This window comes from Chelonia mydas, chromosome 5 (genome assembly GCF_015237465.2).
Source record: "Chelonia mydas isolate rCheMyd1 chromosome 5, rCheMyd1.pri.v2, whole genome shotgun sequence".
Classification (NCBI taxonomy): domain Eukaryota; kingdom Metazoa; phylum Chordata; order Testudines; family Cheloniidae; genus Chelonia; species Chelonia mydas.
The window spans coordinates 12532515-12641645 of NC_051245.2; the positions used below are offsets into that span (position 1 = coordinate 12532515).

Genomic DNA, 109131 nt, shown 5'->3' on the forward strand with positions numbered 1-109131 from the left:
GGCTCCTCAGAAGTTAATAGGTGGCTCCTTGCATATGTGCTGACTCCAGGGCTGGAGCTACAGATGCTAACTTTCCACTGCTCAACCCCAGGCCCTGCCCCCACTCCACTCATTCCCTCAAGGCCCTCACACCTTCCCCTGAGCCTGCTGCGCCCTTGCTCCTCCTGCTCCATCCTAGAGCCTCCTGTACACTGCGAAACAGCTGATCACGGTGGGCAGGAGGCACGGGGAGGGAGGGAGAGGTGCTGAGCGGCAGGGGTGCCAGGGGACAGGAGGTGCTGGGACTGGTGGGGTGGGTGTGGGGTCTGCTCATGTATTACTGTGGCTCTTTGGCAATATACATTGGTAAATTCTGGCTCCTTCTCAGGCTGGCCACCCCTGGCCTAAAGCCCAGTCTGTGTTGTTCTGTTTCAGATATTTTCCCATCAAATTTGCCCCTTGCTTCAAATGAGATTGCAGCTGAACTTTTTGCTTCCTATATTGAGCACCTGAAAGCTTCTTTGGGGGCATCTTTTATTTTCTATGGGGAAAACCAGATGGTATTAGGGAGAACAAAAGTCTATATTCCGCAGTCTTAGAAAGTCATCAAACATTATGTGTTAAGCATGGCAAAAGGAGTAACAGTATTTCTTTTATATTGTTGCTTAGATAGGGGTTCAATAGATATTTCTGGTGTCTCATTAAATAGTCCTTTATTAGTCAGTATTTACTCTCTTCAAGTCTTAAACCCCAATGTACTTTCACAATTACACAATATTGCAGCAGGGCTCTCACTTCACTCCGTATCTCACTGACTGACGGGCAGGGCACTGCCCCTTACGCACCCACGAGGGTCTGGCTGACAAGATTCGAGGCGGTTCAAAGAAAATGTCGTTCTCAAAAAATCTGGAAGGTTGCACGAGATTCTGCAAAGGTCCAGAACGTTCCGCAGCCGGAACACCTGAAACATTTTACTTCAAACATTCTATTTTCCCTTGTGTCGCTAACAACACAGACGGCACCTCGAGCCTGGCGCTTCCCGAGCCTGGCGGCCCTGGACACCGCAGTGAGGATGGGGCTGCAGTGTTAACTGGTTTGTGTCTAAGCCGCCTCTCTTTCAGCCCCATCCATCATGGGCTTGCCAGGGCTGCCCTGCCTTGCCAGAGGGTGATACCTCAAGCCCTTCCCATGGGGCCCCAGAGGGAGCTGGCAGGTGAGGCTCCGGGTCTCTCCCAGGGGGCTCGAGGGGGGGAGAGAAGCGGGACTGGGAAGAGGCTCTGGGTCCCATCCCTCTGGACGGGACCCTAGGTAGCAGGCTCTGGATTATCCCCCCCCCGACTCCCCAGAGGAGCGGGGTCTCCCTGGTTCCTTTCTCCATGGGGCCCTGGAAGGAAGGGTTCCGGCTGCTCCCCCATCCCCATGGGGCCCTGGCGGGGGGGCTCGGCCGGCTCCCGCTCTCCGCGGGCCTGGCTGGGGGCGGTTCCCGTTCCTGCGCGCAGGGGGGAGGCGCGGCGGGGGCGGGCCGCCAGGTGGCGCTGCAGGGGCCAGCGGCGGGGTCGCTCTGTGCGCGGCACGGCGCTCGGCGGCAGCCCGGTCCCGGCCGCCGGAAGTGACGCCGCGAGCGGAGCCGAGCGGCCTCCGGTGACATTTTCTCTCAGCGGCGCTCAGGGCGGGGAGCGGGGCGGGCAGGCGGCGGCGACGACGACCCGGTCTCGGCCCCCCATGTCCGAGCTGCTCCCCCGCGAGGGGGAGGCGAGGAGGAGCCGCAGTGGCGGCGGCGGCGGCACTGGTGAGCGACGCGCGTTCAGCCGCTGGGGGCTCGGGCCCCGCTCCAGAGCCAGTCTCGGGGGACCCGCCCGCGCGGCCTGCGCTCTCGGAGGAGCGGGGTCGCTGCCCCGCCCCCCCCCGCTCCTCGCGTCAGGCCGGGCTGGGCGGAAGAGGCCCGTACACCCGCCCCCAGCGCGCCGGGACTGGCAGGAGGGGCGGCCTCGGGTAGAATCCGCGTCTCCCCCTTCTCCGGGCCGGGGAGGGAGCCCGTGAGCTGAGGCCGGGCCCGGGTCCCGGCGCGCTGCACCGGGCTGGGCCCCGAAGGGATGCCGGGAGGGGCCTGCGCCCCGAGAGTGCGCAGCGCGGGCTCAGTGCGCGGGCGGGAGGGGCCCGGCTGAGGGGCCCTGCTCTGGTGCCAAGGCGCCGGGTGAATTCTGCGTGGGGTGGGATTCAGGGGTGGTTCTAGCACCCCAGTGCCCGTGTGAATGCCGGGCCCCCTGGCGGGAGGTCACACCCGCACCCTTGAGCTCCGGGTAATGCAGTTCAGCGCACCAGGGGGTGACTCTTAAAGAACTTTATAGCTTCGGGGGGCGGCTTTTCAGGAGCCCTTAAATGTATCTCTCTTCCCCCCCCCCCCCCCCGCCCATTTTACCACATGGCGGGAAGTGTCGGAGTGCAGCACCTCACTTCTGATTTCAAGAGAAGCCCAGTAGAGACCTTTAGTGTGTCTGGTTTTGTTCCAGTCAAGGCTGTGGAGTGCCGTTTGAAGTGGGGGCCAATAGAATTTGCTTCTCTGCCTGACCTTTCTCTTTCTCTTAGGCACCCCACCCACCCAGCAGCCTGGTCCTCTGGCCCATGAGTCCCTACACCCATCCCCTCCAAATTTGAACCAATGATGCTGCAGTCTGGCATGTGAGGTTGCAGCATCACTCAGGTTTGACCCAGTTGCCCTTCCATCATGATGGAGGGGCAACTGGGCCAAATTGGAGTGGGTGGCATTGTGACCCCGGTGCAAACTTGAGTGCTGCCGCAACCCCGTGTGCCAGGTGGGAATGCCATTGACTCAGATTTGGTTCAGCTGCCCCTCCGTCATGAAGGAGGAGTGTCCTGAGGGGCGTTGCAACCTGGAGTGTGGGGTCAAAGCGCCCTCAGGTTTGGCTCAGTCAAAAAGTGGTCACGTGCCTCCCCCCCCCCCCCCCCCCCCACAGCTCTGCTGCCTGTCATTCTAGTTATAAACTCTTATGCTCATCCCATCTGCCTTTAGGGATCTTACTTACCATGTTTTTTTTTTTTTTTTTTTAATTAATATTATTGGGGACAGAAAGAGTACATGGGGTAACTGAAATAATAGTTCCTGGTGTTCAGGTTTACTAGGTTAGTGCCAGTGAAGCATTGATGTGATGTTTTGTGTTCATTCATGTCCTGACTTAAAAGCTCAACTCTCAAGTTTTCCAGTTGCCTTTATAGCTCCATAATCTGTTGTAATTTGATTACTCTAGCTCACTGAATCTGTCTTGACAATGCTGGGAAGCAAATTTTTGGTTTCTTAACTTAAATAGTTCCAGAAAGAAATTTACATAATCTGATACCATAATATGTTTTGTTTGAAAAGTCCCTGGAAACAAATGCATGCCTAATTTATGTAATAAGTAATAGACCTGTCTAAATTTATGCAAAAGTTCCAATTCAAGAGTTTATGATGAGTTCAAATTGTGCTTTCCTTACTTAGGCAAATCTCCCATTGACTTTAATAGGAGTTTCTACTGAGTGACAGTAGGACTTGTCTCCGAAGCTTTAAGTATAAAGACCTTTTAAAAATACTGTAAATAAAACTTCACTGTCTTGCTTGGTTTGAGAGAGACGCTATGGCCATAAGTGCACACTACTACGTATGCCAGCAATTTATGTCAGTCAGGGGTGTGAAAAATAGCACCCCGAGCGACATAAATTATGCTGGCATAAGTGGTGGTGTGCGCTTCTCCTGCTGACATAGCTACTGCCGCTTGTTGGGGGTGGTTTAATTATGTTGACAGGAGAGCTCTCTCCCCTTGGCATAGAGTGGCTGTATGAGAGATCTTACAGTGGTGCAGCAGCATTGGAACAGCTGTGCCGCTGTAGCCCTCTAGTGTAGACCTAGCATAAGCTGTTGAATATATTTCAGATGACGTTTTCTAACGTTTGAGCTTTTCTTTTTGGTCCTACTCATTGTTATAAATTCTGGCATTTTTGGACAGACTTTTCCAAAGTTGTCTTCACTCTTATTCAGAATATTGAAGAATCTATTCTTAAATCTATCTGATCCTATGTAACTTAAATACACTTCTGAAATCTTTTTAATCTTTAAAGAAATCAGCCAAATTGTTTATGCTCTGAGAAGTTTACACATTTGCCTTTGTAGTCTTTTTGGGAAGTCATAACTCAAACAGCGTAGTTATAAAGTTTCAAACTTCTGATGATGGCTAGTGTTAATATATAAGTAACACACAGTTTCTGACTTTGTTTCAAAGACTGTTAGAACTCCTGTGTAGAAATGCTAGTGTCAAATGTTTTACTGGAATCAGTGAATCTTGGCTATTAAAGTCAACCAAACATAAATCTTTGCTGAAATACGTAACAGTGTTCCTTTAAATATATCAAATTTCTGTTATCTTCTGAAAACAGTTTATTTAGCTTTAACCATTCTTCTGCAGTACTTGCAACCCAAATAATACTGTTATGCTATTTAGACTGATTATACACAAGTAAAGTGCTAGTCTATTTTTCTTGCCCAGGCTAGTGAATTCAAAATATAAACCGTATAAAAGGTGAAGAGTGAACAAGACTTTTTCAGTTTAGTTTTTCTTGGTCTTTAGTAAGAGCTCTAAAACCTGACAGTTTCTTATTTAAATCTTTTTGTCTTTGCAAAACGTAATATTTGGCCTCAACTATCTGACAGCATCCCTTTAACCATTTTAGATAAAAATGGTGCGGTGGGAAATGAATATAGTATCATCCTTCAGAGCAGTGGTTCTCAACCTATTTACTATTGTTATGCGGCCCATGAGGTGTTATGTGGGCCGCAGCCAATACTACCTGTATGGTCCTGAGGATGGCACCTGGGCAGCAGCTGTGTGCTGATTGGGCTGCAAGTGGGCCGTGGGTTGAGAATCACTGCTTCAGAGGCAGGTTTCAGAGTAGCAGCCGTGTTAGTCTGTATCTGCAAAAAGAAAAGGAGGACTTGTGGCACCTTCTAGACTAACAAATTTATTTGAGCATAAGCTTTTGTGAGCTACAGCTCACTTCATCGGATGCATTCAGTGGAAAATACAGTGAGGAGATTTATGTACACAGAGAACATGAAACAATGGGTGTTATCATACCATATTCAGAGGCAGTTCTATTGTGGTGTTTGCCACACCTAGCCCAAATGTTAGGTGTAATTGTTTTTCCTGTGATTAAGTGCTGAGAGCTGTGTCTGGGGAGAATGCAACTTTCTCTCCTTTTCCAGGGCAACTGTTCTCTTAGGCCTCCTTGCAAATCTAGAATTCATTTTACAAGCTTGAAATAAAGTTTTGGGTGGCACAGGATTTTCTGTGATTTGGGTATAGCAAGCGCACAACCTTTTTTTTTCTACATGAAGTTTAGATCCATGTATAAGTAAATCGGTATCACCCAGTCAGTGAGATGAAATGTGGTGCAATCAACACAGCAACCATTCCTAAGACTCTAATGACATGCTTGATCAACATGTGAGTGCTATACTCTTGAGCAGTTTATCTGCTTGGTTAATGATCTGGAAGAGTCAGGTGTTTACAAAAGAAACTGATCCAGAGAAGGGTTTTATTACTTGGAGACTTGAATGGCTGGTAAAATATCAGATAATAATGCCAGTGTACCTATAATACCAGTGTTTTGTTAAGTGAATAATGAGGGGGTGAGGGGCAGAAAAGATGCTGGAAAATGGTTGCTGAATATAGTAGCTGCATATGAACAGAAGGATTAAGATAACAGTTCAGATTCATTTTTATCTATCTCTATTTCTATACACACTTGTATTTTTTAATTATAAGTGCCAGCTATCCCTCTCTGCTTTTCAAACTAATCATTAGTTGGCTGACTTCTTATAGGCATCTCAGCAGAAATGTCTCGAGTAGAGATTCGAAAGAGGAAAAGATAGTGACCTTGTGTTTACTTGTATTGTGGTAGTACCTGGTCTCATACTAAAATAGGCATTGTAAAAACTGCAACAAAAAGACTACATGCTCTGAAGAGCTTACAGTCTATAAGATAACAAACAAATGGTACAACAAACAGATGATGAAGGAAATGCAAAGCAACAGCCAGGCAACTAAGAATAGCATGATAGTCAGTGGTCACAGCACATGCCATGTAAATCCTCCTGAATTGTAAAAGAAGACATGGAAGCACCTGTGGGAAGCTGACAGACTGGTAGATAAGGCTACCATCAACAATGCAGAGGACATGGGGGTTAATGAAGTAAGGCTGGACGAACAAAGAATAGAAACAGAATTGTGAATGGCCTTGAAGATTAAGTAGGAAGGAAGGATACAGTGGAGAGATCCAAAAAAGGGTATGGTTTAGTCAAAGCAGCAAGTAACATATCTGCTGTCAACTTTGCCTGTTGCTCTGATCACATCTCTCCTCTTTGAATCCCTTCACTGTCTTCCCAATTATACTGCATCAAGTTCAAGCTTTCTCTGTTTGTTTTTAAAGATCTTCATGGCTCTGTGTTCTTACTTGCCCATTTCCTTTTGTCTTATTGTGACCACTCCCATATCCTTTGCTCCACCAACAATGCAAGTTTCATCACAAAGCATCTGTGTCCCTTGAACCCTGTAGTTTCCGCAGATCTTACAGTATAAAGGAGTGGCTGCAGGTTGTATTTGCTTAAAGAAGGTGGTTAGAACTCCGTTGGCTGTGTTTATTCTCCCCCCCCCCCCCAGTTCCCCCCCGTCTACACTGCTAACTGAAGGTTTTTGAAAAATTCTTGTAGATTTTAAAGGAACACAATGAACTTTTATCTCTCTGAACACTTTATTACCTACAGTTACTAGTAACCTCTAATGTTCCTAAAACTGAAAGGTCACAGGAAAAGTGTCTGTATTTTAATATACTCTTCATTTGACCGCACTGAGTCTGTAACGTAATAATATTAAAATGTGACCTAAAACTGCAGACACTGGTAGGGGACTGCTGAGCAAGTGTAGTAAGTCTTTTATCTCCGTTAAAACTGACTAGACTTGAAGCTAACGGTGTTCATATTGCAAAACGTGTGTCCACACTCAACCCAGAGGGCCTTCAGTTTTGCATTTAACTTTTAGCTGTATTGAAAGCCCTAGGAGTTGCTGAGCTACCACAGCACTAGTGCCTGCTCCAATGAAATAGTATTATCTCCCTTAGTCTATTTATAGTGATGATGATTTCCATGGTGGACTGACAAACCAAGCTGTTCAGTCCTCACTAATATATGTGTGTCATTAATCACACGATCTTAAAAGCAAGTCAGTAAAATTAGTATTTTCTTCCCTTAGTTAATTGTACTGTTATAATTGAGAGGAGTATAGGGGTTCGTATAAAAATCCATAACAAAAAATACTTGGTGTGTAGCATTAGATAATCTTCAGTATTGGTAACACCTTCATCATAGAGAATTATTATCCCTATGTTAGATAAGAAACTGAGCTAGAGAGGTTGCAACTGAACTGGTGGCATAGATGAAGTCCAGGCCACTGTTATAGCCAGGATTAAAACTAAATAGTTCCTTGCTCCCAGCCCGGTGTTCTCTTAGAATATGTTCCCCTGTTCACACGCATCTGTAATACATCTTTCATTGATAGCTGAAGAGGCCAACACAATTGTATTATAGTTACCTTATTTCGCTACATCTTAAATTTTTGACACTTGTATAGTAATTTTACTCATTCAAGATTAAAAACTAGGTTAGTGAGTTAGTGAGATGTTGCTCTTACTCAATTACAGATGGGTTGCCTGAGGCACAGGAAGGTCAAGTAATACGCCCGTGGGCATGCAGTGGGTTGAGTTCAGATCCAGGGTGATCCAGCATCCTCTGTTTTCTCTGAATTTAACTGTGTAGCTGCCTTTCAAACAGAATATGCATAACTCACTTAGCATAATATATTTACTTTCACAGATATACTATGCCTCTCTTGATGCTCAATCTTTGTGGAGAAATCTTAAATTGTTTGATGTTTACATCAGGCTACTTTTAATCACAAATAACAGGTATTTATTTAAGGCTAGATGTAGGTATCAGTGTGTGTATTTAAGACACTTTCAAATTTACATTTGCACGACTTTAATTTCAAGAAGTTACTGAAATTATGGCTTTGGGTATTTATGGTGAAATTCTCCTTTTCTAATAGTATCCTATAGACATTGTTTCTCTGTACCTTCTTAAACTTTCCAGAAAGGTGGACATGCATAACCTGATCACATATGGCAAATTTAACTCCTATCCCAGCCTGCTCCATCAGTGTTTATCAGATGGTCTTGTGTTTTAGTCATTGATAAAACTGTACAAGGCTTCCTTTCACAGAAGCTGGCATTACTGTTTCCATTTTGGGTAAACTGAGGTGAAGCAGTTAAGTGACTTGCCCAAGTTTACAAAGCGAGTGGCAGAGCTGGAAATATGCCCAAGGAGACCTGACTCAATCTACTCTAAATGATAGATTACAATTGCTATTGCACTCTTTTTCTAAGTTAGATAATTGTCTGTTTTGCTTAAGCAGTTATTCCAATATTTAAATGTACCCTATATTAGTTTGTCATAATGCTGATATCCATCTCTGGTAATGCTGGGGAATCAGGCTGACATTCGTTAGCAGGAAAACAGTTTAAGACTACTAGACTTCTCAGTTTTATCTTGGCTTTCTAATCAGTTGTCAGCTTCCAGTCCACCCACTTCACTCTGCCAGTTCTGTCTTTTCTGAGAATGCTTTCCCAAGGAATTCAGGATGACTGTATAGCAAGAACTGGCACAGCCTCTTAGGGAAAGAGGTGGTGAGTACAGGAGGGGGATTGGAGACTGACTCCTGATTGCGGATGCTTGTCACTGTGGCTGAAGTTAAAATATTTTAAGTGAGCTCACTTAATGTAATATTTTCTATAAACTGTGTGGAATCTCCCACAGAAAAAATACAGGGCCTCAAAGCAGTTTGATTCAAACTTTCTACTTTATGCAGAATTTCTCTTCTTCCTCTTTAGATGATCACTGATAAGGACTGTTAACATTGGGCATTGGTACAGGGCAATAATTTAAAAAACCCTAATACTACAAGTTCAGTACAAACAATATGCAAGTTGACTTTCAGTATAAGGCATTTTGGATAAACTTGTAACCTAAAGAGATGGTATGAGTCATCTGTTGAATATATAATGCCATTGCTGTTAGATGGACTAGATCTAATAGGTTGCCTCCGTTACCACTTGTAGCCAGTCAGGCACCTTTGACAAGACTAGAGGCATTCAGCAAAATAGGTGCGAAGAGAAGACTTTTCTTTGTCTTTAGTGAAGCAGAAACTGACCTTTGGGGGGAAAAACATGCTATGACTGACTTTAACATTTGATAAATGAGAAGTATTTAATATCTAAATTTAAAATATTTGAGAGGAGAGTGAGGTCAAGCACACTGCCGGCTAGTCTGAGGACGCTGACAGTGCCTGTAGCAAACCCTGTCTCCAGGCTGTCAAGGTAGCACCTTTCAGTAGCACTAGTTCACTTTAATTAAGAGAAAAAGTAGAGGAAGTATTGTAGTTGTTTATTCTCTTCTATAATATTAAAACCTTGGGGGTTAATGATAAAAGCACAGTGTAGCGATGTGTGTTAATTTCACTGAATGAGGCTGCAGTAATATTTTCATGCTAAACTCTGTAGCAGAGCTTGCAGGTACAGCTAGCAAGAAAGTTGGCACGATTATAGTTGGCTGTTGCTCCCTGTGACAGACTGACAATATTCTGTATTATCCTGAATAAACTTTATGGAATTAAGGTAAAATTTATTGAATTAGGGTTAATATCTCTGAGCTGCATTGTATGAAAAATGCAATCATATATGTGTTGTGGCATTGTATATACCTTCCGTAGTCGGGGATGTTAATATACTTTCTCCTATCAACCTTTTGAAGCCACCCCTCTGGAGAGGTCTGCATATACTAGTTCAAACTGGATTCTCCAGGGCCCAGCGGGCAAAGAAAGGGTTTGTGGATAAATAAGCCTGGTTTTAAACTGGCTCAAGGCCTTCTTCCTCATCCAGCAAATGGACAGGACCCTGATCCATGGAGGGTCCCAATCCTTAGTAGAGGGTTGGAAGGGCTGGGTGCTTGTTCTGAGCTGAAGCTCTGATGAACTAGTAACTGCAAGAACTCCCCTTTGGTTGTGGGCAGGTGGAGAGGGGAAGGGTTTGAAGGACAGTTCCTATTAGAGCTCATTTTAGGGTTATTTTCATTTGAGTAGGTTCTTTCATTGTTCTCTGTGTGTTTTCTCTGTAATGCTTTTTACCTTAAGAGGCTTGCATGGGAAGTGCTGTGTGGTGACTTATATCTGTAGCACCTGATAACCTTCTCTAAAGAGAAAGCAAGCAGGTGTCCTCAAACAACCTGTCTGTACTGGGAAATATACAGTGAAGTCAGGGAACTGTGCAGCCTGGAAATAAGCTGGTCAGAAGGGAGAGGGATGCGGGTCTCCACCCAAGAGAGGTGGAAGCTGGAAGCCTGAGAAGAGTAGGTGCCCTGGCTGGATCACTGAGGAGCAACACAGGTGCAATTGAACTGTGAAACTCCCTGGCCACAGAATACCTGTAGTTTTCCAGGGTTTACAATACAGTTTGATTAGCAGTGTGTAAGCAGAACACCTGATGACAATATTTTTCAAGACATAAGGAAATTGATGCTGTATAATGTGGCTGATACCCTATCTATATCCATGATTTCATCCAATAAAATGTACTATATTTTGAAAACTGACTTATAGCCTTAATTAAAAGGGGTGTGCAGTAGCCCTTTGAAGGCTGTGGGCTGAGCTTGGCTGGGTATCAATTCAGCATGGTGTGAGGGAATTCAGGAATGGTAAGTTGCTGCAAAACATGCTGGGATGGAGTGCCATGGAATTCTGGTTAGAGAGGAAGTTTTCACAACCCAATTAAAAAAAAAAAATTCTAGGGTTCTGCTACTATAGAGCCTATATAACTCAATTTTCAAAAATAATTTGAATTTAGAGTAGAGACTTAATTTTGTCACACATGATCAGAAAAGTTTTTTCTTCTGTTTTTCCCAATATGTGTAATAAATCTAATCTTTTTTGTCTATATATTTCTTTGCTGAAGTGCGATACTTGGATAAGGGCATGTAATTAAGAGTGAGGGGATTTAAAAATACAAACTAGTGAATGTTGAATTCTTTTAATATTAGGGGTCTGCTATAGGAGTGGGTGGTGAGGTTCGGTGGCCTGCTATGTACAGGAGGTCAGACAAATCAGTGGTTTTGCAAACTTTTTTTCTGGTGACCTGGTTGAAGAAAATTGTTGATGCCTGTAACCCAACAAAGCTGGGGATGAGGGGTTTGGGGTGTGGCGGGGGCTTTGGGCTGGGGCAGGGCCTTGGGGTGCAGGAGGGGGTCAGGGCTCTGGCCTGCGGGTGCAGGCTCTGGGGTGGGACCGGGAATGAGGGATTTGGGCTGTAGGAGGGGGGCTCCAGGTTTTGGGGGGGCTAAGGGCTGGGGCAGGGAGTTGGGATGTGGGAGGGGGTCAGGGTTTTGGGCTCGGGGTGCAGGCTCTGGGGTGAGGCCAGGGATGATGAGTTTGGGGTGCGGATTTGGGGCGTGGGCTTATCTCTGGAGGTTCCCGGTCAGTGGCACAATGGGGGTCCTAAGGCAGGCTTCCCGCCTGTCCTGGCATCGCAGATTCCGCTGCGCCCCAGAAGTAGCTAGCAGCAGGTCTGGCTCCTAGGCGGAGGCATGCAAGCGGCTCTTTGCAGCTCTCGCCCGCAGGCACTGACCCCCACTGGTTCCTGGCCAATGGGAGTGCAGAGCTGGTGCTCAGGGCAGGGGCAGTGTGTGGAGCCCCATGGCCCCCCCTGCCTAGGAGCTGGACCTGCTGCTGGCTGCTTCCGGGGCACAGCATGGTGTCGGAGCAGGTAGGGACTAGCCTGCCTTAGCTGGGCAGCACCGCCAACGGGACTTTTAACGACCTGGTCAATGATTCTGACCAGAGCCGCCATGACTGAGTGCCTTACATTTCGCAACCCGGTACTGGGTCGCAACCCACAGTTTGAAAACCACTGGAGTAGATGATCATGATGGTCCCTTCTGTCCTTAAAGTCTGAATGAGAATATTTAAAGGGAATAGTGTTGTTCTCTAAACATGCTAGGTTTACCAGCTTCTCTACTCTTTTCCTACAGTGTGAGGGTGATATTACTATATTTCCCCTACTGCCAATTCAGTTTTGCCTTATTCTTCTTCAAAAACAAAAAATAATCAATGCAGGTACCAGAGTACTCAGGAGAACAATCCTATGCTAGTGATTAATAAATTTAAAGTGCCTCTTATTTAGAGTTACCAATAGTACCATTCAGTCCATGATGCTGCTATTACCAGCTGGAGGGGAGAGAGTGGGTTTGATCATGCATCCTAGGGCCTCCTTGAGCCAGAATAGTTGAAGAGCATATTGTCCATTTATGGAACCAAAGTGCGTGTAGTTGAAACGTAACAATCATCTGATATCATTCAGCTTTAGTTCTAAAATTCCTCCTCTCCTGCCTTGTCCTCATAACTTATCATAATTTACTACTTATCTACATCAGCTGATGGGCAGAATATTATAATACAACTGGTGCTAAATATTCTTGGACTCCCATTAGCATCACAAGAAATTTTATGCAGTCATAAACAGAGCAACTGTGCTGGTGGTCAAAAGAATCTTCACTCCCACACCACCTGCAATATCTCAACCCAGACTGCAGTTGACAGCTTCAGACCGGAGTCCCTCTCATTGTTAAGAGCTCTCATGCCTCCTTTGTTGAAAGGATCAAAAAAATTATTTTGTTACAGTAGTTCTCGGGTTCTCAAGTCTGGTCAGTGTCCCATTGTTAAGAAGTGTACAAACATGGAATAAAAGACAGTCCCTACCCTGAAAGGTTTATAGTCTAAACTGAGAATCTGAAGTAGTCTTTTATGTGACCCAGCTGTACAAATGGGAATTCTTAATCAGAAAGCTGTGATCTATATCAAATGGACCTGTTACCCCCGTGGTTGTTGGAGAGTAGCTGGGTCCTCTATTGACCAATATTATCAAAGTTTCTCATTGTGGGCAATCGCACTGATCACGCTAAATTGCACAGTAACCTAGATAGTTCTCGAGCCAACTAGCAACCCCACTTTTGTCCCCAAAATTATCAAGAAAGTGGTGCTGAGAATAGTCCAGCAGAAGCTGATCTCAATCAATGTTCTTAGACACTTTAGTCAGGTTTCAGATGAGGATATGGCACTGGTACCACCTGTACTCTCTTTACAAATGGGTATATATATTCATCCTGCTGGGTTTATAAGAACATAAGAACGGCCATACTGGGTCAGACCAAAGGTCCATCTAGCCCAGTATCTGGTCTTCCGACGGTGGTGAGGTGCCCCGGAGGGAACGAACAGAACAGATAATCATCAAGTGATCCATTCCTTGTCGCCCATTCCCAGCTTCTGGCAAACAGAGGCTAGGGAACACCATCCCTGCCCGTCCTGGCTAATAGCCATTGATGGACCTATCCTCCATGAATTTATCTAGTTCTTTTTTGAACCCTGTTATAGTCTTGACCTTCACAACATCCCCTGGCAAGGAGTTCCACAGGTTGACTGTGCGTTGTGTGAAAAAACTACTTTTTGTTTGTTTTAAACCTGCTGCCTATGGATTTAGATAGAGGCAATATGATATTTTCTGTCTTATTATCTATCCCTTTCTTAATGATTCCCAACGTTGTTTGCTTGTTTCACTGCCGCTGCACAATTGTGTACATGTTTTCAAAGACTTATCCCCACTGACTCCAAGATCTTTCTTGAGTGGTAACAGCCAATTTTAGACCCCATAATTTTATATGTATAGTTGGGATTATGTTTTCCAATTTGCATTACTTTGCATTTATCAACATTGAATTTCATCTGCCATTTTGTTGCATAGTCACCCAGTTTTGAGAGATCCTTTTGTAGCTCTTTGCAGTTTGCCTGGGACTTCACTATCTTGAGTAGTTTTGTATCATCTTCAAATTTTGCCACCTCACTATTTACCCCTTTTTCCAGATCATTTATGAATATTCTGATTAGTACTGGTCCCAGTACAGACCTCTGGAGGACACCCCTATTTACCTCTCTCCATTCTGAAAACTGACCATTTAGTCCTACCTTTTATTTCCTATCTTTTAACCAGTTACTGATCAATGAGAGGATCTTCCCTCTTATCCCATGACTGCTTACTTTGCTTAAGAGCCTTTGGTGAGGGACCTTGTCAAAAGCTTTCTGAAAATCTAAATTCACTATATCCACTGGATCCCCCTTGTCCATGTGTTAGCAGCAGCTTTCAGTTCTGTTTGATCATACTGTGCTGTAGATTTCTATACAAGAGCTAGCAATGATAGATAGACCCAAGTTTGAATCCATGCTCTGCCTGATTTGGAGCAGTGACCTGAACCCAGGTGTGTTCAAATAGCTGCTCCAAATTATGCAGATCAGTGGTTTGAGGGGTTTTGTGCAGCTCTGGTGAGTGCCCTAACCACTGGGCTATTAGCTATTATGGGGCAGATGTCTGTTGAGAGTGTGTGTATGTGTGAGAGAAAGAAAAAGGGCTGACCTGACTTAGGTGCCTAACTCAAAGAGGGAGTTTGGGGCTGTGAATCTTGAGAGAGGTGGGTGTTTCCCTCTGGCCTGGAGTTAGGCACCTAACTACCTTTGAGGGATGGTGCTTAGATGCTGCACCTCTCCTTGGAATTATTACTGGCTAGTTTAGGCAGCTCCCCACTCAGCGTGTTGGCTTCTGTGAATCCCTTTTTTAGGAACCTAACTCTCCCCATAAAATGCAGGGGGAGGCTGGGCACTTAACTTGGAGCTGTAAATACTACTGGCTGGCAAGGCACCTGAGTCCCTTTGTGGATCTAGTGTCTTCTGTCTCCATTTTTAGGAACAAGCAGTTTATAAAAATCCATTTCTCTTGAATTCAGAGGGAAGAAGTCTTGTAGATTTGAAAACGCCAGCTACTCACAACAATGGAATATAGACAGCCAGGCACAGTGGAAGGGAAACACTTAACAAAGCGAACACACCTTAACTTCTGTCCTCTTCTCCTGTATATTAAACTCATGAATTTATTTTAGCAAGGAAAATGAGTTCGCTTGGTTCCCTTTCAGCTGGTGAGTGCGTATAGAGTGCCGAGTGCAGGCTCATGTCCTACAGGTATGTTTTGGATTATCTTGGCTGGTCAGTCTTGACTAGTTTTCTGTAATATTCTCCCTTTTTCAAGTTCACCTATATTCATATTTTTAAATGGAGGTTTTTTACTCTAAATTCTTGCTTGCTTATGCTGGAAAAGGACTGTTTTTTTTTTTTTCCAAGAATGCAGAGGTGTTTCACATACCCTCTCTACTGAGTCTTGGATGGTTTGTATACACAGTCTGAGGGCTTAATAGAAATAGTTTATTTTTTAACCTCATTTGTTTATGCAAAACCAGTTGAAGCAGAGCTTTAGTTTCATCCTTTCATCTCATGTTTCTGTAACCATATTGGTTGGAAAGGATGGAGTGTCCAACCTTTTAGTATTGCTGCTGGGCCTGAGTTATGAATTAACTGGCTAAACAGCCAAGTCCACTCCCCAAAAATGTTCCTTAGGTAGAATGGTGTGCTATTGAATCAGCTTTAGGAGAGCATTTTTCTAAGGACCATTTATATAAAGAAGTACAGTATCCAGAAGGTGGTGGTATAGTGGTGTGAAAAAGGCTAGACACTCTAGAGCAGCCCAGGTTTCAAATTCAAGCAAAGATGACTCCACCATCTTGAGTTAAACCGAGTGCCATGCGGTCTTCTCTTGTTTTATGTATATGGATATGCCTGGCACCTTCTACGAGCAGATAAAAAGATGTGGTGTTGGAGCTTGCAGAGTAAATCAGATCAAGAGCTCAGTAAAAATGACAGACTGTGGTGGGTGGGAAGGAAAACGTCCGTACTTGCACACCTGTCTTGAGGGAGGCTAGTATTTCCAGCAGAGAAAGGACCAATTGAATTGATTTAGTTTTGCTTGTTTTCCTTTGGTTACTTAGATATTTTTGTTGTTGAACATTTATATAAAACTTGAATTCAGTGTTAGATTATCATTGATGGGCTTTACTGAAGGAGTAAAGAAGGGTTTTGAATGGAGAGGGTGGCCTATTGGTACTAAAGGGGAGGGAGGGAGTTCCAAGCATAAAAGATGGCATGAAAATCATGAAGACCTATATATGGGTCTTTTGGATTAGATCTTAAAATTGGAGGGCATTAAAGGTCTCACAGTTCTCTTTGTAAGAGTAGGAATTTGCTTCAGTGTCCTTGGCCAAAGCTTCCTCTCTTTGCTTTACTGTGCAGTAGTGCATCCCTGCACTTCAGAGGTGGCTGTAATTACATGTGGTGGAAGTATTTAGACTGTGTGCGATCTTGTATACCTAAACATACTTGGGGATCTTTCAGTCTGCTACATAAACGTAAAATATATAGGCAGCAATAATTTTAGGCTGAGATAATGAGAATATAAACTTTCATCATATTCTTTAGAACGCTCTCGGCAGTGAGGAATAACTAGCGCAAGGCCTGGGCCTGTCCCAGAAACACCCCGGGGCCCTACCTCTCCACGAAAGGCGGACCAGGTGTGGGCAGGCTCCACCCAGCAGGATCCAAGTGTGGAGGGGCTTAGTGTGTGGGAGGATCCAGATGTGGGGTGAGAGGATTCTGTGTGGGGCAATCTGGGTGTGGGCAGCTCAGTGGGGGTCTGGGTGGTGGGGCAATGGGATTCTATAGGGGGGATCTGGGTGATGGTGGTTGGGCCTCAGCAGGGAAGTCGGGGGATGGGGCTTGGCGGGGGGTCTAAGTGTGGGGGGCTCCGCAGCAGGGGTCTCAGCAGCGGGGTCTGGGTGCTAGGGGATTTGGGCTTGGTGGAGTGGGGGGATGGGTGCAGTTGGTTGGGGTTCGGGCTTTTTGGGGTGGGAGTTGGGGTTCAGGGGGTTCAGCAGGGGTGATCTGGGTGCTTGGGGCTTGGTGGGGTGGGGGTCTGGGTGCAGTGGGTTGGGGGTTGAGGTGCGGGGGTCCTGTTGGAGGGTCGAGGTGTGGGGGTTCCGGCTGATTGTTGTGGGGGTTGGGATTCAGGGGGCTCATCAGGGGTGGTCTGGATGCAGGGGGTGGGGCTCAGGAGCGGGGATTTGAGTGGAGAGGGTCTCTGGATGCAGGGGGTGAGGCTCAGCGGGATGGGGGTTTGGGTGTGGGAGGTTCGGTGCGTGGGGTTCTAGGTGCGTGAGGATCTGTGTACAGGGGCATCCAGATGCACAGGGGTTGGGCATATGGGGGAGCAGCTCCCTGTCCAGTAGCCCCTCCCCCCATGGCTGAGGAGTGATAGGGCAGGAAGTGGGGGTGGGGGACCTGCAGAGATTCCTGCAGGGGAGGTTTCCGGGGGTGGATTTGACTTGGCCTTGGCTGCTCCTTGCAGGGGAAGAGAAAATCCCTTCTCTCCCCCCCTCCCAGCAGGGACTAGCAGCTGAACCCGATGCAGGGTAGGAGCCACTGGCCGAGGCATCCATAGTCCCTACAGTGATTTACCTCTCTATTGGCTACTCCAGGTGCCCGAAATGGTGCGCATGCGCTGCTGGGGAGGGGCGCACAACTGCTCTTGCGGCTTCCCTTTGCTTCCCCCATCAGAAAGTCATTTTTCTGTGGGGAAGCAAAGAAATCTGCGGGGGACATGAATTCTGCATGTGCGCAGTCGTGCACATTTTCCCCAGGAGTAATAGAGCAGTAGACTGAGAATCATGGCCTCTTGGTTTTATTCTTTATTCTGTCACTTTCTTGGTGTGGTGTTTGGACAACTTTTTGTGCTTCAGTTTACCCATATGTAAAATGGAAACAGTAATACATGTATTATGGAGATCTTGTGTGGTGTAATTGGATTTCGGAAGTTCTTTAAGAGAACCTGATTAAAGGTTAGAAAGAAATGCTTAGTATTACTATGCCTGCAGTTAATGCATTGAGGCAGAACCCTTGAGTTTCGCAGTCCTTCTGGACCAATGCCTAAATTGTTCACAAGATGCACTTTAATTCAAATAAAGGTGCACTATTTGACAGTGTGTAAATTAATATTGCATAAGTTTTTATTGCTTAAGTAGAAGTCAAAATGAGCCTATGAGTTGATTGCTGTGAAAATACTTTCTTCATAAAGATCATGTTAGATATTTAGGGGTATCTGGCAGTGCTGTTTTAAAGAACTGTTTTCTTAATCTTCAGGCAAACATTTGTTCACTAAGAAAAAGGACAAAATTGTTTTGGCTGAATGGAATTCTTGGATATTGTGTAATTAAATATCCGTTTGAGCCTGTGATGATTTACAAACTAGTTTTCAGTGCAGTGGTTTTCTGATTTAAGTTGCCTGCTTGGCTTTCTCTTAAGGTTACCTTGAGAACTTATGTAGCATGTTTCCAGGAAAGGGTGGGAGTATTTCAGCATCATCTTTTTGCTTTTCTTTCCTCTTTATATTTCTCAAGTAGAACTAAAATAATATTTCTTAAGATTTGTTTTTCCTTAGCTTCTCCCATTGACATAGCTACCGCCTCTCAGGGATGTAGATTAACTACGCTGACGGGAGAATGTCTCCTGTTGTTGTAGGAGCATCTTCACTTAAGCGCTGCAGTGGCACAGCTGCAGTACTATATGTGAAGACATGCTCTAAGGCACCAGTCCTCATGCTTCTAGCTGGAGCATCTTTTTTTTCTGTGAAGCAGCAGTGTGCAGATGTTGATTTCAGAATGGAATCTTTAAAATCACCAATCTGCAAGGGGCATGTAGTGGTGTGATTTCTGGGGTCTAGCGGTGATATGATGGTAGCAAAATCTTCATGTTCTTCAGTTCAGGGGCAGAGGTGGAAGAATATACACATACCCCTGCAAAGATCAGGCAGCAGAATTTTCACACCTCTGCCTGAGATCATCCCCAGGGACATAACATTTCTTTGATCCCAGTGAGAGGAAAACGGGGAAAGTTATGGTGCTCAAGAAAGAGTATCATGAAATCCAAAATTTCCATAAACACGATTACAAGATCACCAGCATGCTTTGGGATTTACAGTGTATTACCATGTGTGCAGGTAAATAGTGGAGAAGCAGCAGGCATCTGTATCAACGGAGCTGAAGCATGACTGCTGAACATCATCAACCATTTGCCCTGTTGACTTCTGTATCCTATGTAAATCTCAAGTTCCCAGAGCTTCCCCTGGCCCAGGCATATACTGCTTCCCTTCTGACTCCCTAGCTCAGAAGGAAAGGAAATCATGGACTTGACCTCCACAAAGTTTTCTTGGGCCCTTAATTCCCATATGGTATAACTTCTCTAGTTATAGCACTGGAGAAAACTAATATAGACAAAGCTTGGATGGTCTCAAGGTTAAAAATGCTTGAGCCCACATGAGTCTTGTCTACTCTACTGCTTTAACCAGTGTTACCAACAGAGAACTGCACCCATAGCGAATTACAGACAAAAAAAATCTAATGTAGACAAAGCCTTGGGATCCATTCCCTGGTATAATGCTATTTTTGACCTAGGACAAGTCACTTAAACTCTCTGTGCCTCTGTTTTTCCATCTGTATAACCGGAATATTACTTAATAATAATGAGATTTGCCAGTGAAGTACATGAAAGTATTCTAGTTTTAGGATGCTTTTACATCTCAGTATATTCGCTTTCCTAGTTATAAGTTTTTTTTTTTCTTTTCTGATGTACAGTAACACCCCGCTTAACGTCCTCTCGCTTAACGTTGTTTCGATCTTACGTCCCTTCTCAGTTACAGAATATGCTCCATTTAAAGTTGTGCAGTGCTTCGCCATAATGTTGTTTGGCTGCCTGCTTTGTCCACTGCTGGCAGCCCTCCACCAGCTCCCCTACACCATCCCCCACAGTGCCTCCCGGCCGCTGGCAGACCCCACGGATCAGCGTCTTCTCCTTCCTCCCCCCGCCTCCTGCGCGTGGCAATCAGCTGGCTTGCGGCGTTCGGGGAGAGGAGCGAGGACTCGGTGCGCCTTCCCCCTTCCTCCCCTGCCTCCTGCCCATGGCAATCAGCTGGCTTGCGGTGTTCAGGAGGCAGGGGAGGGAGGGAGAGCCTGCACGCCGTGTCCTCGCTCCTCCTTCCTGAACACACCACAAGCCAGCTGATTGCTGTGGGCAGGAGGCAGGGGAGGGAGGGGGGAGGAGCAAGGATGCAGTGTGCGGAGTAAAGGGGGGGGGGGAGAAGAGGCGGGTTAAAGGTGGGGGCTTGGGAGAAGGGGTTGAGCCCCCGGCCCCTGGTGCTTGCAAAGTAGGGGAAGCTGCCGCTGCTGCTGTGCAGTGTGCTTCTCCTAGCCTACAGTACCTTCAGCCTCCTTGCTTGTCTCATTGTCTCCAGTGCAAGTGGGCTGTGCCTGTGTGGGGTAAGGCGGGGGCACCTCCCAACTATAGTACTGTACTGTATGACAAAAAATTTCCCTGGAAATTAACCCCCCCTATTTACATTCAATCTTATGGAAAAATTGGATTCGCTTAACATTGTTTCACTTAAAGTCGCATTTTTCAGAAACATAACTACAAAGTTAAGTGAGGAGTTACTGTAGTCTGTTGTAACATTTGAAAAGAGGCAGAGAAAGTGGGTCTTATGCAGTTATATATTATCTATAAGAATTCTCTTTAGAAATTAACAGCTTCAGAAGGACCTTTTCCTATTTTGTTTCAAACTAGTTTTGCTCATTTCAAGTACTGTCAGATGCTCTTTCTCTATATACGTCACCATGCTTGCTTCTTTAGCATTTGTAATTGTGATTCCCTCTTAGCAGTTTCCACTTTCTCATTTAGCAAACCTTGATTTGTCATACTTGTGTTTTTCATGGTGCCCAACACTAATACGGCAAGTTTATTTCCTTGTTGAAGTAGCCAATACAATTAATAAATGTCAGCACAACGCTGTGAAAGTTTTGTTAATTTAAACTTTCCTTCCTTCACTGGTCTGTCTGAAGTACATTTATGACCCACCATAACTGTAGTGCCTGACACTCATGACGCTTAGGGAGGAGTGAAATATATTTAAAAAAAAAACCTCAAGATTCAGGATTATTCAAGGGATTGGTAACAGAATCTAGACCTTTTCCCAGCACCCTCTGGGTTAAGGAAGTACTATTATTCCCATTTTACAGAGAGAAACTGAGTAACAGAAGTACCCAACGTCTCATAGGAAGTCTGTAATGGAGCAGGGAATTGAACCTGGATCTCCTGAGTCTAGATTAGCACCTTCCCCGTTAGACCATCCTTCCTATGGGGATGGAGAAGGATGGTGTCCCCAGCCTCTGTTTGCCAGAAGCTGGGAATGGGTGACAGATGGATTGCTTGATGATTACTTGTTCTGTTCATTCCCTCTGGGGCACGTGGCATTGGCCTCTGCAGGAAGACAGGATACTGGGCTAGCTGGACCTTTGGTCTGACCCAGTATGGCTATTCTTATGTTATACAAGTATTCATTGTCTTTTTCTAGATCCTACAGAAATAGAGCCTTTAAAAAGCCCTCCCACAAATTAGAACATAGCACTGCATATTTTTCAATATAATGAATGTTGACAGTAGTAACTATTAAATTACTTTGTTTAGCACATACCAATTTTTAGGCCTAAACAAATTGTCCCCTTTAATTTACATATAAGTGGGAATGATAATTGAAAGATTTTTGCGTGGTTTTACGGTATGTTGAAGTCAAAATTAAAATGTGGATGGAAGGAGATCTATGATAAAGGTGAAAGAATTAATGCTATTTTTATTTATAATGCTTCGGAGGTGCTCAGACACTACAAAGGTTGGGGACCTATAAGTTAGCAGCTTTCTAGACAGCTTGATTTTAACATTTAAGATGGAACAGTGCTGATCAAACTATAACTTGAAGTAAAAGATGCGATTGAAACTGTGTGTGGATAGAAAGTGTTTCTTGTCAGAAGCTGTACCATCTTATGCTGTTCCCTTGACAGATCTTATCAGCAAAACCAGGTCAGGATGGGTCAATACTCATATCCGAGACCTTCAAGGAGCACCTAAATGTTGTATGAAGTATTGTTAGTACTTCACTGAAAATGAACCATCAATGCCACTTCTCTCTGGGCTGGTACTAAACCAGTGCCTCAGCAGATTTAGTGCTACTGGAAGTGGACTGCTAACACGCATTGGGTTCCCACTGGCATGTAAACTGAACTATGTTGTCACCCCCTAAAGGTGGCCTCCCCAGGTAGAGGACTTCAGGATTTTTGGGTTTTAGTATGTCACTTTTTACCAATACTGAAGTTTCCTTTAAAGTGTATTAAAAATTACTTCTAGATAAAAGTTCAAAATCTGCTTATATTGTATTAATTTAAACCTTCCAAAGTAAGAGTTTAGAAACTGCAGTCGTTTTTATTTCTGATCTGTTGCGATAACTAGCGCAGATTGAAGTGTATTTTGTACAATGATAGTGCCATCTTTCATTAAGAGGGAAAGCATTAAGCATGTCAGTGTAACAGACTGAGTTAACCAGGAAAAGGCAGAAGCTAAAGAAAAGTACCACAGCCAAAGTTGTAATGTACCTTAATAGCTTTAACTAAATAAAGAAGTGGCCTCACTGCGTGAAATTGTGGACATGACCAAAAAAGTAGAAGTGATTCTGCTATTTGAGTAAATTGTCATTACTGTTCTGTTCTTATGCAGGTTGCTTTGCTGTTGAAAACCTAATCTAGTTCCCCCAGTCCTCTAGACTCCATGCTTTGAGACAAGGAGGAGCTTGGAATTCTGAAATGAAGATGGAGGCAGTGGGAAAAGTAGAAGAACGCATTGACTCAGAAGTCTCACCAAAACTCTCTGAAAAACAAGAGGCAGCTCCTGGTGAAGATGGACCTATAGAACTAGACACGTGTGCTCAGAAAGATGGTGTGCCCATTGTAGCAGATTCTATGGTGCTCTCCTCAATGCCGTGCTTACTAATGGAACTGAGACGGGACTCCTCGGAGTCTCAGTTAGCATCAACAGAGAGTGATAAGCCAACAGCAGGCCAAATTTATGAGAGTGACTCTTCTAATCACTGCATGCTTTCCCCTTCTTCCAGTGGGCATTTGGCTGATTCAGATACGCTGTCTTCCGCAGAAGAGAATGAGCCCTGTCAGGCTGAAGCTCCTGTAGAGGGAGACCCTTCTGGAGTTTCTGGGGCTGCAGCTGGGAGAAAATCCAGACGGTCCAGGTCTGAAAGTGAAACATCAACTATGGCTGCCAAGAAAAATCGACAGTCTAGTGATAAGCAGAATGGACGAGTCACCAAGGTAAAAGGTCATCGGAGCCAAAAGCACAAAGAAAGAATCCGGTTATTAAGACAAAAACGGGAGGCAGCTGCTCGGAAGAAATACAATCTGCTGCAGGACAGCAGTACCAGTGATAGTGACCTGACCTGTGACTCAAGCACGAGTTCATCAGAAGATGATGAAGAGGTTTCAGGGAGCAGCAAGACAATCACGGCAGAGATACCAGGTAGAGGATGTTTTTTAAACTGAACTGTAAAGCGCCTGACATCGTTTCTCAGCTGTCATGCTAAATTAGATGAGTGACACTTGAGAAAAACCAGGAGAACTGCAGCTCTGTGTAAATTTGAAGACTGCAGTGTATTAACAAGACATGGCAAATTTTAAACTCTGTTCTGAGGTTTTCAGTTTGCTTTTGCACAACAGCAAATTGTACAGGTAAATTGTAGAAGGGACTATCTTGGAATTTTCAGATTTTTCTTTGTAAACCTATATGAACTCTTATCAGTGCTGGTTAGATGGTAATAATCATAACAGCCTATTTAGCCAATACATTATTATAAGTGGGCATCCGCACTTTAATATATTACAATAGCACCTCTGCATCTGTGTTTGGAAAAAATATGGCATATCTATTGCCCATTTTACCATAAGGCCCCATTCTCCAGTGTTGCACTTATGCTGTGCTTTCCAGCTCTACATTTCAAATAAGTAGTTTACTTAACCTGTTTGTTCGTTATATTCATGCAAATTGCAGCTGGCCACTTACTTTAGGGCATAAATAAAATTATTTGTACGTGCCCCAAATTGTCCCCACTCCTGGTGTCTCAAAATTTTAGGAGTAAGCCAATTCCATCCTTCTCTGTTACATGAATCTATAATTTTTATATTTCTGAATTCTCTGTTATATCCATGTTGACAAGCTGGGTGCAGCAAATTATTGGGGCATTCTCATGATTTTTATAGCAGAAGAAAGATAACTTCTTAAAGTTTCTCATCTGGTGAGTCTTCATTATTTAATTGGTGCGAACACCATGGTCAGGATTATGTGTGAACTATTTTTCCAATATACTATACCTCAAAACCTTCATCGTATAGCAACTTTAAAAAATAAAATAAAATTTAAAATAAAGTTTTTGGTTTGCCAGTCTTTCCTGGGTGGATCTGCCTTTTCCCCCTTTCTGCTAACTAAAGAGGATGTTCGGGGGGATAAACTGCATGCTAAATAACAGCATATTTCTGTAGTTTAAAGGAAGATTTAAAGGAAAATGGCAGTCTTAATAACTTTGACAGCTAAAATGAATGAATATATAAAAAAGATGAATTTACCTACGATTTTACAAATAGCTGTAACTGTTTCAGCTTATTTTAATAATGGGTGAATGGTGCTGATCTGTCTGTTTGAAAACTGGTATTTTGCTTATACTCTGTAAGGCTGCATCTCTTTGCTAGGATGTAGACTGAACACAGGAAATGCAGTTTATCATTGGAAGGTATGGGAAAGGTACAGACTTCCATAATTATGTGGTTAGTTCTGTTCTTTTTGTTTTTTTAAAAAAAGAGGTTTGTTTAATAGTGGTTCATTAGCTATATTTACCAGTTAAAATAGTACAATGTAACTGATAACTTTGACAGTCACTTGTCTCATTATTTATTATTTTTAGAGTGCCCTCAGCACTTGGGGCCTGATTCAAAGCCCATTGAAGGCTCCCATTGACTTCAGTGGGCTTTGGATCAGGTCCTTCAGAACAAATAAATAGACCAGGCCAGTTTTTCAAAGGTATTTAGCTCCCTAAAGTTGCAGATAAGCCGTAGTGGGGTTTTCAGAAGCACCTACACACCTAGCTTTCATTGATTGCAATGGAAGTCAGGTGCCTAGGAATTTTTGAAAACCTCACTAGACACCTGGCGGCATCTTTAGGTGTCTACATACCTTTATAAATCTGGCCCTCAGTCCTGGCCCTGAAGAGCTTGCATTCGAAGGGCCTGATCCCGTGCCCGCTGAAATCGATGGAAAGACTCTCTCATTGACTTCAGTGGACATTGCATCAAGGCCTAATTTTACATGTGACACAGGGAGTGAGCACACAAAACACTTGGGGACAGCACTGACGTGCATATCTTCTTTCATACCCCAGGTGTTCTGATGGACTCTAAACAGTGGGTTTCTCTTTGACTGTTCTTTTTTTTTTTTTTTTTTAAGTGATGTTTAAGACATACTTCGTCTTTTTAATGAATCCTTGCTAATTCTTTCACATTTCAGTTACCCTTTAAATGAGAAGGGTTGTGAGAGAAATGATCCAGAACGCATCCTATTGCTCTGTGTAGGCTAGTGAAAATTAATAGATTTAATAGGTGTACTTGAGCCTTGAATCTGACCTGAGTTTCTAGCTCTCCCATTGTAGATGGATCGCTAATGATCTGGCCTGGCTACTTTTACTTAAAATAAATATTTAATTCTGCTTGATCCTTCTTTGAATTGGGTGAACTGGTTGTGTTAAAGTCATAATTATTTGACTTAATAGAGAGCATTGAGAAAGCATAACGAGTTGACATTAAAAAGAAAAGGCGGACTTGTGGCACCTTAGAGACTAACAAATTTAAATTTGAGACTAAAATAAATTTGTTAGTCTCTGAGGTGCCACATGTCCTCCTTTTCTTTTTGCGGATACAGACTAACACGGCTGCTACTCTGAAACCAAGTTGACATTGTGTTGTGAATAGGACCCTCGAAAGACTTAAATGAAAGACCACTCAGACACTAGTACAGGGTGGCCCAAAGTGCAGCCTGAAGGCCAAGTTCAGCCATATTTACCCCTATTGGTGATAAAAGGGTGATAAACTGCAGGCTTAATTGCTCCTGAACTTCAGTAACGAGAAACTGCTCTGCATCTATCAAGGGATATATAAGAACAAGCAAATGTGTTCACTTATTTTGAAAAATTCTGTACCTCTTTATGCAAATGACTTATGACGCTAACAAGAAGCCAATGTAACCCTCAGTGTCATAAAGCTTGGATGCTCTTGCACTAATGAGTTAGTTTCAAGATTGGTTCAGCAGCTTACCATAGATGCTGTTTTGCAGACATGTCTAGCATAAGCATGAAAAATAGCTACGCCAGCAAAGATGCTCCAAGATTATAACTTTGCTATAGGTGTTTTTTAGCACAGATACATAGAGACGCTGTAAAAAAGAATAAAATATTCCTGCTGTCATCTTCTGTCAAAACGTGTAAAATTATTTTAGTTATATGGGAAAAAAAGTTTGTTTTAAACCTGTGGGTAGTTTGAAAATTAAAGTGATGTACTTGGTAGGATACAATTGGGCCTTTAATGCTAAAGGATTTCACTGGACATCTTCCATTTTAAGAGTGCAGATAAGTAATTTTTGAACCCCACAATATGATTGCTTTTGCAATGAGTTTGGGATGATTATTAAGAAGAAAAATGTCCCAATAAATGCATAATGATGGCGTAAACATAAACAATCTTACTAACTTTTCTGCTTTCACTCAAACACACGATTTCTGAACCAGACTATTTTGCAATAGAATTTCAATTCTCAGTGCTAATCTGCAAACCTGATAATTTTCATTAAAATATTAGCAGTCTTATTTCACATCTCAGCAAAGGTTGAATAGCAAAATGTTATGATGAGGTTTCATTACTAATACTTCATTACAATTATAACTAGATTAGTGGCATACATGACAAAAGCACATTCTGTGAGGCAGTATTCTTGAATATTTTATGTTGTTCCTTTACGTGCTATAGGCACTATCCCACACCCATTGAAGTTAGTGAGAACCTTTTCATTTATCTCAATGGGCACTGAATTGGGCTCCATCCAGTCCAGTAAACCACAATGGCTTGCTAATTGATGCAGATTAAGATGCCTCTATTGTATTTTAAAGATTGAACAGCAATATTGGCATACAAGATTCCTAAGCAATCCTTGGATATATGGTGGTATTCACTTCGGGTACTGATAAAATATGATACAGCAGCTTCTACGAGCACTTCTGTTATTGTTTAGGGTTTTGTTCTTTGTTGATTTCTAATTTCACTCTAAAAACTGGCTTTGGATGAAGAAAACTTGGCATGCAAAATGATCCTAAGAATCAATATTTGGCTTAAAACAATTTGACACTTCTTAAAGTATAAAAATATAATATAAAAACATAATATTGTTATTCCACACACCATTGTGCTATGCTATAAGTCAAAAACAGTTTTGAATGTTAAAAAGGGCATTAATCCGTGTTTTAGGCTAATATATGGGGGAATATTGTTAAAAGCTGAAATATTAAAGTTGGAAAAGTTACATATGTGAAATGGCAAATTACCGGTATTTTAATAAGGATTTTTAATATGCAGGCCTTTCTAACACATGGTGTAGAGGGCCAACACAAAGCATTTGAACCATGAACCATTTCAATTTCACCAAAGCTTCGTGCCTAGGTCTTTTTTTGGCCCTCTGCCAAGGAATGAATTTTAAGTGACGAAGAATAACTGAGGATGATTATTCAAGAGCAGATATATTTAAAAATCTGTTTGGAAGGATTTAGCTGTAAAGTATGCAGTTTTTCTTAAAAGTACTGGGCTAGTGTATCAACAAGTGAGAGAACCACTATTAATAGCTGGGGACAAGATGCAGCATACCATCTTAAACTGATCTTGCCAGATCTCATAAATTAAACAACATTGATCCTAGTTTTTGCTAGGGTGGGAGACCTAAAGAATGCACACAGTAGATTCCGCTTAATAGCAATCCTGATATTAGCAACTTCTGGTTAATAGCAACATATTGCCAGGAAGCAGTCCTATCTCATTAACATCAGTTTGGATATGTGCAGAGTACCCCCTGCAGGCAGGTTTGTGAGGCTGGAAAGGAAGTACTGGGACTTGCCTTTTCTGGTTGCAGCCCTGCAAAAATACAGCACATCCTAGCCCTTCCTTCTGGAGCTTCAGCCTCTCAAACTTGCCTTCATACGGGAGGTATGGAGCTGTGGGCTGAGCAGTAGCAGGAAGAGGGGCTGCAGCCTGTATGCTGGAGCTGTGGTACTTCCCCATGTGCTCTCCAGGCTGTGCCATACCAGGGGATCCCACACAGGGAAGGAAGCTCAGGGAGAGATACTGTGCAGCTCCATGGGTCCCAGCACTCCTGCTCTTTATGGAAAGCCCTGGCATCCAGGCTGCCTCCCCCACAGAACTTCCTTAGCTGCTACCTTCTGCTTATCAGCAACTGATGGGTAACAGCAACTCTTTGCTGGCAACCGAAGGATTGCTAATAAGAGGAATCTGTTGTACATAGACAGTGTTGGTGATTTCAGTAGCTGGTGCTCTAATCTCTTAAATCAGTGTTGAAACCACTGCCCCAGTGCTGAGGGATGTTATTCTGCTGGGGCTGCTACGTTTCAGATGAGGAATAGTGTTTATATACTGATCCCTTTATGGTCACTAAAGATTCCAAGGCTGTTTGGTATCCTAGCCAAATTCAAAAGCTATAAAGTTTTCAGTTTACAGACTGCTGAGAGATCTATTAGATAAATGTTATTGTTTTAATATCATGCAAAAAGCACCTTGAAACCAGACTTTATGGCACGCAAAGCGGCCGATAAAATTGAAAGATTGACTGAGGCATGTTGCAAACAAGCCTCCTGTAAAATTTCATGTACAAAATCATACAACATCTTTTACTTAGATCAATCAAACTGATTGATATATTTGCTGCTACTGTTAAGTTAAAGTGTAATTATACGCTGAATAGTGCCTCTTTAAAAATGATGTAGGGTTACATATTTGTGACTCAACAGCTATCATATCAAATTCCTTCAGCAGACCTGTTAAAGAAGCATTTTTTTTTCTAACTTCTAGCCCTGCAAACTCATCCAGGGTTTTGAACGTCAATCTGGATTATTTCTTACCCATCATCACCAGTAATAAAAAAGGATTGTGCGATTAGAACTTAGTTAACAAGTTGTTGGGATCTGATCCAAAACCCTTTGAAGTCTCCCATTGGTTTAACTGAACTTTGGATCAAGCCCTTGATGAGCAAGCGTAGAGTTCAGCTTACTCTTATTGTATTGGCCTGCAGTAATACTTAGGAGTAAAAAGAAGAAAATGTAAGTTTTGTCAGTAAGTAGATTTGCTTCCTGTGTGTATATTCAGGGTCACATCTGTTTGAGCAAGAAGATGCCATTTGTAATTATACTTTCTGATCACAACCTTGTTTTAAATAAAATGCAGCCAACTCAATTGAGACCAAATATCAAACAGTTTGCTATTGAATAGAGAACTTGAATGCTGAGTTTTAGCCTGTTTAGTATGAAAACAGATAAGTGATAAGCCCTTAAAACCGGGGCTCATAGTGGAAATGCCATGTGACCCTTAACTATAGAGAAAATAAGAACAGAATAATCTTAAATATTGGTAACTATCCAAAATTTAAGGTTTCTTCTACGTGTCTAATTTAAATGGCTCCTCAAAAAGAATGTATTGTTTAAATGACACTGTAATTTCCTATAAGAGATAAATCCCCAATAATGTGTTACTACCATATCTCATTATCAGTAAATTCTTGGTCTAGGTCATCCAGTGATTTCTCTGCATTTTAAGGTATTTTCTGTTGTTCTTAAGATATGATAGCCTATGGATATTGTAAACAATAATGACTTTGTTTACTAAGACACCCATATCCTATAGCAAGTCATTACGTTTGTAAAGAAAATTGTAAACATCCAAACAGACTCTTCCAGAAATTTAGCTGCATAAAAAAGCCACTTAATTAAATTTATTTATTTATATATAATTTATTAGTAAATACTAATTTAAATGTAAACTCCATCAGTTAATTACCTGTTTTTAATAGTTTAATGTGATCCTTGTCTAGTTGTGAAAACATCTAAATAAAGTAACCCTTTATGTATTAGAACAACATAACTGTTCTAGGTACACGCTGTTGACTTTCAATCATACAGGTTCAGATCCTCATGTTACTATCTTTTTTTGAGTTGGCATTTTGAGGAGTTTGAACACCAAACCGTAGATTACCACTGTCTTTTTTTTGTTGTTGTTTAGAAGCTAAAATAATCTAGGATGAGCGCCTCTGTTTAGATCAGGGGTGGGCAAACTATGGCCTGCAGGCCACATCCGGCCCACCAGCCAATTTTATCCGGCCCTCAAGCTCCTGCTGGGGAGCAGGATTGGGGCTTGCTGCACTCCAGCCAGGGAGTGGGGTCGGGAGGCACTCTGCGCAGCTCCCAGAAGCAGTGGCATGTCCCCCCCTCTGGCTCCTATGTGCAGGAGCAGACAGGGGGCTCCGCATGCTGCCACCACCCCAAGCGAGGCACCCGCAGCTCCCATTGGCTGGGAACTGCGGCCAATGGGAGCTGCAGGTGCGGCACCTGCAGATGGGGCAGTACACAGAGCTGCTTGGCCGCTCCTCTGTGTTGGAGCTGGAGGAAGGACATGCCGCTGCTTCTGGGAGCTGCTTGAGGTAAGTGCCGCCTGCAGCCTGCACCCTGATCCCCTCCCGGGCCCCAACCTTCTGCCCCAGTCCAGAGCCCCCTCCTGCATCCTGAACTTCTCATTTCTGGAGCCCACAGCCCCAGACAGAGCCATCACCCCCTCCTGCACCCCAACCCCAATTTCATGAGCATTCATGGCTCACCATACAATTTCCAAACCCAGATGTGTCCCTCAGGCCAAAAAGTTTCCCCACCCCTGGCTTAGTTTGTTTCTGACCCTTCCAATGACAGTCATTTTAGCACCTCACTGAGAAAGGAGAGCAAGCAGTTTCCTTCTCACTGGACCCAGGAAAGAGGATCTCCTAGAAACAAAATGCCATTTTTCTGATACTGTGGAGAATAAGGATCAGGTCTTGCTCACATATGAGTCAATGGGAGTTTTGCCATTGATATCAATTTGAGCAGGCTTGGGCTTTGCATGGATTACCCCTGTAGTGTGGTTAGTCTTTCCTGCCATCAGAAACAGAAGCTGTTTCACTCCTCCTTCCCCCATATAGCAGCATGGTGTTACTTACTACTACGTGCAAGATCAGGGTTTTGTTTGTGACATTTTATTCTTCCTTTAGTGTCCAGTGTTTTAGAAGTAAAGACTGACAGGGCTAAAATTTGGGATTTGCTACTTGAAACAGTACAGTTTTAGTATCAATCTCTATTTCTGTTACGTGTACAGTTGTGTGTGTGTTTACCCATCCCTTGGTGGGGAGGGAGGGCACTAACCATTTAAGTAATATGTGTATAATTATTGAGGTTTATCCATTAAAATCTATGATATTTTTGTATTGCAGTTTAATGGAGGTATGCATTATATCATTAAATATTGTACGATGTTTTGATTTTGAATCAACAGTGAAAGCATCTAAAGTTTCTATGGGGATTGGACTAAATTTGGGTTCCAAAACCTACAAGCACATTGTGACGGAATAGTTACCAGAAAAATCTAGAATGAAATATTTTTAAAGCCAAGAACTTGAAGTAATAACTCTGTGGTGCCTGGTGGGTTTTTACTTTGAAGTAAATGCTTCTGGTTAATTTGGAGGCTGCAGATTGGTCTCCCAATATTGTATCCATCTGGCCATAGTTAGAAAAGTTTATACTGTTTTCCTGAGTTAGCATGCCTTAATAAACACTATAATGTTCTTACTTAACGTTGTCTTATCAAATGGCCTCAATGTCTTTAAAGCTGGCTACAGTCGTGCTGGGGGATCTGGAGGAGCGACCAGGGAAATTCCAGGATTGCTTGACAGGGGCACCGTGTGGGATAGGAACTGCATAGGCAATGTCCTGGAAGAGGCCATGAACTGCTTTGCCGAGATGCAGAGGCAGACAGAGGAGAAATTTCGCATGTGGATAGAAAAGCTAACTCGTCTTGACACAGATGAAGAAAGCAAGCAACAACTGGAGCCCAGGGAACCTAAAATGCAACTAGTTGGCCAAAGAATTCCCCCTACCACGCAGTCAGGGGCATACACGCAGATGCCTGATAGCCAAGTACTTCCTCAGCAGTCCTTTAATTCTTATGTGAGCTATCAAAATGTTGACACTACGTTAGAGTTTCCAGCGACTTTTAATAACAATTTTCCAGCTGTGTTTCCAGAGAATGGGAATATTGCAGAGCATGATTTAAATCAATCAAAAACTTAGTCTTTAAAATCTTGACATTACCTTGGATTGTGTTAAGAACAAAATTTGCTTTTCTCCATGCAAGTATTTTTTTTCCGTGATGGGTTTTTAACATTATGCTGTAAATGTTTTATTTAAAGAAAACTTGTGTGGTTTTTTTAAAAAACAAAGCAAGCAAAACACACACATGCAAAACTCAAAACAAAAACCTCCTGTCACCACCGTTTGGCAAGATGTAAATTAGAATCCTTGTTACATACCCTTGGAATGGTAGAGCTATGTTTGTTATAGTAGAAGCAATCAGTGTATTCATCTATATGTTCCTCTTGCATGCCAAAATGTTTATATAGGGAAATATAAGTTTAAAGACTTAAGGAATCTTAGTGAACTTGACTACATAATAATAATTAATACATACTTAAATGTCTGTTCATACCTAAATTCTGCAGCTTAAACTTGTCTATATATTGACCCTCCTCCTTTTTTTGGCAGAAGTCGTAAATAAGCCTACCCTAAAGATTAGCTGTACATACTGAATGTGCTCAGTAGTTGATATTCATGTCCCATTTCGTAGTTAATTTTCTCACAAGAGCTTCTATTAATGACATTGCCATATTACATGCAACATTCATATTTAGGGGAAGCACCAATTTTGTATGTATGCTTGCATATATATAATTATGTATACACACACACTTTTGTGTGTGCGCGTGACATATGCACACAAATAAAACATTGATGCTTTCTTGTGTGTGTGTGTATATATATATGGTCAGGCTATGTCTTTCATGCTGAAATAAAAAGAGCAGTGTCAGTTCTGAGATAAGCAAACTTTGTAGGTAGATTTGAGTCTTGGGCCAAGAACTTAAAACCGAATGTCTGACATTCAGATTGGTAAACACTGTGGTGGACTTAATGCACTGTTTGCTTGTGGGTCTTAAAGCAAGAGCATTTTCTGAGCCACCTCTCTGACTGCCATTGAAATGATTACCTGTGATTGGGAATGCCATAGCATTAGTTTTGTTTAAATAATATAAGAACTGTCTACTGTGTGGGTTTTGTTTTAGTTGTTATACTGATAATTAGTTATTCTGAGTAATCAGGCTTGAAACTTTGATGCTTAAATTAGGATTAAGCTATATATTATAGAAATAACTAATTCTCACCATTGCCAGAATACATGTGGTTTTCTGTTGCCTTTACAGTTGGGCCTTCATGAGAGAATAATTTCCCCTTAGTTACCAAAAGTATACATTTATATAGTTTGTTTATCCCTTGTATTGGTGAGATGTTTCTAATGCAAATAAAGTCAAAACTGTAATAATGGGAATTAAAAGTCTCTACCTAGATGTCTTTTGAGTAAAGAAAATGGAAGAGGTCTTTTGGGGCTCTTAGAATTTCAGTTTTTAAACCACGGTGATTTTATGAATTTTTATTTAGATCATTTCAGTAAAGCTTTTTCTTCCAATTAGAAGTACCATTGTGTATCCTACAGGCCTGATACAAAGCCTGATGAAGTCACTGGGAATCTATCAATTTACGTAGCCTTCTGATCAGGCCCTCCATTAATAATTAATATTTTTTACTTGTTTTAAAAATAAAAGTAACCATGGTATGTTTAATATTTTTCCTATCCCAGCCAATTTAACAAACTTGTCCTCATCTATTTAAAAGTTAAGATCTTTCAGGGAAAACTGATCGCTGATTTTAAAAAAATCTTTTTAGTATTCATAGATTTTAATATATAATATATACATTTAGAATTCTAATATGAGCAGCATATTTAAAGCATGACAACTCTACAGTTTTCCCCATGCATGCAAAAGCTGCTTCCAGCAGTGACTGGTTACTTTTATATATAACAGGGTCACTTATTCAGTATGTTAAGCATGCTCTGAAACATTACTATTTTTAAAAAAATGGAGCAATTAGGCATCTGAAAACAAATTGCCTTAAGAATTGAGCAGAATTTGTTCATCTGTTATACAGACTTTTATATACTGATTAGAAATCTCTTGTAACTGGATAATAACTTTGCAATGGTTGTAGTCAATTAAATTTCTCTCTAACTTCTGTGCCTTGTGTAGGTCATAGGAACCTTGAAAAAAAATCTTCGCATTGAAGCTGGATGGGATTTTTTTTATTGAAACTGACCTTTGAAATTTAAGTGTTAATAAACAGCACTCCTAGCTTTGCAACAACAAAAATATACTTTCTGCTTCATAAAACCTTTTCACCACCAATACATTACTTGATTTTTATCTTGTAAATTACTGTGAATGTTAACAAATCAGAAAATAGTGGTGAACATACATGTTTTGATGCATATGGGGATGATGTTTTTTAAGATGGTGCCCTTTTTAGGATAGATTAGTTCAAAGGCAGCCAGTTGATTGTTAGGAAAATGTTTCAGATTAGAGACGTAGAATTTAACAGTATTTCCATATATGAACTACACAATATTGAAAATATATGAATGTGTAAATGGTTTTAGTTTGGTCAGTTGCTCCATCTGCCTCCAGAACATATGGAGTCAGATCTTCTACTGGCACAAGTCAGTATCACTTCTTTGAAGTCAAATCCAATGTCACTTTATACAAGCTGAGGATCTGGCCCATTAGCTTGTGTTCTGGTTTCAAGAATTGAATTCCTCCTGGGGGGGAAATCTCCACTTGCATTGGTTTGGTATAAATATGATATTTGAGACAACGAATGGTCTGTTTTTATGCTCCTGGAAAATATGCAATATTTTGGTTGTACACTTAAACAAAAGTATCTATCTTGCTGCTTTATATTATGTATTTGAATTGTTTATGCCAGCCCTTGACATCTTTTTAACTGAATGGAGTTCTGGACTTCGGTTGCATTTCTGAAAAACTGAAAGTGTTTGTATTTTATGGTGGTATATTCATACAGCTACAGTTAAGGTTGTCACGGTTTCTGCTATAAGCTCCTATTTTCAAAGATTTTGGCTTGAAATTAATATTTCCAGGGAATTAAGATTTGCTCTGAGCTGAAATTTTAGTATATAAGGTCTGGCCCCCACCTTGATGTCCTGCTAGTAAAATAGTCTGGCCTTTTTTATTTTAAGAGTACGAGCCTTGTCTTTAAAAATGAAATTTAATTAACTGTTGTGTTTAATGAATACATTTGTGGGAGAGTCCAATGGGAATTCTACACACTCTATATACTCGTTCATTAGCCCATTCATTTATAAGCCTACCCCACCAAGATGGATTGGTAAAAATAGCAAAAACTGTATGACCCTTTCATAAACTGACCCTATATTTCAGGGGTTGGCAAACTTTGGCTCCCGGCCTGTCAGGGCAAGCCGCTGGCAGGTCGGGATGTTTTGTTTACCTGGAGTGTCTGCCGGCATGGAGCCCCTCAGCTCCCTGTGGCCGCAGTTCACAGGATGCTGAGGGGCTCCATGTCTGCAGCTGCTCCAGGTAAACAAAATGACAGTGTATTAGATATTCAATTCAATGATTCCATAGAGTTTAAAATCATCATATTTTGGTGTAGACCCATTTATGAGTCGATCCCCGCTCTTTGATGTGTCATTTTTTTTTACCAAAAATATTCGGCTTATGAACGAGTATATACGGTATGTTGGGGGAACAGCATATTGGAGTCTAGATTACCTTTGATTGGCCTGTGGTTTTTGCTTCAGAATGGAGTAAAGAAACACTCTAGTTTCTTAAGAAAATATTACTTGCAGTCTTTCAGACTCCTGTGAAAGAATAAATATGTTAGGACAGATTGTCAACTTGTGTAAACTGGTATAGCTCCACTGAAGTCCGTGCCTATTCAAAACCACATGAAGAATTGGCCATTAAATTTTATATGCTCGTTTATGCAGAATCTTTAATTTAAAAGACACCTAAAATACTGCAGACTTTTATGCATGTGAATAATGAAAGTACACGCCTAACTGGAAATTCAGGAACTAGGAATTGGTGCATCTGTGCACTTGAAATACATTTACTTCATTTATGGTTTTTGTAACAAAGTGCAAATGAAACTTAAGTCTTTGTACACTCTCTTAATTTAAGTGCCACTGAGAACGTGTGTCAAGCTGATAAATCAGGAAATTCAAAATTCAGATACCGGAATTGGTCTTTGTGTAGAACTCCTTTGAAATCTGTGGGGATTTGGAGTTCAGTTGATTGCAGGCTCAAGTTTTCCTGTAGGTCCTTATGGAGGCTTGGAGCCACTTCTCTCCCCCAGAAATGGGGTAAGTTAAGAAGGATGTGTTGGTTGTAATTATGCATTTCCTGTCTCTTACTTGTTTGTTACACAAGTTTTTTATTTAAATAAAGAGTTTCTGTTTTACTTAGCATACAAATGATAGTTTGACACTGGTTTAGTGTTTTATAAATTATACATTATTGTTCACATTAGAGCCCTATTTTAAAAGGTTTATAACTTTAAAATATTTTAGATTTTTTAAAAATAGTACACAGCAAAACGAAGTGTAGTAAACTCTAACATAACCCTGAAGTCCAGAGTTATAAAACATAATAGTTGTCTCTAGGACTGAAGGAAAAGTATTTTTAAAGCAAGTTAGCCTAATGTTCAATCTCCATAATTTAGCTCTAAACATTTTACTCTGGGCTGAAATTTGTCATATGTCAGCTTCACCTGAGGGCAATTTTTTAAACATCTGGTTAAAAAGTTAATTTTAATACACTTGATAACTTTAGTGCTATTAGTTCCTATTCTTATCTCTCCAAAATATCATTTGATTTCAGAAGTCACATTTGACAAAGGATTAATTTGGCTGAGACACTAAAATCTGACATGTGGCCTTGGTTGCTGCAAATTTACAAAAACTAAATTTAAACACAAAACTAATTAAATTGCTATGCATTTTTAACATGCATCCTTTAGCCCCAGTCCTGCAGGTCTGATCTGTGTGAACAGACTCTTACCCCCATGTAGAGTCCCAGGAGGCATCTTGATATACTGATCATAGGCACATTTAAGAAATGGTTGATGTGCCCAATGATACTACTGAGATATCTCTTGTGATTTCATGTGATGCATTGACTTCTGATACTTTTGCGTGGCTCTGATTGAAGTTAGTAGAAGTCCATGCATCCATCCAAGGCCTGAATCTGCCTCTTTGTTCATAAAGTACCAGTAAACATTCTTAAACATACATTTACATGAGCTGAATGCCTTCGGAAGAGTTCTTCTAGTATTTTAACTAACAGGTATTTTATTAGAGAGATGTCATCAACTTGAAAACTAGTCATTTAAAAAGAGACACTGATAGTTTCAGATATTGCACCTGGCCAGAGTCCTTCTGTGAGTTTTGTGGTTTTTCTATAACATATTTCTATTTATTTTAATAAAAAAATTCTCTCACGTGTTGCCTTGTGACTACACAAACGGAAAACTGACTGGCTATTGGGACTATACAAGTGAAAGCATGAAACTGTGAATCTGACAGCACTTTTTGTGTAGTCAAAGTAAAGAAATCGATGTCTGGTCTACACTAGAAAATTAGGTTGATCAGATGCATCGCTCAGGGATGTGAAAAATCCATATCCCTGAGAGTTAAGCCGACGTAAGTCTCTTTGTAGACTGCGCTAGGTTGATGGAAGAATTCTTACATCAGCCTAGCTACCACCTCTTGTAGAAGTGGATTAGTTACAGTAACAGGAGAACCCCTCCCATTGGTGTAGGTATTGTCTACACTGAAGTGCTATGCTGTAGCATTTCAAGTATAGACAAGCCCTGAGAAAATAGAGGAAAAATAATATTTTGCCCAATACCTTTTACTTAAACTGATCCTCAATGTGACTTGTAATAATGGTAGGTAAAAAAATGATTGTCAGAAATATCATTTTTTGTCTATTATTATTTAATGTCTATGAAAGGAATATTTTGGTTATTTTTCAGAGCTGCTAAAGCTAAGGATGGATTATCAATCTGAATCTAACATTTTCTGGGATTATTTGTGGCAGTTGTTACAACCTTAAATGTATTTAAATGATTTTGTTGTTGAAGATATATATTGTCTTTTCCTGTATCACGTACTGTATGTCTTTACTGGCCATTTTAACACAGAGTGTAATCCTGGTTTCATGGAAGTCAGTGGAAAAAAGTTGATTTCCATGGAACCAGTATTCAAACCTTATTTTTAATTATGATGGAGCTAATCCTGTAGTTCTTACTCAAGGATAACTCCCATTGTCCTTAATGGGGCATTTGCATGAATAAGGTCTGCAGGTCAGGCCCGGTAAGTGGATGCTTGATTAGATTCAGCATAACACAGGGCTGCAACATGACACTACAGTTACAAGAAATCATTAAAATGAGAGTGCTGTGTGATATGTACTGTATAAGATAAATATTCAGGCTGATTGATAACGGTGGACAGTACCTAGCAAAAAGTGAAGTCACAAACCCAGTTCAGTGTGTGTGGGTGTTTGGTTTTTTGTTTTTTTTTTACAAATTTTATTAATCCCATGTAGTATTAGCTTGGGAAAATGAGGGCACATGGAAAATAGTTTAGTTGGCTGAAAGGGACTCAAAAGGTCAGGTGGAAGTTTACAGACTGGCCAACTAGAGTGCCGGACATTCAGTTTTTGTAATGTTTAGCTCACAATTCAATAATAGTAGAAACAGAACATACCATCAGAAGATAAACATGCACTGTAAAACAATATGCACCACTTCCTAGAATCTTCAGGACATAGCCATGTTCCATGTGCCTTTATTCAGAGCACAACTAAGTGACTTTATCGCTTGTGTATTATCCAAAAAACAAAGCTATTTTCCATCTAGCCATCAAATAGCCTGAAAGTATGAATGTTGATCTACAAAGCTTTAACATCTGTGCATAGTATCTTAAAATGAGCTTGAATCTAATCTCAGAACAGATACTCATCTTCTTTTCTTCTGATTTTATTGCCATGGTGTAAATTAAATTAAGTATCTTGTTGAATGAAGGAAAAATATGAAAAACACTAATCTCAATAGTAATTTTTGTTCACTTTATGATTTTAGGGAGAATGTAGTTTCACTATTGTTTTTATTGTATACACAGTGTGTATCTTTTGCCTAACACTGTAAATTTTGAAATGTAACTACTGTAACCTAGAATGAATGAATATAAATAGTAATAAAATGTTTCTTGTTACTAAATTCTAGACAATGGGCAAGATTTTTTTCTTCTCATTTGGGAATCATTTTAGAGTTCAGCTAGTCTGGTTCAATGCCACTTGAACCATGCATGTGTTATGAAACTGTTGCTCTTACTCATGTCTTGAATAATATCAAGCTTGTATTGTGTTTTTTAAATAAAAAAAGTATCCAGTCCAAACTCCTTTTAAAAAAAAAAAAAAATCCTTCTATGGAGTCAGAGGCATTAGTAGTATATATTGCCTAAAATAAATTTTGCAAGTCATGTAGGACCATATTCTTAAGCATAACCTATGTTATGTGTTCTTTGGCCTATGTTATACAGGATGATTCTAATGACCTTTTGGTCTTAAAAACTATAAATCTATGAAATGCTACTTTTTAAAATTTGGTGTAACTCCACTGATGTAAACTAAGTTACCTTGGATTTATACCAGATATAAATGAGGCCAGAATCTGACCTTTTATTCTTGTGGGTTTTTTCTTTTAAATTTTTTAATATTCTCCTCACGTGATAGATCCAAAAAATTAAACTTCTCTGTTGTGGGGTAATGCAGTTCAAATACTACAAAGCATTATTAATACCCATAAATAAGATCCAAAAGTATTGCTGTATTGCAAGAATAAAGGAAGCTTTATCTTTATTGGTTTGCCATTAACAGAGTGCCTCTCCCAGTTCTTTGTCACCCTTTTTAATTTTTGTTTCAAGAAAATACTCTGAAGCTAATTATTTTAACCATTAGTAATTTACTGTTCAGAACTGTCCCAGCATCCTGATTGGAGCACTGGGCTAGAACTCAGGAAACTTCCTATTTCCAGCTTGGCTGCTGGTTGACTTTGGGCAAGTCACGGCTGTGTGCCTCAGTTCTCCAATCTATAAGATGGAGATAATGATGCTTACATCCTTTGTAAAGCGATTTGAGATCTTCTGATGAAAAGCACTTTGAGAGATTGTTTGTAATACCTGTTTTATATATGAAAATGTAGTGGCTAAATTTTCCCTATCGCGTTAGTTAGAGTTGTTTGCTTCCTGTCCTAAACTCCACTGAATGCATCCGATGAAGTGAGCTGAAGCTCACGAAAGCTTATGCTCAAATAAATTTGTTATTCTCTAAGGTGCCACAAGTCCTCCTTTTCTTTTTGCAGTATTATAGTGTATCAATAAACAGCTGTTGGGTTTCATCACAAAGAGGCTGAATTTTATATACAACAATCATCATACACCTGGCTAAATCTGGCCCAAAGTGTTTTGGGATCCAGCAGGGAGAGAGGCACCGTGATTAGTAAACACGTAAGTAGTTAGTAAACATGAGTGAGAGAGTGAACTAACTATATTGCAAACTTAAAAATATAAAAAATTGACAATTGAAGCCTGAGTCTGATTTTACACTGGTTGAAATTCCATTGACACCGGTGGAGACCATTCTGATTTACATCAGTGTAGGTGAGAACGGAATCAGACCTTTGATGTTTTTATGCCAAGATGGCCTCTGTCTTTCAAAGGAAAAAATTGGTCTATGTTTTTTGCAGTTTTCAGAGTAGCAGCTGTGTTAGTCTGTATTCGCAAAAAGAAAAGGAGGACTTGTGGCACCTTAAAGACTAACAAATTTATTTGAGCTCAAATAAATTTGTTAATCTGTAAGGTGCCACAAGTACTCCTTTTCATTTTTTGCAGTATTAATGTTAAATGTCAACAGCTGTATTTTGCTGCTGATGTATGTTAACTTTCAGACTTGTCTTTTCCCATGTGTTTATTGCATTAATCATGGATTTAAGCTTTCCACCAATGAAGCTTTTTAAGCATTTCTCCTAAATCAAGTCTCAATAGGTCTGACTTTTAAAAAGAGAAAAAAATTGTTTAGCTTTTGTCAGCTGACTAAAAAACTTCCTGTTTTCTCTCATGTGGAATATCATTTTTGATTTTGCCGGAGTCTGCTTTAATAACTCTGCCTTTTGAATTCCTTTTACTCAATCCACTTCTTCAAAAGAGTAGCCTAATTCTTATGAAAAAACTGAAAAAAGTAAGAGTGTTTGAATTTTCTTTTTCATCCTTTTCATAAGGATATTTGTAATGAAAACAATTTTTCTTCAGTAAAGTTCATTCTTATTCCCTACCTAGAGTCAGTGATTCTGATCTTTCTGGTGCTATGTGTTAGTTTTGCATTGCACCACCAGTGTAAACTGGCCCTAAAGCTGGCATAACTGGCTTGTAAGGAAGAGGTGGGGGGAATCCACCAATGGTGTGGAGCCAGCATGTGAATCTATGTTGGTCCCAAGATATTAAGAGAGACAAAGTGGGTGAGGTAATACCTTTTATTGGACCAATTTCTGTTGGTGAAAGAGAAGGTTTCAAGTTACACAGCGTTCTTCTTTGGTCATTGAAATCAGTGGGAGTTAGGAGCTTAAATACCTTTTGAGGACCTGGGCCTCAGCCTTCAAAATAAAGTGTGAGGGGGATTTAAATAGTGCATAGGTCTTTTGTCCCTTTGCAGAGGGTGCACTAATGTCACCCTTTGTGCTTATCAGCTGCACTGCAGGATCTAGCACATAACTTTTTCTTTATCCAGATTGTGATGGCAGATGCCAAGAGAATTCTTTTTATCCGTTCGAAAGAAGTACTGACAGTAGCACCGTTAGCTTCCCCATGCTGCCCTGTTCCTTGCCATGTGTGAGGGCATGGAGGTCATCAAGGTTGCCATCAAGGATTCCATTTGTAATGGTGGCTTTGGTCATGTGTATGTCTGTCTCCTAGGAAATTGGACTGAAAACACCAGCTCTTTTAACATAGGCCACTGACAGCTATCAGATTTGCAACAACTTTCAGTCTGTACCAATATGATCTGGATTTAAAACGGCTACCGAGACGGGAAATGCTATGTATCGCTGTACAAATCTTCTAAGTGCTCTAGTCCTTCTAGAGTTGTTTTTCATGAGAAAATCTTGGGTTGACTGTTTTTGGTTTTTTTAAAGGGGCATCACAGCTTTTCAATAGGGCGTATATTCTAGCTTTACGTATGCTGACAGTCTCAGGGTTTTGCTCCAGTCTTGCAGTCATTAAGTTGGCATAATCAGTCATTCACTGATGATAGGTTTAGATAGCCCTGATATTCACGGCACATTTTGTTTCCAAATCTGATTTTGAAAGGCAAGGCTGAGAAAAGCAAAAATCTCTCTCCTTCTGTGGATGGTTTGTAAATAGTCTTCTTGTGATTATGTGGATTTTAAAGATCCTTTAATGGTGGCTGTCAAATTGACAAAACTACTGTACAGTAATGTAAATTGAAGATATTTGTCTGTTTGATGTATACTAAATTTAAGCTAAGTTATAAGGTGTGCTGTTTGGAAGTGTGGAAGATACAAGAGTGGAGCTACAGATAACAAGTTTATGCTTGTATTTCCTACTGATGAAGACTTTCACACAAGTTATTTCTATGGGTAGGTGAAGAGAATATCACTCTGCATGTATATACATTTATTATACATTTTTGCATGATTATACATGTAGGAGTGGTACAATTTTGACTTGACTTTTGATGCCATTTTCCAACTATAATTTGACTCATGTAGACATGCCGACTTAATTTAAATTTGGCATCTGCTCTTACAAAGATTAGTAATAACCAAAAGAGAAACCAAACATTGAAGGAATTATACACAGCTCCTTAAATTTTAGATAACATCCTTACTGAAAACATGGTCAAATAGTCAATATTGTACTTGACCCTCGTATCTTCTGCACTCAAGTATTTATTTTTATAGATCACACAATATATTGATACCATATCACACTGAACTCTGATGATAAGACTGAAAACATGCCTTTGGATCATTAATTATATTGTAAATTCTGCATGTAATTTAGTCCAAAATGTGCGCAAAAAAAAAAAAAACCCTCAAAAACAACCAATTTAATCATAAAGTTGGTAATCTTGTACTTTGGATTTGCCTTTTTAAAAGAAAACAGTTGTCTTTCCACTAGTCATAAGGATTTTTTTTCCCAGTAATAATCATCAGTATTTCATGTTGTGACATATTTGCTCTTTTATACATTGGCATTTAACTACCCATTTATTTTTACGTTGGGTCTGTTCTGAATTTGTAATGTAACAACATTGTTTTATGAAACTGATGTTGGGGGCGTTCTGACTTGAAATGGTTTGTGAATTTTTTCATGTCAGGTTGCAGAACTGATCTTCAGCACAGTTTAAGCAAGATTCCTTCATAATGTTGTGCTTTAGTGAAGTGGGTTGCTAACTGCAGAATAAGAATTCCTTAAAATTGTTGTGTTGGATTATTTTCTGAAGGATTAAGTAAAAACAAAACAAGCTCTGGTGGAATCAGCCGTGCAGTGACCCAAGTTTTAAGCTTTAATTATACACTGATCTTTTTTTCTTCAGTGCCAAACACTTTTCATGTTATGCCCCTAAAGAAGCCAGAGTTTCCTGAAACAAATGTTTCTTTTAGAGAACTGCTTTTTTTATTTGTATTTTAGTTGTTTTATAATTTAGAAGGTTCTATACGACAAAAGTAGTAGTAGCCTTGTCAATGTATCCTATTCCTAGTGCAAATAAAAGCTATGCTATGCTGACATCAGCCGAGTCTTGGTCCAGAATATTCAGATTTTTATATGTGCCACTCAAAGGTATGATTCCTTTGGAGGAAATCTTGGCCCTGTTGAAGTCAGTGGGAGTTTTACAGTTGATTTCAGTGGAGAGAGGATTTCATCCTTTAAAATGTTTTCCAAACTGTCTAGATCAGTTAGAGCTATTAAGGGACGCAGCCTTTTTTTTAATGAAAATGTGGACTTTCATAATATTTATTAATTATTCTTCTGCTTCCAAATGACCCTTTTAATTGAATTTGATTTTATTTTGAGGATGGGCTGCTTCTGGTACCCCATCAAGCTACACGTTATTTTCATCTCTCAAGGATGAAAGAAAACGAAGGAAAGAAATACACCGCCCCTCCCCCCAAAAAAAACCTTTTGTAGTTATTTTTCAATAATAGGCTGCAAAAATCTGAAGGTTTACATCTCTTCTCCCCCCGCACCCCGCCACCCCTTGGTGGTGGTAGACTCATACTGTTAAAACACTACTAAAAGCATACATGTCGCTGTGCTTTGCTTTTAACAGAAAACTCTGCCTGAAAGGGTATTATTCGCTTGTATATTTTTACATTTTTTTTGCACTTGTATATGAAAAAAGCCACTGCGGTTTTGACAAATGCCAGTGTCCTTGGCAGGTGGATTTTATGTAAGGAAACTTGCCTGGTGTTAAATGTATTGTGTTTGGATCCATTACACACAAAAAAATAGCAGTTTTATCCAAATCAACCCCTAAAAAATGTAAGTTGTCATTTGAATTAGGTACAATTCCATAAACATTTTCTCTTCCCTTACTTAATGTCCTGTCATTCAGAATATTATTTCTTTCCTTAAACTGAAACGTATCCGTTTTAGTGTTATAAATGTAATATTGTTAAATATGGAGAATTTTCTGGGTTAATGTAAAGGATAATATGTAAATAGCAGATATGAGAGGGCAAGCTTACATGGCTGGTTACTCTGTATCTTTTCTATTTATGCAAAACTTAAAATGCCTCTGGTGTCAGACTTCCTTCCTCCAGTTGAAGTTTAATCATTAACATACGTGCCTCTGACTGTTCCTTGAGGACATACTTAGGAAGATGTGATGATCCTAGAGCTAGAGATTTATGTTTTAAAAGTGTCTTTCAAAACATGCATTCATCTTGTGTCTATTGCTTTCCTCCTCAGATGGACCTCCGGTTGTAGCTCATTATGATATATCGGACACAAACTCTGACTCTGAAGTGGTAAATGTGGACAATCTATTGGCGGCTGCAGTAGTTCAAGAGCACAATAATTCTGTAGGAAACCAGGACACAGGAGCTACCTGGAGGACCAGAGGTCTGCTAGAGGAACTGAATACTGATACAGGTTCGTCTACATTAACCTCCTTCTCTGATGCTGTAGCATGTATATGGCCTGACACCAGTTATAAAAAGTATAGAATAGTACAGATCAGGTATAAAGGGTCATGTTGAAGAAATGTGTGTCCTGAATGTACTTGGTTCTTGTTTAGGGACAGATTCTCCCATTCTATCTCATGCTGAGTAGTCTGTTACTCTGTGACTTGTTCCATTGAAATCAATGGACTCATCACAGAGTAAGGGACTGCCCATGCCTGGTCTGTACAACCAAGTTACATTGACGTAAATCACCTTGCACCGACCTATTTGTGCAATGTTTCTGTGCTCAAATTTGCCTCTGGCTGATGTAAGCGCCCTGTTACAGTAAACACAATAAAACCACCTCCAGGAATCCAAAGTTGTGCAGCCACTGCTTGTCATCCCATACCTGCATTACAATGCGATCCCATTTGTCAGTGCTCATTTCTAGGGCCCAGAAGGCAGCGCTCCACTGTCTGCAGCTGCTCTGTGAAAGCTACCATCAACCTTGAGTTGTTTTTTGCTATGTCCCTCAGCAAACTGTCCTTGAAGACGTCCTCATGTCCCCAGTTGTTGTGGTGCTTCCTGCGGGTCTGCAAGTACAGGAGAATTATGCATCCTGTATTTTCAATGTTCATGAGAATAGTGCAGAGCTCTGCAGGCTCCATGCTTCTGTCAGAAGTAGCAGAGACGGAAAAATGCCGCACGGGTTTGTGGGATTTTAAAAAGTGTGAAAATTATGGGATATGGATGATTATGGGATGGAGAAAGTTGCATACTGGGAACTTACCCAGGGATCTAGGAGCTAGGGATTGTCATTTTTAATCCCACCAACCCATTGCAAAAATTTCCCAAAAGGCACTGCACTCGATGGTCGCACATGGCACACTGGGATACTTACCTGCGACGCACTGTACTTTACAGCCACACAAGCACTCCTAATGAGTAAGACGCAAGCTGCCAGGTGTGCACACACATGAGCAATGTACAAACTTAGGCAGACAGATGCTGACATCATCATGCTTTGACCACAGTTTGTAGCTGGGAAATGGCCTACTGACATAGGATGTGATCAGCTACAAATTAAGACAGCTGGAATCAGTTTCCAGGGGAAACTGAATCAGGCCTGTGAGTACTATGTTAGATATACTCCACACTATCCGCAACCATAAAGTTCAGATCCCAGCAGGGTCAAACTCTCAACCCTTCAGTCTTCCAAAGTAAATAAAATAACTCCCATGAAATTTATTATGTGTAGGTCTTTTGGATGATACCTCTGAAAGCTAAGTACTCGAGTCTACAAGATGCTGAACACCTTTGTCCCAATCTAGCCAAGCACTTAAACATGTACTTAGCTTTAAGTACTTAAGTAGTCCTTTTAAAACCAATAGACTAATCATGTGATTAAAGTTAAGTATGTGTGCTTAAGTGCTTGGCTGGTTCAGAGCCAGAGTGCCCAGCACCTTGAAAGGTTCAAGCCCTAAGTGATCAATTTTGAAAACACTTTTACTCCTACTTTGATTTTAAGAATTGGTCTACTCATGGTACTTATGCACTATAATTAGTCGTAAGAGTTTTCAGGTTTGGGTCCTAACAACCAGATCCTCCCTTTGAATGCAGCGGAAGGTAGGTACCTAAATATCTTTTGAGGGTCTGGGCCTTAGATCCTGTGTGTGCTACATGGACACTAAAGATCCTAAAAGTTTGCCCCTATGTTTTTAAGCCAAAATTCCCCCTCCTCTCCCCCTTACAATTCACCAAAGACCTGGTTGCATTTCAATGCTGTATGAAGGACTTCCAGTATTGACATAGTTTTTAAAGCACTCTGGGGAGCTTGGTTGGAAGATGCTATGGAAATGCAACATCTATACCTTTTTTTCAGTCACAAAGAAAAATTTATTTATACTTATGAAAAATGTCTGACTCTGATTTATCTCATTGCAAAACTGCTGGGAATCTGTTACTTTCCCCCAGCCCCAAACCACTGCTTGGAACCTTAAAACTGAAGTCAGCTTTTTCTGACATCCTGCTTGCAGACTAGCCTTGTTATTGAGTGTGTTGAGCTGTGACTTTTTTTTCTCCTAAAAAAAACCAGTCAGCCAACGCAACATTGAATCATCTCAAGAATTGCATTGATCTTGCAAACAGGTGGAAGGTCATGGGGGAGTCAGGTTTTGGACCTACTCCTCTTATTGTCCCCTTAATATCAAAATTATTTATTCCCTCTTATCGCCCACCTTTCCAAACACATCACGGAGAATGGGCTAAATCCACTTCAAGTAAGAGTGGGTAGTGGGAAGTGTTGTTGGATGGGATGATAGACGTGAATGGCTCCCATTCACCTCAATGGGCAGTTGACACAGGAACCTAATGATGACAATTTAAATGTCACCATTTACTGTTCACTGCAGATCATTTTAGCAGAAGCAAGCTAATGCTTATCCATTGTTGTTGGATGTAGTGGTAGATATTTAGTCAGAGAGCTTAAGGCCAGAAGGGACCACTGGATCATCTAGTCTGTACATCACCACCCCCCAGCACCCACACATTAAACCCGGCAACTGAAATTAGACCAAAGTATTATAGCCCACAGGAGACTAGACGAGATGTGCCACAGGGAGAGAATAGGAAGGAACTGAGGTGCATGAAAGGCAGAGGCCCTTGCAGTGGCAAGGACATGATTAAGTGGGATATACCCAGATAATCCGGGCAAGTGACCTGCACCCGCATGCTTTAGAGGAAGGTGGAAAACCTCCAACGTCACTGCCACATATAACATTATTAGATCCTGAACATGTGAGCAAGAACCAGCCAGCTTCATGCCACCTCAGAGTCTTGGCCCACCCTGGCCATTTATGTTTGTGACACAATGCAGTGAGGCAGTTAGTTGCTGTCTTATTTGCTGGAGAAGGTAATAAGTAATTCAAACATCCCTTTCTCTAAGTTGAAAGTCGCCACTGCTTTTGCCTAAAAGAGGAATGGAAAGAAGAGGAGTATTCCTTCCTCAGTCCCAGAAACCTTAACTGCTTCCTGGGGACAGCTCCAAAATGTCCGAGTTCCCATAGCCAACTGTCCCCTATCTAATTACTGCTAATTACCTCCAGCTTTTTCCCAGGCAAATTCAGTGATGAAGTTATCTTTGTCAACAAAAAATCTGCAGCACATTGAACATTTAGGGGCAGCATAATGTGGACTGAATTGGCTATAAAAATAAATAATACAAGATGTAATGGATTGGACTTGGGGTGTGCAGAGGGGAAAAACAGAGAAGGAAGAGGGTTTGGGGTAGGTAGTATGGCATAAATCCAGCATCCTTACTGCATATTTAGGTCTTTAGCTGCATAGGACATGGGGACTTGGCTGTACTGATAGTATGAGAGTCTGAAGCTTTGGCCTTCCTTATGCAGTGATTTTAAAATGTATCGTCAAGGCAGATGAATACAAATGGTCAGTCTCTCAGCGCACACTAGTGCAAATATTGTTCACAGATCCACCCATGAAGATGAAGCCAGTGGAAAACTAGAAAATGTTGAAGTGATGTTGCCTGAATTCTGGTGGAAACATCCTATAAATGCAATCTATTTTTTGTATTTAAAAAGTTGAAGATATTTTTGGACTAATCTGGGCTGACTGTCAAGGGCTTTCTTTTCTTTGTCCTAATAATATTTGTAAAACCAGCCACCTGAAGCATTTCCATCTTCTTGTGAGTCCTGAGCTACTCTGTAGTGTGTCTCAGGCTCCGGGAAAGGCAGCTGCTTGAAACTTCTCCAAAGAAGCAGGACTAACACAAGTGCCTAAAATATAAGTTGGTTAACATACACTCGTGATTAACTTAAGTTAGTGATGTCCACTAAAGCCCTTGAAGATGAAAAGACCGGTCTGTGAATCAATTTGACATTCTTTTCACTGAACTCAGTGGCTGGGTATCAAGCCCTTCATCTTCTTCTGGCATTAGTCTCAATTTTATGGGGTTGGCTCTTCAAGTCTGTCTTCTCCATTCCAGTCCATGTTGAAGCAGTTCCTTGATAACACCACAGCACAGCTGGCCTTACGTAGGGGCAAACTGGGCTTTGTCATATTGTGCTTTGTCATTCATCATTTAAAGTGGTACAATCAAATAATAGTATCCGTCTCGAATGTAACCTTAGCTTGTACTAACCTAAGCAATGCCAGTTTAAAAAACATTAGCTAAATGCATAACTTTAGACACAGGGCAGATGAAGGTTGCTTGTTTTCAAATTGTATTTTTAGTTATATCTGTAAAAAACTTAAAATTTGCATGAAAGTAAATGGTACCAATAGCAATGATGGAATCAAATGTTAGTGAGTCACATACATGACTCTGATTGGTAAACATAAATGCCAAAATAATTAGAAAAATTAATTCCCTTAATGAGAGAGAGAGAGAAAAACCTTAATCACATGTTAAAATTATGTTTTTAGTGAAAAAAATGGACTAAAATAGAGTAGATAATGGCAGTAACACAGATTTTAAGCAGATTTTTATGTGTCCCTAATAAAGATAGCGTACAAAGTATCAAACGTGTTTCTGATATCTGTGTTAAAGCTCTAGAACTGATACCTCAAGGTTTGGGATTCGGAATATCTTGCTGTATTATCTCCTGATTGATCTAAATTTACATATACATTTTAAACGTGTCTTTCGCTGGAGTTTGTATATATTTTTTTCTTTCTTTATATAATAATTAGATACAGTTCTCCTGTCAGCTAATTCCTAAGTTATCTGCAAAACCTTAGAGTTTTCAGGTGCATAAGTAGTCCCTGGAATCATGGTTAAAGTTTCCTTCCTTGGTGTACTCCAACTCTTTCTAGAAACTGTTCACTTCTAACTGTGGTAACAGCACCTTCATACGTGTCCTGGACAAGTGTGATGTAGTCTTCAGGTATCTGTTCCATTCTCATACACTACCAGATGATTTCTCTTGGAATGTGGTCACAAGCTTTCTCAAGATTGATTAGTACTATGTGCAGGGTTTTTCGCTTTTCTCTGTATTTTTCCACGCGCAATCTTAATGCAAAGATAGCATCCACTGGTGACTTGGCATGACACCACACTGATTGTCATACACCTTGACTTGTCTAGGGGTATGTCTACACAATGAAATTAGGTCGATTTTATAGAAGTCTATTTTTAGAAATCGATTTTATACAGTCGATTGTGTGTCCCCACTAAGCACATTAAATCGGCGGAGTGCGTCCTTACTACCGTGGCTAGCATCGACTCATGGAGCAGTGCACTGTGGGTAGCCATCCAACAGTTCCCACAGTCTCCGCATTGGAATTCTGTGTTACGCTCCCAATGCCTGATGGGACATAAACATTGCGGGTAGTTTTGGGTACATGTCTTCATTCTCCTCTCCCCTCCCTCCCTCCTCCCTCCATGAAAGCAACTGAAGACAAACATTTTGCACCTTTTTTCCTGGGTTACCTGTGCAGGTGCCATAGCACGGCAAGCATGGAGCCTGCTCAGCTCACCACTGCTGTTGCGAGCATTGTAAACACCTCGCGCATTATACTACAGTATGTGCAGAACCTGGCTGAGAGATGCCAGCACAAGGACAATTGTGATGAGGACATGGACACAGACGTTCCTCAAAGCACGGGCTGTGGCAGTTGGGACATCATGGCAGCAGTGGGGCTGGTTGATACAGTGGAATGCTGATTCTGGGCCTGGCAAACAAGCACAGACTGGTGGGACCGCATAGTGTTGCAGGTATGGGATGATCCCCAGTGGCTGCGAAACTTTCGCATGCATAAGGCCACTTTCCTGGAACTCTGTGAGTTGCTTTCCCCCACCCAGAAGCACAGGAATACCAAGATGAGAGCTGCCCTGACGGTTGAGAAGCGAGTGGCGATAGCCCTGTGGAAGCTTGCAGTGCCTGACTGCTACCGGTCAGTCGGAATCAATTTGGAGTGGGCAAATCTACTGTGGGGGCTGCTGTGATCCAAGTAGCCAACGCAATTACTGACATTCTGCTATCAAGGGTAGTGACTGGGAAATGTGAAGGTCACAGTGGATGGCTTTGCTGCAATGGGTTTCTCTAACTGTGATGGGGCGATAGGTGGAACGCATCTCTCTATCGTGGCACCGGACCACCTTGCCAACCAGTACATAAACCGCAAGGGGTACTTCTCAATGGTGCTGCATGCACCGGTGGATCACAAGAGACGTTTCATTGACATCAATGTGGGATGGCCAGGAAAGGTGCATGACACTCACATCTTTAGGAACTCCGGGCTTTTTGAGCAGCTGCAAGAAGCGACTTACTACCCACACCAGCAAATTACTGTTGGGGATGTTGAAATGCCAATAGTTATCCTTGGAGACCCAGCCTACCCCTTGCTTCCATGGCTCGTGAAGCTATACACAGGCAGCCCGGACAGTAGTAAGGAGCAGTTCAACTACAGGCTGAGGAAGTGCAGAATGGTGGTAGAATGTGCCTTTGGACATTTAAAAGCTCGCTGGCGCTGTTTGCTGACTGGGTTAGACCTCAGCGCAACCAATATTCCCATTGTTATTACTGCTTGCTCCATAATATCTGTGAGAGTAAGGGGAGACGTTTATGGCAGGGCGGGAGGTTAAGGCAAATCACCTGGCTGCCAATTTGGAACAGCCAGACACCAGGGCGATTAGAAGAGCACAGGTAGGTGCGCTGCGCATCAGAGAGGCTTTGAAAACTAGTTTCATGACTGGCCAGGCTACGGTGTGACAGTTGTGTATGTTTCTCCTTGATGCAAACCCGCCCCCTTTCTTGATTTTAATTCCCTGTAAGCCAACCACCCTTCTGCTTCAATCACAGCTGGCAAAGGAAATAAACTCACTATTGTTTTGAAACCATGCATTCTTTATTAATTTAAAAAAAAAGGGAGATAACTAATAAGGTAGCCCGGGTGGGGTGGGGGAGGAGGGAAGGACAAGGCCACATTGCTTATTGTAGCCACATTACAAATCAAAACTGTTTGAATGACAGCCTTCTGTTGCTTGGGGTCGTCATCTGGAGTGCAGTGGCTGGGTGACGAGCTGCTCCTCCCTCCCCCCCGCCCCCGCTCTTTGTTCTTGAGCATCTGTGTGAGGAGGCTATGGAACTTAGGGAGGAGGGAAGGTGGTTGTACAGTGGATGCAGCGGCAGTCTGTGCTCTTGTTGGCTTTCCTGCAGCTCCACCAGATGGCTGAGCATGTCCATTTGCTCCCCCATTAGCGTCAGCATAGCATCCTGCCTCTTCTCATTGCGCTCACTTAATGCTTTCCTGGCCTCTGCCACTGAATGCCTCCATGCATTCAGCTGTGCCCTATCAGTGCGGGAGGACTGCATGAGCTCGGAAAACATGTCATCGCAAGTGCGTTTTTTTCGCCTTCTAATCTGCAATAACCTCAGGGATGGAGATGATAGGCGGAGCATAGAAAAATTGGCACCTGCAGGGGGAAAAAAAGGGAGGTTTAAAATTTAAGATGGTATATTTAAGATATGTTTCAGAGGAAAAAAAGGGAGACTCTTTCACAGTGAATCAAGCAATTCACAGCAGACAGCACATGTGCTTTAGGTACAAGGTTGCATTTTGCCTTTTATATTGAGCGCCTGCCAGTATGGTGACACATGACCCATGGCTGGGCAACAGAATTCGGTTTCCAGGCAGCCATGGTAAGCCAAAGGTACGCGGTTTTGGCTTCTAATGCCTTCATAACATGTGGGAATGTTTTCAAACTGAAGCACCCTCCTTTCCGATAGCAAGCAATGCCGGTTGGGTTTGCCATTTAAAAGGAGGGGCTGCGGTTTTTGGGTGGGAAACCCCTCTGTGTGGCTATTTGAGATGATCCCTTCACCCCTCCCCCCGCCGCATGGCAATGGGATGATCCCTTATAGTCAAACGCAAACAGCTCAGCATGAACGGGGTCCTTTTACTGTTCCCTTACAAAAATTCCCATATTTCAACCAGGTGACCATGAATGATATCGCTCTCCTGAGGCTAACACAGAAAGATATAGACCGAATGTTGCTTGAATGCGACCAAAACCCAGGACCATTCGCTGCCATGCTTTGTGCTGCAATGATTCCAGACTACGTGCTACTGGCTTGGCGTGGTAAAGTGTCTACTGTGGAGGACAAAATAAGGCAGCCCTACCCAGAAACCTTCTGCAAAGGCTTTCAGAGTACCTCCAGGAGAGCTTCATGGAGATGTCCCTGGAGGATTCCCTCTCCATCCCCAGACACGTTAACAGACTTTTCCAGTAGCTGTACTGGCTGCAAATGCATCCCAAGTCTTCAGAGCAAATCAAATATTAAACACTATTGCTTTTAAACCCTGTACCGTAGTTACAAATGTGCACTCGCCAGAGGTGCCTTCTCCGCCTTCAGGGTTGGGGATCCTGCCTTGGGTGGGTATTGGCTCCAGGGTGATGAAAAGGTCCTGCCTGCCGGGGAGAACGGATTCATTGCTTGCCTGCTGCGCGTTCTCCTTGTCGTCCTCCTCCTCCTCTTCCTCATCCCCAAAATCCTCCTCTGTGTTGCGTGAGACGCCCCCCTTGCAGGTGTTCACGGACAGTGGTGGGGCAGAGATAGGGTCCCCCCCTAGAATGCCATGCAGCTGATCATAGAAGCGGCATGTATGGGGCTCTTACCCAGAGCGACTGTTTGCCTCCTTTGTCTTTTGGTAGGCTTGTCTGAGCTCCTTGACTTTCACGCGGCACTGATGTGTGTCCTTGTTGTAGCCTCTCTCCACTATGCACTGTGTGATTTTTGGCATATATATTAGCATTTCTTCTTTTTGATTGGAGTTCTGTCTGCACAGATTCTTCTCCCCATACAGCAATCAGATCCAGTGTCTCCCTTTTGGTCCATTGTGGAGCTCGTTTGTGATTCTGGGGGGACTGCATGGTCACCTGTGCTACGCTGACCAAACAGGAAATGCAATTCACAAGTTCGCGGGGCTTTTCCTGTGTACCTGGCTAGTGCATCGGAGTTGAAAGCGCTGTCCAGAGCGGTCACATTGGAGCACTCTGGGATAGCTCCCGGAGGCCAGTAACGTCGATTTGCATCCGCGCTACCCCAAATTAGACCCAGCAAGGTCTATTTTAGCGCTACTCCCCTTGCCGGGGAGGAGTACAGAAGTTGATTTTAAGAGCCCTTTAGGTCAACGGAACGGGGTTGCTTGTATAGACGCATTCATTATAAAATCGACCTAATGCAGCTAAATTCGACCTAACCCTGTAGTGTAGACCAGGGGGCTTCAAAGTTTCTTATCAATAACTTGTCTCCCATATCTTTTTGTGGCTCAAGAGTTTAATGTCCCAGTAGTTACCACAGTCTTGTATGTTTCCTTTTCTTTTAAATATTGGTATTAATGTTCTTTCACCAGGCATCTTCTCAGTCCTCATGATGAAATTAATCAATTCTGTCAATATGTTCATGTCTAATTGCTGCAGGCACTTCCATACTTTTGCAGGTATGCCGTCGGGGCTGGGAACTTTATTTTTCATGTTGCTCAGTGCTTCTGTAAAAGCGTCTCTAAGACTGGTGCCATGAGACGTTACTTGGTTTTATCATATGTCTCAGTTCTCTTGGATTCTTTTCATTCATAAGCCTTCCAAAGTAATTTTTTCACCATTCCTTAATCTGGTTTTCACTGATTAACGTATGCCCATTTTTAATAACTTTGATCTCACCAGTGTCTTTAATTCTCTTATCGTGGGTCTTTGTCAATCTATATATTTCCTTCTCATTCTCCTTTGTTTCAAGATGGGCATATAAGCCTTCTCTGGCTTTAGGCTTGATGGCTGACACCTCTTACTTTGCTATCTTTTTTGGCTTTTTTTAATACTCCTGAAAATCCTGCTGTTGGAGCATTGTTTGCTGAAGTTTAAAACACTTAGTTTTTCTTCAGAGCCTCTCAAGCTTTCTCATTCTACCATGAGGTCTCATTGGGGAAGAAGACTCTTGCTTTTGTTTCACCAAGCAGGCTTTTTGCACATGCTAGAATGTAGCTTGCAATATGATTCCACCATTGATTTGTATTTTCTCTTACCCCTTCTAAAGGGATCTTCTGCAACATTTTTATTTTAAACTCCTTGTTAACTTCATTAAGCTTCCACCACTTGGTTTTCTGTACTGCTTTGGACCATTTTCTTCTCATATGCAATATGTCTCCATAGTCAAGAACCAGCATATGTTGAGTTGTAGTGCTTTCCCCTGAGATAACCTTACAGTTTTTTGTGTTTTTCTGCTTGGCTTGGATTACGAGGAAGTAATTTATCTGTACACTCATACTATCATTCCTATCCACAACAACTACACATTCCTGCATCACTTTCTCTAAAACTATACCAAGTCAATTTCTCTTATTCAACGTCCATAGTATAGTAGCATATAGCCTTCCTCAATATCTCTTGTCTTGTCTTCAAGAGACTTTCCACTTGGTCTCTTGAAAGCAGGAAATCTGTACTTTCCTTTTCATCAATGTCTGTACCAGCTCTGTATTTTTTTCCAGTTAATGTCCCAATGTTCAGGATATCAGTCTTCTTTTCTGGACTCTCTTCTTTGACCGCCTCCATCAGGAATGATGCAGTATTCGTTTCAGTAGCAGAAGGGTACTCTGCTTCACTTTGGAGGAAAGCCCTAGTCATATATGGCATATAAATCCATTTCTTGGATTTATTTGGTGTTCCAAGCCCCAAACATTTTGTAAGCTGGTTGTGTGTTCCAAACTCAGTGGTCTCTCTTTACTGTGCTCCAGGATTGGGAATTTGGAACACAGTCTTTTCTCCCCTAACTGGCTTTCATCTTCGTCCAACCCCCTCTTTATCTGAGGCCTTGTGTACACTACGGGGGTAAGTCGACCTAAGTTATGCAATTCCAGCTACGTGAATAACATAGCTGGAGTCGACGTAGCTTAGGTCGACTTACTGCAGTATCTATACTGCACTGGGTCGACGGGAGACACAGTCCCGTTGACTAACCTTGCACTTCTTTTTCTGGTGGAGTACTGGAGTCGATGGGAGAGCTATCTGCAGTCAATTTAGCGGGTCTTCGCTAGACCCGCTAGCATGATCCTCAGTGCATCGATCGCCTCAACATCGATCCCTGGTAAGTATAGACATACCCTAAAGGCTTTGGATTTCTTTGGTTAAATACTTGCACCGTGCTTGCCAAAAAACCTAGATCCTCCATTGAAGAGAGTCCGAGTCCAGCAGATCATACATTGTGGGCTTATGAGAAACTTTCTTTGTGTTTAAGTGGAAAATGTCTTCTAGGGAGTGGTAACAACTCTTTGATGGGGATACAAATACTTTGGGTTGTTCTGCAAGTGTTGATCTTGGAGGGTAAACAAAATACCTTCTCTGTGTGTGTGTTTGTGAAAGTGAGAAACTTAACAGCCTAGGTATGACATTTGTGTCTTTAAGCGTTTGCATACTCAAGTCTGCCTCTGCACCTCAACCCTCACCTGTACCAAGCTTCTCATTGTAGTATTTTCTTGTATTTGCTGTGCTAATCATGCTTTCTCGGGTGAATTGCTGAGGCATGGTAATATATAGCCCTATTCTTTAGCACTTCCATTTCATGCTTCACAGTGTGCTCTGCCACTTTATTACATACGAAATATATATAACAAAATATTTGGAAGTTCTGACAGCCTGATAACAATTGTCAAGGGTTATTTAGTTGAACTTAAATGGTCAAAGTAGTTGGCCTTATCTATTACTCATTTAAAGTTCAACTGACAAGTCATCTTTCTTTTATCGTCATATTTTATTTGTGAGGTGGCAGGACCCACCCCACGTCTGAGCCCAGCACTTTCATACCTCTTTTGACCCTGATCAGAGGCTGTGCCAAGGCGGCGGCCCTCTCTTCCCAAAAGCAGTGATCAAGAAGGTTGGATCAGACTGAGTGGGTATGGTAAGGTGGACATTCAAATAATATCGTAGAAGTTGGAGATGGAAGACTGATTAAGTCATTTAGTCAATCCTGTTCCCAGTGCAGGGTTGTTTTCTACAGTGTATTCTCCACTGTTGTGCTTTGTCTAGAACAGCTTTCAATATCTCAAGTGATGTTGCTTTCAGTGCTTCCCCAAGGGGTCATTCCACTATCTAATAGAGCTCTTTACAATTAATAAAAACAATGAGGAGTCCTTGTGGCACGTTAGAGACTAACAGATTTATTTGGGCATGTCAAGGTTCCTTCCCCACTCTGAACGCTAGGGTACAGATGTGGGGACCTGCATGAAAAACCTCCTAAGCTTATCTTTACCAGCTTAGGTCAAAACTTCCCCAAGGTACAAAATATTCCACCCTTTGTCCTTAGATTGGCCGCTACCACCACCAAACGAATACTGGTTACTGGGGAAGAGCTGTTTGGACACGTCTTTCCCCCAAAAATACTTTCCAAAACTTTGCACCCCACTTTCTGGACAAGGTTTGGTAAAAAGCCTCACCAATTTGCCTAGGTGACTACAGACCCAGACCCTTGGATCTTAAGAACAATGAACAATCCTCCCAACACTTGCACCCCCTCCTTTCCAGGGAAATGTTGGATAAAAAGCCTCACCAATTTGCATAGGTGACCACAGACCCAAACCCTTGGATCTGAGAACAATGAAAAAAGCATTCAGTTTTCTTACAAGAAGACTTTTAATAGAAATAGAAGTAAACAGAAATAAAGAAATCCCCCCTGTAAAATCAGGATGGTAGATACCTTACAGGGTAATTAGATTCAAAACATAGAGAACCCCTCTAGGCAAAACCTTAAGTTACAAAAAAGATACACAGACAGAAATAGTTATTCTATTCAGCACAATTCTTTTCTCAGCCATTTAAAGAAATCATAATCTAACACGTACCTAGCTAGATTACTTACTAAAAGTTCTAAGACTCCATTCCTGGTCTATCCCCGGCAAAGACAGAATATAGACAGACTGAGACCCTTTGTTTCTCTCCCTCCTCCCAGCTTTTGAAAGTATCTTGTCTCCTCATTGGTCATTTTGGTCAGGTGCCAGCGAGGTTACCTTTAGCTTCTTAACCCTTTACAGGTGCGAGGAGTTTTCCCCTGGCCAGGAGGAATTTCAAAGGGGTTTACCCTTCCCTTTATATTTATGACAGGGCATAAGCTTTCGTGAGCTAAAACCCACTTCATCAGATGCATGGAGTGGAATATAAGGTAGGGAGGTATAAATGCACAGCATATGAAAAGATGGGAGTTGTCTTACCAAGTTGGGGGTCAGTGCTAATGAGCCAATTCAATTAAGTTGGAAGTGGGCTATTCTCAACAGTTGACAAGAAGGGGTGGAAATCACTTTTGTAGTGCTAATGAGGCCAATGTAAACAAGGTGGCCCATTTCAAACAGTTGACAAGAAGGTGTGAGTATCAGCAGGGGGAAATTAGTTTTTGTAGTGACCCACCACTCCCAGTCTTTATTCAGCTTAATTTGATGGTGTCCAGTTTGCAAATTAATTCCAGTTCTGCAGTTTCTCATTGGAGTCTGTTTTTGAAGTTTTTTTGTTGAAGAATTGCCACTTTTAAGTCTGTTATTGAGTGTCCAGGGAGGTTGAAGTGTTCTCCTGTTTTTGAATGTTATAATTCCTGATGTCAGATTTGTGTCCGTTTATTCTTTTGTGTAGCAACTGTCCAGACTCCAACGAGAAACTGCAGAACTGGAATAAATTTGTTGGTCTGTAAGGTGCCAGAAGGACTTCTCGTTGTTTTTGCTGATCCAGACTAACATGGATACCACTCTGAAACCTTTACAATTAATAGAATCCCATTAGAAAGTTTTTCTAGTGTCCAGCCTAAACCTGCTCTTCCTAATCATCCTTTCTTTGTATCGGCCTAATGTGTAACCGTTTCTCAAGATCTTTTCAAATATTAGAGGTTATCATGTCCCTTCCTCCTCCTCTGTTTAGCAGGTGTTCAGCCAAGCTAGATGTATACACACCCCTCCCTTCTTATCTGAGCGCTTTCCCTCTGGATGAGTGACTCTCCCACTGTGTAGTGCAGCTGTACTAGCTGTTTCCTCAGGCAGTTGGAAAAGCAAGCAGTCTCCTTCAAGGCTGCCCAACCTCTCCCGTCTCGCCAGTATGCACTAAAAAGAGATATAGGTTTTAACTTTCCTTGGAGCACTGGTAGTAGTTGACTTTTCTAGAGAACTTATCACCAGAGCACCTGAGTGCTCTTTTGGTCCGGTATCTATTTTAGGTGTGTTTTGTGGTTCTCTACACATCTTCACTACAATATGCTAAAGATTTAGTGTTTTCCAATTCAAAGCTAGGACTTTACCTACTGTGTCATGGTAATGTGGTGTCTGGCACAGTATGTAAAACAGCTTTTAAAAACATCCTTATTGTTTGGTGAGCACTCAAGTGAATGTCCAGTGAATGATACTATTTAAAGAACAACTTTTCTGTACACACCTGCAGATCTTTTCATGAATGTTTTTCAAAAAGATTCCCTTATAGAGTATGTTTGTAGGCAGGAGATGCATTTCAGGAGAGTCCATTGACAATTCTGTATTTTTCAGACTGTATTTTGTGTTCTTGGGGGCATCTGTAATTTAAATATCTGAATCTTGTAACTTGAAATTTATAACTACCATGTATTATCATTAACAACAACTACTGCCTCTTGTATTTAGCATCATGTTTCCTCTCAAATCCTTTCCCAATTAATTCAGTGCTAAGGACAAGGTACCCTTTCAACCAAAATTCTCATCATCCACATAGCTGATACAGAGGTAATTGCAGTGAACGTTTGTCCACACTTCCAATCCCTCTGCTTTGACTCTGTTTGAAAGAGACCACCTCTGTGGGCAAGAGAGTAGTTCAGTTTTCATGTCCATTCTCACTGCTGAGACTAATAAGGGCCAGTTGTGGTGATGGTTTTTATGATGCAGTCAGTGGGAGTTAGAGACAGAGATCACCAACTCACTTCCTAAACCATTAGACAGCCTCATGTGGAACAAGCCTCTGCTGACCTTGGCTGGATTTCGCTGACAGCCAGGAGGTGGCAGAATGTATCCTGTTCTCCAACCCTTTCACTCATCAGTCACCAGAAAAACTATTTATACTGAAAACTGCCTGTTAGTCTGTGACAGTGAACAGACCATTTGGCATGCCCTGGAAGAGGGCCTTTTGCCATAACACATCCCTCTCCAGCAGTCTCCTGGGGGAAGTCCTGTCCAGCAAGACAATGTCATGGGGCTCTGGGATGGAATCCTAGTAGGGGTTTCAGAGTCCCACCTAAGAGGGCCTCACTGATCTGAGGTACTGGCAATAAGCTTGTAGAGAAGAGCTAGGCTAGTTTCATGTGAGAGAGAAATTTGTTTTCTAGAATCCGATAGAGAGCACTCTTCAGAGAGAAGAACTACACCACTATTATTGGTTGCTTTATGTACATGTTGGAGTTTAAGTTGCATGAAGAAGGGACTGATGGTTTGTGTTGATTTCTGATTGCATGATTTCCTGCCCCCCTTCCCCGGCTTTTAAAAAATAAACCTGAAACACCACAGAAGATTTTTATTCTGCTTAACCTGTGACTCTTGATTTATTCACAGTAATGTTTCCTTTTCTGAGTGATGGGAGAGCTTGGGTTTATGACTATGGCACTGCTAATTCCTTGTCTAGTGATTTTCATGCATTCATTGCTGGTGCTGGAAGTTACATACAAAAAATAGGTTTCAGAGTAACAGCCGTGTTAGTCTGTATTCGCAAAAAGAAAAGGAGTACTTGTGGCACCTTAGAGACTAACCAATTTATTTGAGCATGAGCTTTCGTGAGCTACAGCTCACTTCATCGTGATCTGTAGCTCACGAAAGCTCATGCTCAAATAAATTGGTTAGTCTCTAAGGTGCCACAAGTACTCCTTTTCTTTATACAAAAAATAGTTCCTAGAGTAAATGGCTTAATCTTAAGAAAAGGTACAATAAAAACAATTGTTGTAAATTTCCATCTTGCTACTTCAGTAACTGACTGGAAGGAACTTTCTTTTGTCTAGGATGGCATAATTTGGCCTTCATATGATTTTTTTCTCAGGGTTGGTCAGGAGCAGTCTGACTCTTAAGGCAATTCTGAAGTACTACAGGTGAAGAATCTAATTATTTCTAGAGTTGGAAAGTTCTCATAACAGTAATTGGGTACGACCTTTTGTGCGACAGCCCTATCACTTGAGCCATTCAAAACAAGATTGGACAAATCACTTCAGTATACAGTATCAGCCAGTCCTGCAGTAGGAGCGGGTTGCATGAGATGATCTAATAGATTATCTCAAATTCATTGATCATTTGTGGTTAGTTTGATGGGAAGTAACTTTCAGCATTGGTTTTCTGAGTTCTTTAGGCTCAGGTTGTGTTTGCATTTTTTCTTCTATGCAGGTCATCTGGATCCAGGTTTCCTAGCAAGTGAGAGAACCTCTTCTGGCAATGCACAGATCAATGAAGAAATTAATATTGCCTCTTCTGACAGTGAAGTGGAGATTGTGGGAGTTCAAGAACATGCAAGGTACTTATTATATTTTTTGCTTTATATTTTAATTTTGAATTCTTCATTTTATCCAAACTCTTAAATAGCCAAAATAAATGAAAAAGAGAAATGCTGACTGACTTCTGATGTTACAGTTCAGCCATGACCAGTGCCAAATATGCAAAATATATACTGTTTTATCAGGTTCTTATATACTCTGCCTATCATTGTGATATCAGAGTTGCCTATCTTTTTTAGCCTATTAATGTTTTCAGATGTACACAGATTAAGCATGTGATTTCTATATAAAATATATTGATAGGCAAGGTATACTTGATACTGATGTGATGTGTTTATTCAGTGTACAACTGAACACACTAATAGGGTTACACAAAAATAGGTGTGTTTAAGGTCTCCCACTGTGTGTGTACACAGTGCCCTTAAAAATGTGCACTTATTTCATTTAAGTATTGAAATGGTTTCTTGGATATTTAATTCCCCATTTTAAGAACATTGACCGTTTAAATACTTGCATGGTCAATGTGATAAATGTAAGGATGCCCACTGTGACGCTCTGCACTCCATATTCACCATAGTGATATGATTATGATATGGTTATAATAGAATTATGATGCATCTTGTACAAAATGTCATGTGAGGGGTCAATGGAAAAGTTATGGTTTGCTGAATATGATTATTCTATTTGTATGCATGTGTCATTTTTGTATCTGGAGTTGACTTTGGATCTGTATTTCAAATGTGTTTGCTCCTGGGTAACACCCACAAAGTTTGGTTACATCCACTCTAGCCAGCACATAGTGAAGGGGCTATCCAAGGTAATGGCTCATCAGCGAAGACAGTGGGCCATGGGAAAAGCTTGGCCTCGCCTGATAAGCTTTGTGTGGATGCTTCAGCCAAAATATAGGTAATGGCTGCCATTACTCATCCAAGCATGCAAGGGCAAGTGACTAGATCATGTGATACTGAACTTCATCTCATTGCTTGTACTTTTTCACAAATTGTGCTTGGGGGCTTGGCTTGAAACAAAAGTTGCCTCCACGTGGAAGAAGCTATAAAAGGGGGAGGTGACATGACTACTAGGCCTCCCTCCCCATAGAAGACAACACCTGGAAACAGCTAAAAAACAATGACTGAACTGGGGAAGGGAGGTCTCAGGCGGGAAAGAAGAAAGCCTGCCTGTGTATGGAAGCTTGGTGGACTGTTTGTACTATCTAACAGGGTGAGATTCAAATCCTATCCAGTTTAGAGAATTTAGACTGCATTTTTGTTTTATTTCTTATGGTAATCTACTGTACGTTATTATAATCGCTTAAATCTATCTTTTGGTAGTTAATAAATTTGTTTTATATTTTTACCTAAAACAGTGTGTTTTGCTTTAAGTGCTTGGGGAATCTCAGGAACGGGGACTGGTGCATTGTCTTCTCCACATTGAGGGAGGGGCAGACTGGGTGGTATTCTTTACTGGTCAGGCTTTTGACCAGGGCAAGATGGTACAGCTCTGGGTTCCTAGGCTGTGGAGTTCGGCTGGGGAGGGGGAGGTTACTGGCTGTAGCCTCTCTATGAATGGCCGAGGAGAAGTGTTCATGTAACTGCAGCTGGGTGTGTCCCTGTCTGTGTAAGTGCAAGTCCTGGAGAGGATTGTAGCTTGTCACAGCGTCACAGTGTGACACAGAGCCCAGGCCAGGGAGACAGATGGCACAGTGATATCCCAGTTCCAGGTTGCATCCCAGAGGGACCCATCACACCCACTGTAGCTTAAGAATTAGCCAATATGTTTTTATGAGTCGTAATTTTATTTCAGAACATTTCATGTGCTCAATCTGAGATGAGAATTGGGGAACAAAATCCTAATAGGTGGCAGGCCCACCATGTTTTAATTTATAATCTTTAAGCCTTATATATTTCTTGCATTGAATGCCTTCCCATATCTATCTTTGGACCGAGGTATTATGAAGTAATTAACAGATTGAGGCCCACGTAGAGACTTTTTTTCTCTATTCTGGGAAACTAAATTGGAAAAAAAATCAGTCGTTATTGTCCACACAAAGCTACGTTTGAAACATGCACAGCTCTGCTTGCTGATATTGGGGGTGGGGAGATAGAACCCTGGCTCCACCTACTCTTCATCCTCTTTGCTCCTTCACCACTTATGGGCTGGTGGGAGGAGGGACGTATGAAGTATGCAGCACCCAAGATCTCAATCCTTTGTAGTTACACAGAAGGCCTTACTCAGTCTGACGCCATAGGACCCTGGCACAACCTAGACCTGTGGGATTTTGGGGGAAGGGGGACAGACAGACAGATGGATGACATTTTGTGTGCAGGTTGAGCCTTATCTTATGAAATATTGATAATTCTTTTAAAGACTATCTCACTTGGAATACATGGTTTCTATATCCTGCCGATCTACTATTTAGAAGACCTTTCTCCTCATTGTAAATTAAATTTATTGTCCTTCACTACTAGTTTGTGTAGATGCTAATACTAATCACATTCATGTTTCATCCCTTTCTCTCTCTTTTTTTAAACTTTCTAAGTTGTTTGCCTCAGTAATACTTAAAATGCAAACCTTTCTAAATTCAATGCACAATTGCTAGTGAAAGTTAGTTTTAGTGGACATAGGCTTGCTAATGTGGAAATATTTCCTGCACTTCAAAAAGGAAGGAGAGAGAAGGTTGTTTTTCCAGCACATTTTTCTTAAGTCATCCTCAGCTGTATTTTCCTTTGTGCTTATAACTATTTTGCTGTCTTTGGGGAGGCCATCTCTCATCAGTTCTGTTTTGAAACTTGCACCTTTTGGTTGTTTGTTTCCTATTTAGAATTTTATTTCTCTTGCAGGTCTAGGCTTGCAGTTATGAAGTATTGATGGGCTTCTGGCAGGGTTGTCATGTTGAAAAGGTTTTAGGTTTTTGATCAGTATTTTTTTGCATGCTTAGTTTGTATGATTGGATTCAGTTCGCACTATATTTCTCTGCTCCATACTCTGTAGTGTTGCTGGATTGGTGTGGGCTGTGAAACTTGAGTTTGTCTTTTTTCATTTGTGGTGGTTTAGATTCTAGTGATTTGATGACATTTTTCATCATTAGAAACGGTTTGGTATTTACTTAAAGCACTGAATCCTTTTGGTAGTTATTGGCTGTTTTTTGTTTGTTGAGTGGATTTCCTACCATGCATGTATTTAAAAAATAAATCTTCCTCTGTTTCTCCTTTTCTGTTTTGGGTTTGTTGCATTTACCATGATGACGTATTCACCTCATGCTCAGGTTGTCAAGCATGTTTCCTGAGCTAATGTTTGATTTAACCTTCTGCAGTTGGCTACCTTGTGTGATTTGTTCAAGGATATGAATTTTTGTTAGGCATCATTTCCATGTAGTAATTAATAGCTAGATTTTTTTTCATCTTCAGGGTGAAAAGTTACCTTTAGTTTTGCCTAGGTCCCAAAGGCCAGGTCTACATTGGCGCTTAAGTCAATGTAAGGTACGTAGCTCTGGAGTGTGAAAAAATCACGCACAGCCCGAGCGATCTAGCTTACATCGACCTAACACAGTGTCTACACCACGCTATGTCAACGGGAGACGCTCTCCTGCTGACTTCACCTCCCCGAGAGGCAAAAGGTAAGTACTGAAGTTGACAGGAGAGCACTTTCCCGTTGACTCATTGTGTCTTCACCAGACCCTCTAAATCGACACCGCTGCATCAATTGCAGCGGCGCCGATTTAGCATGCAGTGTAGACAAGCCCAAAGAGACTGTCATTTTACACTGGAACAATGCACTGTAACTATCATGTTCTTGTGGACTCAAGCATCATGAGATACTTCTGCTTTGGCCACTGTCTTATCTTGTTAATTATTATTAAAGGCTTTTTTTTTTTTAAAGAAAGAAATTTTAGTAGATATATAGAACTCCAAAAGATTTGAGAAAACTGATGGAAAAGCCACCTTGAACTTTACATCTAAGGTTAAATAGCAGGCTGCAGGCAGAATAGGAAACATGAATGCAGTACTTTTAAAGAGCAGTAAAAGAAACATTAAAAAAAATCAGCTTGGACAAGGAAGAGTTTCATCAAATAGAATTAGAAAATCCTCAGTCTCCCATCACAGAGAAATGTGGGGAATGTAACCTGAATAGATCTGGGAAAATTCATCTAGCTTTCATCATACAGAATTTTAAAAAATAAATTTGGAACACATGGAGTGGTTTGAAAGATTTACTAGCACTTATTTTAAGAAGGTTATCAGTGGCAAGAGATGTGACAATCCTAAATCAGTGCCAGTAAAAAACCTTTTTACCACTCCATTTTGTAGCAAAATACATCTGTATAGTTTTTGCTTTTTGTTTTGTTTCTTCCTAAATATTACCAGGTACTTATCTTGTCTGTCAGTAAGGCAGTATAACAATTAGAAGTATGTTGTAAGGTAACATATTTATGCCTCAGTTTAACAAAGCACTCAAGCATGTGCTTAACTTCAAGCCCATGCTGAAATCCCATTGTCTTTAATCATTACAAGCTTAATTGTTTTGCTGAATTAGTGCCTTATATTTGGACAGTTACAATATCTCAGTATTCACACATATGCAGGTAGTCTTGAGTTAATATTGTAGCCTGATCTATAGATTATGAAGAAGAATTCCCAGTTATCACCTCAAGGTTAGATAAGTTCTTGTCTCAAGGTCAAGCCCCATATTATTACAATTATTTTATAATTGGGAATCCCGATGTGCACAGGTGCAACACTCACGCTATAGGAACTCTTTTATATTTACAGATAAGTCTATTAATACATTTAGCAAAATCACACACACTCTAACTCAGTAAGGTAAATAAAGATAATATAGAAAGTACATCTGAACATCCATACTCTCACCATCCCTTGCAGAACAGCCTGAAATGTTAGCCATTATCTTCCTCATCACCATCACCTTCCTCATCTTCACCAGTGGCCATCATTCTGGCCCCTCCCAAGGGCTACATCTCTCTCCAACTGACCACATGCTGGGATGCCACTTTTATAATATGTTACGCTGACGTTACCATGTCTAATGCGTATTCAACAGGGGTTTCTTCCTTCTTCCTTATTTGTATTTCCTCCCCTTACCAGTGTTAACATGTCCTTCTATAGGTTACTATATTCATGATTTTAACTCATCATATATGTCAGTTCGTTGCCATGCTATTCTGTTCAGAACCTTCCAGAAGCTGGTGTGTGTTCATGTTCCTGTGGTTGGCTCATGTCATTATGGACAAAATTGCCCCCTATACTGTACGTCCAGTTCCCCAAAATGTATGAGTTACCTCAGTTTATCTATGCTAAAGTTCGTAGGCTTCAATCCTCCTGCTAACTGCTGAAGCCAATATCTTACAGGATACAAGCCTGTAGGTTCCTTGCATTACTGCTGAATACAATAAAGCAGAATGTAATACAAAGCAGTGAATATAATAGAGGTAAGGATAGCCCACTGGGCTACAGACACCCTTCCCTTGTTAGGGTAATAGTTAATGAAGCTTATCACATACATTTAGGGCCTTACCGTATGCTTAAAACCTGTGCCTTACATAACCTAATAGATGATTGATAAAAGAGAAGTGCCTGCCCAGTTAGTATATGTGTATAAGTGCCTGTGGGGTGCAACAAAAATATAAATGTGTGACTTTGCACTCCAATGGACCATAAAAATATCTTGATATTCAGTCATTACCATACTGGCTATCTCCACTATATGTCACCCTTCTTATACGCGCTACTCACTTGGTTAACCTGATAGGCTACCAACAATGATGACGACAAATTCTGTTGGTACCCTCCTTCTGGCCACGCAGCTGTGTGTCCGCCTTAAACATCTTGTATCCGCCAATGTATGGATACCCCCTACCCAGAGCAACAGGCCATCACTGGAATTTCCCATGTTGGGTGATATGCTACCAGAGCAGGTACATTGATGCATTTAATGTTGACGTTATCTTCAAGATGACCTACTGAGTGGATAGCTGCAAAGTGACCGAACACATCCTCATCTGGATTGAACACAGGCAAGGAGGTGATGTAATCTTAGTTAAATACGAGTCTTAATTAGGGTGCAGTGTCACAGACCCCATATCTGAGTTGTTCTCAGTGGCACTTTTAAATAAGAATTAAAGCAAGTGGCTCTTCCTGTTCCATATTTAAAAACAGTTTCAACAATATAATTTAGCAACTGCTAATCCTTGATTAAATGTGGGGCCTTTCCCAATTCTAAATTGTGCTGTATGTGTGTACTGTATGCAGAAATTGATATGACAATTGTATCCATTACTACTCCTGGCATAAGTGTAGCCACCTACCACCCTGGCGTTATTGATTAGAGGGCAGACCTTTTTCCAGGTTACTAAAGATGACATGGCTACATTTATTAGTTTATAGTTAAGGTTTGCCCTTTTACCTGGTATGCCCTTTACAGTAGGCCCATTTTAGATACATCCTGTTTTCTAGTACATATATACATTGATACCATCAGTTCAGGCAATAAATTCAATACTGTCCATGATAATTAGTCGTCCTTGAGTTCGGTATACTGCCATTTGGGGACAAAATCATATGGCTTCGAAGATAGCAGTGCACCAAAGAGTAGGCTGCTGCCATTGATTCCAGACCACAGTTACTTCAGCCTTAGAGGTCATCATTTGGAGGTTTACAACAAAGTCTGTTTTCTTTGCTTCCTTCACATGGTACAAGTACTGGAGCTTGAGAGTCTGCATGTAATTGGCCAGGTGCTTCCCTGAACAAACTGTCAGGACAGCAAGAGTGCTGCATTGTAGCTGTAATATAGCTATGAATCCTACATTAATATGATGGTGGTTTGCTCGGTGAACTTCTGAATTTTAATCTGGGTTCTGCCAAACTGGCCACATTGCTTGACAAACTCTAAATCAAAATTTTGTGTGTGTGTTATATACACATTGATTAGTTAGGTTTGTCTCAATTAATAATTTAATTTTAACTATCTTTGATTTCTGCAAAGATTGAACCACCCCAGCTGTAATATAGGGACACACCCATTGTAATTAGATTTTAATTATAATACTGAAATAGTGTGGTACCACAAAGAAGAATGTTTTACTAGTAATAATTTTATTATTTACATCTTTGCGCACAAAAAGATTGTTGCAATAAAAACAAAAGTATGAAAAATCCTAAACTAGGCACGTGACACAAAACATAAAAATAAATCCAAACAAGTAATCCCAACATACCACAAACTATACCACCAATGGATTAAATATTGCTGCTCAGAGCAAGTCCAGGAAACCTAAGGGTTGAAATTATTAAATGTCCTGGGTTTACAGCCTTGGTTTATCTATAAAATAAGTTTAATGATTTAGTCAGGAGCTTGCTTTTCTTTAATCTTTAAATCCTAGATTAAAACAGAATTGGGCAAAAAAAAATAACACATTCTTTATTTAGGAAATATAAAGGGAAAATTGCAATTAGATTCAACGTTTTATTTTCATGAACTAGGACCTATAATAATAAGCATGATTTATATTGTGGTAGCAAAGTTTTCTACCTGTCGCTTGTGAGAGGCGTCAATAGTTCCTTAAAAGAATAATTCCTGTGTGAAGCAGAAAGATTATATGTTGCTGACTTCCTTTACCATGTTGGGTAAGTCTGGAATTGCAACTAACATACCACCTATTTTTGGAATAATAATGCACAACCAATTAGTTAAATAAGGAATATATCTAATACAAACATGCAAGTAACAAAAAAATATAAATACTTAATGCTTGACTATTCCCTAAGGCCGTTACCTCGCTCCTTTTTCTACTTTTTCTCATGGAGGATAGGTCCATCAATGGCTATTAGCCAGGATGGGCAGGGATGGTGTCCCTAGCCTCTGTTTGCCAGAAGCTGAGAATGGGTGATGGGGATGGATCATTTGATGATTACCTGTTCTGTTCATTCCCTCTGGTGCACCTGGCATTAGCCACCGTTGGAAGACAGGATACTGGGTTAGATGGACCCTTGGTCTGACCCAGTATGGCCGTTTTTATGTTCTTATGCACTGCTTCCCCTCCACTTACAGGTTAGAGGAGTAGTAAACAGAGTTTGCTTTATCTTGTACATGCACATTTAGACAAGGTTATGTCTAGTCTGTCTAAAGGATGCTGAACCTTCTCTCTTAATTTATGGGATATATGTTTTTAAAATATATATAAGATGTTTTATGGGTCCCTATTCTTTAATAATATGCTGCCAAATTCAAGTTAGAAGCAATTTTCTTTGCCTACTTCCCCTTTTCCTCCCAAGCACAGAGTGCAAAAGTACTTCCCCTTTCAGTAACATGTTAGTCGCTGGTCAAAGCCTAAGTGATTTTGCTGCTGAGGATTACTTAGAAATTACAAGCTAAAGGCACAGAGCCTGTTGTCTTGGTGGATTACAGGGTACGGGCTAAATGCATAGTTACAAGGTCTCTAAAATGAAGCTTTCGGTACTTTCTGGTAAGTAAGGGTTTTTCCCTTGTTCCTTTGATACTTCTTATTCAACCATTCCTTTATATTACCGTTTAATTTAGTCTCCTGGGATTTTAACACCCTGCTTTGGTGGAAGTTGGATTTATACTAATAGCTGTGCTTAGACAGTCTTGTTGCTTCTCATTTCTCCATTTGAGTCATTACCCACTGATGAGCATTAGTTGTTACGTTACATTAGACATATGATCATATGAACAAACCCACAAGTTAGGGCGATTAAAAATTAGTCTATGTTGCATTCGTATGAAACCTCCTCCATAATCTTTAATATGTTTGTATGCTATGTTTTGGTCGACCACAACCGGAATTCTAAGCAGACTCCACTTACCTCCAACTCCTACTTCAAATGAGCTCAATTAAATCTTACTAGCTAGCTGCATTCTAAATCTGCGCAATAAGCACTTAACACTGTACATATGTAGAAGTGTCCCTCCTTAAATAATTAACCCCTTAACCAGTTTCAGCAATTACTTGAACAAGTCTCAAGAAAAGCAGAGGGGATGGGGTTCTGCTCCCCCTCTCTTCTCTCGATGGCTAATGTGCTCTTATCCGATCGAGAATAATTACCCTGTCGGGACCTACAGAGCAGCAAAGGGGAGGCTGCTGATAGATGGATCTGGGCTCAGCCCGGGAGAGCTGAGGGGACTGAAATAAAGTATCCTGGACCGTACAAGTTCTGAGCCGCTGCGGCCTCTTGGCACCACCTCAAAGTGTGGGTCATTGGGCCAAATGCGACTGCCATAGTAACTCTTATAGGTACCTCAAAATTACAACCAGTTTACAAAGCCCCCTTAACATGTGTATAAAGGAATCCCCTCCTTGCGTGATTCTAAACACCAGTGACTAGTCGATAATACCCAATGAGGAGTGCAATCAGGCTGAAGTCCCACATCACTCACTTGCATCCCTTACATGGTTATAATTTCCTTGGGCATCTAATGGTGGGAGACAGGTGGTTACCCACGAGGGTCCCACCCTGCGTCTGGCATGCCAAGTGAATTTGATGGTCAAGAAATCAAGTGCTCCTCTGTTTGATGTGGGTCTGTGTTACTACTGTCCTCCAGGAGGGCATACCCTCCCCCTCTTGCTAAGAAAAGCAGAAATAGTAGACTAGAGGCAAAGAACTAGAAAAGAGGAACAATAGCAGAGGGGGAAAGAGCAAGTCCCTGGTGAGTTACAGTGAGTGTTTCTGACAGGAACCAAATTCTGACTGAGAGTTTACCTGGATTTTAATTTAGATTTTACCAGAGGTGAGTTTACCTATCCCGGGTAGGGAGATTACCGCGGTATGCCCTCAGGGTCACTGTTCAGGCACCAATCTGTAGCCTGATCTATAGATTATGAATAAGAATACCCAGTTATCACCTTAAGGTTAGACAGGTTCTTGTCCCAAGATCAAGCCCTGTATTATTAAAATTATTATATAATTGGGAATCCCGATGTGCACAGGTGCCAACGCTCACACTATAGGAACTCTTTTATATTTACAAATAAATAATCTGTTAATACATTTAGCAAAGTCACACACACGCTAACTCAGTAAGGTAAATAAAGATAATACATAAAGTATATCTGAATATCCATACTCTCACCATCCCTTGCAGAACAACCTGAAATGTTAGCCATTATCTTCCTCATCACTGTCACCTTCCTCATCTTCACCAGGGGCCATCATTCTGGTGCCTCCTAAGGGCTACATCTCTCTCTCTCCCTCTACAAGTGACCACACACTGGGATGCAAATTTTATAATGTTACTCTGATGTTACGTGTTTAATGTATATTCAGTAGCGGTTTTCTCCCTCTTCCTTATTTGTATTTCCTCCCCTTACCAATGTTAGGTTGTATAGGTTAGTAAATTTATGATTTGAACTCATCATGTAGGTCAATTCATTGCCATGGCACTCTTACAGTTGGATGTTCCGTCCAGAACCTTCCAGAAGTTGGTGTGTGTTTGTTTCTATTGTTGGCTGATGTCATTATAGACAAAATTCCCCGCTAGGCTCTACTTCCAGTTCTCCAAAACTTATGTGTTACCTAAATTTATCTATGCCAAAGTTCATAGGCCTCAATCCTCATGCTAACTGCTGCAGCCAGTGTCTTACAGGATACAAGCCTGTAAGTTCCTTGCATTACTGTTGAATATAATAAATATATATTGTTGAATATATATATATATATATACTGTTGAGTATAATAAATCAGAATATAATACAAAGCAGTGAAGATAATACAAGTAAATATAATACCCCACTGGGCTACAAAGGCAATAAAGGATAATGGCTTATTTTTTAAAAAAATAATTGTACAAAACATAGGTATGTCTACTATAATCGTTGCAAGGCATGTATCATCTCTGTTAATGGGAATCTGGTCTCGTGTGTGTGTGTGTGTGTATATATGTGTGTGTGTATATATATACACAAAAAATATATATATACAAATGTAGTAAGTCATGTTGGCAGACCTTCATGGACTCCACAAATGGAAAAGGCACAAGCAAATTTTGAAGAGAGACCTGTTAATTGGATGCAAATTAACACCTTGAAATATTGCAACGAAGGATTTTATACGGAGAGTTGACAGTAGTGTTAATGCTTTTGCTCTTCGCTTTGTTGCAGGTGTGCCCATCCAAGGGGAGGTGTGATTCAGAGTGTGTCTTCCTGGAAACATGGCTCAGGCTCACAGTACATTAGCACTCGGCAAACACAGTCATGGACAGCGGTGGCCCCCCAGCAGAATTGGGCTTCACCCCCAGAAGTAGTTGATCTCACTTTGGACGAGGATACCAGACGCAAATATCTACTGTAATGCAATGTCACTGTGTTTTTGCCCCCACCATCCCTTCCCCTCTTTATGGCACGGAAGTTCATTGTTGTAGCTTCAGCTTCAGAAGCCCTGTTCTTAGCGTTATGGACTTAAAACTCCTGGAGAATTTCCTTTTCCATCAGAATGCAGTGTCATTTTAATATCGCTTCAAATATTTTACCTTCTCAAAGGAGGATTTTTCCAAGTATGAAAACTTGATAGCACTGAATTTAAATGACACCTATGGTTATGCATTGTGTGTGTTAATCTAAAGAAATAATTGTGCAGACAGATACACGCTCCCATCCTCTCCCACCACTGATATCAAAATGATTTTAATTTACCAGTAAATTGATTTTGTTGCTAGAAGCTAGTGTTTTTGCTGTGTGAGCATCAGAGACAGTGATGGCCTGATTTTGAGAGGTGCTGAGCCCCCTTCCATTGATTTCAGTGGAACTGCAAGTGCTCAGCCCTTCTGAAAATTGGACCAACAGTATTTACCCAATTTGATTTGGTTTCTTCACCAGCAGGACTGTCATTTTATAGAAAGGCCCATAACATGCACTGGACAACTTTTTAATTCAAGGATTGTCATTTTCTGTTGTAATTTATAGTTTACATTCTGTTCAGTGCTGTCTTCTGTCTTTCTTGGCTATGGTGTTTTGTTGGTCATTTGCCACAGCATGTTACACTTTTTTCCCCCCCAAATAACAATGACTTAAGAGCAGCTGATCAGCACAAAAGCATAAGAAAATAGTCACAAAAAGACCCAGCATTCCTGCCCATTTTAAAAGAATCTGAATCCCTTGCATTTTAGGATCCTGATTTTTTTTTAACCATGCCTCTCAATCTTCTTCCTTCTGAAAGGTTCCTTTTGTACTTTACCTCTTTCCTTCAATCATCTTCTCCAAAAAACTTACTCTATCAGGCCCCATTCCAGCACAGCACTTAAGCAGATGTGTAATTTTAAGCACCAGCGTAGCTCCATTGAAATCAATGGGGCTACTCAAATGCTTAAAACTGTCAATGTGCTTAAGTACTTTGCAGGATCAGGGCCTACACTTATCCTTTGGTTTTAAGTAGTTCTGCCCATTTACCTATTCTTAGGTCATGTTTTCTATCCTAGTGTTTGAACCTCTCTTAAGGTCTGATCCTGCAAACACTTACCTACCAAAGCTGGGTGTTTACTACAGTGAAATCAATTGGACTAGACACTCTAGTAAGCATTAGTCCCTATAGTAAGTATTGAAGTAGCCCTTAATCACTCACACTGGCTCCTGTTCAAGGTAAAAACCAAAGACTAAACTTCAAAACAAGAGGATGTTCACTTTAAATATCTATTGTGCAATTGAAATGTGTCCTTTTGTATTCAAAATGCTTTTAATGGGATTTTTCTACAGTTCCAACACAGAATTTTTACCAGCTAGGGTTATGCAGCAAGTAGAAAGGACACCGTGAGTCCTGATCTGGTTGATTTGGTGTCAGTTTGCAAGAGCACAGGGTGGCTTCCAAAAATTTGCTGTATGGACAAGAATTTTGCCTTTGGTAGCACAGATTTGTTAAAAAAAAAAAAATTGATTCTAGTATTGTTAATAGTAAACAGTTTGCTTTGCTTCAAAAAGTGGAAAGGTTGTGACTGCACTTTAAAGAGCAACTAGGTAAAGGATTTATGTTCTGTTTTAAAAGTTTCTAAAACATTAAATGGTGATCAGCGTGTTGCATGACCATAACCTGTAAGATGTATTTGGTGCTTCTGGTAATTGGTCTCTTTGTTTGGGGGTGGGAGGGAGTGTAGTGAATGGAATCCATACTCATTGCAATAGAGAACTGTCCTGTAATATTGGTTCACTATATTAATAGTGACTATTGATCTTTTTTCCCAGTTGGTTAATTACATAACTCATCCATCATTTTAGCAGATTAGCACCATGCTGTAGGTTAACTGGGAAAGATGATTTAGTGTGGCTGCTTTTTACTGTTTCATGAAGTTGTCTTTAAAAGATCAGTTTCTAAGAAAGCTGCAGGGACCCATTTGTAGTCCTTCCATTTAAAAAATTGCAAACAGACTTTCTGTTTCTCAGTTTGTATATGATGTGACTTCCATGTATATATAAAAATGACTGCATCCTAACCAAACTTCCTTCAATTGTGCACTGTGTTTGTTTTAAACAAATCATGTATTTTAGTCTGATGCTGGTTTTCTTTTCTTTTATTTAAAACACTACATATTTCTTTTATTCTTTTAACAAATTTTAAAGGGTAGTGATCTAAAAACCACAATCACTGGATAGCTAGGAAGTATTTCTTTTTTTGTTTGGGGGGATTTTTTTTTAAGAGAGCAAAAGGTGCCTGGACAATTTTGCTCTTCTCAACAGGAAAGTGAAATGTTAGCCATTGTATGGCGAAGAACCAATGCACTTGGGGCCTGATCCCAAAGCCCACTGAAGGCAATCGGAGGCTTTCCATTGACTTCAGTGGGCACTGTCTTAAGCCCTTTATGGTTCAGCAGTTCCTCTATTGCTAGCGTTTGAACTTGGAATCTTCTGCAGTGGAGACAAATCATTGCTTAGAATTTAATGTTTAAAATGTGCAACTCTAATTAAAAATTTGGTTCTTCTTGACACTCATTATTTAGTTCTCATTTTCCATCTAGTATTTAATGGTCTTTGGAGGAAAAAAATAATAATAAGAGTGTTATATATATATATATATATATATAAAAAAATAAATATATATATATTTTTGGTGCAAGATGAGACCTTCTGTTTTTTGAAACAAGTCTGTAGCATAAAGGTTAAACTATTTTAAGACAAAATAAAATAGAGTGTATTATTTAAACAATATTACCTTGTGTGGGAGTTTTTTTTTCCACTTCCATTTAATACTGTGATATTTGGAGTGCCTCCAAAATAAAGCCTTTAAGCTCTGAGAGTGGGTTATATACTTTTAGAATTCAGTACTATTCCCTTCTCTGACATTCAGTTAGATGCCTAGAATGTTAAATGTTTTATTTCCTCACCACAAAAGCTTTCCTTTATCCAGCATGTCAAAGACTTGGTCCAGCACAACAATTTTGGATTATAGTACTGATGGTACTGATGGGAGGTGACAACTGGTAACAATGAATAGTGGATTCCTATATTTATTTATAGGACCTAGGTACACCATGGGTACCAGCAAGACAGGTTTCTACAAACCATTCCCACCATGTGCCTTAAACCTTACCGGCAGGGACCACAAGTAGGGATGAGAATACCATGTCCAATTCAGTCTCAGTCCTGATACTCAAAGCCTTGCATAGGATTCGCCCCAGCTACCTGGGATCACAACTCTTCCTCTGTGACCACCCATGTCAGCCAAGTTTTATTGGAATCATGAAACTGACCAATAGGGGGAGACTTCTGAATGTGGGAGACAAAACTTCCCCTGGAGTTGGATCTAGACTATGGAACTCACTCCTGCAGTAGATAAGAATGACGTGGGTCTCTCCACATTCAGAATTAAATGCAAAGTTCCTTACTTTGACTTAACTTTCCCATTACCTTTCAGTCTGCTCATGCATAGGAGGGAAGCAAAGGGAAAGAAAAGAAATATACTACCTTTCAAGCTATTCCTGCAGGAGAAGAGGGTAGAGGAAGAGTTTTGTTTAATATCAGTCTTTTTGTTAGATGAGGACGCAAGCTGGTACTACACTAAGTGCCATATATACTAAATACAAAGATAAATAGGGAGAGGTGCTGAGGGTAGTTCACTCTTCATACCCATTCACTCCTTAGTATTGAAATTACAAATTGTGGTGGTGATGTGTTGTGGACATTGGTACAGGACTCCAACTAATTTCATATCGGGCATCAGAAGAGAGGTTGACACTTTAGAGTTTGATGCAAAGCTAGAAAGGACAACTGGTGCACCTGCCAGTCATTCAGCTCCTGATTTGATATTGATGCTCATTTTGAAAGATTGCAGTAACAGGCTGGATATGTTTCTAACCATTTTTCTATCATTTATATTTTTAAAATCTGCTTTCTTCACACCCAGAAGGGTACCATCAACTAAGCCTTCATAAATTGAAATATAGAGCATCTGAAGTTCTACCCCAATCACCTACTTCTTTCCTCCTGGCTCAGGCTGATTCACTTCGTATTGCCACTTTTCTTCATGAAAATCATGATTCCTGGGACAACACAAGAGCTGGCAAGAGCTAATAGATCACTCCTCATTTTCCTTCCCTTCCTCACCCCCCACACCCCATAAGATCTTCTGGATGCGAATTAATTTCTTGGCTGAAAAGCTGTTCCATCTGCTTTGAAATGGGAATTGAAAGTAAATGGATTGAAAGGTGGTCCACTTCTCAGTAGCATTTGTAAATACCTCTGTATCCTTTAGTGAAATGCTGTCCCCCCGTCCCGCCTTCTTAGGGCCATAGTCTGAATGACCATTGCTATCGCGCCCTGTTTCCCAGAGTATCAATGAATTACGACTACAATTTACACTGGTAAAAGAGCAGCACTCCACCAAAGTTCTATCCAAAGTTCTAATCCAAAGGCTGGGTTACCACCAACAGGTCCTGCATTTAAAGTGGTCTGGAACAGGTAAAAATAAGAATAGTCTCCACCTAATATTGAAATGAGATGGAAAAGTCCAGGAGTTCAGAGCCCTGAGTCTTCCTTGATACCAGGGTTGAGCAGAACTCTCATGTCCCTGAGCAGATGGGTGTGTTCTGTACAGACTCGATGAGAACACTGATGTGTAGAGAACACCCCTACGCACCCTGGCTGCTTTCTCTTGGAGATGGTTATTCAGCTGTATTTACAATTCCGCTTAAAATTAAAATTGGCTGCCAGCTGCTGATAGGGGGGATGGCATTTTTCGAAGGGTAAATCTAAGGGGGTGAAATGGGCAGGGGTAAACCTGATAAACTCACTTAACCCCCGATAAACCTCCTGTGTTATTGCCTTGATTTGCCGATTTAGGGATCGCACGTGAGAAATTGGCAAGAGGCAAGTGAGAAACCATGCCGGAGATGGAAGGGCAAAAGAACTGGAACATGTAGTGTTTTTCCCAAGTTGCTGATGAAAAATCTTAAGTGTTTGATACTCTATTGCTTCCAGTGAGAAGCCCTGATTAGGCTGAATGTTTAGAAAGCAAAGTTCTGCAGAACACTAAGAAAGGGAGAATCACAGCGCGCCCTTCATCAGGGAGTTACTACAGGGTCCTTACCTACCGAAGATCCTGTCCTTTCCATCACGTTAAAACTGCGGCCCTCCCGGGACCTTTATTTTATCATACTGACTAAAGATTTTATTTAAAGGTGTTTCTTGTGTGTTCAGTGGCTAGGGAAAGGTAATTGGATATGGAGCCTATTACCTAGGATTCTTGTTTGAATCCCACTAAGGCGGTAGTAACTGAAAGTCATTTTGCTGGTTGTTGGATGGCCAATGTGAAGGGAGTTATGGTCTCCATCTAGTTCCCTAAGTGATGTCTGCATCACAACTGGCACCTTTGTTGGTATGAAATTATCTTCTCGTTCTTTGCGGTGGGTCCCTCCAGCTCAGGGTTGAGACATGTTTTGGAGAGGGGAGGGGCAGTGCAAGGAAGCCAGCAGTATCTCTTCTGTAGCTAAATAAAGGAGTTCCATCTGCAGGGCTGTCAGATGGATACCTCTTATGAGCACTCTCTGAGACAATAAATTGAAAACACACATTCAAGAGCTAACATAGCTGCTGAAGGCCATGATGGAAAAAAGCATTAGCCCTGTTTAAAACTGAGGCATGTGTTAATATGTACACACACAGTGCCTGCTGGAAAATTGAGTTTATTATACATGGCTGTTCAAACCTGCTACTTTCTCCCCAGGACTCCCTCATCCTCAATCTCACACAGATCTGCTGAAGTCCCACTTTGGTTTTTTTAAACCATAATCCTCAAGTGAAAATGCAGAAAATTACAGCACCTGTTCCCACACTTAGTTTATAGTTGTGTATCAGTGCTCACATACTCCAGTTAGGTATTCAAGTACTATGGTCATGAATGTAATGTAGGAACCTAGATAGCTTCCTGGTCAGCATGTAGCTTTTCACTCCTTTGGCCTTCACCTTATTAAAGCAAGTATGACAAGCCCTCTGACTTAGTTACAAGAAAAGGAGTACTTGTGGCACCTTAGAGACTAACCAATTACTCTGCTACTCTGAAACCTGACTTAGTTAGTTATCATTAGTCGAAAGAGGTGGCAAAGGCCTAACTTGTCATCTGGTATGTCCCTTGCCCATTGCAAGTTTATTCTCTCATTTAAATACTAGACTAATCCTGGGTTTACTCTGGGCGTTGTTTGGGGAAATGGACTAGATAACGTAATAGAACTTTTCCCTCTAGTTTGGATGATGATGATTTGTATTACTGTGGTTGCCTAAAGGCTTCATTCAATATCAGGGCCCCTTTGTGCTAGATACAGCACATACACATAAGGGAGACCGTCCATGCCCCGAAGTGTTTACATGATGGAGTGTTTACATGACAGATGGAGACCTGAGATCTAGAAAAATGAAATAATGTGCCCAAGATCACACAGGTGGTCTTTGGTGGAGTCACAAATTTGTACCCAGACCCCCCTGAATCCCAGTCCAGAGTCCTAATCACAAAACCATTGTTCCTCTCAGGATGTGTCATCAGGCATGTTTTAAATGTTAAGCAATAGTCTTCCTGCCATTTTCTTTGGAAGCTCTTTCAGATTTTAACGATAGCCTTAAATAGCCCAATTTCATCCCAATACTCATAATAACTCTTTAGAACACCCTAAAACTTTGCAAATTGTAACCTCCAGGATAAGGCTGAGAACTAACTGACTTTGCCCTGGTCTACACTACGAGTTTAGGTCGAATTTAGCAGCATTAGGTCGATTTAACCCTGCACTCGTCCACATGACGAAGCTATTTTTGTTGACTTAAAGGGCTCTTAAAATCGATTTTGGTACTCCTCCCCAACAAGGGGATTAGCGCTAAAATCGACATCGCTGGGTCGAATTTGGGGTAGTGTAGATGCAATTCAACGGTATTGGCCTCTGGGAGCTAACCCAGAGTGCTCCATTGTGACAACTCTGGACAGCACTTTCAACTCAGATGCACTAGTCAGGTACACAGGAAAAGCCCTGGGAGCTTTTGAATTTCATTTCCTGTTTGGCCAGCATGGCGAGCTCATCTGCACAGGTGACCATGCAGTCCCCCGAAAGCAGGGGGAACTGGATCTGATTGCTGTATGGGGAGACGAATCTGTGCTGTCAGAACTCCATTCCAAAAGACGTAATGCCAATATATATGCCAAAATCTCCTAGGGCAAATGCGAGGTGTTTACAATGCTGACAACTGCAGCGGTGAGCAGAGCGGGCTCCCGCTTGCAGTGCTATGGCGTATGCGCGGGCAATCCAGGAAAAAGGACAAGTAATGATTGTCTGCCGTTGCTTTCACGGAGGGAGGGAGCGAGGGAATGGTCACTGACGACATGTACTCAAAACCACTGGCGGTTTCCTTGTCCGTTATCTCAATTTTTTTTTAATTAATAAAGAATGCATGGTTTCAAAACAATAGTTACTTGATTTTGAAGTGGGGAGGGTGGTTGGCTTACAGAGAATTAACAAATCAACAAAGGGGGCTGGTTTGCATCAAGGAGAAACACGTACAACTGTCACACCGTAGCCTGGCCAGTCATGAAACTAGTTTTCAAAGTCTCTTGTGATGTGCAGTGTGCCTTGCTGTGCTCTTCTAATCAGTGTCTGGCTGCTCAAAATCGGACACCAGGCAATTTGCCTCAATCTCTCACCCCGCCATAAACGTCCCCCCCCTTACTCTCATAGATATTATGGAGCACACTGCAAGCAGAAATAACAATGGGAATGTTGGTTGTGCTGAGGTCTGACCAACAACGCCAGCGAGCTTTTAAACATAAAGGCACATTTTACCACCATTCTGCACTTGCTCAGCCTATAGTTAAACTGCTCCTTACTACTGTCCAGGCTTCATGAGCCATGGGAGCAAGGGATAGGCTGGGGTAGGTGAAACTGCACGGTGCTGCCGGCTGGGAGAGCAGCCTGAGGCAGAAGCCTCCAGCCCGCAGGAGATCAAGATAGCAGAGTTGCAGCAGAAGCAGTGGAGCGAGTAAAACACCATGGAGGAGGACGGCTCGCAGTCCTACTGCACCGTCTGCTGCAGAGTTGCAGTGGAGCCGTTCACCATTGATGCGAAGGCACCCAGGAGCTGCCGCTGTGTGGCCGAGGCAAAAGAGCAGGAGCCCTGGAGCTGTTTCCTGTGGAATGTGTGCCTGCAAGACTTCTTCACCAGCGACAAAGGACAGGAATATGATGCACCTAAAATCTAAAAAGGCCCGCACATTTCCCAGAGTCACTACCCTTGATAACAGAACGTCAATGATTGCATTGGCTACTTGGATCACAGCAGCCCCCACAGTAGACTTGCCCACAACAGCAGTGGTGACGGTAAGCTGAGTGGGCTCCCGGTTGCAGTGCTATGGCGTCTGTGCGGTTAACCCAGGAAAAAAGCCGCGAAACGATGTCTGCCGTTGCTTTCATGGAGGAAGAGAGAGAGAGGGAGGGGCGACTGACAACATGTACCCAAAACCACCCGCGACAACATTTTTGCCCCATCAGGCATTGGGAGCTCAACCCAGAATTCCAATGGGCAATGAAGACTGCGGGAACTGTGGGATAGCTACCCACAGTGCATCGCTCCGAAAGTCTATGCTAGCCAGGGTACTGTGAACGCACTCCGCCGACTTAATGCACTTAGTGGGGACGCACAAAATCAACTGTATAAAACCGCTTCCAAAAAATCGACTTCTATAAAATCGACCTAATTTCATAGTGTAGACGTACCCTTTGTAACAGCCGGTATACAATTTAAATTCTCCAGCGGGAGTATATCGGGATGTGTTTCTGTTATCTTTTGTATTCTGCTCTGGTGATGGCCTCATTATTATATGAACCCAAAGGGGAGTGTTAGTGTCAGAGATATTTGGCTTGGAGTTATGCTTTTAAGAGCCTGATGAGCAATGTATTGCTATTATACTGCTTTATGAGATGTGCTCTTACTCTAAGCTCATCTCACCTGCTCGAGTGGATGTGCAGGATATGACAGGGATTCATGAAAGGATAATTGTATTGCTTTTCCACATGATTACATTTCCCATTTGGGGCCATTTGTTAACACTCTCCCGGGGGTGTATGTGACAAAAACACCTAATAAAAATATCCTTTGACAGGATATGAGCAACCAGCTACAAATCACAAGCTAAACACAGGCGGTCTATTTTCAGACATCTTAGTAACACCTTGGTCCTGCCAACATTTTATAGCTTTAATGGGTTCTGTAACCTGCACAAATAGCCAAAAAGAAGCCCTGTATAACAATGCAGAGAACTGGCTGACTATTCATTACAAGGTATTTTCTTTGTGAGCTTTTCTTCTGGTTGTGCATTGCCCCTGAATAGATTTACTTTTTCCTTATTTGTTCATTATTCAGAATAGATGGACATATTTGGGAAAACAGTTCATAGGGGGGACTCTTCTGAGTATTTGGGGTTAGATATTGAGCTGTGTGATTGGTAATTTAAATCACATGATTCATAGACATTAAGGCTGGAAGGGACCATTATGTTCATCTAATCTGACCTCCTGAATAATGCAAGCCAAAGAAACTCACCCAGTAATTCCTGCATCAAGCCCATAACTTCCCTTTGAGCTATAGCATATCATTTAGAAAGACATCCAGTCTTGATTTAAAGACTACAAGTGATGGACCACCATGGTACTATCCCACTATGTGCCTAAGCAAGTTGTTCTAGTGATTAATGACCCTCACTCATTTAAAAAAAAAATTGCACCTTATTTCTAGTCTGAATTCGTCAAGCTTCAGTTAGGTTCTGGTTTCTGTTCTTTAATTGGATGACCGAGCCTTTATACCCAGGAGGAGTGCCTGTAAATAGCATTGGAGTGTTGAAAGAGGAGATGCAGGACACAACTGCATCCTCTCAGAGCTTCGTGACTGTGTCCTACTTGTGGATTATCAACAGGGCTTATGCACAGAGGGAGGGGAAGTTCACCCTGATTTAGGGTGGCAAAACTGGGATTTTAGCATTAAAAATAGTATTTGAAGTCATCTGTATGTGATGAAGCTGAATTAAATAAGCAAAGGAGAAAAAGAAAACAGCTCTCTGTGTTTTTTGTCAAATCACTCGTCTTTTAACACCTTTCTTCAGTGTATCAAGGTCTTGGCTCTGGGCTGCTAATGTGAGCTTTTCCAGTCCTAGAATGAATATTAAATATCGGGGAGACATAGGGTGGTCAGATTTTCAAAGTGAAACACCAGGAAAGCTTTTCAAAGTGAAGGAAGGAAAAGGGAATCTAGAGGAGTGTGCTCAGGTGTTGCAGTGATGGCATAAAACCCAAGATGAAGAATAAGACCATGTCCACACGAGGAAAAAATGTATATTTTTAACACAGGTTAACTAACAGGTGTTTAAATCCTCATGCAGACAAGGACAGTTGTCATTTTAACATGTGTTAGCTGGTCCAGGTAAATCCGCAGTGGAAGCCAAGGGTTTACCAGCTAACCAGTGTTGAAATACACTTTTTGTTCCCAGTGAAAACAAGGCCTTAGAGAAAGTTTTGACTAGGGGGGTCAGGACAGTACCTGTAGGAAACTTTTCAGAGCAGATTTTCAAAAGATCTCAGCTCCCACTTAGGAACACAAGAATGACCATACTGTGTCAGACCAAAGGTCAGTCTAGCCCAGTATCCTGTCTTCCGACAGGCCAAAGACGGGTACCCCAGAGGGAACGAACAGAACAGATAATCATCAAGTGATCCATCGCCGTCACCCATTCCCAGCTTCTGGCAAACTGAAGTTAGGGACACCATCCCTGCCCATCCTGGCTAATAGCCATTGATGGATCTATCCTCCGTGTATTCATCTAGTTCGTTTTTGAATCTATTATAGTCTTGGCCTTCACAACATTCTCTTGCAAAGAGTTCTACAGGTTGACTGTGCGTTGTGTGAAGAAATACTTGGTTTGTTTTGTTTTAAACCTGCTGCCTATTCATTACATTTGGTGACCCCCTAGTTCTTGTGTTATGAGAAGGAGTAAATAACACTTTCTTATTTACTTTCTCCACACCAGTCATAATTGTATAGACCTCTCTCATATCCCCCCCGCCCAGTCATCTCTTTTCCAAGATGAAAAATCCCAATTTTATTAATCTCGCCTCATACGGAAGCTGTTCCATACCCCTAATAATTTTTGTTGTTCTTTTCTGAACCTTTTCCAATTCCAATATTTTTTTTTTTTTTGGATGGGGCGACCACAACTGCATGCAGTACTCAAGATGTGGGCATACCATGGATTCATATAGAGGCAGTATGATATTTTCTGTCTTATTATCTATCCCTTTCTTAATGATTCCCAACATTGTTAGCTTTTTTGACTACCGCTGAACATTGAATGGATATTTTCAGAGAACTATCCACAATGACTCCAAGATCTCTTTCTTGAGTGGTTATAGTTAATTTAGACCCCTTCGTTTTATATGTATAGTTGGGATTATGTTTTCCAATGTGCATTACTTTGCATTTATCAATATTGAATTTCATCTGCCATTTTGTTGCCCAGTCACCCAGTTTTGAGAGATCCCTTTGTAACTCTTCACTGCTTTGGACTTCACTATCTCGAGTAGTTTTGTATCATCTGCAAATTTTGCCACCTCACTGTTTACCCCTTTTTCCAGATCATTTATGCATATTCTGATTAGTACTGGTCATAGTTCAGACCTCTGGGGGACACCGCTATTTATTTACCTCTCTCCATTCTGAAAACTGACCATTTATTCCTACCCTTTGTTTCCTATCTTTCAGTTGGTTACTGATCCATGAGAGGACCTTCCTTCTTGTCCCATGACAGCTTACTTTGCTTAAAAGCCTTTGGTGAAGGACCTTTTGTCCAAGGCTTTCTTAAAATCTAAGTACCACTATATCCATTGGATCACCTTTGTCCACATGCTTGTTGCCCCCTCAAAGAATTCTAGTAGATTGGTGAGGCATGATTTCCCTTTACAAAAAACATGTTGACTCTTCCTCAACAAATCATGTTCATCAATGTGTCTGGTTGAAACTATAGAACAGAACAAAATGATCAGTTTGCCTGGAACTGAAGTAAGTCTTACCGGCCTGTAATTGCTGGGATTGCCTCTGGAGCCTTATTTTTAAATTGACATCACATTAGCTATCCTCCAGCCATCTAGTACAGAAGCTGATTTAAATGATAGGCTACATACCACAGTTAGCAGTTCTGAAAATTTCACATTAGAGTTCCCTCAGAACTCGTGGGTGAATACCATCTGGTCCTGGTGATTTATTACAGATTAGTTTATACATTTGTTCCAAAACCACCTCTAATGGCACCTCAATCTGGGACAGTTCCTCAGATTTATCACCTAAAAAGAATGGCTCAGGTTTGGGAATCTCTGTCACATCCTCAGCCATGAAGACTGATGCAAAGAATTAATTTAGTTTCTCTGCAATGGCCTTATCGTCCTTGAGTGGTCCTTTAGCATCTCGATTGTCCAGTGGCCCCACTGGTTGTTTATCAGGCTTCCTGCTTCTGATGTACTTATATTTTTTTTTGCTATTACTTTTTGAATCTTTGGCTAGCTGTTCTTCAAATTCTTTTTTGGCCTTCCTAAATTTTTACACTTCATTTGCCAGAATTTATGCTCCTTTTTTATTTTCCTCACTAGGATTTAACTTCCACTTTTTAAAGGATGCCTTTTTGCCTCTCACTGCTTCTTTTACTTTGTTGTTTAGCCACGGTGGCTCTTTTTTGGTTCTCTTACTATGTTTTTTAATTTGGGGTATACATTTAAGTTGAGCCTCTATTACAGTTTCTTTAAAGTTTCCATGCAGCTTGCAGGGATTTCCCTTTTGGCGCTGTACCTTTTAATTTCTGTTTAACTAACCTCCTCATTTTTGTATCGTCCCCCTTTCGGAAATTAAATGTTAACATGGTGGGCTGCTGTGGTGTTTTCCCCACCACAGGGATGTTAAGTTTAATTATATTATGGTCACTATTACCAAGCAGTTTAGTTATATTCACCTCTTGGACCTGATCCTGTGCTCCATTTAGGACTAAATCAAGAATTACCTCTCCTCTTGTGGGTTCCAGGACTAGCTGCTCCAAGAAGCAGTCATTTAAGGTGTGAAGAAACTTTATCTCTGCATCCTGTCCTGAGGTGACATGTACCGAGTCAATATGGGAATAGTTGAAATCCCCCATTATTATTGAGTTTTTTATTTTTATAGCCTCTTTAGTCTCCCTGAGCCTTTCACAGTCACTATCATCATCCTGTTCAGGGGGTCGGTAATATATCCCTACTGCTATATTCTTATTATTCAAGCATGGAACTACTATCTGTAGAGATTCTATGATACAGTTTAGTTCATTTAAGACTTTTACTTTATTTGACTCTAGGTTTTCTTTCACATATAGTGCCACTCCCCCACCAGCACGATCTGTTCTGGTCCTTCCATTCTGTACCCTGGTATTACTGAGTTCCTTTGATTATCCTCATTCCACCAAGCTTCTGTGATGCCTAATATATCAATATCCTCATTTAATACGAGGCACTCTAGTTCACCTCTCTTATTATTTAGACTTCTAGAATTTGTATACAAGCACTTAAAAAAATTGTCACTTTTTAGCCGTCTGCCACTACGTGATGTAATTGAATGGGACTTTTTTTTCATTTGACTCTTTCTCATCAGATCCTACCTGTATTTTATCTTCCATCCTCTCCTCCTTACTAGGACATAGAGAATCTCCATTAATAGATCCTCCCCTAAGGAATGTCTCTGTCCAAACCACATGCTCCTCCGCACCTGTCAGCTTTCCCCCAACCCTTCGTTTAAAAACAGCTCTACAGCCTTTCCCAAAGGTTGACCCCAGTTCCTAATAAATCCAAACCCCTCCTCCCTAAACCATCATCTCATCCATGCATTGAGATCCTGCAGTTCTTTACTTAGGGTAAATTTACACTGCAGTTGGTGTGTGTGTGTGTGAGTGTGTGAGAGAGAGAGCGAGCGAGAGTGATTGAAGTACATGTAGACATACCTGAGCTAGCTTTAATCTAGCTATGTTGGGTAGTAATAACAGTGAAGCTCTGGCAGCCCAGATTTAAGCACCAGCTTGCTGTCTGAGCCTGTACGCATGGGCCCAAGCTTGCAGATTCTATATGCTGAAGCCCATGCTTTGCTGCTATTGATACCTGGCAGTACCTACCTTAAAGCCACACACACACACACACACACACACACACACACACACACACACACACACACACACACACACACACACACACACCAATTGCAGCGTACAAGTTCTCTTAGGCACAAAAATAAAATGGCTAAGTTGTCTCTGGGAATATTGAGCTGTTTTTTCATGTTCTCTGTGTGTGTGTGTATGTGTATATCTATCTATCTATCTATCTTCCTACTGTATTTTCCACCGCATGCCTCTGATGAAGTGGGCTTTAGCCCATGAAAATTTATGCTCAAATAAATGTGTTAGTCTCTAAGGTGCCACAAGTCCTCCTCGTTCTTTAAAATGCAAAGAGTGATGCTGAGGGACAACTTTGTTTGTTTGGACAATAAACATGCCTAAAAGAGACTGTGGGAGTGGCAGTGACTCCTTAGCAAGCTGGGGAGAAGCCCTGCCTTGTCACGGTGAGTTTCTAGGCCTCGACATTGTGGAGAGTAGCCTTAAGACTTGGCCCAAGCACTCCAAAAAGGCTCAGAACCAGAAGGCAAAGAAAAAGAACCCAACTATTCTGTTTTAAAATCTCATGATTTTGCAGGGCCTGACTCTTGATTTTGGAACCTCTGGAGCTGGCAATGCTGGAATATATTAAATAAATAGAGACAGTACTCCTTGCACAGAGAGACAGCATTGCCTGGTAACTCTCTTTAACAGAGTCCTTTGCCTTAACAAATAAATACATAAATACAAAGCCTTGAGCTTTTTGGTGTGTGCTGGCTTGGAAGACTGTTTGTGCTGCTCGAATGATCATGTACTACTGAAACTGGAGAGAGTAAATAGATGCCGTCTCCTCAATAATTGAAGAAGCAGTGTCCTTTCCCTATGGCCTATGCTCTGCAGAGTAACTCAAAAGACTGTTGCACAGTTCCTCATAGAACAGTTCAGCATAAATTCATATTTCAGCTGCGGAATTTAGCCCCCCCCCCCCCGCCAAAACGTGTAACATACATTCATACGCTGTGGAAATGTTTCAATGTCTTATTCCAAACCAAATAAGAACAGCTATAATGAGTCAGACCAATGGCCAATTTAGTCCAGATTCCTATCTCTGACAGCATCCAGTGCTAGATGCTTCAGAGGGAATGAAAAGCACATGGTGATTTCAACTGATCCATCCCCTGTTGTCCAATTCCAGCTTTGGGCAGTTGGAGGTTTAGGGACATCCGGATCATGGGGTTAAATCACTGACCATCTTGGCTAATAGCCATTGAACTTATCTAATCCTTTTTTTAACTCAGTTATACTTTTGGCTTTACATCCCCTGGCAATGAGTTCCACAGGTTGACACTGCATTGTGTGAAGAAGTACTTCATTTTGTTTGTCTGAAATTTGTGAAGTGCAGTTCAGAAGCGATCATGCCATTAAGCATATATGTAAAATCCCTGTGATGGGACATGCATACCCCGCACTAGGCAAGGAAGGGTTAATCTCACATTATGGGTGGTGGAAATCCCATCCCTTAGGCCAGACTGGGCATGCTCCAAATGCTGCACTAGTATAAAGAAGAGCAGCCCAGCTTATTCCGGGCTGACTGCCAGAGAAGAAGGACGCTCAGTCGAGGCTCCAGCCCGAGAGCTGCTTCAGCCCCTGACTGCAGGAACCAGAGAGCCCGAGGCCCAGATCGGAGACCAGTTGCCCACAGCCAGTCAACAGGAGTCAGAGTCCCAACAAGCTACCTGCGCCAAGGAGCTTGGAGACCCCGATGACGAATGGCTTCAGGACTCATGATAGGAAGTGGCCCAGGGGGTGGAGTGAGTGGTACCTCACACCCGATGAAAGTCAGCGTGTTGCGGAAGGATCCCTTCTGACTGGGTGATGACCACACTCACTACTGGGCGCCCCTCCCACCCCCCGCCGCCTCCTACCCTAGGTTCTCAGGTTTGGCCCATTATAAAAATTAGGGGGGCTAGTGATAAAATGGGAAGCTGGATCTAAGTTTGGATTTTGATCACTCTCCCAAGTGTAGGGGTGAGTTGGATCCAGGCTTTTGGGTTGGGTCCATCTTCCTGGAACAGAACTGTACTCATTGATTTAGGCCAGGTCTATTCTAAAAAAGTGCCAGTATAGTAATATCAGTTGGGGGCGTGTGTGATTTTTTTATGACATTTCTATAGCAACAAAAACCCTCCTGTGAATATAGTGATACCAGCCAAAAAAGTGCTTTTGTCAGTATTATTATTTTTTTTTTTTTTACATTCAGGGAATCAGTACAAACGATCCCAGCCCAAGCACTCTTTCTGGTATAGTCCGTGTCTCTGCTAGGAGGGCTTGCCAGCACAGCTGTGGTCTATTCCACAGACTGCTGGAGGTGTAGCCCTGTCAGCTGGGGGCTTGATGAGCTGTGATCCCTGACTAACATGCTGAGCTGGCAGAAGACCCTAGTGGAAATGCAGTGACGCTGGAAAAACGGCACTTTTGCATGTAGCTTGTTTCGTTCATGGCGTCCTGGTCTACACTACAAAGGCCAACTAGCTCTGTGTGTGTGTGTGTGTGTGTGTGTGTGAAAAAAGCCCCAAACTACTCCCTCAGCCCACACAGCAATGGTGACGAAAACCTCAGCATAGATGCAACTGTGCCGACGGGAGAGCGCTTCTGTCGGCGGAGCTAATGTCACTTGTTCAGGTGGTGCGACTCTGCCAGCAGCAAACCTGCCGTTGGCGTTCGGTGCGCCTACGCTAGTGAGCCCTGCTGGCATCGGCTCGGTAGGTGAGACCGGGCCGGCGTGGTTTGACTGTCCTAGTATGAAGTGCAGCTTTGTCAGCATAGCTGCGTCTGCGGGAGGAGCTCTTTGTTGGTGTAGTGTCTTCCCGGTGCTGGGGGAGGGGGGTGTGGGTGTTCCACACAGCCACAGCTCACTTCATCGGATAAGCTTATGCTCAAATAAATTGGTTAGTCTCTAAGGTGCCACAAGTACTCCTTTTCTTTTTGCGAATACAGACTAACAGAACAGTAAAGGCTAACAGACTAACAGAACAATAACACGGCTGTTACTCTGAAACCTATCAAGGAAAAGGAGACCTTCAGACTACTTTCCCTCCCAGTTTTCTGTCCCATTTCTCTTTTCTTCTGATTTGGGAGGGAATGGAGAGGCTCTGGCTGGCGTATGTGCTTGCGGGACACATTTTTAATCTGAGGAATATAAAATCCTAGTATGTACTGGAGTTTGGATGCCAGTCAAATGGAGGTTGTCTCTCTCTCTCCTCATCAATTCATTGCGTAGCTGCATCTTTAATTTAACAAAACAGAATGAGATCCTTAACATTAAAAATGTGAAGCAATGATTTCATGTGAGCACGCTTTGCTTTTGAAGAAAGAGAATCAATTCTCAGGTCATAGGTGTACCACACCCAAGGCAGCACCAGCAAATGTCCCACTGAAGGCCGGAGCTGTAATATACTGGCTAGTGTATCTATACAGTAGTGTCCTCTGTTGACTAACATGTCGGATTGTCCAAGGGTGTGTGTAAGTGTGTTTTCCCGTTAGTGGTCATCCCAGAGCCTTCATACTGGCACACCTAACAGGGATTCTGCTTTACATCGTGGTAGAGTTTGCTGGTGAATGGGAACTCTTTCAGTGCCACAGAATTGTTTCTCAATGATTTGCAATTGGAGAAGAGAACTTTGCGCAAACTACTTTCCTCAGTGTAATATATTCGTGATGCAACTTCCCTCCTGCCCACAAGTCATCTGAGTAGTTCCAGTTCTGGAATCTGTGCATGACAGAGACATGGCTGTTATCGGTGCTGTCTGATGACAAGAGAACTAGCAGGCTGGGATCATGTAGCCTAGGAGTTTGGGAACAGTCCATGATCACTGGTTCCACCACTCATTTAGTTTAACTTCCCAGCCTAAGGGTTACTACGTCTCCTTCCTGAACTCATCATCAACAAATTCTGACTTGGCTCACAACAGCTTTGTGCTCCCGATATTTCTGCTCAAAGAGTCTCCAGCTAGACTAACACGGCTGCGACTCTGCAACTAGAAATAGACCTTGGAAAGTCACTAGATGGCGCCAATTAGCTACATTTTTTTGGACGCAATTCAAAACCACACCCAATAAACATGCATTGCAGACATTTCCAGACGGGTTCTGGGGTCACGCCTCTGGTCTAGAGACGGATAGGCGGGATAAGCTGCTGATTGAATGACAGGTGTTGTTGAGTTCTGAACAGTGCTAGAAAGTGCAACGAGACTTGAGCATTTCCCCTGCAGAATGCTGTTGTAATCCTAACACTGCTGGCTAAATACGAAGGCAAGGTGCAAATTTTCCTGTGCAATTTACAAAGTAAATTGCAGTCTTGGCCAGTCCTGTCAGCGGCTCTTAAAGCAAATGGCATGTACAGTGCTGACTTCATAGCATGCAACCGACAGTGCTTTGTTAATGTGCTGGGATTTTTCCTAACGTTTTGCTGTCTACATCCCTGCCCATCATCTGCTCTGCTGTGTAGCATGGCAATAACTGTAACAAATGCCAGGTTCCAGAGCCCAATCTGGAGACTCCCCTTTGACATCCACAGCTAAATAAGGAATCCATCTGCTGCCAAAAGTAAGCCCGGGTACTGACTAGATGAATCTCCCAGGGACCTGGGATTAGCATCCAGGTCTTTAATGCAGGTCTCTATCACATGAGCACACTTTACCCCTAGACAGAGTCTTTCTTCCCATCAACCCATCCAGCTTTCCTCTGCTCCTTTCTTCCCATCAACCCATCTGCTCTCCTCTGCTCCTTTCTGAGTCTCTTTTTTGCCTGCATGCTTCCTGTGTTATGCACTCCTGGGTCTCCTCCACCCCATCCTTCAGCCATGTAGGCCTCCAGCCCACCACATTCCCTGTGTCCCACCTCCCCCAACTCTAAGCAGGTGTCCTGTGCCCTCCTGTCCACAACCAGGTGTGACCAAGTGGGAATTTTCTGTAAGATTTTTATGAAGCCTATGTGTGCCTCAGTTTCCCTGATATTTTGCATGGCTACAGTGGTGGTGGGGGGGGGAAGGAGTAAGTTGGCTCCCACAGTAGGCTGAGACATGGGGGAGAGGGTGTCACCTAGCTCTCTGAGCCTGAATGGGTCATTAAAAAGGACTTGTCTAGGGGGACCCCAAATCAATGGAAAATTGGAGAAGAAAATGGAAACCCCAGTCTCCAGGACATTGACATTGACATAGAGGGTGATGGATTTCCCTGCCTCCCAGTAGGGAAGCTGAGCAAAGACCTCAGCTCAGGAACAAAGGACTGAAAGATGTGCAGTGGGGGATAAGTGCTGGCTTCTGCAGGACGCTGGGAGCTCTCTCACCTGGGAACTGACTAAGGAGGTCGGATTGAGAGAGAGACACACAGCCTGAACATGGTGTTCACCACAGCTTGGCTGGGGCTCTGGGCTCACCAGAATGGACTTCCCCGGCTGTGTTCCAGTGTACTAATAAACCCGACTGTTTTGACAGCGCGGTTGGAGTGTCCCTGCAAATCGGGGGTCGGGTGCATTAACCCGTGAGGCGTGTGCAAGTCTCTACCAGGAGCTGGTCTTAGTTGGACTCGCTGAATGGAGCTCACGGTGTGAAGCAGGAGAGCTGAGGCCCAAAGGTTCCATCTTGGGACTCAGTGAGGCCGTGTGGCCTGCCCGAAGAAAGGGCGAGAACCCTTGCAGGTTCGGCACATCAAAGGGGCTCCGCCAAGAGATTGTTGCAAAGCTGGGGGTGTGGCACTAATCCTGTGGATCCATGACACCAGGTCTTCCGGGTCCTGCTGCTGCCAGGGATAGGTGCTTGGAAGGGGACATTGACAAGCCTGCTCTCTCGTGCTCTCACGCACACTGACGTCTGTTCCTTTGAACGCAAAGCAATGTTTTGCAAGTGGCTTTGTGATGGGCCCAACCCAAACCCTGCATTGCTGCCTGCCAAGGGTCCCTCACAGTCACACAGTGATCTCTGCTGTCACTCGCGCTCTCTCATGCCACCTTAAATGCAGGCAGGGAGCAAGACTTTGCCATTAGCTTCTCTTCTTGGCTGTGAGAGGCTACTCCTGGGGCTTCCTCGCAGGCAACCAGACCATATTCCCCCTTGTCCCACAGCTCAGTGCTTCTCAGTGCAGCCCTACCTCCCCCTGGCCCCGAGCAGCAGCCCAGCCTCACTAGTCAGCCATGTTATGAGGGAGATGGGTGCCAAGGGAATTGAGGGAGAGAGCAGCCTGCGTGGGAGACAGGACAACTGAGAAAAGAGGAGCCAGTGGGAAAAGGCGAGGAGAAAGGCCCAAGGAGGGGCAAAGAGAGAGACTGGGAGTGAGAAGGGGGAAAGGGAACACAGTGGGAACAAAGACGGGGAGGGTGCACAGGACTGGAGGTCAGGACTCCTGGCTTCCAAACCCGGCTCTACTGCTGACTCATTTGTGACCTGGAGAAAGGCACGTCACTCTCCGGTGCCTCAGTTTCCCCGTTGGTGACACGGGGATAACAATCCTGAGCTATCTCACCTTAGTAATAATAATACCTGGCTTTCACACAGTGCTGCTCACCTGTAAATCTTAAAGCGCTTCACAATTTTTAATGTATTTATCTCCACTACACCCCTGTGAGGTAGGGAAGTGCTGTTTCCTCTTTTTTGCAGATGGGGAACTGAGACTCAGAGCAGCTAAGTGACTTGCCCAGGGTTACACAGGAAGTTTAGGATGCAAGTGTTAGCAGTAATGTCTTACTAGAAGATAGGGGAGTCAGAAATCTTGTTCCCTTCACAGCCCACGTGCTCAAAAAGGTCACCCGAGGAGCTCCCCGAACAGCTGTATCAAAGTATCTAAACAGCTGCAGCCGTGGGGTGTTGGGAATCTGGCCCTAGACTCAAATGTTAGAGCATAGGCTTGTCTTGTTCAACTGCCAACCAAACCAAAAAAGCATATTGAAATAGAAAACTCGACACATTATTGATCAAGTAACGTTCCTTACTCGGATAGTAATGTCAGAACCCGCCCCCCATATGTTTTTATACAGATTTGGAGTAGGAGAGTTTATGATACGTAAAATAGCTATAAAAGGAGGGAAATAACCTTGCCCAGCCAACTCTGACAGTGACATGAAATGATTCTGCTGTAATCCCAAAATAACTACAGTTGAGGCAAAATCAGGATCATTTACCTGGTTCCAGCAGCCCTGGACTTTCGCAGCTGAGATAAATTGGGACAAGACACTCTGGTATTTCAAAAGCCAAACAGCCCCGACGAGGCTTTGCAAAACCAAAACCACCTGGAGTTTGCGCATCTTTGAACTAACCACTGAGATCACGGTAATTAGCAAATGAAACATAGACTTCAATTCCTGAAGCTGTTTAAATCCTGGTGCAGGAACAGGAGTTTCCAGTAGGGGGCTCTCTCTTTGTTTCTATCAAAAGAAATGAAAACGGCTTAAAGGCCAGCCCTGGTAGTGATCATTTTCAAAAGCAACTGTTTAAAGCACAGAGGGGCGGGGAAGAGCCATATTTATGGCCTGTACAACAGCAATGAGCTTGCAGAAAAATACTGACCAATTTAATGCAGCTGTTTGCCTCACCCTGTTGCAGGGATGTTGCTCCATCATTGTAAAAGCCTTTTTGCATTTAGTGCCCAAACGGGGAGCTGTAGTGCAAAATGAGAGCTAACAATACTATAGTGTGTGTAGCAGCGTGGTCCAGTGGTTAGGGCACTGGTGTGGGACTCCGGAAGGCTGGGATCTGTTGTTGGCTCTGCCACTGAGCTGTTTTGGGGCCATGGGCAAGTCCCTTAACTCTCCGTGTCTCTGTTTCCATTGTGTCTTGTCTATTTAGATGATAGCTCTTTGAGGCAGGGACTGTCACTTGTGTTTGTTTGATGCAAACACAAAGGGGTCCCCATCAAGGGATTATTCACATGCTTAAAGTTAAACCTATCTGTTTAAAGTTAAACCTATCTTAAAGTTAAACCTATCTGTGACAGAGTGCACTCACCCCCCAATGGACAGGGAAGGGTTAACTGCATTGTGGGCTGAGGAAGCCACACCCCCTCAACCCTACTGGGCAAGCTCCAAGTGTAGCTGTAGTATAAAAGGGAGCCGGAGAAGGCACAGGAAGGTATGGGCTCCAGCCTGGGAAGTGCTAGAAGCTCTGACAGCAGAAACCAGTGACATTACAGCCCTGGCAGAGACCCAGAAACCAGCAGAGGTCTGTGAGAGCCCAGGGTCATTGGGAGCCATGCTGAATAGACTGGAAACGCCTGGTGCTCGACTACAAGGGATAAGGTACGAAGTAGCCCAGTGGGAGGAGGCAGCCATGTGCCTGGGAACAGTCAGTGTGTTTTGGTCTGGATCCCTGCTGACTCAGTGGCAGAGACTCTTGCCACTGATGGGCCCTGGGCTGGGATTTGGTGGAGCAGGGGGGCCCAGGTCCCCCTACCCTGGCTGTCACCCACCCCTAAGTGGTGTTCCACTTCCCAGACTGGCTGCTGGACCACTCAGCCCTGAGAAAGGGGGCAGCCATATTGACTCTGGCCATCAGGCCGTACAACCCTGAGAGCAAGGGTGACTCTATTTATGCTGGCTGTAGGCCTTACAGCCCTGAGGCCAAGGGCATTCCAGGAGACTTATTCATGGGGTGCATGCACCCCACCCTGTCATACTAGCTAAAATCCCATGGCAACCCATCAGGAGACCAACAGATGGGATGGGGATGATTAGCCATGAGATATTATTGGGCAGAGTGGAACAAACATTTCCATACTGCAGCTACTACCTGGTGATAAGGCTTAGTGAGATGAAGAAGCTGCACTGGTTAAGCTAAACTGGTATGTGTGTGTACATCCCCAGGCTCACACTGATGCATTTAGTGATGTAAATAAGGGAAGAAACAGTGGTGAGCATACACTGTTCTTGTTTTTGCTCTGTGTGCCTTCAAACTTTGTGTAGCTAGGTGAGGCAACTCTGCTGGATGGGCCAGAATCCTCCAGAACTTGGGTGTGGCAGGCACTAGGCATGCTCATTGGCTGTTTGAAGTTACTTGGGTGATTTCCATTGTGGGCAAGCAGCTGGGCAGGACATGCTCAAAGTCACTCAGAGTGAAACCAATGGGAACTCAAGGGGAGGGGCAGGAGTTTATAAATAGAAGTGGGAGCCCAACTGAAGAACTCAGTGGTAGAACAGCACAAAGCTCAGGGCCAGATTTCCAATTAGGAACAGTAAGCACATGCCATGGGACAGCTAGAAGTTAAACATGGATTAAAAGTTTCATTTTTTTACAGAAAACGTGAAGGTGAGCTGTGGGCATGGGGGGGGCACTGAAGACGCTGTGCACAGGGGCACATCAGGGGTAAATCCGGCCATGACAAGATCCAGGCAAGTCCACGGTAAGGATTGTGTTCCAGGGACTCTGCTGATTCTGTTGGCTTTAGACTGCAGGTTGCATCAGTCCCCTGGAGAAGAAGACTAGAATTGACTGCAGGCTGTGCAAATTGTAGACTGATATTGCAAAGTCTTATGGGGAATTTGAAGGTGATTGTGGGACTATCACTACTTCCCACCTTTAAGGAGCTGATGTGCCATACAGAGGGTTTGGACACCATTCCTCAGACTGAGCAGGGTGAATCCTCCCAGAGAAGAGGAAGCGTATGTATGTACATGCATAGTTATAGGTTGCATTTGAACTTGCAATAGTAAGTACTAAAAATTGGGGCGGGAAATCCCCTGAAAGTATTGATTTTTGTAGAGTTGTGACTGACAATATTTATAGTTTCTTGATTTACAAGTACACTGTCATGTGTTCACATGGAGCAAGAGGGATTTAGTAAATATTTTCCCTTTTGGGGTTCGGTCACTCTCCTGCTGACAGATTTCTCTCTCTAATATAGAGAGATCTATTCCGCAAACTCCCGAAAACACCAGACTGTTCTGCACCCCAGCAGAGAGGTAAGCTGAGATACAGGAAGGGGGAAAAACACTATACCCGTACCTGCCATAACTTGTTGCCTTTGCCAGACTGGCTATATGTGCTCATACTTCACTTCCATCTCATGAAAGCAAGGCCTAAACCAAAGGCAAAGGGCCTGCATGCAAAGCATCACTGCTTTAACTAAATCAGTGCAACATCACCTCTTCCTTAAACTGGTTCAACCTTGTGTGGACCCTAGGCCTTAGGGCAGTGGTTCCCAAACCGTGGGGCAGACCCCCCTAGGGGGCCTGTGGGAATGTTTGGGGGGGTGCCCAGCTGGGTCTGGGCCAACCCCCAGTCCAGCTCTGCCTCTAGCCCCAGTTCCTCCCTCATCCCCAGATCCACCTTCAGCTCAAGCTCCTCTGCTGAGCCAACTGCACGGCAATGGAGGGGGGGATGTGGACAAATTCCATTACTGGTAAGGGGTCGGGGGGTGGCATGACAAGACAGTGGTGCCCAAACGGCTCCTAAGGTGTCACTGGGAGACCTTGGGATACTACAAACCACCCAGAAGTGCAGAGATGGGCGTTGGTCACTGCCAAGAGAATCAGTGGGATGCTCTGCACTCCAGCACCTATGTTGCTGAGGGATGGTCTACATTACAAAGTTAGGTTGGCTTAACATCACTCAGGGCTATGAAAAAGCCTTGCTCTGTGTGATGTAATTAAGCTGACCTAAGTCCTGGCATAGACACCTTAAGGCCCATGGTAAAATGCTTCCATCAGCCTAGCTATCACTTCTCGGAGAGGTGGGTTTGCTACAACATGGAGGAACCCCTTCCGTCACCATAGTGTCTATGACTAGTACACAACAGACCCCTGCAGGACCCTACAGGATATGTCCTCTCAGTTTGACAGCAAATCATTGATAACTACTCTTTTGAATATGGATTTTCAACCAGTTGTGCACCCACCTTATAGTATTTTCATGTAGACCACATTTCCCTAGTTTGCTTATGAGAATGTCCTGTCGGACTGTGTCAAAAGCCTTACTACAAATCAAGATAAATAGCATCTACTGCTTCCCCCCCATGCATTAGGCCAGTAACCCTGTCAAACAAGGAAATTAGGTTGGTCTGGCATGATTTGTTCTTGTCAGAGCCATGCTGGCTATTCCTTATTACTCTTATCCTCTAGGTGCTTACAAATTGATTGTTTAATAATTTGTTCCAGAATCCTTCCAATGTTGAAGTCAGGCTCTGTAATTCCCCAGATCCTCTTGTTAGGATATAGATATTCAGGCCTGTCGGTAAAGGCCTGTACTCGAAGAATTTAGGTGTATTCTTATCACTTGGCTAGTTATAGAGGTATAAAAGAGAATCAAAGCCACTGTCTGCCAGTGTAATGGCCTTCTCTTACTGTGACAGTCTGAGGCCCTGTTCTTAGGCTAAGGCCTTTGGCTAAGCAGCAGAGGCAGCCATAAGCTGGGAAGTGAACAGTCACATCCTCACATTCGAAACTAGTCACACTGAAATAAGGTGCTATTGGGCTGTTAGGAATACAATCCTGTCCTGATAGTGCCTATCACCTCCAGAGAAAGGGAAGTGCCTAGAAAATGTAAAAAGAAACTTAGTTTGATAGCATCCTGTCTGGCAAGAACTCACTTATCAATAGCTGGGGATGTGAAATCCTCACTTCTGTATTTTGTCATTATAGTTCCCACTTTGCTATTGTTTGTCTGTATAATCTGTTTCTGTCTGCTGTATAATTTTGCTGGGTGTAAACTAAGGTAGTGGGATATAATTGGTTAAATCATGTTACAATATGTTAGGATTGGTTAGTTAAATTTCAGGAAAATGATTGGTTAAGGTATAGCTAAGCAGAACTCAAGTTTTACTATATAATCTGTAGTCAATGAGGAAGTATGTGGGTGGGGGAAATTGGAATCATGTTTTGCTAAAGGGGAGATGGAAACAGGGAATGGGGGTAAGGAAATTGGAATCATGTTTTGCTAAGGGCAGGAATGGGAACAGGGACACAGGTGTAAGGCTCTGTCAGAGCTGGGAAGGAGGATACTAAGGAAGGAAACTGGAATCATGCTTGCTGGAAGTTCACCCCAATAAACATCAAATTGTTTGCAACCTTTGGACTTTGGGTATTGTTGCTCTCTGGTCATGCGAGAAGGACCAGGGAAGTAAGTGGGTGAAGGAATAAGCCCCCTAACACCTCTTTATTCCCCTTTTTTAAAGGTAGATACTATAATTGCCCTTCAGTGCTCTGGGACTTCACCCATCCTCCATGAGCTTTCAAAGATAATTGGTAATGGTTCCAAGATTGCTTCAGAGCTAGTTCCTTAAGTACCCTAGGGTGAATTTTATCAGGCCCTGCCAACTTGAATACAAACATCTAACTTACCCAAATATTCTTTACCCTGTTCTTTCCATCTTCTGGTTTGTGTTACTTTCTTTAATATTGTCAGAGAATTATACTTTTCAGTGAGGACTGAAGCAAAATAGGCATTAAACACTTCAGCCTTCTTGATGTCTGTTATTAGCTCTGCTTCCCCAGTAAGTAGTAGACCTACACTTTCCTTCATCTTTCTCTTGCTCCTACTGCATTTATAGAACCTCTTCCTGTGTTTTGGGTATTTCTGTTATGTTACATTGGTTAAATTGTTTCCTGGATGCTTGAGTGTCGCTGCTACCTTGAATGCTGCAAATCGTTTTTATGGTTATTTCAATTACCATTGCACCTAGGAGCCTTGGTCAGCATGGACCAGGACCTCATTGTGGTGAGTGCTGGACGAACACAGAACAAAAAGATGGAGCCTGCCCCAAAGAACTTACAATGTAAATATAAAATGAGAACAGATGGACACAGGCAGACCAGTGGGAGCGTAGAAGGAAACAATGAGACAATAGTTTCTGAAATACTTACTCCACCCAACATATATTTTGGTTACTTTTCCTGTGGAGTCAACTCAGTATCACCCCACAGTTTGCACTTCTATAAAGAAAGAACAGTATGATGTTAAAACAGCAGCAGCTTTTAGAGCCTGAGTCTCCTCCCACATCAGCAGTCTTGCCAACTCTTGCAATTTTGAGTCTCATGATATCTGGTGTTTTTCTTTAAAGCCATGGCTCCTGGAGTCAAGTGATTATGTGTAAGGCTACATTTTAGTCATGGGTTTTCTACTAAAAGTTATGGCCAGGTCACAAGCAGGAAGAAAAATTCACAGCCTGTGACCGGTCTATGACTTTTACTAAAAATACCCCTAACTAAAACTGGGGCCAGGACCCCCACCCCCCGGGTGTTGGAGAGGGCAGGCGGCAGGGCTAGCAGGCTCCCTACCCATCTCCAACTGTCATGTTCCTGCAGCTCCTAGGGGGAGGGATGGCAGGGGGCGCTCTGCATGCTGCTCCTGCCACAAGCACCAGCTCCGCAGCTCCCATTGGCCAGGAACAGCAGCACATGGAGCCCCCTGGCCCCTCTGCCTAGGAGCTGCAGGGAGATGCTGGTGGGAGCTGGGGACCCCCCCTCAGGTAAGCACCCCCCCAACTCCCTGAACCAGCCATGAGCCCACTCCCACACACCCAAACTGCTGCTGGCCCAGGGGCTGCCCGGCTCAGACAGCCCCTGAGCCAGCACCAGACACTGCAGAAGTCACTGAGGTCATGGAAAGTCACGGAATCCAACATATGGCCTCGATTACCTGGGAATCACGCTTTCTATATTTTGAAAAGTAAGTTACTAGACTTCTGTGAAAGGTTGAAAATAAGAACCCTGGAGTCTAAAATAAAAAGGCAAATAAAAGAACCCCAAATACATCACTTAAAAAAACCTCATGATTTTAAAGCTACTCTTGTGAACTTGGGGGGGCCCTGACTCATGATTTTTGAGGATGGAAATAGTGTCAGCTTTCTGTGTTTGCAACTCGATCACTGTAATTCAGGCTACATCTACACTATGAACTAGGGGCATGATTCCATTGCTTGCATACATGTTCTCACAGTACATAAGAATGGCCCGACTGGGTCAGACCAAAGGTCCATCTAGCCCAATATCCTGTCTTCCAACAGTCGCCAGTGCCAGGTGCCCCAGAGGGAATGAACAGAACAGATAATCATCAAGTGATCCATGCCCTGTCACCCATTCCCAGCTTTTGGCAAACAGAGGCTAGGACACCACTTCTGCCCATCCTGGCTAATAGCCATTGGTGGACCTATCCTCCATGAAGGACCTATCCTCCATGAATGTATCTAGTTCTTTTGAATCCTGTTATGGTTTTGGCCTTCACAACATCCTCTGGCAAGGAGTTCCACAGGTTGACTGTGCGTTGTGTAAAGAAATACTTCCTTTTATTTGTTTTAAACCTGCTGCCTAGTAATTTCATTTGGTGACCTTAGTTCTTGTGGTGGTTACTCCTTCTCCTAACACTTCCTTATCTATTTTCTCTACACCGGTCATGATTTTACAGTAACTTGTTGAGAGCTAGTACCAACATAAATAGCAGGGCAGCCATGGTAGCCCAGGCAGTTGCTGCACACCTGAGCCAGTCTGAGTATGTAACCACCGTTTTCAGGAGAGTTTGTACCTGACCCGCTAAGCCATGCTGCTACTATTCCATCACTGAGATACTGCGAGTATGGCTATGCATGCTGGGGATTCATGCTCATAATATATAGCTCATAAAGGGTCGTTACAAGGAGGAGGGAGGAAAAATTATTCTCCTTAACACCTGAGAATAGGACAAGAAGCAATGGGCTTAAATTGCAGCAAGGGGGTTTAGGTTGGACATTAGGAAAAACTTCCTAACTGTCAGGGTGGTTAAGCACAGGAATAAATTGCCCAGGGAGCTTGTGGAATCTCCCTCACTGGAGTTTTTTTGAAGAGCCGGTTAGACAAACACCTGTCAGGGATGGTCTGAGTATTGCCACACCTGCAGGGGATGGGAGTAGATGACCTCCTGAGGTCCCTTCCAGTTCTACAATTCTACTGCCATAGCCTCAGGTAAATTGTGGTGGAGCACAGCTATGGTTATGAGCTGGGTAAAATCTTGTTAAGGTTGTGTTAAGACCTTGCTCAAGCTGATTTGTGAATGAGTTTAAAAGAAGGGTGAGGGCCACACCTAAAACAGAGCCTATAGAGTCTGCCCAGAAACCAGCACCAGCAGAGGTTTGACTGGGTACTGTGACCAGGTGTGTGAGAGTGATTTAGTTGGGAATCGGCCCTGCTTTGAGCAGGGGGTTGGACTAGATAGATGACCTCCTGAGGTCCCTTCCAATCCTGATATTCTATGATTCTAGAACACACAGAAACTGGGAACAGACCAGAAAAGCCAAGCAGGAGCCTGTAAGACACAGTGAGGGTTTGGGTTTGGTGTTGGCTAAAGAGGCAGGGGGCTACCTGCAAGCTAAGAAACAGCTCCTTTTGTTCTTGATTCCTTTGACCTGCGGACACAGGGCTTTGTAAATAAACAAAGCTGTGTCAAAGAAATGCCTGACTGTCACCAATTAATGCTTCCACCTGGAACTTCTCCAGGCTCCCCAAACTTTGACTAGCCGCTTGGGTCAAAAGCGGCAATGCTGTACACGACACGTTTGTTGTGTCTTTCCTGTCTACACAGCATTAAGAATATGAGGCAACCTCAAGGACATCGCTAAGTTCCAAATGACTGTATTTACTAACTAGCTTCTGCAGTTAGTCCCACTAGAGGGCTCCCAAGGTATTTAAAGGGATACTCTCCAATTCCTGTGCACTACATCAATCATATTTTCTATGATCAGGAAACAGTAAAATCACAATTATATGTAAAGGTGAAGAACACGCAAAATGCAACTACTAATTGGATGTCAGTCTAAATCTTCATTTATTCCATACCATGCCATTTAGCAACAGAATACATATTTTAAATGATTCCTATTAATGCAAGGCAAGGACGGTCTGCTGCAATGCTGTCTCAGTTCTGATCCTAGAGAGGCTGACATGATCAAAAAAGGTGAAACAAGGGCAAGCCATTACATTACATTATTACAAAGGAAAAAAGGCTCAGAACAAGAAAAAACATACACTGAACCTTCCGTGCTAACAACTGCTTGAGATCTTGCCAGTTTGAAGATGCAGTGACAGTGGGCTTTGAATCCCCTTAAACGCTGCCGCTTATGAGGCGATATCCTCATTCAAGCACACACATGCTGCACAAGGGCACATAAACCACCATGTGCGCACACCCGAGCCTCAGACTGGCACGTTCTATCCTGAAAAGTCAGTGGGCGAGATCCAGATTATTCACCCTGGATTGATGGTGGTGTAACACAGATCAGAATCTCATCCCTGCCACTTCCTTTTATTAATGTAAGGAGATTACGTGCAAAGATTGGTCTCTGCTCTAAAGGACTGAAATATCTTTACAAAACCAGGACAGCTGCAGATATCCTAGTATAACAATGAACCTGCAAACCATTGTAGATTTGCCAGCTTCCCTCTTTCCCTTCACACCCATTTTCTTCCAACACTTCCTACTTTTTTCCTCTGCTAAATAACCTCTACATACCCTTATCTGACCTACTGCTTGCCATCTTGTCTGTTGTTTATTTAATTCATCTATCTTAGATTGCACCAGAAATGTGCTTTGATCACACTAAATGATCAAGCCGCACCAACGCACAGAACTGGGGGCAGAATCTCTATAATAAGCCAGCCCAAATTCCTGAATCCCAGCTCCATTGGAATGCTGGTAAAATTCAGGGTCCGATCTGATTTGAGATGGGACTGAGCCTCACAATGTAAAATGAGATGCTTGTCTCTCCTACACTGCTCTATTGCTCCCACGGAATTACAGAATATTAGGGTTGGAAGAGACCTCAGGAGGTCATCTAGTCCAACCCCTGCTCAAAGCAGGACCAACCCCAACTAAATCATCCCAGCCAGGGCTTTGTCAAGCCAGGTCTTAAAAACATCTAAAGATGGAGATTCCACCACCTCCCTAGGTAACCCATTCCAGTGCTTCACCACCCTCCTAGTGAAATAGCTTTTCCTAATATCCAACCTAGACCGCCCCCACTTCAACTTGAGACCATTGCTTTTTGTTCTGTCATCTGCCACCACTGAGAACAGCCAAGCTCCATCCTCTTTGGAACCCCCCTTCAGGTAGTTGAAGGCTGCTATCAAATCCCCCCCTCATTCTTCTCTTCTGCAGACTAAATAATCCCAGTTCCCTCAGCCTCTCCTCATAAGTCATGTGCCCCATCCCCCTGATCATTTTCATTGCCCTCTGCTGGACTTTCTCCAGTTTGTCCACATCCTTTCTGTAGTGGGGGGGGGCCCCAAAACTGGATGCAATATTCCAGATGTGGCCTCACCAGTGCCGAACAGAGGGGAATAATCACTTCCCTTGTACTGCTGGCAATGCTCCTACTAATGCAGCCTAATATGCCATTAGCCTTCTTAGCAACAAGGGCACACTGTTGACTCATCCAGCTTCTCATCCACTGTAATCCCCAGGTCCTTTTCTGCAGAACTGCTGCTTAGCCAGCTGGTCCCCAGCCTGTAGCAGTGCATGGGATTCTTCCATCCTACGTGCAGGACTCTGCACTTGTCCTTGTTGAACCTCATCAGATTTCTTTTGGCCCAATCCTCCAATTTGTCTAGGTCCCTCTGGACCCTATCCCTACCCTCCAGCATATCTATCTCCCCCCCCCCCCCATTTTAGTGTAATCTGCAAACTTGCTGCGGGTGCAATCCATCCCATCATCCAGATCATTAATAAAGATGTTGAACAAAACCGGCCCCAGAACTGACTTCTGGGGCACTCTGCTTGATACTGGCTGCCAACTAGACATCGAGCTGTTGATCACTACTCATTGAGCCTGATGATCTAGGCCAGCTTTCTATCCACTTTACAGTCCATTCATCCAATCCATATGTTTTTAACTTGCTGGCAAGAATACTGTGGGAGACCATATCAAAAGCTTTGCTAAAGTCAGGATATATCACGTCCACCACTTTCCTCATATCCACAGAGCCAGTTATCTCATCATAGAAGGCGATCAGGTTGGTCAGGCATGACTTGCCCTTGGTGAATCCATGTTGACTGTTCCTGATCACCTTCCTCTCCTCCAAGTGCTTCAAAACGGATTCCTTGAGGACCTGCTCCATGATTTTTCTGGTAGGGTGGGCTGATTCATGATTTTTGAATGGTTGGGAGCAGCAATATTAATTCAGTAAAGGCTGAGAAAGTGGTGAAATAAACATCTAAGCCTTCCAAAAAGACAGCTAGCAAAACCAGGCTAGACCGGACATGACCTCCTGATATTTCTAAGGGCTTGTATAGATGAGGGAAATTTGCACTGGTGTAACTACGTTGAGGAAGCTACACTAGAGCAAACCCCTAATGGAGATGTACTGTTTGGACCAAAACATAGCTTCCCCTACACTAAGGATGTGCCTACACTGCAAAGGGAGGTGTGGCCGCAACACTGGTTGAGGTACCTGAGCTATCTTTGATCTAGATGTTTACACCCACTGACCTGTCATGTCTCTGATTGCAGTGAAAACTTGCATGCCCCAACAAGTGGTACTGGTAGGAGCCTCAGCAGTGCCTCTCATCTATATTAGAGTTTGCATCAGTGTAGCTACTGGTATAAAAAGAGTCAACAGCATCACCCCAAATAAACTAGGCCTAAGGTTTAAAAAACAAAATAAAACAAAAAAACCCCAAACAAGCAGGAAAACAAACAAACCCTTGTCAGGTCAACCTCCGTATGTCATAAAGAAGGAACAAACCCAATTTCCCCACCCCCACCACACCTTGTGGGGATGTTTACAGGCCAAATCTTGATCCCGTTGAAATCAATAGCAATACCCTGGCCCTATGTACATGCAAAGTGCCCTCTGCTTTATCTGTCCCAAGATAGCAAGGAGGAGGAAATAACCTTTTAAGTCTCCTCCCCCCCCCCACCTCTTTTTAAAAACAAAACAATGAGCCTATCTGGAACTCCCTTATTATTTAGTCCATTAACAGCCTCTGAGTATTCCGGCTGCCTCTCTTGTTTCTGGGCTGAGTTCTATTGTCCTCTTTTGCTTTGCATTGTTGCATTGTCTCTTAAATCTTTGTTTATCCAGCCACTTGTGAATCATTTGTGCTTTGAGCAGTTGACTCAGTCATGTATTGGGGCTGATTTTTTTCCAGAGGTTGTCTCAGAACTAGCTTGATCTCTTTCGTGAAATGTGTACCCTGGTTCCACATCTTTTTCTTTCTCTCTGATATTTGCAAAGCTTGTTGCTCAGGTTTGATTTCACTCTGTTTGTGATTCTTATGCTAGGGTGAACTGCTCCGTCCCTGGCGTACCTAGGAACACCAGAAATCAGACTGGGACTCTAATGAATTTTGCAGCAGTTAGAAATGGTTCTGAAAGCCTTAGCTTTACCCATGGGAAACTCGTTAATTCCTGGGTGGCTGTCATCTGGGAACTGGTTACATTTCCTAGGGGGCTTGAAATTTGCTAGAGAACATTATACTGGGGAGGAGGGAAGGTTTCTGGCAGAAATGGATACATAGCACAAGGTTCTGGTCCAGATACAAAGTTCTGGGGTATTTGGATCCAGGCTTTTGGCTAGTTAGAACTGGAGACATCTGTCAAGTTCAGATCCTACTTTGAACTCCTCAAGGCTTGGGAGTAGTCTGGTTTGGGAGTTCGTCTTGGGCCTCATCTCTAGTTTCTGGTTGCTGGAAGGGAGGGTCACTGTGGACATTTTGCTTGAAGTGAATCCCTCTCCATTCCTGGGCCTATGATCTAGACACCATATGTCTCCTGTAACTGGTCCTACATTAAAGCCCAACACCTGCTGGGAAGAGCAGACTCCACTGGGAGCAAGGCCAGCAATAACCTTCCCACGGAAACTTCAACTCAGGTCCCAGAAGTAGTGGATTCTCACGCATGGTTTAAGATATATTGGTCAGATTTTACGCACGTGTAAAGCCATACAACTTTTGGGTATAGACCAGCCTTATCGCTAACCTGTGCAAGCTGGTTTTTGCTGGGCGTGGTACCAGAACATGGCTGGAAAAAAGAAAAGTGTGGATCCCCTGACAGATATCCAGGGGGATTGGGACTAGGTGAAGATGAGAAACATATCAACCCCAGGCAGAAACTGATCGACTGGAGGGGCATTCGGTAGATTGGTCCAACCCTGACTCTGGGTCTTGCTGGCCATAGACCCTGGGAACCCTAGTCTAAAGGCTGCTCTAACTCATGCTCCATTGCCCATGATTCCGTTAGGCTGTTATGGGAGCTGAGAGCATCTGGGATGCAGTTGTGCTCCTACCATGCTCCTGGCCCCTCTGGCCATGTCCTTGGCATGCCCCAAAGCCAGAGGCTTTAAAGAGGATGGTGCTGAGCCAGCCCTAGGCCACCCAGGGTAAGCCCCTCTGTTAGGAATATTCCCATGTGAGCAGATCTGCTGCCAGAGCAGTGTAACAGGGCCATAAAACAACAGACTCAAGCCCTTGATCTCTTTGCTTACAGAGGCTTTTCTCCTACCTGGCTGGGTCCTCTAGGTGCTTCTGTCTGTAATGTAACAAACTAACAACAATAACTAAGCGCTGGGTGGTGGTCTTGTGACTAAGGTACTGTAGTGGGATCCAGGAAATCTGGATTCAGATCCCACCCTCTGCAACAGACATAGACCCCAATCCTGCAAAGATTCACGCGTGTGCTTAACTTGATTACTGTGGGTTGTTCCACTGATTTCAGCTCACAATAGGAAAGTTAAGCACTTGCATTAAGTCTTTGCAGGATTGATGGCGGGAGGCTTTGCTATGTGTTCTTGGGCCAGTCACTTAATTTCTTTGTGCTTCCGTTTCCCATCTGTAAAATGATCGGTCAGAGAGACAGCTGTACTCACAAAGGTGCTGTGAGGGGACTTCATGAATAATGAGGTACCCAGCTATTAGGGTGATGCGGACCTTATAAGGAGAAAGATATACAGCCCTGTCTGCTTTATCTAAACAGACGGTGGAGTTATATTATTAATAAGACCTTTGCTTGGGGAACTGTTGGATTTGGCTGATTCCAGCTCACTTGCCAGAATGAATTACTCGACATGTGCTGCAGTTTGTTTCACCATTGTTCTGTTTCACACACGTTAAATACAAAATTGACTCTTTTTGTCTCCTCACCAGAGAAACCCCTTTCCCTCCCCCCCCCCACAAATATTTTGATCACAAAACTAAGAGTGGGTGCTGAAGTCTGATTTCTGCGAGTTGAATCTAGTTTATTTTTAATCCGGGGACAGTCTGCAAAAGAAGCCATTTATTATAAGCAATTACAAAGCCAGCATTCAAAAAAGAGCGATGAGACGGTGAATAGTCCCCTCAAAGACAGCTGCAAGCTCACTAACATATCCCAGTGTTCAGGGAACATAAAGAAATGAGATTCCGAGTTGTGAGAGAGTGCTGGGCAATCTATTGGAAATCTGTTCCAACAAAGTATCCACTTTCAGCCATAAAGAGAGCCTCTCTGTGCAGGCTGTCTATTTACTCTTTGTCTTCAGCTGGAGAG

At 42.4% G+C, this 109131-nt stretch overlaps 1 protein-coding gene across 2 annotated transcripts; it reads left to right on the top strand.

Annotated features, from left to right (window-relative positions):
- The first annotated feature begins 1629 nt into the window (after positions 1-1629).
- On the top strand, positions 1630-76197 carry C5H18orf25 (chromosome 5 C18orf25 homolog). 2 transcript variants are annotated; one of them, XM_043546879.1, is made up of 6 exons: positions 1634-1768; positions 2026-2036; positions 22707-23516; positions 45365-45547; positions 61930-62056; positions 73168-76197. In XM_043546879.1, exons 3-6 carry the CDS (start codon positions 22793-22795, stop codon positions 73355-73357), a joined length of 1224 nt encoding a protein of 407 aa, XP_043402814.1. In that variant the 5' UTR covers positions 1634-1768; positions 2026-2036; positions 22707-22792; the 3' UTR covers positions 73358-76197. The 2 variants fall into 2 exon arrangements, with proteins under 2 accessions (XP_043402815.1, XP_043402814.1); XM_043546880.1 differs by lacking the exons at positions 45365-45547; positions 61930-62056; positions 73168-76197 and adding an exon at positions 31997-39594 and having other exon boundaries at positions 1630-1768.
- Positions 76198-109131: the final 32934 nt, after the last annotated feature.

Coding starts and splice junctions, on each gene's coding strand:
- C5H18orf25 (XM_043546879.1), top strand. CDS start 22,793: ATGAAGATGGAGGCAGTGGGAAAAGTAGAAGAACGCATTGACTCAGAA. Junction 45,548..61,929: donor GGAACTGAATACTGATACAG/GTTCGTCTACAT, acceptor TCTTCTATGCAG/GTCATCTGGATCCAGGTTTC. Junction 62,057..73,167: donor GGAGTTCAAGAACATGCAAG/GTACTTATTATA, acceptor GCTTTGTTGCAG/GTGTGCCCATCCAAGGGGAG.